The sequence below is a fragment of the Python bivittatus genome, unplaced genomic scaffold (genome assembly GCF_059951505.1).
Source record: "Python bivittatus isolate LINGU-HERP-01145 unplaced genomic scaffold, Pbiv_v1 ctg000020_np1212, whole genome shotgun sequence".
Classification (NCBI taxonomy): Eukaryota; Metazoa; Chordata; class Lepidosauria; order Squamata; family Pythonidae; genus Python; species Python bivittatus.
Window position 1 is genome coordinate 103,353,487 of NW_028277030.1, and position 108,031 is coordinate 103,461,517.

At 39.4% G+C, this 108,031-nt stretch overlaps 1 protein-coding gene across 5 annotated transcripts; it reads right to left on the reverse strand.

The window, feature by feature from the left end:
• Positions 1–37,269: 37,269 nt before the first annotated feature.
• LOC103053079 (uncharacterized) lies at positions 37,270–93,499 on the reverse strand. Of its 5 annotated transcripts, XM_088145583.1 has the most exons (6): positions 92,828–93,499; positions 92,296–92,512; positions 82,923–83,001; positions 80,820–81,310; positions 55,487–55,540; positions 37,270–39,864 (listed from the first exon to the last, which is right to left on the reverse strand). In XM_088145583.1, exons 2-6 carry the CDS (start codon positions 92,311–92,313, stop codon positions 39,736–39,738), a joined length of 771 nt encoding a protein of 256 aa, XP_088001709.1. In that variant the 5' UTR covers positions 92,314–92,512; positions 92,828–93,499; the 3' UTR covers positions 37,270–39,735. The 5 variants fall into 5 exon arrangements, with proteins under 5 accessions (XP_088001709.1, XP_088001717.1, XP_088001700.1 ...); XM_088145591.1 differs by lacking the exon at positions 92,296–92,512 and having other exon boundaries at positions 80,961–81,310; XM_088145574.1 differs by lacking the exon at positions 92,296–92,512.
• Positions 93,500–108,031: the final 14,532 nt, after the last annotated feature.

A 108,031-nucleotide genomic window follows, 5' to 3' on the forward strand; every position in this document is an offset into this window, starting at 1 on the left:
GGATGCTTTTGCACTTTCCCTCTGTGTAGAAATAGCTTGCATGTGTTTCCATTTTGTAGAAGGTAGTGCTTGGGTCCATGCCTATCTTTTTGTGGAATGCCAAGATACCACTTAGGACAACTTTAAAAAGTGTTTAATTAGTTTATATCACCATGCTTTTGGATAAGAAACTGCTTACCCATTAAAAAAAAAATCACAAAAGAACTTAACAAAAGGAAAACTATGATCAGATTATTGAAGTAACAATTTATAAATTCAACGGCAGGCTATGGAATTTGACCTCACTCCAAAGCAGCCATTGGTTTTGCTCTGTAAGCATTCCAGCCTATGCTTGGTTTTTTTCACAAGCAGAAATTTTATTCAATATTTTATTTCCCATGCAAAGTTGGTGGCATCTTGTTACTTGTCATCTTGTTGGGATGCCAGTGTGCAGCTTTTTCTCTGAGGTAGGGAGAGGAAGGCTATGGGGTTGAGCTTGAGATCTTGTCCTGCGTTCTCTAAACAGAATAGTTTACATCAATGGCAACAGTAGAGATTACATCATTTGTCCCTGCAACTGCTGGAGCCAGACTATTCTACCAGGGAGCCCAATTGTAGACTGAGCCATTAAGCAATGGGAGCTGTAGGGACAGCTAAGATATGGCAGAAGGTTTCTCATTTTCACTGCAATGCAAAGCACATAGCAGCTGTCATTTGCATGCTCAAAAAAAATCAAGCTCCTGCCACCTCCAGATCATTTGCTACATTTCTGAATGCTTCCACAATTTTTTTTTAAATGTGTCAACGTGGCATGGTGTGGCATCTTTCAAAGGTTCATACGCAGACAAGCATTTCTGAGGCAATGACTCACATAGCAGATGAATACGTCCATTTGGAACATGTTTACTGGGAATAGGATCCCTTGATTTCAACAGAATTTTCATCCAAACTCCTTCAACAGAGGCTTTCTGCATTCACTGGACTGCATAGGACAACTCCATCAGGCATGGAAAGTTCACTCTAAGCAGGAAAAGAAAAGGATTTGGAGGGGTTTCTTAAATGAGAGACCATCATTAAACACATATTCTAGGTGTGTTTGCACAGCATACTCATCCATGCTAACCTTTTCTTAATTAACCTATATGACGCAGTGAACTAGAAACTAACCACGTGTGATGTGTTTGCACAACTTGCTAGACTAAAATGTGATTGGGGTTTTTTTGTATTTGGTTTCATATGAATATAGCCGATAAGACATGGAAAACTAGCATTGCAGAAAAAGAGGAAAAATGCATGAGTTTAATAAATGTTTTTAATTAGAATTGGAACCATATAAATGAAAAATGGAAATGGCATGGTCAGTTGATAGAAAAGGCTGACAGAAAACTTTTTGTCTAGCTGTGGATAAAAATTTAATTACAGTTGATTTCCAAACATTCAAGACGTTTAACAGAACACTGAAGAAAAACTCAAATATAGAATGACAGCATACTTTGTTGCAAATATACAAGGTAGTAGTATGTATCGTTCAGCATCATTGTCTTCATCTTCATACTATACACCCAGATCTTGCCATTTTGTGCTTGTGCTCCCAAAGTTTAAGTTTAGGATAGCCATTTATTCTTGCCAGTAAGGAGGAAATCTAAATTCAGTAATTTAGTAAATTTAGTAAATCTAAATTCAGTAATTTAAAGAAGGAGGAGATAGTAAAAGTCAATGTGTCCTTTCTCTGCTGGTTTTATCTAAATTTCTTGCCAGAATTATACAGAGAGAGAGAGAATAAGACTTAAGAAACTTCTAACACATCCTTCAATACATAAATCAAAGATTGGACTGAGGTCAGGGGCTGTTTCAAGAATAGAAATAGCATCAAATCCCCCTCCCAGGAGCAAGTCTATAGTGATCAGTTAGCCACGTGAAGTGATCACTCCAAGAATTTTTTTTTTTCTTATGGATTGTTTTTGTGCTACAAGTACATACGGCAAACCTAAAGATGTACTGGAAAAAAGCAATTCAACAGTGATGGACAAAGGGAATCATTCAATCAAGGGACAAGCAGGGAAGAAAATGGTAGGAATCTGAGGGAGGATGAGAAGAGATAAAGGCAAAGCAGCTATACCGCATCCCCTTTCAGATGTGGGGGAGATGGGACCAGAGGATTTTGCTGGTGAAGAAACCATAACAGTGTGTAATGATCTCCAGCTGTTGAAATAAAAGGCCTATTCTGGGATACATTAATAGAAGGAAAGGCCTCCAGACCTTTCATGGGGAGCTCAGACAAATGTGGAGATCAGTTAAAAACTGGGGAGAGGACACAGCCAAAGAAGATTATTTGAACATCTGGCCTGTGTGAAACATAGTTTTTTGTAACAATAGGCTGGGCCGATCACAATACCACATGCTCACCCCAAAAGAAATCCTCCCTAAATATCATCCCACTAGTTGTGATAGAGGCTATTTACACTGAGTGGGTAAATTTAGGCTATACTAGAGGTGGGACCTGACATGATTCTATCCCACCATACAGAGCTAGCAGGCCAGGGAGAACATCCTTCTCAGATGTTCTCCAGATTGCAGAGAATGTTTGGTATGGGCAACAGTTCAGCCCACCAAGACCTTTGGCATTCTGAAATGGTATAGTCAGGATGAGCAGTTCTCAACTTTTCATGGCTTAAATCCTACCAACCTATCAAAGAATTCTACCATGGTAGAAACAAAAGCCCACTTTTTCTGCAAAAAGCAATTATGTGTACATATGTATTAAGTTTGTTATTATTATTATTGTTGGTCACTCAGTCAGACAGATGTTTAGACTGGATCTAGCATTTTTATCCACCTACTGAGTCCTTCCCAAGGACCTGGGATAGGCAAATGTTGTTGTTTGATGGTGTTAAAGGTTATTATAATAATAATATTATAAGAATAATCTGGCACATGAATTGATGTGATGGAATGTCATGTGCCAGATTATTCTCCAATCAATCTACTTTGCATGGAAGCCAAAGAAACTACCATTCCTCTGATCTCAGCTTGTGATTTACAGTGTGTTGAATGGTATGAATCAAGGTTTTAAGCCTGCTGATTCTGTAGGCCCGTGCTCATATGATTCAAGATCTCCCCCTGAAGTCAAAAGTAGTGGTAAGATAGCCCAATAAGAAAAGAAAGTTAAGGTGAGGATATCTCAAAGAAGCTGTATCAACAAGGAGCACCAGTATTTTGAAAAAGGCCACATAATACTATGAGAAAACACCCTAATTGTCCTATTTACATACAGATACTAAGCAGTTTTGCCTTGGTTCAAAACCTTTGCCTGCAGGAATGCCATGATGGACCTAAGAATGGAATGTTAATGCAAAGTTGTCTGAAATATTTCAGTGGGGAGTTGGCTAAAGAAACATGTCTTCACTAGGCTTCCTAGATTTATCACTTACATCCTTCATATCTTTGTCCAGATATGAGCTATTGCTTTCTTTACTTTTCATAAACACACAATGACACCCAGTCTTTAACCAGTTACCAAATTACACCTGCTGAAATCTAAGCTTTGTGAATAGGATTTGGGAACTCAATACATTCACAGAAGAAACTGAGATCCAAAAGAGATTCACATTTGAGAAAAAGGGAAGATGACTTTTGCCAGTTTTCCCTCTACCATTTCCCGTGCCACCTCATCCATTTTTCTAGAGGGTTCCTATAGCCTCCAGAATATTTGTTGCCCCCAATGGGAAGGATCAGTCAAAGTAATCTCCCCATCTCATTTATTCTGACAGTGTTCCAGAAGCAGAGTGTATTTGTTTAGTTATTCGTCAAATTTATATGGCTGCCCATGTCACAGACAAATGACTCTGATCAGGTTTGAGCTGACAAAGTAGGACACAGCATGCTGGCTGGGGAATTCTGTGAGTTGAAGTCCACCCATCTTAAAGTTTCTGGGGTTAAGAAACACTGGACTAGAGTTCCATTAGGAGTTACAACACCTAAACTCTGACATAAAATATCTGATTGTTATCAATACATTTAAAAGATACTATTTGTGTGATGGCTTCTGAAGACTGCTTCTGGCCATTTATAAAGTGGCCATTTTTTAAAAATCTGATCAGGTGTGCATTGACAAAGTGGGACACAGCACACTGGCTGGGGAATTTTGGGACTTGACGTCCAAGCATCTTAAAGTTGCTGAAGTTGAGAAACACTGGACTAGATCTTTGAAAAGTTGTGCTTTTAGGAACAGTTTCAGGTTTAGAACTTGCTTTCAAAGGTAGTCCTTTCCGTCAAGATGCTAGGCTTCATGGTATTCTGGGTGGGAACTCTGGGCCACTGGCAGATGATTACCAAAAGCAATAGCCTGAAAACACTGCTTTCCATGATCATTGATCCAGGGTGTTGCCAGACTAAGTTCCAACAAACTATGGAACTCAGACCCTGGGCTGGGTCTGTTCAGCTGCCAAGAAATAAACTGCATGGTGTCGGTTTTCCAAAAGTGACTGTAGTCATCTTCAGGCTTGGCTCCAGCTTTCAGTAGTTGTTACTCTCCAAGCTTTCAAGAAGACCAGGGCTTTATTAAAAGTGTATTTACAAAGGTTTTGCACCATCTCCCACTTGGTTGCTCATCCTTGAGGAATATGGTTTTAATAACTAACTGGTATTTTATTTGCAAGCCAAAACTATGTTGTTAAATCTGAAAGGAATAACAAAACAGCCACTTGTTGAAGGTCATTCTACGTAAAATGACTAACTTTGTGAGCGCTGGAATTGCAAGTAAAACCCCATTGATCCCTCCCTTTTTTCCATCCTAAACTTTTTTATGTCTGCTTGAGCGTCACATTTACCTATGCAAGAAGTGAACTAATCATCTGCAGAATCAGAAGGTTTCTAGAAGGTTTAGCAATGGTCTAAAACCTGAGAGTATTCATTTATTTAAAATTTTAAAATATTCATTTGTTTCATTTTTTGTTCATTTGTTTTAGTTATTTGACTCAGTATTTTAGGTTCCTGTTCTTTTTTTGCCCACTAAAAAGGTTTTGCCCATCAGTAAGTTTACTGCACCAATTGATTAAGTCTGCTTATTTCTACTGTCTCATGTTTTTTTTACTCTGCCAAATGGGTTAGGGTTATAGATTGGTGGTTACCAACTTATATGTCCATGCTCTAATCATAAGAAGGATATTGTGCCAATTGATTATGTCCACAGTGGGCAAAAACCTTTGGACATGAGATTATAATGCTAGAGGCAGGCAAAAATGGGACAAGAGCTGTATTTTACTTTAAATTTGTTTGCACTTGGTTTTAAAATAGAGTTTTCTGGCTTTGGGAATCTATCTTCTCATCTCATCTCATCTCATCTATCTATATCTATCTCTATCACCTCTATCATCTCTATCTCTATCTCTCTATCATCTATCTATCTGACAGAGCATTCAATTAAATAAGAGATCTCAGCTACACTGAAAAAAGATCCAGGCACTTTCTGCCTGAATCCTTTGATAGTATCTTCAAATGATTTGGGAGTGCTCTGTCTATATGACTATTTATTTCTTTGTTTATTATATTGATCTACGTACTGTAGCCACTCATCTTGCAATCATGACTCTGGGCAGCAAACACAGGATTAAAACTAATAGGATGAAAATTATAAATAATAACAATAAACAACAATAGCACAATAATAGCACAATGGTACCCATGGGCGATCAAACTCAAACCACATAACCACAGACATGTCAGAGAAAGCCACAGTGAGCTGTGTCTATCCTCCGCTGAGCCTTACTTTTTGTTTTACTTTACACTTTGTCTCAACCAGTGGCCCAGGAGGAGAGAGAGAGAGAGCAAGTTAGCACTTTGCTGTATTACTAGCATAGCAGTTCTTGTTTGTTTGTTTATTTGTTTGTTTGTGGCTCTGAGTCAGGGTTGACTCCTGGTGACTGTCTGGACTAGTCCCTTTTGGCAAGATTTCAGAAGTGGTTTGCCATTCTCTGCTTCCTAGGGCTGAGAGGGAGTGACTGGTCTAAGGTCACCCAGCTGGCTTTGTGCCTAAAACAGGATAGAACTCACAATCTCCCAGTTTCCAGCCTGATGCCTTACCCACTGCACCAAACTGGCTCTCCAATACTTGGGGGGGTAGAAATTAAATTGAGAGACTGATAAAGCTGTAAGACAAGCTGGAGGTGACAGAAAGCATGAACTCACTGGACCTTCCCAATAGAAGGATCATTCTCCAGGAACAGAGAAACATTCAGGACCAATAAAGGAATCTGCAGTGGATTGTTTCACTGGGAAAGCTGATTTCCTTTCTTTCAGTTACAAGAAAAAAACTTAGAATCACAGAGTATGAGGGGCTCCATTTGGCCCTTGACTCTAAGCCCCTGCTCGCCACAAGGATCCTACTTAAAACATCCCCAGCAGATGGGTGCACAGCCAGTGCTTGAAGACGTGTCATGAAGGAGAGCTTGTCTTCCTGGAGAACTGGTGCTATTATTGAATTGCTCTTACTCTTATGAAGGCAGAGAAGCTACACACATAGTTAAGCTAAGCATGAATTGAGTCATGGAGATGGTATGCAAACAAGCACTCCAGGGCCACTGTTACCCACTTCACTTGTGCAAAAACAGTTGGGGTGTGTGTGTGGGTCTCTTTGTTCAGAGCTTGTTCTGTTAATTCTTCAACATCTTGGTCCCTTTCTCATTCTTTGCTCCCACCTGTTGCAGTGTAGAAGGTTTCCTGGTCTAGAAGGCCAGCCAATCAGCCAACCATGTCTTGTTTCAGAAAATTCCATTCCATCCCTTCCCTCGGTGTTTTCTGTTCTTTGTTGGCTTACCAATGATTATTCTATGGTTATTAAGCATGAATTGTTTTCAATCCCCATCCATCCCCTTAGAAGTATTCTTCTAATGTTTGGTTGAGGGGGGATCTTGCATTGTTAGTTTTCTTTTCTGCTGGTCTATTGTGATTTTGGCAACACAAAGATTCATTTTTGGAAAAATTAATTTAAAAAACCCAATCTGTGGAATTCTGCATTTGTTAGTCAGATCAAATGTTCATGACTGTCCCCTGCAAAATCTAAAGGAATTTGGGAGGCTGTGCTTGAGAGTCATAAAATGTTATTGCCAGATTTGCCTTATCATGATCTGGAATGGGGTTGTTTATACATGGCAGGGATCCAAGTGCTGGCAAGCAAAGTGGCATAGCCAAGGTAATAGTAAGGTCACCAGTGGGAGAACTAGCTTTCCGTGGTTATTGGCAGAGTATAGGAGAGACTCAGGAGAAGGTTTATATTCTAAAGCATGTGCCTAGTTTAAAAAAAGAAATCAAAATACTTTTGCCAAGCATTAGGAGATATGTCAGTAAAGTGAGGGGAAGGGGCTATTTTAAAGGCACTGTTTATCTATCACATCTTTGGCCCTCTGCCAAAATTAGTTTGTTAGTTAGTTAGCCTTCCATGTGAAGCATCTGGATCTATTTGATCTCTTTAGTAAGTAAAGGCAGTGGAAGTCGATAATACTGGTTTTCAGACAGATCATGCACTCAGACTTCATTGGATAGGACTTTTATCTTAGGAACACAGCTATGCTGAATCAGTCCAGAACTGTTGGTACTAATTGACTGGTAACAACTTCCAGGGTTTTAGATTCTGTTTTTTCTCAAACTTTACTGGAGTTTCCAGGGTTCAAACTGGAGACTTTCTGAACCCCACACAGGTGTTCCACTACTGAGTTACAACCCTGGTTCACTGCTTCCCACTTACTCCTGCAGATGTTATTCTCTCAGATGTAGGAGAAGGTTAATGCTAGCTACATTTATTTGTTTGCCTCAGCAGAGGCATTTCACTCAAAACTGGGGTTTCTTATGTGCACCTCCTCTCTACGGATCACCTAAAGCAGTGTTTCTCAACTGATGGCTAGGAAATTCTGGGAATTGAAGTCCACACATCTTAAAGTTGCCAAGGATGAGAAACATTCACCTAAACGATATAACATTACCAGAGTCAGGTGGAATATAAATTTAATAAATTGTTATCATCATCATTTTCATCATCATCATCATCATCATCAAAATTACCTATTGACAGAGGATTTTATGGCAAGGTAGAAAGGGAATCCTGTGGAAGGATCAGCTGCTCCCTTTGAGGATATCTCTGATGATAAGGATTTGTTCATCAAGTGAAAAGACACCTGATGTGATCATTCAAAACTGAAGTGAGCCACATCTTGGGGGAGCAGGGTAAGGGAGAAAGGCTACCTCCCATGTGGTAGCATTGTTCTACTACTGCCTATGCCACAAATGCCATAAAGTCACCAGCGACAGAAATTTCACCCTTAAAACTTGTTAACACTCCCAGCAGGAACTGGTTCTACTCTCACCAGCCCTCAAGTTGCTGCACTTGGTATGATCCCGAAGCCAACAGAAGTTGTGTAACCTGCTTTGTACAGATGCTTTTGTGTACACACATTACACATTTTTCTTGCTGAGAGGATCATGGACGGTTGCCCTATAAATATATCCCACAACCCTCTGCTGTTTCCTAATCCCATTCCGAAAGAAACAGTCAACTTCCCAAGAGTAATGGTATCAGCAAATAGAAAAGTTATTTGAGAAGGGGGGGGTCCTCACGAACTAGTTCTTAAAAAGGTGATTACTACTGTTCTTGCATCAGTTGAATTTCTCTTTGCAAGAGGAATTGTAGATGTTAAAATTAGTTAGTAAAATGGAATCACTATGCATATAAACCTAAAGTTGAATCCAATTAAGTTCCAGTTCCATTTAAGAAACAAACCAGCTTTTGCTTTCTGCCGTGGGTTTTCTGAGTTCTTAATTATAATAACTGTAACCATATGTTTTGTAACAAGAACTGTTAGATCCATGTAAACATGTACAGATTGTGCTGGATTAACAATCCAGGTGTGAACAATTTTGGCTTCTCCAGTGAATACAATAGAGGCAGAGATCTATAACCAAGAGACGTTGCACGAAAAGTTACTGAATGCATCTTTACATATTTATTGCAGGGTTTTGCAATCCTGCCTTTCTTAATTTATCCATTGTTAATCTAGGACAAACAGCTCCAGATTTCTGCTGAGACAATTAAGACTGAGTCTCTTTGAAGCAACTGGGATATAATGCATCAAGCCATATATTTTCAAAAATAAACAGATCAAAGGTTTGTTCTTCCTTTGATATGTGACATAGATCTTCTTTTCTGGGATTTTTATCCCCCCTTTACCACCATGACACACTTTAATTAACACATTACAATCAGCCAGCTCATGAGGGAGTTAGCAAACAGAGCTCTGGTATGGGCCAGGTAAATATATAATTACAGACAAAATAGTCCTTCTTAGCAAGTCAGGCACTTGGGAACTGGGAAAATGCCCAGCTTTACACAACTTTAATCCTGCAGCATGCTGCCTCCTCCACCTCCCTGCTCATAAGCAAAGCAAAAGTACCTAATCACTAGAATGATGGAACAATTAAATTCCAGAGGGGTAGCTATGTGAAAGCTACTTTTCAGGAAACGTATCTGTGGAGGTGAGTAATATAGCTTTGTCCCTCTTTTGTATGCACATCCTGCTATGGGGAGGAAGAGGGGGAGGGGGAGGAGTAAATAATCCCCCTCCCCAAAGACAAAGAGCTTATTAAGGGTCATGATTAACAGTTCCAGATGTTTGAAGCAGGCAGGGCTGATGAAAGGACTGGCCAGGAGATCTGGAAAATGGCAAATTTTATTTTCCCAGGGAAATGCTTAGGAAACAGAGGCTGTAACATCTTAGAATGAATGCCCAAGTATTCCAGCTAGGGCTGGACAAATCCAAACACTGAAGATGGCTTTTGACAGCAAGATGGATCTATGTTCTGTCTAGATAGAAGGCAACTTCCTAAAGGCCTAAAGTAACCTTGGGAAGTCTTCAACTTGCAGTTCCAGTCCTTCTGCAGGGAAAAGGCTGGTTTAAATTACAATAGACCTGGTCTTTAAGATTGCATAACCACAGACAGTTAAAAATGAAAACATATCCAAATCAAAGTCAGCACTTGATGACTACGTGGAGACAACCAATGCAGCTTTCTTCACAACAAGACAGAAGTGGTTCTCCATGGACTTCTTCCAAGATGTTATTGACTTCCCAGTCTGGCCTGCAGCCCTAGTATTATCTGGTGTTCTCCCACCCAAGTATTAACCATGTATTAACTGGACAAGATCAGCTAGATGCTACCATCTGCTGAGACATAACCACAGGGAGCTTTGCTATGTGTGCAATGAGAGGGAGAAAGAAGAGGTAACAGGTGACTTTGGGACTCAACACCTTCTTATTTATGTTCTTGTGGCCTCTCTCTCCCATCCTAATAAATCCAAAATGCAAACACATTCGGCTGTTGAATACCTATTGTGGGACAGACTGACGTTTGGCAATTACTATTGTCTTCCATTATTTTACGTATTCTGTTCTTATTTACTACTCCTGCAATAGTTCAGTATTCAAATGTTGATGTTCTGGCAAATACACGATTGTGTGCCATCCTGATTGTAAGGTAGCTCCATAGTTGCATGCACACATATATCTTTTGGTGCTCACAATCTTCAATTATCTTCTTGTTAACTTATTTATAAATGATCCTGCCACAACAAACTAGTCTCTGTAGCACCAAAGCAGCATCTGTGTATATTTGTGTACAAAGCAGCTAATGAAAGCTAAAGAGCTTGTTCAGATTCTTGGAAGGTCAACTCTAAATATAGTCAAAATATGTCACATTAACTTCTATATTTTATATTAGCCTGCTTAGTTTAGTGAAGCAAAAAAGGATGGAGGGGAAGAGCAAGATGAACCTTATGTTTAATATATATGCTTTAATAAACATGAATTCAAAAATTCCCAGGATCACAGTCTGCATTACAGTATTGTTCATGATACTCAGAAATATAGTTTAAAATAATTTGGCTAGATTTATGCTATTTAGCAAAGGACAAAGAGAAAATAGTCAACTTTTCAAAATACATTAGTGAATATGATTAATCATTCATTATGTGAACAGTCATTGCAATATTTCTTACTCTTTGGTTTGCTATCTGTACCTCTAGGTGAGTTCTTGTGCACTACAGGCCAAGGACCCACACTTGGTATCCAACAAAGCTTTGAAATTAAATACTGAAGAAGTATAAAAGTATACTTAAAGTGAATCCATCAGACCCATATAAACATGAAATCAAGTCAATTCCCACTTTCTATCCAGCATTGAAATTTCCAGGTAAACAATAGTTGATATCACAATTCTAGACATGTCTACTTAGAAATAAATCTTATGGAGATCAATGGAAGTTATCTCAATAAGTTTTACAAGGTTGCTGGCTAAGTACTTTGTGTTTTTGATCACAAAATTAAATGTGAGAGAATCAATGACATTTAGTCAGTTGATTTGTCAGTACAGTGGGCCCATTTCTACTATAAACTTCTTTCAGGGTTAGGCTAATTCAACCATGCCTCCCAAAATTGCCCCAAAGGATTCTGATAGTAGTAATCTGATGAGAGTGAAAATGTATGCCCCTTTCACAGAATTGTGGCTTTGCTTCAGATTTTTGTGAGGAGAGAAAATGGCTTTTAAACCACTTTAAGTTTATTACAAAAGTTGCAATTCTGCCTGGCAGTAAAAACTATTAAACATAGATTAAAAGCTATTAAATTGGAGCTTACTTCTGGGCTAAAAGGCAGGGGATTATGCTATGTCTTTTCCTTCCCAATTTCCCCCTCTCTGGCTCCAAATCCCAATGAAAACTTTTAACACAAACTGAATTCATGTAAATATCCCTGAAGAAGTTTAAAAACAAACTATGAAATCTAACCCAGGCCAACTCCTGGTGAGACAGTTTGACAAGTAGGATCTAGAGTGTTCTATAGCCTTCTGTGAGAGCTGGAAAAGATCTTTGCTGACCAGTTGTTGATTCTTCTCAGGCAAGCAAAGGAAGGGGGTCCTTGTTTGGACAGATGTCGGCTGTATATCACAGGCAGAAGTCCTAAACAGTATGTCGAATCCTCAGCTGTTTATACTGGAATTTTTCTTTTTCTTTTTTTCCCCTTCCCAACATCAATTCTCCAAGCAACTTTTAACTACAGTATCGCAAAAGGTTGGTTTTTTTCCCCCTGACACTCAACTGAGAACTTTGATTCTAAAAGCTGCATCAGTCAGGATATGTGGAAATGTTTGTGCTAGTAGGCAAAACTGGTTGGTTGAAAAATATCTTTCTAAAAATGGCTTTTTATAGAGGCACAGTTTAGACCGCAATGCAATGGTCAGATCAGAGTGGACACCAGTAATCAGCACAGAAACTCATCAAGGTCCACATCCTGGGGGAAGGGCAGCCACCAAGAGCTAACCTGAGTCAACACTTTCTCCATTCAGCGTTAGTCTACCTGCTCTCCCAGCCTTTGGCTCAGAGAACGTAAATGATCAGCTGCCATTTAAGGAGCAGTCACTGTTTCAGCTTCCTTCCTTCCTAGAGCTCTCACACATGACAGGTATCTAGAATCTTCCATAAATGGAACCATCAGTTGCTTAAATTATGGGGTAAATATAGCAAGAGCTTACTGAAATTCAAAAAACACACAGCTTAATCTTATCTTCTAGACTGATAATCCCCATTGAGTCTAAAAACAAATATGTTAGAAGTTATCACAGAAGGTACTGAAGCCAGATTCTTCTGTTCTCTGTCCCTTAATCTAGATTTTCAACATTTAAATGTGAAGTAATTTTTCCAGGCTGTTCTACACTAGTTACACTGCATCTGGACTATTGCTTTAGAATGGTTCGACATTAGCCTGTTTTGGAATCTGATGGGGTCTCCTTCATTGAATCTCCTTAAGCAGAGGCAAGATGAGATGCTGCCATTGCAAAATTTCTCCACTGAGCAGAAGGCTGGACTCAAGGAATTCCAAAATTCCTCCCAGTTTTATCATTGTACAATTGTGTTTCTGTCAGTCAAAGCTGAAAATTGTATTACCCAGAACCAGGAGGGAGAAGCTGCCATGAAATTCTTGATTTCATAAGTATTAAAAAACACATTCTGGACTCAGTGGAATATTATCCTTAACTTCCAGATTTTACCACCTTAATACAACAGTGCAGATCTGATATCAGTTCTTCTTGCAAATCTTTGGTTGCAGATCTTTGGCAGTAGAAATTGTTCCCCGGAGCACATAGACAATGTTATATTAGACACAGAAGCCTAAGAAGAGTACTGAAATGAAAAAGAATGTGCAGAGGCCCACCAGCCACCTCCCAAGACCAGCTGTAAATATTTATCTGGCAGCTGCTGGTGAAAGACATGGACTGAAATCATGAAAATTTGAACATGGCTGCCCTCCAGGGCTCTGAATTTTCTCAGCTGATGGCATGGTAGCAGTTGGGCAGGCAAGTGAGTGCTTTGCCGAAGAACATATAACATCACACATAGGGAAAGCCAAAAGAGAAAATGTGGGAATGCCGTCTAATTCTAAGGTTGTGGTTTAATAAGTTGAAGAAATGCTGTTTTGAAGGGGAAGAAACTTCTCAAGACGGCATGCCTGAAAGTGAGGGGAAAGTTTTTGTGTTAATAGAACTTTAGAATTCTTTCCTTGAAACTGTAAATGATATTTAACTTGTGTCCTTTGTCTTCTGAAATGCTTAATACATAGGCCAGCTGTGTTGTCATTTCTGAACTACATGTCCCCTCAATTAAATGGTATGCTGTAAGTAAGAAATGTACACCTCCTATCAAAAATGATTGAAGAGTTGGGGATCCCTGTTTTTCCCCTCTTTTTTCCCCTCTTTTTCCCCTTTTAGATGTGGGGGTTTTGTGATATAGCCATGATCTTGCCTTTTGCCCTAAACTCCTGGGTAAGGTTTTAGAAAATCTACCATATTGGAAGGATCAGACACCTAGATTAGTGTCTGATTTGTATGGCTGAACATGTTCTGGGCCTCGTCATTCCAAATGCCCTGACACACAGTGCCCCAGCCAATCAGAAGGAGGTCCACTGAATACCCAGGATCCGGTGTCTTGCTTTGAGGAACAACTATCAAGCACAGAAAGAAGGAAAAGAAATATGGCAGCTAAATATCATGAAAAAAAAGGGGGGGGGGAATACAGTCATATTTGTATTTCCAGTGGAGCAATAAAATGCACCTATCCAAACTGAAGTGAAAACTAGAGAGATCAGTGGTCTGTCATGCTCTACCCTAGGCTAATGAATGAAGGATTGTTGGAGAACAATGCTGTTATATAGTCCCTGGAGGAGAGTATCATGCTGGAAAAAAATAAGGGGGAAAAGAACAATAATCAGGAAAATTTAATGGAACTCACACTGATAACCTTTTATCCCTATGGGCTTGATTCATAATTGAATCACACAATCTTTTCACTAAAATATTTATGTATTACTTTATACACGAACATGGGCAGCATTATCATAATATTGAGGCTCAAGGGTTGAGCAATGGGTATCTTTCCTGCAGCCCATAATCTGATTAATGACTGCTAAATTTTGTCATTGTTTTGTTTATTGTTTGTTTGCTTTTGCTGAGAAATACAGTTAATTTCTACATCTGTGTATTCACAATTGAGTTAATGGCCCAAAGTGACAAAAGAACCATATATTATAAATCTGGTGAATTGGTAGTGTTGAAGGTGTGAATCTCTTTCAGGAGGCCAAAAAACCGAGGTAACATTCAGAGAAGGGTTTCAATTGAGATGCTTACACATTCCATTCACCTTTCAGAATTTATTTGAAAAGAAACAAGACAATGTCAATTGGCAAAGTGATGGGATAGTTTAATGAATATGTAGCAATGTTCTCGATACAACAAGAGTGCAAGGAATAGATATTTAAAAGGAAAAGAACTTTTAAAAGAAATAGATATCAGATTGAGGTAGTATATAACTTACTTAGAAAATTTTACTTAGAAAAATATCCATGTGTCAGCCCTTCGAGATAAGCCAGGTCAGGAAACAGATTCCACAAATCTGTCTGGAACTACATTTTACTGACCTAGCCTATAGTAACAAAATCTTGAAAACCTGACTGAGTTCTCTCCTCCCTCCCTCTTATACTAGAGTGCATTAGGGAGGAGTCAGTCTGAGCTTCTTTCTCTTGCCCAGATTTAAAGTGTGCTTTTGCTTATGTAACCATTGCTGTCTCTGCCCAATTGCCCCAAGGTCATCTACAAAAGGCCATCCTGGCCATGGCTGCCATTTGCTCATTGAACAGCAGCTGAAGATCCAGGAGAACCCCCAAACTGTGTACAAGTTCTACATGTGGAAGTGAAACTCTGATGAGAATTAAAGATGGTAAATCCTTGTGACCAGAAGGTCCTTGAAACCAGAGCCATTTGGTCTTACTAAAGTTGAGCCTCTGCCTGTTCTTCTCCATCGGACATGTATAGCCTCCAGATACCATGATGGGACCTCCACAGCATTGCTTGTTGAAATATAGAACTGGGTATCAACTGCATATTAATGATATCTGACTCCATGTTGATGGATGATCTTGGTGAAGAAAAGTACAGAGATGACCTTGGAGAAGATATAAAGAGACTGTTAGCAAAACAAGAGCTCAGCCCAGGAAAACAATAGTTTATGAGAAATTTAAAACTGCCTCACCTTGACTGTCTTTGGTATAACAGGGAAAAAGGAAAATACTGTCAGGCTTTCAAGATTCTGTTATTATAGCTTATATCAATAAAGTAGAATTCTAGTATTTCTTGCAGTGTCTGTTGCCTGACCTGTCTTCAAAGGGCTGTAACCCTTCTCAGTCAGCAGCTTCGTGTCAATGTTGAGTAGGAATGGGGGTAGGAGTAGGAATGGGTCATGCTCTGTGAAATCCTGCATAGCAGAGACCCTGGGCTAGACCATCCCCATTTACTAGCACCAACTAGAACAGCCTTGGAATAATGAAAATTACTGCAATACAGTGCCCTCCACTGACAGCCTCTGAAGACTGTCCAGAAGGCTGTTATGATCAATGGTACTGAATGCTACTGAGAAATCAAGCAGGACCAGGAGGGTCATTCCACCCCAATCATGATCCTGCTAGAGATCATCCACTGGTGTGATAAATTAGGTCTCAGTGCTCTACCCAGACCTGAAGCCTGCCTGAAAAGGGTCCAGATAACCTGCTTCCTCCAGGTCCTCTGAAGTTCTCAACCATATCACCACCTTCTTCACCACCTTGATCTTTGCCACCCTTAAAGCCACTATAGATGCCTGAAATTGACTACTCTAAGTGTTCAATCAGACTCACTTTTCATTTTTGGAACATAGGTATCTTTTCTGATGCTTTGTTTCCTGGAGTTTCTCAGAAAAAAAGCCCACCAGGATTAGCATGTCAACAGGCTGCTCAGGTGTAATCCTATCCAAGGCTGACAACGCTCCCTCTTTCCAGAAGGCAATCAAGGTCTTGTACAACCTGCTCACTGAAGATTCTGGAAACTACCCAAATGCTTGCTGTTGAACAACATGAAACATAGTGCAAGTATTTTTTCCTGGAATGATAAAGGAATCTTCATCTGCAAAGATGAAGCTGTTATGGGTTCTATGAGAAGGAAATCAAATTCTTCCCCCCATGTCAGCAGGAAGTCAAAGCTTCCCATTTCTCTCATTCCTTATCTTAAACAGCAAAGCATATGACTAAATTATAGCAAGAATGGGCTCACCTAAAAAGATTAGGACATAACAGAAAGAATCAAGAGTCCTCCACTCTAGCCCACAGTTAAATAACTAAAGACCTGGCAGGAAGAGCCAACATTCCTTAAACCCAAAAAATTGAATCATAAACAGGTTTTTTCCTGAAGATATCTACATTCCAATTAGACAATACCAGATGAGGAAAACAAAGGAAACCCCAGCTCAAGTAGGGTGCCTGACCTTAGAACGCTCCCTAGTCAATGTCACCAGAGAGCCTGCTCTCTCTTGGAATCCCAGCTAATTACCTTTTCTAAGAAATCCTAGAGCAGGGTTCCTTGGCAACTTTAAGACGGGTGGTGTGATAGAATGGTTTGGTGAAGGCCGCGCTCAGGGAGATAAGCATTGCCTTAGCCCCCAGCAGGAGCGTGGGAAGGTTAAGAAGATGAGACTGGCACCACCCTAAGGAATTTGTATGGTTTTGCTTGCTGGCTTGAGAAGTTTAGATTCAGTCTGTCAGGATTCTGTCCTGTGGTTGGAAGCTAATAAAAGCTATCGAACTAGACCTGTACTGTCTCTTGGAGCTCTTTGGGCTGAACCTGACAGGTGGACTTTAATTCCCCTTGCTGGCTGGGGAATTCTGGAAGTTGAAGTCCACCCGTCTTAAAGTTGCCAAGGTTGAGGAACCCTGTCCTAGAGGGTGGGTATCCCTTGGCACCTTTTAAGGATCTTCCCTATAAAAGGAACTCCTGGGGAAACCCAAGTGGGGGCACCCCAACAGCTGATTGTTTTGAGTATCTGGCTCTTGGAAAATAAAGTCTTCTCTCTCTTTCAAGCAACTGCCTGCGTGTTTATTCCCGGCTTGGAGACAAACCTCATAAGCTTTCTTTCTAACAGTTCCAGTGCACTAGATTTGGTCAAGGGGATCACTCAGACACACATCTTGTCAGCCATTTGTACCTTAAAGGCGGAGACGACTTTCTGATGATCATGGCTGTGGATTTCCCAAAGAGACTCACCTCAAATCTCACTGATTCATGTGCTCTTTCCTGCAGACCTGATAAAAAACAAAAGCAAGCTGGCATTCTTCTCTGCTTGAACTTGTGTTCTTTTACATCAAATAAACATTTTAAACCTTCTTTACCACTGATGTTTTTAAGCAATCCGCAGACAACCTCCTCTTTTAAAACCCCACTAGAAGGCACTTTCTTGGACAATATCTTATAACAGTTGGCTGTTAGTTAAGTTAAAACAAGTCTGAGACATGTTTGGACAGGTTTCTTTTTTTTTTTTCCAGATTGCTCCGCAAATTAATAATTACTTTATAATTGCTTTCTTAGTCGTAAGAATACTGCTTAAATCTTGAATCTGCTGAAATGTTAGGCTTTTGCAATACTGATGCAGGAAAAAATAAATGGTGATACCCACAGGCTGTAAAAACAAGACCTTGTAACTGGGCTGAAAAATAGATTCGTTAACATTTTTTCTTAAACATTTCATGATGCTTTTGGGAAACAAGAGGTAGTCTGGAGAATGTCCATAGGAATAAAAGAATTGTCCACCCTTCTTTGAAGAACATGGTATGGAAAGGGGGTATAGGACCAGCAATCACACAGGTATTTATTTATTTCTTTTATTTATTAAATTTATATGCTGCCCATCTCCCCCAAAGGAGGAGGGCGGTATATAAAGGAGTCTTTCTTGGAAGCTTGGTATTCAGACAAGGCAGCAATTAACAGATACATAGAGATCAACAGCATCTATATACTATTCAAAAGAGACAAAAGACCAGAAGATCTCCTCACCAGCAATCATCACCCAGCTAAGCAAAGGTTACCACCAGGCACACAATCAAGCAGTCAACATATGTTAATCAAGGAACTACCAGAGGAGCAAAACAAAACCTCCACCAGCACTGGCAAGGCAGGCCACAGTATATAAATAGAGAGCAAACCCCAACCCATTTTAGCACTGAAGATGTTACCTAGCTGGGTAATGAAACGTTTGCAAGAAAAGAACCAACCTCAGAGAACCCCAAGGACTCCAAAGGAGTCTTTATAGTGCATGTCCTTCTGAAACCCTGTCAAGCGGAAAAGGTCATTTTGACTAAGGATTTGTAGCTAGCATATGTTGCGTATAGTCAAACAGAACATTTTCAATAGCATGATTTTAAAACAAAAAGGTTCACCTGAGGCAAAACTGAAGCTTCACAGTCACTGTCCCAGGAGCAAGAGACATGTTTTGGTTCTGATCTGATTTTATCTCAGCAGTGATAATGACAGTATGATTCTTATACACAGGTATGGAATGAGGCTGGTCATCATTAATATTAACACACTAGTTGCTTTGTCCATGTACTGGCAGACAGTGCAGCAAGGATACATAGATGTTCCATTATGCATTGCTCCACAATATCTGCAATAAGAACAGAGTGCGTTGAAGCCCCCTGTGATGTCAGTGGTGAAAAGTAGGTTTTTTCCCCCCCAATATATAGTCTAGCTCTGTATTAATTAGAAGTACTGTATGTGATCTTACAGTCCTAAGCCAAATCTTTTTAATAGCGTGGCCAGAGTGGCATGAAATGGGGCAAAGCTACTTTGTATAATGCTATTCAAGGTTTCCAACAGGTCATGAATACTGATGAAATAACCATGCCACCTAAACTAAGGCTATGTGTGTGTGTGTGTGTTTCCTTTTGCAATTTCAAAGTTTACATCAAAGGATACAGTGTTCGTAAATACAGTTGTTAAATACTGTATTCATTTCTTTATTGATTGATTGGATTGATTTGCATCCTGCCTTTTGAGCAGGAGCTCAGGGCAGCATACGTAATGCTCTTTCCTCTAATTTGTCATCACTAGATAGAGGGCCAACAGAGAGTGACTGGGCAGGAATTGTCCAGTGAGCCTCTGTGGCTGACGAAAGAGTAGAACCTGGGGCTCTTTGCTCTCTGCCCAACATCTAAAGTACTACACCACACTGGCTTTTCCTGTGATCCATATATATCCAGGTATTTCCTAAATTAACAGTAGAAAATAAATGGGTGTTTTGTGGAAAAATTCCAGTGGAGATATTGTTAGGCAGAGTTATATAAAATTTGCTACCTGGCCCCTCCCGCCATTCTTCTAAACAGATTCGCAAAGTTCAGAAGCCAACCCCAACTGTTAAATTTGTTTATCCAACTTAATTATTTCACTAAGTGAGATCTGCTTTTACCCTGTCATTCAGTGGCATGATTTATTTTCCAATCCTATACAGCATGACTTCCTGCACACTTTTTCCAGTTCTTCAGGATGAAAACTTTTGGCAACAGCTTCCTTCCAGGGAAATACAGGTCTTCCTCCCTCCAATAACTGGATTATGATAGGAACCTCTGGTTTACTTTTAATAAATGTTCCCTATACTATTTTCCAAAGTGCCAAAGAGTTGGACTGGCTGACATCCATAAACATGATTTTGACGATTTTATGAAAACCACAATTATAGTTTTTCTGGAATTGCAACAGTACCAATAGAAGAGAATATCTGTAGCTCAGGGTTGAACTGTGGAGTCTTTGGTGCTTTCTGAGCTTAGTTGTCTGCTTGCAGACGTTTCATTACCTGACTGGGTAACATCTTCAGTGCTGGTGAGTGTGGGGTTTTCTCCCTGTTTATATACAGTAGCTTGCCCCGTCAGTGTGGGTGAGGGTGTGGTTTTCTCCTTGGCAGTTCCTTGATTAGGGTACTGTTTTGTGCTTGATTGTTTGCCTGGTGTTAATCCTTGCTTATCTGGGTGTTGGCTGCTGAAGAGGATGTGTTCTGGTCCTTTTGTTTCCTTCTTAGCTTTTTTATTGTCTCTTTTGAATGGTGTGTAAATATGGTTTATCTCTATGTGTCTATTGCTTCCCGATTGGTCTGTATGTTTTGTTTTCTTCTGTCATTTAGTGATCCTCTTTCTGTCGTCATGCCTACCCTAGATATTTCCAGACCTTCTGGAACTTTGGTGGGGATTACTATCCTTCCTGCTTGAATATGTTCATAGGACATATTATTACAAACAGAATATTTAAAACATTTTTTTAAATAAGTGGAGCCTTGGTGACTTTGCCTGTGGCTTGGCAAAAGATGTATTACAATAACACAACACACTCATTTACCATTTCAGCAGTATTACAATAAACAGATGCCCTCTTTTTCATTTTTTCATAACTGTGAAGCAATCATTTACCAGAATCAAGGATCTTGAGAAAAGCAGTTTTACAAAGCTCTGCTTCTTTGCAATTTCCCTGTTCAGCTGTAAGAGCTGCACTCTCTTGGCTTCCTGGTCAGCCTCAATGTTCTCTGTCACAACTCTAATAAGCTAAAAAGCAAGAGAAAAGCTTGCTCTTGTTTATTTTGTTTATGATGTCCTTTTTCTAAACTCCAAAATAATGACATAGAAGATCATTTTTAAAAAATAATATAAGAAAATGCTTATAGATCATATATGCAATAATCGTAGTCACACCTCTTACAACACATTAAGAAGAATTTCACAATATTGTTTTGAGATCTTTCAGAGCAACTGGAGAACAGTTTATTTCAGAAATCAAGGTTAAAACATGAACCATGCATTTTTGTGTCAGATTAAGAGAATTTAAGCAGTCTCCTATTAAATTAACAAGATGCATTTTTCCACAGATTCTATCAATGATATTTCTGTTCAGAATAAGCAATCATATCATGATTGTCTAGGAGCTTTAATTCAACATCCAACATGTGTATCCTGTAGATACTGTCTTAAACTGTCTCAAAACTAGGGCACACACAATGGCCTACACAGCTTTCTGGGGCCTTCTTGGTGATATACCGTCTGCTTCAGCATCAACTTGTAACCCAAAATATTTTTAAGGGGGATGTTACTTGGCTGGTTATCGGTCAGCACAGCAGACTCCTAAAAATATTTAAAGAAATGCTTCAGGCATTGTTTTAGCCACATCTTTATGTTTTCTAGTGCTAGGATTTAAAAATAGATCCCAAACCTGCATTGCAATATTTCTTTTCAATCTCAGCCAACTTCTGCAAAGCTACAGGGCATGGTGGTGCCTGGTTTAATGCCAAGATCTGCTTCTTTGCCATCTTCTGCCTGGGCACCAGCGGTTGCGATGGTGCATGCATTTTGATAGGTTCCTAAACCTTTAAAAATATAAATGAAACGCTTCATTTTCAGGTTAGGTGATATCATCAGTACACAACAATATATAAAATAAAACCAACATCTAAAAGGAAAAAAGTTTAGACAGTAAGTGTACAGTTCTTACTTTGTTATATTAACTGATCAGGAGAAAAGCTCCTTTCATACAGCTTTCAAAGACGGCTGTTAATTAATTCTCTACCTTTGGGCCTTTACCCATCCTGATTGCTCATTGGAAGGACTGATAATGAAGCTCAAGCTCAGATACTTTGGTCACCTAATGCAAAGAGAGGAGTCTTTGGAAAAGACCCTGATGCTGGGAAAGATTGAAGGCAAAAGGAGAAGAGGACGGCAGAGGATGAGATGGTTAGATAGCATCACTGAAGCAATGAGCATGAAACTGAGCAAACTCAGGGAGGCAGTGAAGGACAGGAAGGCCTAGCGCAATATGGCTCATGGGGTCACGAAGAGTCAGACACGACTAAACGACTGAACAACAACAACAACAACAAAGTTGGTGCTACCATCATCCTTGAGTCAACAGGTATGAAATTTGTTGCCCCCATTGTTGATCCCTATCCTGCTTATATTGCCTCCATTACCAGTCACTGCAGTCCCCTGACTTCCCTCCAAAGTAACAAATTAAAATGGATTATGTAAAACTTCCAGACTGGCCTTGGATGATATTGGAATAAGAGGAAAAGCCCTACTTGAACATCTAGCTAAGGACAGGGTAAGCCTGTCTCACTCTTGGGTTGGCAATGAGATGAAGGCAAAGCCATGGAGCTACAGCAGAAAAAAAAAAGATCTCTGTGCTATGATTAGATGAAAGTCAGAGAGGCCTTCTGATTGCAAGTATCTGAGGTATGAAAGCCAGGAAATGGCCAAACCACATCTTCACTGCATTTATATGGTGCCTGTCTCCAAAGTGCTCTGTATAGAACCCTTAGAGGACCTGCCAATTAGGCTCTTGAGAAGAATGTTGCTCTCTCACTCCAACAAGAATTGAACACAAAACTTCTGGCTCTGCACTGATCAAACCAAGTCCAGTGCCATCTAGTGACAAAATTATCTAATGGAACTAGTCACAAATGTGAGAATGGCTTTGTCTTATCTTCATATCAGTCCTGTACTGTAAAGTAATTTATCCTAGAAAGATAGCAAGGAGTCAGTGAGCTTTATAGCTGAGTAAGATTTGAACCTCACACTCCTAAGTCCTACCATAATAGTCTTAACTAAAATACCACACAGGATCATCATTTCCAAATGATCAGAGCTCCCCATGCAATTTCCATATGAAAATCTCCATACTTGATAAATCACAGATTATGAAAATGTCTTCAGCTTTTTTCCTCAAATCAGCATAGCAGAAGTGAACATCCAAAACAGCTCTTCAGGCTTTAAAACTACTAAAATGTTCATCTTCTAAAACTCCTTGACAGTTTCCAGGATACTATATAAAAATAATTATAGCAGAGAGGCACTGCAGGATTAGAAAATCTGGAATTGTCCATTATTTCCTCACTTGTTAAGGAAGCAGAAGTCCTCTCTCAGTTAGAGTATGGCATTGCAATCTCTTTTAGCAGAGGTATATCACTTAGTTCAGACTGAGGGCTGACAGCTGTCTTCAACCTGGTGGTCTCTCAGAAATGCTGGACTACAGGTCCCAACACCTGTATCTGAAAACCTTCCTTTGGTCACAAAGAAATCTTGGGCAAATTGTGTGATTATTCAAGACTGATAGTTGTGAAGGTGCTGTGCACTTCATTGTCTGAAGCAAAAGGAGAAAAGGGGTGAAACAGAGGTGTCTGGGGGAGGACCAAAATCTGCAAAATGGAGGATGCAGGATCAGGATCAAGCTACACCCCAGATTCCCGAGTGAGGAAAGGGCGAATTAGATGTCTCCAAAAGAGTCGAGATGACAACGTGGCCAGGACTAACAGACTGGCAATGAGTTGGGTCTAAGGGAACATCTCTGGATAAAGGAGAGGATGAGAGATCTCCCATTTGTGCTTTGGAGACCACAGGACAGCAGTTTACTGTGGGTCTGAGTGCCAGGAGATGAGAGAAGCCATCAAGCTCTCAACTGTCTGTCTGATTTCAGTCTGTATTATCTTTTATTATTGTTAAAATCCTTAATAAAATATTTTTATTATTATTATTATTATTATTATATTATATTATATTATATATTATATTATAATATTATATATATTAATAATATTATATTATATTATATTATTTTATATTATATTATATTATATTATATAATTATAATTATATTTTTATATATTTTTATATATATATATATATATATATATAAATATATATATATTTATATAATTATATAATTATAATAATTATATTATATAAAAATATTATATATATTATATAATGTGGAATTATTATTATTCCACCTTCCTATGAAGCTTTCTTGCTGCAAATCATGCACATACATTTTTAATGGAATTCATAGCAAATACATTCATGAATTAATTCATCTTCAATGAATAAATTGGGAAAATGTGTGTTGTACTAGGCAAGTGAGGTAAATGTTTCAGTATCATTAAAATGCTAGAGCAGATTGGCCCCTAAAATTATTTATTTGTTTATTTATGTATCATATTTATATAGCCGCCCATCTCACACAAAGTGACTCTGGTATAGTCAAAGTGGTATAGAAATATAGAAATCTTTATTGTCATTGTACAACTTGTACAACGAAATTAATGCCACCCCAGTGCAGCTTTAAAAATATAAAAATCATAAAACACATAAAATACATAACACACATAAAACACATATAACACAACCTTCACATTCCATATTGCACAACCCCTGATGCTGCATTAATACTGCACTATACGATAGAATTCAGTATAGTTGCAGCTCTAAGATAGAAGCACAGTTTTGAAATGCAAAAAGACATTTCAAAGATCTCTCATTTAGATGTCAGGATAGCATTTTGTTTAGGTTATTGAAAAGTAGCCTTGGCTGCCCTTTAAGCTCTTCAAACAAGTATTTGTGGATACTGGTGAATTGCAGTCAGAAACATGAGATCCAAGGGTACTTCTCACAACTTAATTAGGGTTATCAGTCATGGGCTCCAGACTCCCAGATGATCCATGGATGGCAGCAATGAAGTGTGGTATCAGATGCCTATTTGATACCATCTTGTGGTTGTCTGTTTTTTTGCAGCTGAGATCTGATACTTAAATCATCAGATTTTATCCTGTTCAATCAGATTGTTCAATAAGGCACACCTGCTGAAAATCCTTCTTCTGCACAACCATTCTGCATAAAAAGTCCCTTCCTTCCATCCTTCCTTCCGTCCTTCCTTCGCATCCAACTGGCCAGCCTATTATTCCCTCATTGTACATTTGTGGGGATATGGCCATTGATTCCACTGAAATGGAATTAGCTGTAGGCCACGCACATCTTTTCTCCATGTCTCCAGTGTTCAACCACTTTATAAACTTCTTTTCTTCCTTTTTTAGTTATTCAGAGGCTGCACATTCCTTTCATTTGCAGCTTATACAGGAAAGCTTACTGAACTCTCTCTTGTTAAGTGATGAAGAGCCTCTGGAGTTCTTGAAAAAGAAAACTTAAACTTTTCATTCCCCCTGGTCCTCTGCTAGAGATTACACCCTGCCATAAAAGAGAGGCTGCTGGGCAGCTGGGCTTCAGGCACACCCTTTCGGTTACATGCGGATGGCATATGATTGCCACTGAGGGGAGGCAAGGGGACTAGTGTGAATATTTCACAAAGCCTCAATGTGCTCATGTTTTGATTGGTTGTGTGAAAAGACCTTTTGTCCTGGGCCAGAAGGGATGGTGAAGGGGCAAGATTTCCCCTCAGACAAGTGACTCTCCCACTTCCTAGACCTTTTTGTTATGTAAAGGAAAAGTACTTTCCCCACAGAGTGTTTTTTAAATAACATTGGAACAGAAATCCTTAAAAGACAATGCAGTTCCACCTCTCTCTATTCAGAATTAAGACTCCCCGTCTCTCTAATGAAACTAACTCCCACCCATATGAGCAAGTATTGGATTGTCATCACCTGAATCCATAGAGAAGTGAATGTCTCTGCATGAGTAATTTGGCCTTAGATAGGCATCCCATGTCTAGGCTGCAACAATCCAGACAACTGCTAACCACTAGCCAAGAAGACCCTAACCTCAAGTAGCAGTCATTCACATTTTTGCGCCCCCCTCCCTGATATGGTAGACTTAGTTTATGAGCTTTTCAGAGGATCATGGAATGTGTAGCCTAAAGGTGCAACAGAGAATACATTTGTTTGCTTGGTGCATGCTCAAGAGTAGCAAGGAATACTTGCAAACCACTCAAGTTTCAGAATTTCATATTATGGTTTTTTTAGTTTGAAAGATGTACATTGCATGAGAAGTTTGACCTTTCTTTCTATTACTATTTCACTTACGAAGTTAAAGCTTACTCAATGTAATTCATGTCGTCATCAGCCCCCATCTCCAGCAAGCAAGGATGTGGTGGCTGCTTCATGTATCATTCTAATGTCTTTCAGGGCAGATTGTTGCCACAGTGATCTTAAATGCAAGGCAGGATGCAGCTGGCTTTGCCATCACTATTTCACTGGTGTACTAGAATCAGCAACCACTTTGACAGCAGCCCATCAAAGTCTGAGGTTTTTTTTTTATTAATTGACCACCAGGAGGCACTGCATGACCAGTTTAAGTTCTTCTTGGGACTCTTCAGACAAGGTATTGCTATTTTATAGCAGTGTTTCTCAACCTTGGGAACTTTAAGACGTGTGGACTTCAATTCCCAGAATTCCCCAGCCAGCATGGCTGGCTGGGGAATTCTGGGAGTTGACGTCCACACGTCTTAAAGTTCCCAAGGTTGAGAAACACTGTTTTATAGGGTTCAAAACCTCTACCCAGAATTCTCTCTTCTCTGATAACTTAACGGAAGGTGGAGTGTAAATACCATTCCAAAAGTGAGTTTTCTCATATCCTTTCATTTCAGCCCAGAAGTGAAAATGCCAGCTTGGACCACTACCACTTGCTCAGTTCTGCTCCAGGCAAAGGTTGAAGGTTGACTCTTTTATTGCTTTTCTCAGCCAGGCCTGTTGTATGCTCCCTGCTCAATTATGAAATGTATCCATTAGCCTCCATTAGACTAAACTGCATATATAAACAGTGAAACTGCCTTTCTCTCCTCCAAAACATCAAACCAAGTGGGTCTGAAAGGGAAACAAGCTAGACACCATTATGGACTCCTTCCCCCAAAATGTAATTATATATCTGAGTGATAGCAAAACTTGAAAGTTTGCAGATGTCTTGCAACAGTTATTATTACCTTAGCTATCATGTATCCAGTTCAGGTTCTATCATTAAGCAAGGTGAAGATGCTGGACAACAGAATGACATCTTCCCTGATGTTCCTTCTCATGGGGGAGAGAGCTAAGATATCTTGCTGGTTATCAGGTGTATAAGGATGGCAGCAGGAGGACCTGTTGTGATGGAGGAACACATTCCATTCCAAGATTCAACTGCTGGTCAGCTGGCTTCTGTGTGTGGAGTGAACGTGGTGCCAAAATGTCTTGGAATAATCCTACATATACTTATCATAAAGGCTGTATGCTTATCTTCTGTGGTACTATGATACAACTTTTCCCTGGCTATCATAAAAAGGGGAATTTAAGTATGGCTAATCCTCATGACTCTAACAATAGATTTTAATTTGGTATGCTGGTGCTGATATTTTTATTAGCTGGAGAATGTCCTTCTTTTCAAAGTGTCAGAAGGTAGTTGTATTCAACCTTGGCAGATTTCAAAAAGTTAAGCAGGGCATCCTGAATGTATCTCAGTACACTATCTGTATCACCAAGGCAACAATATGTTGGCTTGGAAGGGAGTTTCTAGATTAGAGATTCTACTTTGCTTAGAATAGTATGAACATGCATGAGGTAGCACTGGGCTTTGGTTGCCTTTGCAACATACTAACAAAAATGTGCCCAGCCTAACCAGTATTGTCCTTACCATAAGCAGGGAAGGCTTCATGTGGCATGGGTATGACTAAGGCTAGTAATCTGGTCTATAGCTTCTCTATCTTACTAAAAAACCTTCTGTGAAAGCCTTGATTGACCAAACCCGTGTTGGGTCTATCAGGTGATGACCATGAAATATGGAAGATTTCATCTTGAACATGTTATCAAGCAGCAAGTTTGTGTTCACTTAAATAGGCATGTGACAATTAACAACATAGGTTTGCCACAAACAAATCAAACCAGATTACTTCTCTCTATCTCCTATATTTGATAACATTACTAGCTTAGTAGAGCAGGGGAATATTATAGATGTAATGAATCCAGACATTCACAAAGTTTTTAACACAGCATGTCATGACATTCTCCTTCATAACAATATGATAAAATATAGGGTAGATGATGCTATTGCTAGATGGACTCACAGTTGGCTGAATAACCACACTCAAAACTTGTTCATTAATGGCCCCCCACTTCATCTTGGAGGGAAATATGGAGAGCCTCTGCCCAGATTATACAAAGCTAGGAAGGAAGACTAGCTAGATTTGAAAGAGAGAAGATTAAAAAAGGATCTAGACAGGCTTGAGCAGTGAGCTGAAATGAATAGGGTGATATTTAACAGGGAAAAATATAAAGTTCTGCATCGGGGGTAGGAAAAAAATGAAAGGCAGAACTATAAGATGGGGAAGACCTGGCCTGGCAGTAGCAGATGTGAAAAAGTTCTGGATGTTCTTATCAGCTACAAAGTAAACATCATTCAACAATGTGCTGCAGCTCCTTAAAAGGTAAATGCTATTTTGGGGTGCACTAGCAGTTACACACAATCCATATCATGGGGCAGTAGTACCTTGCCCTGGTTAGGCCCAGTTTGGACTACTGGGTCCGGTTTCGGGCTCCACAATTCAAAACAGGTAATGACAAATTGAAGCAAGTGGTGAATTCTTCCTCACTCCAGGTCTTCCAACAGAGGCTGAGTGGTCATCTGTCAGAGATGTTCTAGTAGATCCTGCACTGAGCAGGAGGTTTGATTAGATGACTTCCAAAGTCCATTCCAACTCCATCATTCTGTGATGCTATGGATGTAAAAGGAGTAAAAGGTAAAGAGCATCACCCACTCCCCACTTGCCACCTCATGACCTCTCCTGCCCTTCCACCCCCAACAATGCCATAATCGCCTTGGTGGATCAGATAGGCCACTTGCAAGCTTGCACTCATATTGTGCTCTGGGCTTATAAACTTGGGAAAATGTCCCACAAGAACGGCAGGGATGCCAGTGCAGCTGAAACGTGCTCTTGCATCTGGAATGACAGAGAAATGTCACCATTCAGCTCCCTGGCTCCTGCCGTGGGTCCTCAAATATTCCTAGGAACAGCAGTGGGAAGAAGCAGGGCACCTGGCAGGGGTGGTCATTTGTCCATAAGATGAAAAGTAGCTCTTTCGCCTGGTTCCTGTCTTCTCCAGCCCACTTTGATAACTCCTGCTCTGGTCACCATCCTGGTGATGGGGCTGGTTGCCTGTGCATCCCTTCCCATAGAAGTCCCATTGCTTGCTCTGAGCATCAAATCCCAAAGGAATAAAGTGAATAGGCTTGAATTATGGAATGTTTTGCACATATATAGAACTGTGGCTGCTGATGGTCAGTTGTTGAATGGGATAAAAGCTGTGCATGATGAAAGTAAAGGCTTCAGGAGCGGAATGCTTATAGAATGTCTCAACACTCAGCGGGGAGTCAGATACCCATTTCCAGCAGAAAAGCCGCCATGCTTTGGCAGTGCGTTCAGAGAGGTTTCTCAGACAACCCGCCCCACCAAAAAATAAATAAAACCCTGAGCACTTTTTGGAGCCCTTTTTAACCTGCCACCTCTGCAGTAAAGAAGCAACTATCATAAGCAAGCTATTTTTTTGTAGCAGCTCCTGATGTTCTTCAGTTTTAATTCTTTCTGGACTTAGTTTAGCCTCAGAAAATAAAGCTTTGGCTTCATTTTGGGAATAACCTCACCCTTGTTTCCAGTCAATGCACACCATGCTAATGGAATATAGCCAAGCTCTTGGGCCAAGAGCCAGACATGCCTACCCCAGGAACGGGTGTTGGTTTCCCTGCTGGGGATCGGGCTTTGCTTTTCCCTCCCTGCCATCCTCAGCTGACCCATCAATCTGGCTTTGACTCCAGTGCGGATTTTTCCTCCCTTCCCACATGCTTTGGCTTTTTTGCCTTTTTTCAACCCTTTTAAAAGGCACCTGGCCCATTTACCCAGCAAGAGGTTTCTCTGGCATTTCAAAAACTCAGATACATTCCAATATTTGAAAGTTGAAGTTTTGCTCTAAAAAAGGTAGGTGTGACTTCCTTATACAGCCCACCAGTCAGGCAAGACACTACATTGGATTGCTGGTCTCCTCAACTCCATCTACATGGCATGGCCTGTGATGAAGAGGATGCCAGGTGGGGGAAGGATGCAAGAAAACTGCAGCCAGCTACATCTCCAGCAAACTTCATTACTAAGAAATAGCATTTTTATCTCAGCTCAGTTACTATGGCCACCTCCTCTTTCCCCTCCCAAAATCCAGGAGAAAGGAAAGTTTGTAGTATTGTAGCATTGGAAGACATCTTGGAGGTCTCCTAGTCCACCCCCTGCACAGTGCAGGAATCCAGACACCAATGTTAGACTGACTGGTTATTGCTTTCTAATCCTGCACAGCCACAGGTGAGTGTGTGGATTTTCTTTAAAGAAAGGAGATGACAAGGATTAGGCTTCCGGGACTCCATGCATGAGGTTCCCACTGTGGACTGCTTTGCCATACATCAGGATTAAAAAACAGCCATCAGGCAGGACACCATGCATTTTGTATATGATCAAGAATCAGAGATCTCTACCCCACCCTCCCCAGTAGTTAAAATTCCGTGGTGATGCCCTCACATGAAACTCAACTCCTGGTGACTGCATATGCCAACCAATATAGTATTCTTGACCACAATACATAAGTGTCTTCTACTTGGATGTTCCTTGATTTCCCAGCCTAGCTTACAGATCTAGGACTTCCTGATGGCCTCCCATCCAAGTACTATCCATGTTGCTCTAACACCACGGGCAGTGGCTGGTAGTTTCATAGAAGTCAGCCATGGGGTAGCGATGAACAGTGATATCTGTTTTCTATGTAGCCTGATCACTAGTCATATGCACTATGGTCTCTGAATATATTCAACTTGCCTGACTTCAATTCAGCATGTAGAAACCGCTTTGTCAGGATGATCATTATAGTGAAGATCTTAATTTACCATTTTATTAAAGACCAAAATACCTGGAACGTATGGTAACCTAGATTCTACCCCAACCTATGCCAGTGATCTACACTGACATACACATGAGAATCCAGACTTGGGAATCATAATCATAAGAAACCCTCTTTGGCCCATTCTTATGCCTACATAATCATCAGCAAGTCTTTTAAAGGAGATGCTGGCCTGAGGAGAGAAAGCTGAGATAAAGGCAAGTCAACAATCATGTTTTTCTGAAATTGTCAAAAGCTTCTATCAAATATCTGCAGAGAACTGGAAGAACATGAAGTGGTTCAGATTGAGGGACAGTGGCTGGAAGCAGCCCCTATATTAGAAGCCAATTGTTGCACTTGACGGGTTAGGGTTAATTAAGTTCGTGAACCGAGGTACCACTGTATATTTATCTATCTCCTTTGGTGACAAAATTATAATAATTCTCCCCCCCCCCCATTAAACTGAGAAAGGTTGGATGGAGGAAGGAAGGCTGAAGTATTTGATACCATACTCTATATTTCAATTTCCCAGTGGCTTTTTCTGCATGTCCATATTTACAGTGACTAAGTACAGGGTTCATCAAGAATTCTGGGACTTGTAGTCCAACTCAGATGGCAAGTCTAGGATTTGCAGGAACCCAGCCAATTGTGGTTTACTGCTTTGCTTTGTTTATTAACGAAGCATTGTTAACAAAGCATTGTTAAGCAAGATGCAGCTTAGTGTGAAGCTATTTAAAAAGAGGCTGCCAGGAACTTCAAGTGGCAGACCAACACCTTCAGTCATTAGAAGAGTAAATAAGGAAAACCTCAAACTAAAGGACAACTCCCCAAGTAACAGGAGCCAACTGGAGATTCTGAGGGAACATTTATGGCATCTCAGGGGGAGAGGAGCCATTGTGCCTGGGCAGTTGGTACAGTTGGGCAGTTCCTTTGCGCTGGGCAGTGCATTTGGGTTGGGCCTTATTGCTTGTCAAAGTACAAGGACATGATGGCTGGGACATGCTAATAACCCCAGGAAAAACAGCAGCTTTCTATTGTTCTTTGGTATAATTGCTAAAATGACTTGCTCTCAAGCCAGGAGCATAATTGGCTTGATTAGTAGTTCTAGATGCATGAAAAAACAGGGCCCCCACATGGCTTTTGAGTTACACAGTGAATGCAGGCAGGAATTCCATTAAGAGAGACCACAACAATAAGAGCAGGGGACAGAAATACGCTCTCAGCGTAGAAGTGCCGCAAATGAACTTTGAATCTAAGGATGTCTGTCCATTCAAGGCTCATTGGTTTATCACAGAGCTTGTTAAAATCTGAGTGCGACCACACCCTGGTGGATTTGGAGGCTCTACCCAGCAGGGTGAGCCTTCCCCACTGCCACGTAATCTTAGGAACTGACCAGTGTTGTGACTGCACAGAAGGGCTTTCAAATTAAAATGCCTTGGCAAGGCTGGATCTATCCCTTTTTGAGAAATGAAGCCATATAGCCCCATTTGCTGAGCAGGGTAAGGATGATATCAGTTCCCTATCCTGATTGCTCAGTCCTCTTCTCTTTGCCATCCCCTTGCAGATCACTTGCCTGTACAGACATTAGACCGTGCAGTATATACACTCACACCCTCCCTGTGCATGTAAATGGATGTAACTATGAAAGGATGTACCTTCATATTCAAGGAGTCCATGCATGGAAACAACTCAAGAAATATAGGACTGATTTTTATATGCATTTACTGTACCTGCATTTAGTTTTGCAAAATGTTGAACATGTGGTAACTTGGACACTGTTGTCTTCCAAGAAGCTCAAAATAGTTCAATTTGTCCACCCATCATATTTAGTTGATAATTTCCCATTCCTGTATGCCTATTTCCTACTTTGTTCCTGCTGTGATACTGTTTTCATAGCTATATCTATTGGGAATATTTCCTATATTATGTTTTTGCATAATGAGATGAATTAAAAATGTGAATGAGCATGCATATGATCAAGAAAGTAAAGTATGGATTGGATGGCATGTCTATTATGTGGATCCTTCACTGGCTTGAAAATTGTACCAAGAGGGCTCATCAATAGCATCTCATCAAACTGGAGAGAGGCATCAGGCTGAATGTCACAGGGCTTGTTCCTGCGCTCTGAACGAACATTTTCATTATGTTTCATTAATGAAGGGATGGAGCAAATGCCAATCTGGCCTTTTCCTCGGGTGTTATGATAGGAAGTCTGGCCACTGTGAAAACTTTATTAATGGGTTTGGTATGCCAGGTTGCCTTTTGTTTGTACTGGATTGGATTGTTTTTATTTTGTATAGTGCCCAGAGGCATTATGAGTTGAGCAGCCTATATACTTGATATATCTATGTATAAATAATGTGTTGTCTCTGTGGTTGGGTTAACTGTGAACCATTTTTCTTTTTCTCCTCTTATTCCTCCTCGGAAGCAAGTAAAACACCTTCCCAAATTTCCCCCTTCCCTCTTTTTTTTTAATATATAATTTTTATTAAGGATTTTGATGATAATAGTAAAATCTAATGCAAACTAAACTTAAAGAGAATAGAAAGAGTAAAAAGTGTAAGGAAAAAGGGGAAAAAAAGAAAAGTAAGAATAAAGAGAAAAACATATGTAAATAAGTTACTTCCAACCTTCATCACAAGTTTAAACACATTTAGCGACTCTTCACCCCCTCTAAGGTTACAAACAATGATCTCTTCATCCCATATTCCATCCTTATCTATAGGCAAAGCCATAAAACATCATCTTTTCAGTCCTGGTGTAAGCAGAAAGTCCATAAGGGGTAGCTAGAAGGAACAACATATCTTATTTTAACCTTGATCAAATACACCAACTTCATATTCCTTCCTTTTACTTCTAACAGTTTATTCAAATATTGTTGTAGGATCTGATTTCTCTTCATTTCTTCTTTACCTCATTGCGCAGAGTTCTTCAGGTCTTTAACAAGCCTCTTTCGTAAATACAATAAGAAAAAAATTATCCAGGTCACTTTGTTGGTTTATCATTTGTATTTCCCTTTTGATTTTTAATACATCAGCCAGTTTCTTTTGTATATCCAGTGAGACATCCTTTTTCAAGTTGTTCTTTTGGCCTGTCATTTGTAAATCCACTTTCGGTACCATCTCTATCTTCTCATATAAAATTTGTTTCACATCTGTCATTTCTTCAATAATATATTTTGGACATAGTGTGTGCCTAGAGGCAGACATCATGATAGACACTGTGTAAATATTGTGGCTACTAATTTCTGGCTCCATTCTTCAAAAGCCTCCTTTAATGTTTTCAGTGTTATAACATTTTGATCATTTTGTAGGTCCCAATTAATTAACACAAAAGGTATGCTTGTTTTTTTTTCCTCTGCCTAGAATCTTTAGTCCCCTCTAGTGTCGTTTTTAAAATCATAAAATTACTTATGTTTGCTATGTCTTGCAAAAACCAAAACAGATCTATTTCCCACGTGAAGCTGTTTGTTCTTTATAATTAATACCAAAATCTTATTGTAAAAGTTTCTGTATTCCAAATTTATCTGAACCCTTAGTCCATTTATAACTTTCTAAGATCAAAGTCTTATTTAGCTTTTTGCTGTTTATTTCAAATTCTTTAAATTCTTAATTATCTTAACATCCTTAAAAATCTTAAAATTTTCTTTCATGCAGGATTGAAGGCAAACTCATCTGGCATTTTCAAACTTGTCATTCAGAAGGTCTCTAATAGCTTAAAAGTAGTTAAGAAGCCATTTCTGAAAGTGATTAGAAAGTGAGGTTAGCAAACTTAAGTGCCCTTTAAAAGGCACCAACCGCAGCTCTAAGCAAGATGTCTATTCCCATAGTCTCTCTGTGCTCACCCCCACAGGAGACTGCTGTTCTGTGGCCTCCTCACAGGGAGCATCTGCCTGGAGCACACAATGGCAATCTCCCATCCTCTCCTTATCCTGAAAGGTTCCAACGAATTGGTCTACTCACTGGTTCCTAGATCTTTGCCGCATTCATCAGCTCTGCTTTCGAGGAGACATCTTCAGTCCACCATTCCTTTCCCAGACCCTCCCAAATTTCCCCTTCTCTTTCATTTTATTCTTCTTCCACAAACTACTAGCAATGTATTTAAATGGTGCTTATTTTCAAGTATATGTAAATCAATATGAAGAATGCTCAAGGGAAGATAGCGCATTTGAAACATTACAATTAGAAATGCAAAAGATACTGCATAATGTTAATTAGCATGTGACTGAACTGAAGCAGAGTAGAAAAAGTTTTCAATATGGTGATGCCCAGATACTTCTTCCTTGGGTATCTCTCTGTGTTTCAGAGTCTAAATAGTCTGCTTTCATCTTTGAGGGGAAACACCTGCATGATTCTAGTCAAGAAGCAACAGGATGAGGATCGCCAGTCAAACGTTATAAAAATTGCTCTTAGCTGTTCAACCACAAACTCAACTTCCAGCCAGCTGTGTCAAATTGGTATTACTAGGGCAATCTCTCAACAAAAATCTAAGACAACTGTTGTTCTTCAGCATGAATGGAACATGGAATGTCAAGCTGTAGCCTTGCTTGAAACTAAGCAAATTGGGATTTGGTCATTACTTGGAGATTTCCTGGGAATCTTATGCATACCATTTTGACTTCTGCTGGATGAAAGCAGAGCAAATAGTGGTAATGATGACCCAGAAACTGCAACTGAAACAGAATGCATGAGATTTAGCAATCTAGCACCAGTGTTCTGGTTGCTGCACTGGTTACCAATTAGTTGATAGGCTCAACTCAATGTGCTAGTTCCAACTATACAGCCCTATGTGACTCAGTCCCCATTACCTTACTTACAGAAGCATCTTTGCTGACTGGATTCAACCTAGTCTTGCATTCTGCCCAAGAAGCAATGCTAAGGGTCCCACTCTCTGAAAGAGGTGGGGGGTCTCTAACCTACTAGCTTTCTAGAAGGCAGTGAAGACATCCTATTCTAGTAGATATTGGGCCAATAGATGGATGTGCTGGGCTTTTTTTCCCAACTGGTTTTGATTTTATGGGATTTGAATTAGCTGGTCAATGGAGTTGTGACTGAATATGTGGGATTGTTTTGTACATCTATGTTTATATTCATTGTAAACTTCCTAGAATTTCCAAAGTGGGTGGTATATAAAAGAGTAAATAAAATAAATAAAAACTCCCTTGCTTTGAGATCTATTTCTGCTGCCTCCATGAATATGTCAATGTAGCTTTCTTAACAGAAATATTTAGTATTGCCCAACGTACTCTACAGCGCTGGGACTTTTTATGGTCTCCCTTCCATTCTAGGTTAGTATGTTAGTTATACCTTCTTACTTGCTAGAAGCTTGTAGAATATAAAGGCTCCAGTTCTAGTCTATTGTAGATAATCATTGAAATAAGACCTCTCATGGTTCAGAATACCACTACACTTAACTCTGTAACTGAGATCAGTGGTGTCCATAAGGAGTATGTGCCATGTCACAATTCAAGCTCCATCCCTTTTATAAGTGTGTCAATGTTACACAGACACACAAAAGTGGGCAGATATTCCTAATTAACTCTTAAGACTATAGAACATTAAGAACTATTTTTTTTGTTTGCTCTTTTTCTTTTAAAAATGATTTAAAAAGGCTATTTAAATCCAGATCAAAATTTCACATGATTTAGTATTTTTCCATAGCATTTTTTCTCTTTTTAGCAACATTAGCAAGCAATACTATCTTTAAATGATTGGCATGGGTTCCCCATAACATTCTTCACCACAAGGTAGCCTCCTTCAGGTCCCATAAATATCTTGCTTCATGGATACTGCAAGATTCATTCACTTACAATGATCTCATCATGATTCTGTGAAAAGACTACAAATGCAGCTATGTAAGACTGTAATACTCATTCATTTTTCAGCAGTGGTAGGGTAAAGACTATTGCTCATATAAGGTTGGCCAGCAAAAAATGTAACTAAACTGTGGGGGTGGCAGGCAAGAATCTGTTTTTCTATTTGAGCTAAGGTTGCAAAATCCATGCCTACATAATTTTTCTGAATTTGCACAAGAGATTCCAGTTAAGGAGCACTGGGTTTTCTTCTTGAGGGATTAAAATATTTTAATGATGAGCCCAAAGGTAGAGTCTGCTATAAAACAGTAATATTAAAAATGCTTTGCATTTCCTTAGGGCCTTAGAATTCAACTAGAGTAAAGAGAGAGCAAACAGAAGGGACAATAACAGCAGTTAAAATATAACTTTATTTTTCTCATTAAAAACCAAAGAGAGAGAAATGTTACAAAAAGTATTAAAGAAAAGCACTTCATCAGCGGTCATCTCCATTCCCAGACCTTCATCTGGCCTAACGTAGGACAATATATTCGAGATCGATCAGCAACAAACCCAAAACATTCTAAGGAGCAAAGTAATGGCAGCTTTATACACATGGAAACACATTCCAAATTATTCTGACCATGACAGGTGCTGACCGTTTGTAGGTCAAGTCTAATCTGCCAAAACAGCAAACTCACATTATGTTTGCCCTTGTCATTACTATAGGAAGGCCAAATCCTTTGGGATTACAGATCCCCAACATGTGCACTGACCTATAAAAACAATCATCTCTAGGATTAGAAGATAAAAAGCAACCTCCCCTCCTTCAACTGGAAGAAAAGGAGAGGACAATTGCTTTGAAAAAAAACTATCTTGTTGCATGTCAGTATTGACCTTGTTCTCAATAAACCAGTTAAGAACATCTTGCGTTTTATTTAATTAATGGAGGTTTAAGAAGGATTGTGCCCATTCCTGAATTCTTCTTATATAAAGTGGTATAGCAAAAAAAAGTAACTCATGTTATCCGTTATCCTAATGCTTTTGCTACCAGGTTTTATAGACCCAATATATTTACAGCTGGATTAAAAGCAGCTGAGTTAACTCATTCTGACTAGAAAGCTTCTGGCCTTAAGATTCCAATCATAAAAAGAACCACTGAGCTTGTTAGTTATTTTCCCCCCATAGGAGCCATCTTCTTCAACTCCTTTAAAATCTAAATTCTTAATTGTAGAAGACAGCAGAGGTTTTCAAAACAGTGGTCAAGTTATAGTTTCCAATATTCTTTAATTAAAAAGAAATAACACAGGAGTGCTTTCTAGATTGCTCATCATATGGTTAGTATACAAGTCAAGACTGAAATGTCTTTGACATATAGAGAGAGGACAATATAGCACATTATTAAAACTTAATTTCCTAAACCTCAGTATATACTATAGGTTTCATTGGATTAGCAGAAAAACCTGTAGAATTGGGGCCAACAGACGACATGAATAATTGGTCTCTCAGATGTCAATGCAAAACAGAACCTATTGCCAATGTGCAGAAAACAGATGAGCTTCAAAGATATGGCTGCTTCTGTAAAGCTGCTCTTATTAAAACATGTCTGGTTTTGTTTTGTTTTTTTGCTTTACACATTACTCCTATCAGCAAAAAACAAAACACACACCTGTGAAGTTCTTCCTCCCGCATGTCTATGTCTGACATAATATCCACCTAAACCAGTGGGTTATACATCAAAGGCAACCTATAGTCATATTCTTGCCTTCTGTGTTGCCATCTCATATGACTACAAGATGTTTAAAATGTGGGTGCTATGAAGCATGTTGCTGGGTCCCAATCACTGCAGTATTCATTCATACTTCATGAAGAGAGAACATCATCTGATGTTCCAATGGCTTTATAAAAGGATGCCCAGAGAAGTCAAAGGAAGAGGAAATTATACCTTCCCCTCTATTCTTCTACCTGAAAATATCTACCCAGTTACAGAATACCCTAAGGCTCTGTAGTGCTCTAATTCTATTTGTGCTGAACAAAACACATAGCTGTCTCTTCACCTTCGTATTCTACTAATTTCAAAGCAATTCAGAGGCTGCACAACTCAGTGAGCTTCTTGCTCTAGCCTTATGACTTGGTGGCACAAAGCAAAAGAGGTTTACCTACCCTGGGAGACGAAGAACATCTCTTTCTGGCTTTTCAGAATCACGCTGAAAGCAGAGATCCTTCCAATTCTTGAAGAAATCTCAGTCTACTGAACATTCCTATGTAGAAGGAATAATTCTACTAGATAAGGAACAAGAAAGTTGCTTCTTGCTGGCATTTCAGCACATGGGCAGTTGCTCACTTATAATATATTGTAAAGATGCTTTCAAGCTGAGATCAACTCCCAGGACGGCATCCATGCTGTTTTCTTGGCAATGTTATGATGGGATTGGTTTGCCTTGCCCTTCCTCCCCTATGGGTTGGGAATTTTTTCTTATTTACCAATCCAGCTAACAACCCTGGACTGCCCAGGTGGTCCCACACATTAACCAGGCCTGACCCTGCTTAGCTTCTGAAATCAGCCAAGCTTGGCTAAGTGCTACCACCCACTGAGGATCAGTTATAAGGGCAATGTGCTGACTCCATTTATAAGAAACCAGCCTTCTGTGAATCACATAGTGTCTTGATAGTTGCACTGCAACTTATGTGCCTAGCTTGCTTGATACACATACATTTCCTTTCTGACAATCTTCAGAAATTATAATGGCATGTAAAACAGACAAGAGATAAGACACCCATCTCCTGACACCAAGGATCCTGGAATCTATTGCAAATATATGCCCTCCAAGTCCCTGGGGCAGCTGGTTGCTATGATGATTCCTGAGAGTTTTGAGTATATCATTTAGTAGGCACATGATGGTTCTTCAACTGGAGCTATTGGGCTCAAAGGCTTCAAGGTGCTCAGGGATCGGAAGGCAAAAATCGATGGATCGTACACAAAGTGAGGTGGGGGCCGGTTGCCATTGATATGCTGCACAGAGAAGAAGAAGAAAGAGAGAGTTATCAGTGCCCATAAGGTGAATGAAGGACAGCTCATGGAGGGAGTGACCATGTATTTATCTATTTATTAAACTACAATCTAACAACTGAGGCAGCTAAAAGCTTAATACTGTAAATTAGTAATAAATCAAAATCTTAGAAAAGATTGAAGAAGTAAGAAAGCAGAAAGCATGCATTCACTACACTGTAATGTGAAGGAAGTCCTGCCAGTCGCAAAAATGACTGCAAGTTGAGCTTTTTTATTACGTGTGATTTTTTTGTTTAAAGGGAGAGTACAGTACTAGAAAATTCCCTTCAGAACATTTATGTTTTTGTACTTATTCCAGAAGAGAAGCCTAACTAAAGAATCAGGACTTGAAAATAATTAATGATCCATCCCCAACCTTCTATCCTACACTAGACCATCAAAATCTCATAAAATCTTTTCATCAGAAAACTTAATGAAAGGTATCTCACAACTTCACTAGGTAGCTTAGTGTCATTGCCTAAATGCTTTCATTGTTAGAAGGTCATGAAAATGAATTAAGAAACTATTAAAAAAAAATCTCAGTCATAATGACTTAGCAGTAACACCTTATAGTTATAAAATCCAATCAATTTACGTGGTCCTGACAGAATGATAGTGGGGTGTGTGAAGGGAATTGTAGTCTAACTTATCTGAAGGACACATAAAAGCCAGCCATCTGCTTGCTTTACTGTATATATTTTAAGGCAAGATAAAAAAAAAATCTAATAACAACAATTACTAGAACAAAGTTGTAAATCAGAAGAAAAAAAATAATCAAACCAAAACATCTAGTTCTTTCATTTTTGCTAGCAGCAATTTTATTCTACCAAAGCTGGATTGGCATCTAGCTGCATTCTTCAAAGAGAACTGAACTTTGGGTATAACCAGATTAGATTCTAAACACATTGCTGATTCTTTCCCTGTTTCTCCGCCTTATTACCAACTTATCACACAGCTTTCCAAGTGCCAGGATTTGCTTAACCATTTTGGATGGCTGATCCTTTTACAAAGATTTTGGATTTTTAACCAACAATTAGCAGCTCTTTTCTCTAGAAGTGACCCCTTACACTTCAGGGTCATGTTGTCATGAGGTGGTCACTGTATCCAGGGTTTCCCTCCTTGACCAATGCATATTTCCTAAGGGATTCGGACTTAAGAGGTCATGAACTGAAAGCTCTTCTATGTGGCTGACCCAACCAAAAGGGTCAAATCTTTTTGTCTGACGGAGAAAGGTCCATCAGATTATCTGTGCCATTCCTAGCCCTGGAAAGAGGGGAGGGATTTCATTTCAACGGAAGATACAACTCAGCAGTCCGGCAGCATGGCCAAATTACACTTCTAAATATTCTTTGATGACAATATAAAGGATATTTGCATGCATGCACTTGGGGGATTTTTACTCAGCTGTAGCTAAGAGGCTGGCTTCTGATGCAATACGAACATTACTTTTGAAGAAAAATGTGGTTTTATTGATTTTACTTGTTCAATAAACCAATAGCAAGAGACAGGCATAGGCTGAGCCCAAGTTTGAATAAAGTCATGCAAGAAGCAGAGTCCATATAGACAGCATGCAGAGACACAGTCATGTTAACCTGTTGCAGCAAAACGGAGTGTCTTGTAGCATTTTAAAATTGAACTGATTATAGCACAATCTTTCATGGACTAGAGCTCACTTCATTGGGTCTATAAAACACCTTTCTTGGGGGTATGCATATGCCTAACTGGTTATGGGATAAGTGGTTATATATACAAATATTTATAAATGCATTTCTTGATGGACCCTCCAAAATCTTAAAATTAATGGTTGTTCTATTACTGGAAAGGATTCCCTTAAAAAAAAAATACATAAAAGCATGCTAATGGGCACTATTGCCAGGAATGCCCGATTCTAATTTGCCCAAAATTGCTACAGCATTTCAGGTTATAATTCTTTATGGATGTTTGCACAATCAGTTGGTTTAGAGACCTAATGTCACATTTTTCTCCACCCCCATGTCATTTCCAAATCTGTATATTTTATATGCGTAAACATTTGCAGTTACATGTTATTTTGATTTAGTTTGACCAATTATACCCTACAATTCCTCCTATCTGTTAATCTACAAATCATCTATGTCCATAGATTAACACATTTTCAGAGAAAAATAAAATCTTAATAATGTGGATTTTTTTGTATATACATGTGCACCAGAAGGTGGCATTATTGAAGATAACTAAGTTATCCATTCTCTCTGTTGGGTTTTGAAATGAAAACATATGTTCCTGTTGTAGAAGTCACAGAAGTATTTAGTTGCATATTTTGAGGGTCAATATAAGACTACATTCTCTATCAAGTTGAATCTACTGGAAAGAGGGAGGAATTAATCAATCTGAAATTTAAATAGTTCAGATAGAATGGTTCAATATCATTTTATGACATTCTCTTATCCAGTTCTATATCATGTAGAAGTTCTGGCAGCACCAAAGGGTTAACTCTTGATTTGTTTATACCCCCTGTAACTATCTTAATACAGTTGCATGCAAAAATTTAGGTATCCCCAGTCAAATTACTGTATGTGTTTCAATCAATCTCAAGTAAATAGAAGTTGACATTTCTACCTGGTACAGAGTTAAACATATTTTTCACCAGTTTGAATGCATACTCCCTATTTATGTATGGTTGCTTACAGATTCAAAATAAGAAAACTGTGCAACCAAACAGTATTTTAAATTGAGAAGGACTCCTCCCTCTGCCCAAGCTCCTGGACAAATTATTTTTATTTTAGCCTTGCCAGTTGGCCCTTCAGAAAATAAGATGTTTCATGCCTTGTCACACATACCATTGCAGTTCTTCTATGCATGAGTATCTCCAATGGCAGCCATGACACTTTTTCAAATATGGAATGTTGGAGATTTCTTGCTATAAATGGTTTTCTACTCTTTGTGAGACAAGTAATATTACTTGGCCTGGTCATGTGCTGAGAGGGATTTCAGCACTATCAAACAGAACCTTTGTTATAAAGCAAAACCTTTATAGCATAAAAGAATTTTAATATGAAGCACATTTCTAGCAAAGATGCCTCATTCACATATCAAGTAGATAAGGGTGAATCTTGCATTTCAGTTGGGATCTTATGTCTCCATCCTTAGGTTTGCAACCTTTTTAGAAAAAACATACCTATTCTTTCAGCTACATTTTTCTAAAAATATGGACTTTTGTATGGAATGCTATTTAATATATGGATTTTTGCAAACCACTGTCCTTACTAGTATACATTTTTGAGTTCATAATGTTGTGTAGTGTTTTGTTGTTTAGTGAGATCATGATTTTCCATACCAGCTCCATTTTGTTCATACTTTGGCTCTGGAAGGACAAGTTAAGACAGAATGCAGATAAATGCAAATCAAACTAATTCTCCTCCCGCCCCCCATACCAAGGTGGCAGTTTATGGAAAGAGAACTAGTGTAGAGCCTAGGAATTAACCGACTATAGCTCTGCTTCATGAAATCATATCCAACACCCTCCTACACAGCCAGGAGGTTTGGCTAACAGCAAGAACACAGCAGGAGAGGCACATTTTAAAAAGTCTCCATTCACCAGCCGCCTGCTGTGGCATTATGGATGGTGTGTGCTCTGGCAGGCCTCAGAGTGGGAGAGTAACATAGCAACCTTTATTTGGAGTTAAAGGGGCAGAATTAATCAGGCAGATTTGTCCTTCCCCGTGCAAGGAAGCTGCTTGCCAGTACTGTACTGAAAGGGAGGCAAGGAAAGTGGACAAAGAGTTTGGCACTGCCCTTCAATGAGAAATGCCAACCAACAGGATCGATGAACAAACAGCAGCTGGAACTTTTGGCTGCAGGCAGGCGATGGAGCTAATCCATCAAGGAAAGGGAGAAGAGAACCTTAAACTCCTTAGTGTAGCATTGCAGAAGTAAAGCCAGGGCTGGAGTCCTTTATGGGGTCACATTAGTGAGAAACACAAGATTTCACAGTAACATAACTCACTGGACAAAATGCCAGTTATGATGAAAATACAGTAGTTGGGTAATGAAATGCCTGTAAACAAGCAAGTATAAGAAAATCATAAGATCTTGGATTGTCAGCTGGTCTGGAGGTACAGCATCTTATCAATGCTCTATAGTTTCAAAATCTCGACTTTCTTTGTTTTGCAGGTACCACACTGATCATTGCTTCATGAAGGTTGCATGAGAAATATATCAAGTATAATCTCTTCTTAGATGTGGCCATAGTAGATAGAACAGGCTTGCAGAGGGCAAATCACAAGAGGTTCCTCAAGAAGAAAATGGATAAAATAAGACACATGCTACCAACGAGGTTGCTCCTCTGCTTTGGAACTGTGTTTTTGCCCCTCTGTTGGTGTGTTAGCAGCACAAAGGCAAAGGAAAACCAGATTCTCAAATGAAGATGTGACTGGTCTGTCCTGGCAAGAAGGAACAATAGAAGAAAATATATGTAGCTCAGGGTTGAACTGTGGAGTCCTTGGTGCCTCCTGAGATTAGTTGTTTGCAGATGTACAGCAAACCCGACACTTACTCGTACTGATTATTTTACCTAGTTGGGTAATGAAATGCCTGTAAACAAGCAACCAAGCTAAGAGAGCACCAAGGACTCCACAAAAAACAAAGCAATAATTTTCTACTTCACATACACTTGTCATATGACTGTATACATGAGTTTATCTCTTTCTCTAAATATATTTCTTTTAAAGGATAAGGGGTGGAATCACAAAGAAAGAGAGAGGAGATAGGGAAAGGAACTTGAAAATGTCTGAGTTTGGAAAACATATCAGAAGCAAAGATTTCTACTACTATTAGAATGCATTATGAACCTATTTTGTTTTTCTCCTTTTAATGGATTTTATGCTTGACAATAATAAAGATTAAAAGAGTGGTGGAAAGCAGCAGAATATCTTAAATAGAAACAGCATCCAGGGCCCCTTTTAAATCTTCGTGAATGTCACAGGATGATTTTACTCTAAAAATCATGTTTAGAAGCACCTTTCTGCATCCAGTAGAACCTCTCTAAAGAAGGGGAACTACTACATGTCTATCAGGTTTTTGGTGGGAGGTAAGAGGCTATTTTAAAAACCATTGTTACCAATATTATATTATAATGCTATCATTGGAAACACTGTAAATGTGAGGTTCTGACTAATCTTTGGCTAACTTTCTACTCATTATGACACACTTGCCACTTTCCAGCCTAGTACAAAGCATCTATTCTGCTTTGTAGATTCATCTGGGAGACGTTTTACAGAAAACAATCCAGAAAGGCAAAAGAACTTACTACTTGGGAGATGGGAGGCATGTAAAGAATAACAACCCACTGGCAATATCACATAATGAAGGAAATCTTAAAAGCTGTAAGATTTTCATTGTATTTATTCATTATTAATATTTTGGAGCTTTCATTGACCAAAGAACTCTGTAGGCAGATTACATAAAACTAAGAAAAATAAAATGCAAAGCATTGATAGTCAGGTATGTAAGAAGCTTGGTGGTTTCTGCTACTGACCTTGGGCAGACAAACTTGTTTCAGCATGAAAGACACCACAAGAATGCAGCAATTTGCTTTTCTTTACATTTACAATGCCAACAGCCTGAATGAAGGCTTTTTGTGCAGTCGTCTTCAACCTGGTGCCTTCTAATTGATTGGGATTACAATTCCAATGACCCCAAACTACTGATAATGCTGACTGAGCCAACTGGAGCTGTATTCCAGGAAGCATGGAGGTAAAAAGTCTATACTTGGGCCTAAGGCACAAGAGACTGTATTCTTCTGATGAAGCCTTTGGGAACAGAACAATTCTACTTCCAACTCAGTGAAAGGCACTTTACTATCAGCCCCCACTAAGATTTTCAATTGTTTTAGAGCATATCCTCCTAACTCCCCAACATTCCCTGTAAAGTGTACACTGCAGATAAGCAGGAAACAATTACATTCAATCAGTAAGGATTTCCAAATCTCATAGACCATTCCCTACTACTTTTTGGCCCACCCACTGGCAAAAATAAGCTGACAGAATGCATCACCTGGTTTAAATCAGCTGTAGATCTGTAGCGGTAGATGAAAGTCAAATCTAGCATTCACGGCTGGGGATTAAGCCATTGGCCCTACTTCCTAAACCACTGCTTTGTTTCAAACAAGTCTCTCCCCCCCCCCCCCCATTTTATTCCTGGTTATGGTTGGTTGGCTTTAAGGCTTGAAGAGGACCATGAAGGTGTCAAATACTGCATCCTTCTTTTGTAGATAGATTTTTGGGGATACTTGTTACTGCCACTCTACTGAAGTATTTTAATGCTAGAAGCAATCTAAGTCATATTTGATGGCTAAGTACAGTTTTCATTTTCCCATGTGCATTTTGGAGCACCTTTTTAAGAGATTGTTTCTGTAATTTTTTCAATTGCCAAATTATTGTTTTAACTTCTACCATTAGCTTGAGGAAATGCAGGATATCAACAGTTTCATAATTAAGGAAGAATCTGCTAGCCTGGTTGGCACCAGCAATGTTCCACTGGCTTGTACTTTATTTCCCATCAAGAGAGTTTTTCCTTCCCTTTATTTGACCACTCTCTGCTTGTATTGACACATAATTTGCCATTATGTCCCTCACTAATTTGGGATAGTGTTCCAGGACGGCTCCTTCACCCAGACGCTTTCTAAGCATTCACTTCTGGCAACTGTTCAAGTCCATCACACTGTAGAATATCTGGCATCCCATCTTCTTTAAAATTGTTGAATTAAAGCTCCAACATGTTATATTAGAAAGGGATAAATACATGCTTAGCTCCCTCATAGGGCAGTAGGGCAGCTGCAATGTTGCTGGGGTGGTTCTATGTGAAAAGGTCAAATAAACATACCAATATCCTCATTAAGGGCAAAAAAACAGAGCTAATGTATTTACAAAGTTGTCAGGTGGCCACTGGCAACTGTACAAAGGGGTAATTAGACAATGCCCAATCTTCTTTGAAAAGCTCTTTACAAAGAAAGGCTTTATGCTCTGTTACACATAACCAGGCATATTAGGAAATTAGCTGGATCTTGGTTCTTACCCACACCAAGACAAGATAGTCATAGCTTCTATTTTTCCCCACTGTGTTTGTACTGAAAAATGATGTTGTTATGGTATGATACAAAGACCACATTTCAATCACAAGTAAAAAGATATTTTTAATGTGTTTGTATCAACAGAACAGACTGGGATATTTTAAAATGTGTTCTAGTCATGAATTGGCCTGGTAACAGATAAATATCTAATTGCCTTACATGGGAAAAACAGCAGAATTGTGACCAGTAGCTATCTGCTTTCCCTAATTTGGGAATGAGGACAATGGGTCATTTACTTTACTTATTTTCTCTGGATCTTGCAATCTTTGTGGGTCTCAAACAGGAGCTCATGTGCACTAATGGAATGTATCTTCTTCTCTTGCTTTCATGTCTATAGTTTCTATTCCAAAAACCTCTTGCTTGTATGATCCAGGCTGCAACATTGCTTTCCCTGCTTTTTGTAGCAAGTTTGTACAACATCACAAAAGAATCATGATCACTGGATGAAAACCCAAGGCTACCTGAACGAGTTTAAGCTCTTGGTAAGGAATGGAAACATTCGTACTTTTAAGCCAAAGGGCTAATTTAACAAATTGTTCAGATACTTCTGGAATGAAGTCAACATCAATTCAAAGACTTCATGAAGAAATTTATTTTACTGCAGAATGGAAGTACAAACAATGAACATGCCAAAGTAGCAGGAATTCGGTTCAGATGAAAGAGTATTCAGTACTCAACTTTTGAGATGATTCAGACTACAAAGTTACCACAGAGGAAGCAATACCACACAGGAAACAATACTGTGTATAAAGTCCCTAGCATAACAAAGAAAACTCATTTCCTTATTTGCATGGGATTATAGCCAACTTCCCCCAAGATGATCATTCCAGGTAAACTGAGACTACAACCTCCAAAATTCTCAGTCAACACAGCTGTTCTTAAAGCTGTAATTCCAACATATTAGAACCCTTCAGCTGGAGAAGGATGGTCCAAGAGATCCAGAGTTTCTTTAAGTTCCGAACATTTTCACAGCAAGCAAAAGTACATTTTCATTAGAGTTCAAGCTAGTTTTACAGAGGTGAATTTGGAATGTTCATAATATTCCCTCAAGACCATATTAAGAAAACAGCATCTATCTTATACTGAGTCAGACCTCTGTCCTATTTAAGTATTGTTCCACAGTAACTGGCAGCACAGAAGGGCTATAAGCCATCTGCATCAAAATAAATAAATAACCCCAAGTGCTGTCTTTGGCATCCCCAGCTAAAATAGGAAAGTTTCCTTCCTGAAAATCTCAAAAACTGCTGCCAGTCAGTACAGGATGACCAAAATTCTGATTCAATATAAGGCAAACTTCCAGCTCTCCAGAATTTCAGACAGAGATCTTTTCCAGTCCCCGCTGGAAATGCCACGAGATAAACGTGCATAATGCAACATCAAGTGTACTTTACCACTGAGCTATGGAAAAGTAGTGGCACCAGCATTCCACCAACACGAGCACATGTAGCTTTGAAAGGGTGCTGCTGGTACATGTGCTTGTAAGACTTTACAGCTTTTATGTGTAATGCAAATCAGATGCTAGCCTCAGGATCTACAGTGCATGGAATGAATGGCTTCCTTATGGCTAATGTGCAAGGAGTGAAGATGTTCATGCATAGAACACCCAGTAATTTGCATTGGCTCAAGACACTGCAATCCCATAAAGCTAAGTAATCCAAGGCAGACAATATTATCCATTCAGAAAGGCATTAGTGCTGCACATGCCAGCACAGTACACTTGCCTCTGGAAAAACTGCTCTACTAGCAGAGGCCAAGGATAAGAATCATGGCCGTATTATACAGCAAAAGGATTAATGAAAAGGGGAGTCAAATTCCCACAAGCATTACAAAGAAAAGAGAACACTGACAATTTACTACCTCTGGGGACGAAAGCTTCTCTCTCCCACATCTCTGGATGAAATCTCCATCAGTTTATTCCAAATATATTTGAAAAACAGTCATGCAATCTTCCCTCCTCCAACACCATAAAGGTATTCTTACACTCTGTTGCTGCATTTCATTTATTCTTAATATCTAACCTGTAAGAAATCTCTGTAGATCTCTGGGCATGCATAGATAATATTGAAAAACTGTATCTAATTTTTCCTATCTAGAGATAAATTTCAAAAATTTAACTGTTCTTTCAGTGCAGAAATAAACAATGAAAATCACTTATCTTATGCAGCAAAGCATCAAGGGATTCCAATTATCTGGATTTCTATAAAGCATATTTTGATATAGGTATGCTTACTGACAATTTAGCAAGAACATCCTAGCTATTAAATATGAGATTAATAGAATTTCTATCTGCTCCAACATAACCAGTTAATTTACTGTATTTAGGGAAAAAAACATTATTCATACAAATATATACAGTAAAACAAAAATTGTTTTCATTACTGCAATTCATGAAAAATTAACACATGGACAAAAATCTAAGAGAATGAAGAATTACATGCTTGTAAGGAGTTTCCATCACTGATTCCAACCCTGTTCAACTAAGATAATTTGCTGCTGGGGCATCTTTAATAAATGGCAGTTTATACTCTGCTTAAAAGAAAGTCTACTAGTTTCCAAGACAGCTTGTTCCATTGCTGAGCAGCTCTTACTGCCAGAAAGTTCCTCCTAAAGCTTAGCCTAAATTCCCTTCCTTGTAACTTGATTAGGCCATGCCCTTTATAGCGACAGAAAACTAAGTACTTCCATCAAAGTTATATATAGCAGCCTTCAAATATCTTTAGAAGGCTATCACTCCTCTGATCCTATGATACTCATTCTCACCCTTTCAGTACAGTATCTTTATTGTATAAAGCTACTCTCTCCCCAAATACTGTATGTCCAATTACTCATTATTACCACAAATAAAAAGGCGACAGTTAACTATTATTGCTGTTTTCTTCTTTCTCCTCTCTCCAGCTGCTTTGCCCTGGCACAGCATACGGATAAGAATTATTAGAAACAAATACTTAGGGGGGGGGAACCCTGTTTGTTTAAGAGGGACCACCCTCAAAATGAGGCCTAAACTGTCCCACTCTTAAGTACTTGACCCTTAAGATTCTGTTGCCTGATTTTTCAGTAAGCATTTAATCAAACAAATAAGCAGATTATTCAAGAACAAAAATGAGATTACTCATTAGGTTGCACTGTATCCAGTGGACCGTGTGTGTGTGTGTGTGTGTGTGTGTGTGTGTGTGTGTGAGGGAGGGAGGAAGGAAGGAAGGAAGGATCTTTGTCTAGTTTCCTAACTTGTATCCAAGTCTTCTGTTATAGAAGAGAGCCATAGCAGCTAAATTTTATTATGTTTTTACACTGCAAATATGAATTCCAGTAGCATGTCAAAAAAGTCAACATCCTTAAAAGGAAATAAACATAGTCAGTTAAAGCTAATGCTAAGCACAATGAAAACTATTTTGATTTTTAAAACGAAGGGGAAGAAAGAAGAACCATAATTACCCTAGTAGCTAAGATGGAAGCTCCAAAGTTTCAAAGAAATACCATTTAGTTCACTGTGATTTCAGATACATGTATCATACCCTTTTTTCCCCCATGCAGTGTCCCTATTTAGAATTGTTGATTCTAAGGAAATAGTCGCTTCTCCTTAAATAATGATGCTTCTCTATGGATGCTTTACAGAATTTGTTATTGGTGGGAATGTTTTTTACTGTTGTTTTGATAAACATTGCATAGCTTCTGCTTGTAATTCTCTTTTGTATATAGTTCATAAGTACTAGAATCCTTAAAGAAAAAAATATCTAACCAAATGTGTACTTCCAAGATACTGATATATAGCAATAGGACTTCACAATTCATATTACAAAACTCTCTCAACCAGAGAATTGTAAACAGATGAAGCCAAGTAAATGTAAACATAATTTGTGTGATTAATATTCAAAAAGATATTTCAAAATACATTAACAATCATTTATTTTATCTGTAATTTTCCATATTGTTAGGGCCGCTGAGGTTCTTCCATAGTGGCTTCTCCAAAGGTAGTAATCCCAGGGAAAAGATATGGAACATGCCTTTCCTTCATCACCCTGTATACCTCTTCAATGGCTGCATAGGCTTGCTCAAAGCTTTTGGGGTCATTAGTGCACTTATTTCGTATTTTCGTCCTTATAGACTGTTTTATTAAAAGGAAAAAAAAAAAAAAAGGGAGGGAGAGAAGGAAGGACAGTTCATGACAATGATGTATGAACCCTATAAAACTCAGTGAAATGGGTAAGAACAAAACATGATAAAAGCCTTCTCTGAAATGACTCTCCAGCTACTCTCCTGTGATCTGACATAGAATTTTGCTGTTTTACACTTAGAGAGTATTTAGAATAGGAATTTATAAATAAACCATCAGTTTCTTCAGTCTTAAGAGTCAAATTATATTAATGCATTTCCTCAGTATTATATTTTATACTACATGCACAACTAAGGAATTTTTTCTGTATCCAAGAAATATGAATATTTGCTGGCTATTGGTCAATGGAAATTCATACTGTATCTTTGCCAAGACACTCAGCGTAACAGTGTATTACTTGCAACTGGCAGCGGGGATTTTAAAATCAAGAGTTCTCATTGACTGAAGACTTAAAGAATTCTTACAAAAATCAAGGGAGGACTGCATCAGATAGTAAGAAGATTCAAAAGGCAGAAACCATAGGATACAGAAAATGATCAGTTGCCAAACCAATTCTTCCCATACATTTCAAAGATACATGTTTTTCTCTTAGAGAAATGTACTGGCCACTGTCTGGACGGGCAAGATATAAATTCTGTAAATAAATGCATAAATAATGTTCAAATCTTAACTTACTGTCCCCCAGAACACATCAAAACAGATTATTCTTTCTGACACATATCAGAACAACACAATTTGCTTCTAGTTCTACTGATTACGGAAATGTTATCTATTACAACCTATTATCAGAATGTTACCTACCTCAAACTATTATTACAGAAAAATACTACAAAAAGTACTCTTACCCCCTAAATTCATTTTACTACTCAAATCATTCATTCTCATCCTCAGGGCAGGGTTCAAATTGAAGATAACCATTTTTAGTAAGGAAAAAACTAAAGTAGATTTCAGATTTTATGATGTTACAATTTCTTACATTATGTCCATTAGTTGGCTTCTGGATTGAGTTTTATTGCCAGCCTATATGTGTAAATGCAACAAATAAATTGTATGAGTGACTGCTCCTCTCTCCTCAATTATATTGTCCCTGATTATATTGTTACACAGTATAATACATCTTGTTCGTTCTTGGCACAAGGAAAAACCTTTGCCAAAGAAGTGAAGTCTTGTATGCCTACTCAATTTCAAGTTGAAAAATAAGATAGTTGTTTTAAGAGTGCACAAAGTTTCACCTGTCTACAGTGACCTTTCAGTTTGCTGAAAGAAGAATTAAGGGAAACTGTTCCACGATTCTGGTTCAAATCCAAGGAACTAATAGCATCAAGATAAGAAATAATCTTTCCCTTTTCTGTTCCAGCTCCAGACCGTAACTTATGCTGCAAAGAGCACAAATGAAATGAAGAGTTGTATGGCACTTAAGTTACCAGGAAAAAAGAGATGGAAATAATAGAGTCTTCTCCTTATCTAGAAATTCTCCCCAGTCCCTGATACATGTAAAGTACTTGGCATCTACTCAAAGATACTTCCCTGATCAGTTCCTTTAGTAGGACTATAGCTAAAGTGGGGGCCCGTGTTTGAAATATTCATGTGTTTGATAGATCCCAAAGGTTTCTAGGAATATTTAAAAAAAAAAAAGCTCTTTAGAAAAACGTGTGGGAAAAAATGACTAAACAGACAGGGACAAGAAGTAGCAGTGATGAACTGAAGGACTGCTGTTGGATTCTGAACACAGCTTTCCTTTAACTGGGAAAAATACACCTCAACCATTTTGTTGCAAGTCTGACTTGTTCTTTTAACATGGAATTCAGGTGGCTGGTTGTATGTCAGCCTGACAGGTGCCAAAACAGGCAACATAGGCACATGTACAAAATGTTGTATGGAATAATTGAAAGGGATTGACTACCACTCACCCTGCAAAAAAAAAAGAGAGAGAGAGAGAGAGAGAGAGCTGAATATACTGAGCAGCTTGCAAGAGACTCAGAAAGTTTCAATTAAAAAGCAAAACAAAAAAACACAAAACCAGAGGTGGAAGGGAAGGACTGCCGGCATGTTGGGACCCCAATACTCAGCTGGGAGAACAGATGGCTGCCTGGCATTCTGAACAGGACCACACTGGAGTGGAACTGGGACAGAGACAGAAGAGTAGGACCTACAAAGGTTTTTATTTCATATATGCATATTTTCAATGTCAGGACTTAATTCCATGGCCTATAAATCGTTTTCCAGATGATTTCAGAAGCTTGGTACAAATTAAGCTCTGCAACAGTCATCTTAGAAATCATTTTTATGCCTGATGTACTCCCAGGCTACGTGGCATTTTTATTTATTTTTGCTTCCACATTTTTAAAATGGTTTTGTTGTGTGCCTTGATCTACTGGGTACTGCCTTTGCAGCTTTTAGAAGAAAAGCTAGATATAGAAATCATAATTAGAGCTAGGAAAAGAAACTTCTGTTTCAGCTTTAGGTTGCAATATATCTACTGGTGAAAGAATAACTCTACACAGAGGAGCAAACACACATACACAGAAGATATGGACCTCTCTTTCTCCAGACCTAAGGATGCTATGCAGAACTGTGGGTCACAGCAATTGATGCTAATCTGGGAATAAATCCTTTTCCTAGGTTGCATCTTGCCTTAATCCCTAGAAATGTGTTTCCTTTTTTTTTGGTTTTTTGTCTCAGGCATGGAAAGAAATCTTCCAAACTTTAAACTTTAAAACTTCAGGGAAGTAAGGTCTACAGAGCAAAATTAACACCAACAATAGCATAATTTAGGATCTACTTAACTGTATTTATCTCCTTGTCCTTTTGCAAACAAACAAACAAACAAACAAACAAAAAAAGATCAAGGCAGGGTGAGAGAATGCGGAATGGCTTTTGGAAGTAAGCAACTCATCTGAATGGGTTAATATGAAGGCCCAGCCTGTTCTTGAGCATTACTTCCATTCAAGAAACTAGAAGACGGAATAGCCACTACGTAGTGAGCAGGAATAACCAGATAGTCCAGTTTCAAAAACTGTGGGAAAAGTATCACACCACGGGAAAAACAGAAAGATGTTCTGCTTTTTGGCAGTAGTCAATCTGCCAATACTGATTCACTAGCATTTCCCCGGCTGTCCTACATAAAAAAAGGCTAGCAGAAAACCTTAACATTGGCTGAAACGCATGCTAGCAATGTCAAGAGTGCTCTGGCTGGAAACAAATTCCAGATAGATGAGAATTCTGCTTCCATCCTGGCCTGGCTTTTACCATATTAAGACAGCTGTCAATTTGCAGCTTTCATAAACAAAATGCCATTAACTTGGCCTCTGCACCAATCCATTCTCAAATTTTTGCCCTATGTTCATGAGAAGCGGAAACCACAGAATGAAAGGTAGGGAAATGGAGTTTCTTAAAGAATTGCTTCATTTGTGGGATTATAGATTGCACAGAAATAATCCCTGAAGTGCTTCCATTGCACACTTCTGCCCTATTCCTAAATGATGGATCAATTCATCTAGATTTTCTATTTGCCCTATTTTAGTTCAGAGCATTTAGAAACAAGAAAAAGAGAGAGAGAAGTGCAGGGTTCCAGCTTCAGGCAAAACAGAGCCCCTTTATTCCTGGATTAGCAAAGATATACAGTACCTTCTTTTACGGAAATAGCATTTCAACTGGAATTTATATCCCAGCCTATGGATATTGAACAGCTTAATACACGGTTACTAAAATGATAATACTGTGAGGAACTGTTCAGAAACTTAGTGAATTCAAATCATTACTTTACTGACTAATAAACTGAAAAGCAAGTATCCTCACCTGCAAGTTTCTGTTGTTTCCCGCATATAGTAACAAACACAGTTTCTCCTTCTTTAAAGATAAAACTACAGCAGACACTGACATAGTAGACATGTGTGTTTTTCTCTGCATGGTTACTCTCTGGTAATAAGTCCTTGAAGGATTCCTACAGATTAAGCTTTCTACCATCCAGGGGAACTATAATAGACAAAACACTCCGTTTGTGTGTGTGTGGGGGGGGGGGCGGGTGTACGGGTAGATTTTTCAGGGCAACTGAATGGCATGCTGAAAGTTGCTCCCCAGAACATGAGCAGGGCAAGGACAAAGAAGTGGGAGCCAAAACTTACATTTTAATTATATTTAAATATGAACTTAATTACATTTTCATTCAATTAATCAAGTTCAGTTAATATGATCATTCCCTCTACATTCAGTTCTTTGCACTTCCCAATCTGCCTTATTAAAAATCAAGAACTTTTAGAAGGGAACTGGAAGGCCACCAGCTGTGGACTTCTGCTCTACAGATTGCACATGTTTTTGACAAAAATGAAGGAAGGGAAAAGAAAAATGCTATCTATAGCTCAACTTACGCGGATTTTGATGATCCTTGTCTTTGTACCACAATTCTTCTTAAACAGCATCTTCTAAAAGAGAAGCAAAAACCTAAGGTGAAAGTCAGCTGTAGCTTGAAAGAGGAATATAACATCGCTACATAATGAACATCAGTGGAGTACTAGAAAGGAGCCTGAAGAGTACATTAAAAGATTAAAAAATCATCCAACACTTTGCACTTAATGGGTGTTGCTGTGTTGGAACCAGGGAGCAGTTCAGAATGACTGAGTCATCTCCAAATGAGATACAAGAAAAACAGAACCTGCTAAACTTCTCCTGCCTGTAAGTATTATCACAGATAGTTGGGATATAATAGGACTCCATTAGTATATAACTCACATTTCTTAATGTTATCCTGTTATATTTCACTCTATACAGAACTTGGTCAACTAAGATGGCCTTCCACATAGCTGTGTGCCTGATGTGATTATCAAGATGCAATTCATTCTAAAAGAATCATAAGCATTTTTCTACATGCAGCCATTGTTATTCCCTACCCACCCAAATTTGGGAATATTTGTTTGGCAATATTTCTATTCTTCCCTAAACAATTATTTCATAACGTTCACTGGAGAAAAAGATCATTTAAATTCATGGCACAGATGTAATTTGATTTAAGGACAAACCAACTGTTAAAACAATTAAATAAATTACACATAACTTTTGAAACTTTAAAAAATGCAAAGGACAATAGCTGAATTATGCTGCTGCAATGAAAGATATTAGATAATATAGTATGTGTACTCTGAATGTAGGCTCCACCCTTATATTTCTCATGTCATGGGAATGATATAACTGGAAAACTAACTACTATATAAAAGTTTACCTGCATTTCTCCAATTGCATCCTACTTACTTGCCTACAGACACTGCCACTCTTGAATGCACCAGCATAAAAACCTCATTAAAAAGCTGAATGAAAACATAGTTTAATGAAACATCATATCAAAATGGCACCATTATTCCAATAATATATCCCAGAATATTTCACCATGAAAGATAGATTAGTTATTATCATTTAGGCAAACTAAATTCATCAGACATGGCATACCCTTATTTTCCCATTTTAATTAGGTTCAAAATGAATTCAGAGGTTCACAAGAGAAACTCTACTGCTAGAAATTGTTAAGAGATACTTCTTCAAGCTATAACCAACTCAGTGTTCAGAAACTTATTTAATTACAAACCAGAGCAAGTGGGATTGCTCCAGCTAAAACAAAGCTGACAGAAAGAAACAAGAACCACCCAGGATTAATCCAAAATAGCACTGCAAAACTGATTCAGATTAACTAGCATTTGGAATATGGGCTGTCAATTTTTTATAACTATCTTGTCAGCTGTGAAATATAAAGCAGAGAGGACAACCAGTAAATTGTGGGCCAAGGGAGAGTTTTCAGGAGATTGTCTAATGGTGCTAGGATTATCTACAATAATGGCACTAGGACTCTTCCAAAGACTGTTGGTCTACAACAGGGTTATAACTCAGTGGTAGAGCATATGTTTCCTATGCTGAAGGTCAGAGAATTAATTTATGGCCAGCATCTACAGATACAAGTGGAAAAGACTTGGCTGCAACACTGGAATCAATCAGTCAAAATTAGCAGTACTGTACTGGGTGAGATGGATCAAGATTCAGACTCACTGAAGGACACTTATCTTCTTTACAAAAAGTGCAGAAACAAGATAATTTCGCCGGCTGAGGATGCTTTACGACTCAGTCCCCATAATAGGCATATCTTCCTTCTTATCCCACCTGACCTGTAACATATATTTTTTTCTTAAATAAACAACAATTGGCATTTTGTGAAGCAAAGCACTAGCCTCTAGCTTCACATAAGCCCCACACAGCCATTCCTAGAAAATAAAAATAATACATAGTTCACCTGCTCAGACAAAAAAACAACAGAAGTATTCTAGAGGGGGTAAGGTTCTGAGAAAGTTAGCAAGGACAGTGCACGGTAACCGTACCAATTTGTTTTTTAATAAACGATCATCTGGCGATTGGCAACATACACCATGATAGCCGTTTTGGAAACAGCCATACTCTCAAGGGAGCCATTTTGTAACAACACCCACAAGTTCCTGTCAAAATTAAAAAAAGACTGGAACCTTCTACCTTAAGAATCTCTGTATATTTGTCCTTGCTTACAGGTAGTCCTCACTTAACAACCACAATTGGGACCAGAATCTCAATCACTGACTGAAGCGGTCGTTAAGCAAGACACCCACATAACTGCTTTGCTCAACGACCACAATCCGGGCACTCCCAGTTGCGGTTGTTAAGCAATCTCCTGGCTCGTTAAGCAAACAGAGTGAAAGGGCTCCCTGCTGGATGGTTTCAGTCTGCATGGAGCTGAAATTCTCTTGGCAGGCAGCCCTTTTGCTCTCAAATATTTCCGCAGCCCACTAAAGGGTTTCCCCTCCTCTCCATGCATATTAAATGACCGGTCGTAAGTCGAGGACTACCTCTATTACATTTAAAATTTCTTTAATGGAACATGAGAATTTTTGTGTGTGGGGGGGGGAATCTAATTAGGACCACACAAAACGCAGCTAAAAAAACCCTGCTTTTTCTCTACTCCTGTGCCTTTGCTGGTTGCTGAACTGTGGTCACTTTCATGCAGGGCTAGATAAAGCATTGTATGAAAAAGTTAGTGCTATCTGCTGTTATTGAATGCTAGCAATTTAACATTACATTTCTTGCTATCTTTTTGTTGTATGCTCCTACAGAAGGCACTGTCCTGCTATGGCAATCTAAAAAGCCTTTAAAATAAGTTAATTTAGCAGCAGCTTAATGTGCAAAATTCTAGTAAGTAAAGCTCCCACCTCCCCATGCCAGAAAAAAGCAGTGCCAGTTATTTTTCTAGATCTCCTTCTATTAAATGCAGGAAAGCAAGATCTTACAACAGCCAATTCTAATTCTGCAATGTCATGTCATAAAAGTGTCTTTTCAGTTCATTAAGAGTTTGTTTAAAGTTAAACTATTGTATTAGTAATAGCTGTGGATGCCAACTATTTCCACTTGAAACTTTCTACATCTGCTCTGCCAGCATCTGCTCTTCCTTATTTAGCAACGTGAAAGAAATCTACCATAGATTTGTAATGAAATTGGTGTCAGAATGGACTGCACATTTGCATGAATAGTAAAAAAGTCTGATGATGTTTTCATTCTCATCAAAAATCAGCAAAAAAAAAATGTTTACTTGCAGAAAAGGAGTATATGTACATCAGAAAAATGTGTATTAGAATAATTTATGTATATTAGAGAAATTAGCATGTTGAAAGCTCCATTAGGGAAATTTGAGAATGACAAACACATATGAGGTCCATAGCTGACTTTTAACTGAAGAAAGATCAATACCATGAAAATATATAATAGTAACACGGACCAGATTTATAGAAAAATGTATATTTATTAGATTTATATCCTGTCTTTCATTCAGAAGCTTGAGGCAGAATATAGAACACTTAATGATCAGTGATGGCTGAAAGTAGACTTGAACCTGTGTTGAACCCCAGTGCCAGTTCAATACCTTATCTACTGCACCATCATCTTATGCTCACTAAATCAGCCATCTACCAGCTTTCTCCATCCCATCTCCTGCCTCTAAACAGCTCCTTGACATGCATAACAGCACACATTCATTTCTACTGTCATGCACTACTGTAGAGCCATGCAACAGCTTCTCCAATCAGTTTCTGAAAGTTAATTGTTGCAAAGGCCACAAAAATAGACCAGGTTGCCTTTTGGGCTGACCATCTGTTTGTTCCTCTAAGTCTGTGCCTGAGCCTAATTATTGCATGTGTGTGTGTGTGTGTATCTCTCTCTCTCTCTCTCTCTCTCTCTCTCTCCTGCCTTTCCTTTAGGAACTCAAGGCAGAGAATTTCCCCTCATTTTATACATGCACATAGCCTGCAGGTTAGGCTGAGCTGGGAGAAGTTGAATGGTTCAAAATCACCAGCTGGTTTCAAGTGGGATTTGAACCTTGATCTCCCTGGTCCCAATTCAGCACCTTAACTATTATACTACACGGGCTAATTGTGAGGTAGCAATACCTACCAGGAAGGGGGTAATATCGAATTACTTCTTTCTAGCCTTATTAATAGGGGGACATGGTGGCACAGCAGCTTAATAACACTGAAAGTTGCCGGCCAGAAATGGTCGACGCTTCAGCGGTTCGAGTCCAGCCTTCGCGTTAGCAGGGTGAGCTCCTGTTTCCTCCCCAGTTCCTGTCAACCCAACAGTTCGAAAACTCACGAGAGTAGATAAATGGGGACTCTCACTCCGGTGGGAGGAAAAATGCTGGCGGCGCCTTGCAAAAGGAGTCGGGAGCAGTTGCCGGTAAGCGCGAAACCGCGCTTGCCCGAAAAGGGCACGAAGCAACGGAAACCCTGCCTCCTGCGCTCGCCAGCTGGGCTCTGCTCTAGGAAGGAGGCTCTGGCAAACCACTTCCGAAACACCTTGCCTTGAAAACTGCAAAAAGACTCGTCCAAGCAGTCACTGCAGAGTCGGTAATGACTGAGCGCAGATAAAAAAAAAAAAAGCCTTATTATCTTCTCTTTTTTTTTCCTTTGTGCCTTGGACTTCCATTGGTTTTATTGGGATGGACCTGCTTTTTCCTCACCAAGTTGTTCACACCTTTCCAGCGATCTTTGGTAGCCAATTTTTGTCTCCTTTCTTACCTTCTTAGAAGCAATTTCCATCCCCATGCTTCTTCAGACCCTATCTTCTTCTCCCATGCGGAAGCTGCCCATACCTATTCAATTACTTGTTTGTCCTGCATACCAAATATACTACTACTTTGCCCCAATGGCACATTCAGTTTGAAAGCTTCAGAGGGCAGAGAGGGACCTTGTTGAATCTTGGGACATGGAAAATGCACAAAAGGCGCTGATAAGCTATAGCTCCTGAGTCAACAAATTTAACTGTCAAAGAACATATTAAATGTGCCTCTAAAATATGCAAGAGGCAAATATACTATTGCAAAGGCTGTGCAACATTATACGCAATGGCAACTGCAATTCACATTATTCTAGAGCAGGACACGTTAGTGCCTTCAACAAAATTATACAGAGTAGGTCGAGTAAAAACAAAATAGGCATCACACATATTTCTCAAAAGATATGGAACGGCACTGATAAGCAACATTTTTGAACCACAGCCACATTTGGAATATTGTGGGCATCATTTCAGAATATCTCTATGTCCAATTGCCACACCGCTGAAGAAATTTCCTTGCATATAGCTCTGTAATAAATAATAAACAGCACTGTATAAAATATATATAATCCACCACCACCACACTAATTTCATATATAATAACTCTTAGAATTTCATGATCACCTTGTTCCTAGATATTCAGAGAAAATCCCTTGTGCTTCAATGCTCTATGTTGATAACAAATTTTTAATGGAAAAGTGATGAGAGTCATAGTCTAACACATCTGGGAGGCACCACATTGGGGAAGAACTATAAATGACCAAACCCTTTTATCTTCAAAAACAATCAAAAAAGGGGAAAAGCCCCTTTCTTCTCAGGGTCTTGTCTTTTTAGTTTATAAGCCTGTGGGCAAGAATTCTCCCTCAGGTTTTACTGAATGCAAAACTGCTTCAGGAGACAATATTTGTACAAAAAACAGGATAGGTTTTATATCTAAGACTTAAGCCGATTGGCAATTATTTTGCTACTCCAATTTTCTCCAGCCAAATCCTATACACAACTATCCGGCAAGCTAGAGGTTGAAAAGCTAAACTTTTGACAATTCATCCCTGCTCTTGTCACACAGGGATCAGAGTAAAAAGTGAAACAGATGCACAAGTATAACATTTGCATCATTTGCTCATTAATAATATTCCTGCTGTGTTATTTTCACCTAGAGATCAGGACATATGCAAATTTCCAGGTGGGAGAAAGTCCACACTTTCTCAAGCCTGAGTTACAAAAAAACGGATACAAACCAACCAACCTCCTGAAAGATTATAAGAAAAAAATAATATGTTTCCCTTACCATATTTTCCACAAATATAAAATGTATTTCCCATTTGAAAGGTAAATTATTTGGGGAAACGATTAGTAATCCTTTCAGATAAAAATGAGAGGGGGTCATCAAACACAACAGCTTTTCAAGTACTACTACCAAGTTAAGTGTGACTGAACAGAATGATGTGAGTTGTAGTCTGACCCATCTGGAGGGCACCAAATTGGAGAAGGATGAGGTAGCGGCTTTTCTGAGGCCTGCTAGGCTGGATCATAAATCTCCGTTAGGGTTAAGCAGAGCAAGTCCTCCTTCTAAAATTGCATTAATTTCCTGTCTCTACTCAGACTGGAGATAACCAAAAGCAGCTGGTCTTGAGGCAATCTATTCTACTAGGAGGATCCAAGAAATCAGACTGGAGCACATTCTGGGGAGCAGGAGGGAAGAAAATGTAAAGGAACCAACAGATGTAGCTTTTTACTAACAAAATGCCCGGATCTATTGCCATGGTGTGCCTCCTCCCTTCCCAGGAACCCCAGTCTAGATATATTAGGATGGAAATTGATGAACTAAATTGAATTATTCTTCATATGAACTTGCATCCCTTCCCCTCAGAGTAGATTAAGCAACATAGCAAACACATTTTTGCAGATTAGCAAGGAAAAGCATAAAGCTGCATAGCATATGCTGAGGAGACATTCTGAGGCAGCCAATTCTCTCCTGCCTATCCAGAGCTCTATCTGTTTTCCTCATTTCATTCAGGAAAGTGGCACAGAATTAGTCCTACACTCACAAACAGCAGGGCTGAGGCAACATTAACTCTATGGCCTGCTAACAGAAAACATGGCATGTAAACCTGTGGGTGAAATAAGTTGTTTTGAGCTAGACCTAAATTCCACATATTTCATAGATACACAGCTACCAAGGCCAACTGTTTTCAAAATCAAGGTTTCCTATCTCTAACACAAACAAGGATTCAGAAAACAGATCTTTCACTAGCAGCGAGATGTCGTGATAGCAAAACACATATTTCTTCAGTTTCAGAATACAATACTGATGATTAAAAACCCTGTAGGGCTCCTAATTCTGGCTGGTAAACTCAGTATGTCCAGTCCAAAACCATCCTTTTCTGTTTCTTTAAAAAAAAAAATCATCTCCACTGAATGAGGACTTTATGATTGCAATTTCAATTGCTCCCACAGGCTTTTATGGCCACATGAGAGAATAGGTATTTGGTATTGCCACACCTGCTGCTATAGCAGCTGCATGTGACCTTAGAGATTAGATACCAAGCAGGAGTAATGTTGCCATGTGAGCCAAAATAGTATCAATCTAGTTGAACAGAGCTCCACATGTCTGGAACATCCCCGGGCACACCACCAGCTTTGTCCCAAAACCTTTAATCTCCAATATTAAACTAAGCCTAAAGCAATGTTGGTGGGTAATAAGAATAGGTTTTCAAGAACAGTGTTTGTTTGATCTTCCCATATGGTTTGCAAGGTTGCTCCTCTGAAAGCTAATTCAAATTTAACCCCACAAAGTCTGTGTTGGTAGGGCAAATCAAAGCTCCTTGAAAGATCTCAGTTACTTCCAACATAGCCAGCAAGATTCTTAACCAGGAATTTAAGGGCTAGGTCAGGATTTACAGAGGCTATAGACACAGTCTTAAAAGTGGGTCAAATAAAGCTTAATATTATGCCTGTTACTAGAAGCATTTAGGAATATCTGCACTAAATGGAAGTACTGATGGATTTTTATTTTTCTGGACTTTATTTTTTTCATCAGACAAGTAAGGAGCATAATAATGAGGGGTTAAAGCTTAAATCCATGGATGTTTATTTGGAAGCATCCCACTCTTTGATGAATTTATGTAAATGTATTTGATTTATTTGGTCACCTACTTGCCAAGCAACCCTGGCTGGCAAACACATTAAAAACATTAAGAAAAATACATCAACCATAAAAAGAACCACATATAAACGCATATAGCACTGGAATTGATAACTCCCATAATACATACTGCTAGAGACAGTTTGGTGTGGTGGTTAAGGCATCAGGCTAGAAACCAGGGGATCATGAATTCTAGTCCCACCAGCTGAGTGACCTTGGGCCAGTCACTTTCTCTCAGCCCTAGGGAGGAGGCACTTCTGAAAAACCTTGCCAAGAAAACTGCAGGGACATGTCCAGGCAGTCTCTAAGAATTGGACACTATTGAACAGATAAAATAATAACAACAGCAACAACAATACATATTAACATGTACTAACAGTTCACATAACATCCTGGCCCAGTACTCAGCCAGGTCTTCAGCACTTTATGAAAGGAAGGCAGGATTGGGATCATCTGAATCTTGGAGGTGATGGTAGGTGTGGCAACAGATAAGGCACACATTCTGGGTCCCTAAAGATGGCACCGTTTAATAGATGGGACCCAGAGCATGCAAACCCTGTCTAATCTTATTGAACATAGATGGTTCCTGAAATATCTTAGTCCTGTGCCATGAAGGGCTTTATAATTGACAACTAGCACCCTAAATGGCACCCAGAAGCCCACTGGTAAGCAATGCAGCAGTAGTGGTGGTATTACATAAGTGTACCAAGGTGCACCCATAACTACCCTCACTGTTGCATTTTGGACTTGCTGTAACTTCTGAATGGTCTAAGAGCAACTCCATGTAGCGCATGTTGCAGTAATCCAGACAAGAGATCACCAAGTCCTGTGTGACCATGAGCAGGGCCTCCCAATCCAGGAACATGTGAAAAAAAAAAAAAGATGGATTTATGCAAAGGCCCTCCTAGCCACAACTGTCAACTGCTCCCTCAAACTGTGTACCAGTTCTACCTGAGGCAGTGTGGCTCCATCCAGAACCAGAGATGGAAACTACTCGATCTTGCCAGGGTTGAACCTTAACTAGACTTCCACAACCTCCAGAGACAGTACTGAGACAGAACCTTGACAGCATTACTTGGATGACCAGGAGTTCAGCCTACTGTTGATACATGTTCATGGATGATCTCCTCCGGCACCTTCATGTAGATGATAAAAACCCTGTGGCATTTCATAAATTAAAGCCTAGGGCTACAACCTGTCCCCACCCCCAACACTGACTGGAACTGGCCCTGAGAAGAAGAATAATCACCGCAATCACCCTGCCTCCTACTCCCCACCCTTCAGGCAGTCCAGAAGGATGGAATAGTCAATGGGATGGTAAACTGCTAAGAGAGAAGACGACATAAGATGGACATACCACCCCCATCCCTATCTTGACATAGGTCACCAATAAGCACAATTAATGTCGTCTCAATATTTTACCCAGGCCTGAAATCTGATTGAAAGGGGTCCAGATAGCTGCACCTTCCTTAAACAAGAATTGAGATTAATCATATCATAACCAAACATAAAACCAAACTATCCGTGAGTATACCCTGATTTTTCTTAGCTGAAATTTAGTTTCAGCTTGCTGAAAACGCAGTTCTAGAAACTGTACCAGAAACAAATAATTTCTAATATACATTCTAATCATTCTTATTTGGAGCAGGGGATGTGTGTTGGGGAATGAGGCATTCTCATTATCTTTTCAGTGTATCACTCTTCCCCTTTCCTTCCAATGCACACTTGTAAAGAATGCAGATATAATCAAGCACATACTGAACTGTAAGTGTCAGCACAACTCATAAATGGACATGCTGAATGCTTAGGAGTGACTTTCAGATGTATTTAGAGAGCCACAGTTTTTTTTATCTTGTCAAACAGATATTTACCTCACCAATAACATGGAACACAAGGTGAAAGTGCCCAAAGAAAATGAAAAAGCCTAGAGACACATGGATACACACAATCCTACTGGATCATGGTATACAAAAAAAGAAAAAAGACATCCCAGTTGTAGAGATTCTGAACACACTGTGGCCAGTTTAGAAGACAGTTGCCTTTCACAATGAGAGCACCAGCCATACTCACTGAAATTGGCAGGGACTTGTTGACATATTCCAGTTCCACTGCTTCTCCCATTCAAAATATTTAATGGGAAACAAGAAATTAAGGGAAATTCCGAGCACACAGACCCTACATCTGTTATGCTAAGAACTCTTCGTCACATCTTCTTCTCATCAGCACTGAGATAATTCTCTCAGAAGGACGAGCATGGCAGCAGGAAGGAAAGACAAATCATGGAGAGAGATCATTTTTTCACACTGAAAAAATAAGCATCTCTGCATTGGGGGGGGGAGTGTAAAATCCTGACTGATATCCCCCACACCCACTTCTGCAAATGCTAGTCATTAGCACAGAGCACAAATCCAACCAGAACTCCCCTTACAAAGGACATCAGCAAGAAAAAAGCAGAATTGTTACTGCTTCACTGGCTCACTCTTCACTGTTGGGTCTGGCCCCAAGTGTGCTAAGGGTTAAAGCCCGCCTGGGCAGGGAAGGGGAACAGCTGCAGCCTGGCAGCTGAATGAGGTCAGGCCGAAGACACAGTGGCTATTGTGATGTGGCTGCAGCTTCTGCTGGAAGGGCTTCCACCTACAGCTGACCATGTGGCAAGCTAGAGTAGGACAGGGGAGGCATGTGCAGACAGGCTTGAAGAACTAACACACCCAGGGATTTCTCTCTCAAGAAGCAAAAGCCTTTTTACTCATTCTTGAACTGTTGGCTCAAAGAAGGAAATCATCTGGTATGAGATTTTCCAAGGCCAAACTGTAGCACATACCACAGCTGCCCACATACGCAACAGCTTTTGCTCCCAAATACTGAGGCCTTCTTTTGTGTGGATGTGATGTAATTTGTGCGAGCACATACCGGTTCTCCCTGTGAGCACATTTTATCAGCCTTTCCTGGCTTTGAGTCCTTCAGATACGTTGGACTACAATTCCCATCCTTACCACAGGCCACACTGGCTGGGATTGATGGGAGTTGCAGTCCCACACACATAGACAATCCCAAACTGGGGAACGCTTCATTTGCTAATGAAAAACACACAGAAAACAAATGCCCAGGTGTCTGGACATCCCACAGCCTCTTATTCTACAAGAATGTTCTTTAGCCTCACTTCATCTGTTACACAAATACGCAGCTTTTCTTCACAGCCAATACATTTGCTATTCACAGCTTGACTAAGTCCTAAAGCCAGTACTGGAGGGTGGTTGTTTTTTTTTAAAATGGTTGCCTTTATTGGCCTCTATCTTCCTCAAACATGCTAAAGATGCATGCACCAGAAGTAGCTTCTTCTATTGTAGCCCTCCTCCTCCCCAAAAATGTGAAGTGCAGCCCCAGCCACAACAAGTTATCATCCTTGATCACCTGCAATTCCCATCATCTTTCATTATTCAACACTAACATGACCCAAAAATCAGATACGCATTTCAGCAAATCTGAAGGACCATGGATTTTTCACCATCTTTAACTAAGGTTTTAATCTTCTATGCGTGCTCTCAAGATTCAGAGATCCAAGAGAAACAAAGGACCTATTTTGTCCATGTACATATGCATGTAAAATATATCTGCGTTCATATTTGTTACATACTCTCAAACATAGCCTGCCTGCCATTTGATATCCTACAGCTGGAAATACTATTTCAAACTATATTATAGAAAGACTAACACTTATTTATCAAACTTGTGCACCCCAGTTCTTTTGAATCAAGGCACACTGTGATTGTTTGAAATACAGAGATTATTCTGTACTTCTTTTCAACATTACATTCTCCGAGAACACATCAAAAAGTTTCAATAACATGCAAATTTCCAAAACACACATACACACGCTAAAAAGAATGGCAACAAAAAGAGCAAACCACGTGTCAGGGGAATGTAGTTCATAAATTGGGAGGCACCAAGGCAAGTCCTCTTCAGTCAATGGCAAGCTGATTTCTGGTTTCTGAAGCCAAGAGCATCTGGAAAAGTATCTGAAAGGTCTGGAAAGCTTTTTAAAATTACCCTAATCCAAACCTAATTCCTCCTCCTCTTCCTTCTGATTTTATCCTTCCTTTCTGTTTGGGAAGGGTAAAGAAAAGTAACTACTATAATTATTAACAATAAACTGATTGCTGATCACTTTTATTGATTACACCAAGAGATTGATAATGAAGTCCAGGTTGCTTGGAATCTCCAAATGTTTGCTTGGAATATGTTGGCTATTCATCAACATTTCACATTATGTTCCTTTGCCACAAACTTCCCTTTGTTTTGGCTCCTTGGTGCCTGTCAGGCCCTTGGCAGTTCCCTGAACTTAAAGTATTTTTCCTCAATCACAGAGTTGTCTTTAGCAAGATTAATTAAGATAAAAGAGTAGCAGTACAAGAATTCCACAAGTCAACAATTTTTCTATTTAGAGCCAATGTATCTACTTGTACAACTGCATGTTGTGTGCCATTTGTCCCTGTTCCTGAACTAGGAGGCTCTGATCACCATCACTCATGTCTTGGTCACTTCCCAAATTAACTACTGCAATGCACTTTACACAGGGCTGCCCTTGAAGAACATCTAGAACATTGGTTCTCAATGGGGGCGGTGGGAGGATGCTGAGGGGTGGTGAACTTGTTTTGGGCGGTAGGGGGGCGGTGGGCATGTTTTGGCATTCGAACTTAATTATAAAACTCCCAAAAAAATTTATTAAATCGATTATCCGGTTTACACCATTTGTACCAGCAATAAAACGAACTTACGCGACGGCTCCCCTCACGCACTTCTAAGAATGGTGAGACGAATTTGTATTCTAGGTAGGCTGACCTTGAAGAACTCGACACGATGATTCTTCTCCGATCCCAACCAGCACAGCGCATGCGTCAGCTGTTTTCCCACGCGATTAATCGCAGCGCGCGCATCAGCTGTCTTCCCACGCGATTAATCGCAATGCGTGCGTTGAGCGTCCTTTCAATATGAATGTTTGATTTGACCCATGTTTCTTGAGTTGCTTTTCGTTAGCTTCATTTCTGTTTTTTCCCCTGACATAATCAAGCATGTTTCATTGATATTACTCTTTTAGCGTATTTTTTTGCTGTTTTTTTAAATTATCTAATTAAGAATAAAGAATTTTTAAACATTAAAAAAGCATTTACAAAAAAATAAAATTAAATTAAAAATTTTAAAAATTTAAAAAACGAGCATCAAAAAAATAAATAAATGCATTTACAGCATTTTGAAATACACATATTTACATAAAACAGCATTTAAGCATTTTTTTTGCATTAGTCATTTTAATTTTAATAAAAGGAATGCAATTACCTTCCAGGGCAAAAGTATCGAGTTAAATCGAACAAATTTGGTGTGTAAGTCTACTGAAAAAAATTACTTAAAATTTTTGCCTTTTATAATTCAGTAACTCCCCCCCCCCCCATACCCTAAATTACAGGATTTTCACAAAGGGTGGGGTTGAAAAATTTTCCACTCCTTAGGGGGGCGGCAGCTTCAAAAAGGTTGAGAATCACTGATCTAGAAGCTGCAGCTAGTACAGAATGTAGCAGCATGGGCAATTTATGTGTACCCCATGATCAGTGCACATTACACCTCTGCTCAGTGAGCTGTACTGGTTGCTAGTATGCTTCTGAGTTCAATGCAAGGTGCTGATATTTACCTACAAAGTTCTTCGTAGTATGGGGCTGTGTTATTTGAGGGACTGCCTCCCCCCACCCCCAATTATGCTTACCTGTCCCTGCTGCTACACAATTTTGGGGAGATGGCAGGAAGCTTGAAAGGAGACAAAGAAGCTACAAAAGCTTTGGAGTCTTCTGCCCTTAAAACTTGTTCTCAGAGTTTTAAAGGCAGATTAAAGCAGGAAGAACAATTAGTATTGAACCTACTTAGTAAATACTAGTAGTTAATACTATTTACAACTTACACCAAAACAGAAAAAATGATGCATGTTATGCCTTCCTAGGGAAAAAAGTTTGTCCTGCAACACTGACCCCTGTGAAATGGGATCCTCAGGCTTACAAGGCGAGATACCTCAGAGAGAGGATGCTATGTTCTAGCAAATTCTAGCAAACTTTGAAAAATAATAAAAGAAAAATGTGGAAAAGAAAAAAAAGAATTCTGCTATCATGGTAGTGACTGAAAACAAGTTGAAGTGGTATAATGGGATCTGTGCCTAGTCATTTGGTGTTTGCTAGGCTTGGACTTGGCTGAAGATGCCCACAGAACATGGCGCAGCTAGATAAGAATTTCTATTGCAAACAAGAACTGAAACCACACTGAACAGTTGATTGCCTTTTGTCAGTACGAGAATGCAGTCCCTCTTATATACATAATCGCTTAAACATATTGCTCCTTCCTGTTTTCCCCACATTTCAATGGACTCTTTGCCTGAGATCCTGTTGAGATAACTGACATCTCTGACCAAGGAACAGCTGGCTCTTGGCCTATCTTTCACACTGCCTTATAAGGTTGCTGTAAGGATAAAATAGGAGAAAACTATGTATACTACCTTGAAGCAGCACACAGGCAGGAATGCTGTAGCACCACTTTAGGTTTAAACATTTGGATGTGTCAATGCAATACCGTCTCCATACTTACTGAGCCACCAATAATCAGCAATCAGAAATTATCTTGACTCTAGCATATGCAGTGAGCTGGACAAGTTTACAAATAAAACTAAGCTATTCAGGATGGTAAAAACCAAAACTGATTCTGAACAGCTCCAGAAAGAAATTTTGAAACTGGGTGAATGACCAATCAACTGAAAATGTAATTAAAGTGTAAAATTATGCACATAGGGGCAATCCTCTCCCCGAACTGCATATATACATGAATGGGGTCTGAAATATCTATAACTAACCAGGAATAAGATTCCAAAACCAGTGCATAGCTCAGCGAAGATGCCCACTCAGTGTGAGGCAGCTATGAAAAGGGGAGCTGATAGGGATCATTGGAAAAGAGATTAACAATAAAAATGATAATGTTATAAAAACCTTATACAAATATATGGTACATAGTTATCCGGAGTTCTGTATATTGCATTTGAAAAAAAATGCAACAGAATTGGAAAAGTTGCAGAAGAAGGCAACCAAAATGATCAGAGAACTTGAACATCTTCCCTATAATTGTTCATATACTTTAACTTATAGAGCAATATAAATGTATTAGAGAGTTACTAATCCACATTATCTGTTTATCATTGATTAGACTCATTTGTATATGCAAACAAGCCTGATTTTGCATCATTACACAGGCATATTTCCAACACTCAACAAAGCTAGCGTGTAGTTTGAAGTGTTTATTTAATATCACAGAAGCTTCCCAAAGAAAAGAACAGAATAATAATTAAGGGGAAATGTGAAATGTTTATAAATTAACCTCTGTTCATCTGAATATCTTCTTTTCATTGAGTATCACATATATATGAAATGACATAAGCTCATGTTGGAGTCACTGAAGGCCTAACAGGATAAAAGGATCTCCCTCCCCAGGGATTTAATCCATTGCTGCAACATATCATTAACTGTTGTGAGTGAGAGCTTTCTTCCAGTGTCCTCCCACTAATAGCTTACCTGCCTATATTATGCCCCAGGCTTAGTAGCAGGTCAACCTGATATTCATAGTATAGTTTGTCAGGCCTAGAATGGAGTAGAAACAGGTTCTACAGATCAGAATATAGAAGCAGAAAGCAGGAGCCAATCTCAGTTCTGTTATAAAATTTGCTGGCATTTCTCTACAGTTATGGGAGGAGGAAATTATGATCATATTAGATCAATCAGATAATTCTTTCAATAAGAGGCAACCAGAAAGTGCTTTTTTCCAGCCAACTCAGGATTAGCAAGGAGGGTGCCTCTAGGCTTCGTTCTCAAACAGGATCTCTTTGGAAAAAGAGCTGGAAAATAGTCCTTCATAGCCTTGGCAAAACACACTGTTTTGATTCTTGATTTTTAAGGCTTTAAGTCAAAAAGCCCAACTGAAACTATTTATGCCAGGGTTTGACGATCTGGGCTCCCTATTCCTTATTTGCACCCCCATAAACAATGGAATACTGAAAATTAAGTGACAAATAGCCAAATCATGGTGAAGCAATTTTTTGTTCTTTTGTTTGCAAAATGAAAAAGGCAGAATATACTTACATACTGTATTTTAGTAATAACAATGTCAAAAAGCAACCCCTCCCAGAAAAGGAGAAATAAATCTGAAAATTCCAGTTCTCCCGCCAGCAACATCCTAAGTATGTCTTTTGCAACTTTTGGAAGATAAAGTTTCAAAAGATGCCCCTGCCCTAAAAGATTAGTCAGCCCTAATCTATTGCCCTAAACTGTTTCATTCCATATGTCAGGCAAGATTACTCATATTTTAGATCTCAGATCTATCAGAGCACCTTTCATAATTCCCTGCCAGGTATCGCAAGAATAGGCAGTTTTATACTTGGATTTTTACAATAATCTCAACATTCAACCAAAGCCAGGAATAAAATTATGGCATTAGGGGAGAGCAAGGAACAGACGTAGAACTAAGTAAAAGGAGGCTTTCAATTGCATCTTTAGCTCAGGAAATAGTTTTGAGGATCAGAACTGAAGTCACAGTTCTTCAACATAAAAAATTACTCTTGGTTTCACTGCACTCCCTAGCCACGCTTTTCTCTGTCTCATCTAGTCTAATTTAGGAGCCACAAAAAAACCCAAAATCATTAATTTTAGACTGACTGATCTACTGGAAAGAACTCAAAGATCTGCTAGGAGATACTGATTTACCTATTTTGAGCTCTGATTAATTGCATGAACATAGAGATTAGGGAGAGATTTTTAGAAATTTTTCAACAATTCCTCCCTTTATGAAGCAACTGTTTAAAAGACAGAACTGGATAATATCTCTGTTATCCTAACAATGGGGATACTGCATTCTTGCCCCCATCCAATCATAAATTGTCAACTAGTTGGAACAGGATGGAAAGTCATCCCTCTGCATTGTGTTCAAGATGTACATTCCACCTTATACAGATCCACACCTCCGTTTCACTGTTGCAATCAACCACACCCTGGTTAATTGTGCATGACTAGAACTGGATCAGAGCAAACTTCCAAATGGCCAACTACAGCCCAGTTGTTGCAATGGAGATGCATTCAGCAGGGATCCAAGATATTTAATGTTCACCATAAGGGACATGAAAACAGAATCACCTCAGGCTGATCACAAGGCAATTAGTTAGGCCTAAACCTCTCAGAAAATAGAAATCTTTATTATTATACTATATCAGCCCAAATCAATCTGTTGCAGGATGAAGGCCTCTTCAGTGAAGATTATGGACTATAATCTACTATATACTGGTAGTTCAAATTAGTAGATAGAGGTTTTTTGACTTCACAGCCTAGGGCTGAGAAAATATGACCCACCCAAAGCCACACAGCTGGCTTTCATGCTTAAGGAAGGATAGAATCTAGGTCTCCCTGCTCCTACTTCAGAACCTTAACCACTACACCACGCTACCTCTCATTCATGTTCATACACACACATTCATATGCATACTCACATACAAACACATATACAGTATATGTGGCCGCAAAGAATTCTGAAAGCATCTAAAATGTTTTTTAAAACATTTAAAGAACTTTGATAATTTTAGTATAACATTTATTCGTAAAGGGATTAACTGCAAGAGCTCTTCCTATTATGTCCTCTAAATTAGGGATAAGTAACTTAGAGACTTCCAAATTTTTTGGGCTATCCTCCGAAATTCCTGACCACTGGTCATGATGGTTGGGATTCACAAAAGTCGTAATTTAAAAAAAAATCTAGAAGACACTAGATTGCCTAACACTCTCTTAGTCACAATTAAAGATAGAAGAACTCTATGGGCTCAGTCAATATCAGCCTAACAACTGCAAGCAAAAATACTGACAATACTTCCCCGTGTGTAGTAACTGCATAACCCAACACCATCCATGATGGAATTTTTTCCTTATTGTTGTGTGGGAGTGGGTGTTCATACGCTGCTCTCTTCTTTAAGTGGAAAGCAACATGGAAGAATAATTTCAATCCATTTCCCCACCAAGGCAGCACATGCAGAAGCCCAAGAAAAACTAATTTCCCCAGGGTTCTTTGAAAATGTCCTAGGAATACTCCAAATACAGTGGTACCTCGGGATACGAACTTAATCCGTTCCGTGACTCTGGTTGCAACTCGAGTTGGTCTCAAGTCGAGGTAAAGTTTCCCATAAGGTTCAATGTAAATCCGGTTAATCCGTTCCGCCCTCCGAATTTGGTCGCAACCCGAGGCAAATTTCCCCATAGGGTTCAATGTAAATCCGGTTAATCCGTTCCACCCTCCGCCCGAATTTGGTCGCAACCCGAGGCAATTTTCTCTTCAGAGCCTTACTCCTGCCAAGCCTGCTCTGCATTTTCTTTGGAGCCATGCTAACACGCACACCAAAAACCTTCGCAAAACACCACAAAACACACCACAAGCCTCACCGAACGTCTCCTTGCTACCGTGACCTCGCCCACAGGAAGCCGCGACCACGTGGCAGCAGGGAAAATGGCCGCGGATCCGGTTCGTAAGTCGAGGCGAGTTTGTAACCCGAGGTAAATTTTTCCTGCCGAAGCTGGTCGTAACCCGAAATGTTCGTTAGTAGAGGCGTTCATAACCCGAGGTACCACTGTATAAGAAAGAGAGTGTGTTGGATAAGGGCATAATTATCTTTTCCAGAAGAATTCTGGGCCACAGAGCATTGAAACTGGACATTATGTGCTACCAGAGCAATTATTCTGAGCCTGGACTTAAAAACTCTGCTTCCAATATTACTAATAAAGCCTGTGAAAGTTAACTATAAAGGAACACAGAAACAAAAGAAAGGGTGATATATAGTCAAGAAAACATAGTGAAAATTGTGGGTTCTGAATAGCTGCAGTTCCTCGAAGCGAATGGCAGTTTTGCCATGGACTGTACTAGGAGATAACACCCTGAATTTCTAGATAATATTGATTTTTCTTCATAAAATATGTTCAGTTTCCAAAGTATTACTAAAGACTACACACTTAGCAAAATGTAAATAAGAATCTTGCAGAGACTTCGGCATCAAGTTCAATCTTCTCTCAAAGAAGCCAATCAGTCAGTCAACAGTATGGCTGCTGCCAAATGCTTGAGGAAATCCCTCCCATCCTACACATAATGTCTGCCAAAACTTTTTGAAGATAATGAGTCCATTCATTAAATATGTGTACCCCCCCAAACCCCACACCTGAAGACTTCTAAAGAAATAATACATCCTTTACAATATTAAGTGAGAATCAGTTTTCCAGTATAAAATAGGCTAAACAAATGCCACAAAGAATGCTATGTTTCTGATATTTTTGTATTTTAAAAGATCAGATCAGCTGATCTTGTAGGCCTCTTTTGAAATAAGACCATTTTCACTAACAGTCAGTAGCCAAAAGAAATACTGCACTTACAGCCAGTTGGCAGCGCCCGAGTATATTTTTAACGACTCCCAATGTATAGTAGATGAACTGCTATATATGATGTCTGCATTTGCAACAAGCTGCAGTTCTATGTCAAACGTGAGCCTGTATTAAACCATGTTTAAAACATGAACATTTCAAAACCTCTCCAAATTAAAGAAATATGTTGTCTTCTTCTAGAAGTGCCCAAGGAATCAGAACCATACTTAGCTTTAGAGGTCAGTGCAGCACATTATGATACCACACACGTTATTACACCTTATGTTGTACTGGAGACCAATTAAAATATAATTCTTATGACAACCTTCCCCAATACAGATCTGTATGATATCATACAGATATGTTGGAATAATTACTGGCTGTGCCAGCTTGGACTCCTAGTAGGTGTAGTTCTAATGCAACTGAAAGACGCCAGCTTGGGAAAGGCTGGTTTAGGAAATATTTGGTTTGGGTATATCTTTGTCATCTATATTTCATTTTCAGAAGCAAAGAGCCAACCTTCTTCCAATCCTGGTGTCTCCTAGGTGCATTGAGAATACAGCTCCCCAAATTCCCAGTCACCATGGCCACTGCTATCACACAGCAACGAATGGAATGTATGTTCATGAATGGAAGATGAACATACATTCAAGACAAATCCTATGCACTGTGTACTATGCATTTATTATAAAAGTATTACACCCAGAAATTTCCCAGGAATGCTTATTTGGTGTTGCTTCCAGAGATGTGGATGCTTGCTTAAAAGGAAATATTAACTTGCAAATGGAGGAAGCATATTCACCAGTGCTGCCGGCCTAGATGGTTATGAAAATTGGGAGACAAAACAAGACCTCTTCTCAAGCATTCAATTACACGATAAAGCAACCTAGGGTCATTTCTGAAGCCATCAATATACCCAACCCTCTAGTTGTATGCCTTGTAGCTTTAAGAAGCAAATAGCATTCTGTCAGGCCCTTGAACACTTCACATCTATCCCAACCTTCTGCAGATACTGACATACTAGCAGCCAGAAGAATGGCTGTATTGTTTACATGACTTAATAAGAAACACAGTGTGCAGCAGCCTGACTGAATTACAGAGCAAGCAGTAGACTATTCACACCCCAGAAGCACTCAGGACACCACCTTGGCACCACATGGGTGCTGAAGCAAACACAACAAGGGCCACAGTGTGACCTTTTATTTTGGATATCAGCCACCGCAATGGCCCAACTGTAATAATTTCTTACCAGGCTACTGAGCACAGACTCAAAAAGATGGATGAAAATTCTGGGAAAGGTTCCATGAGCTGATTAATTCAGATTAAAACAAATCAAACAATCCTAGTGGGTTTGGCTCAAATTCATAACTACATATCCGTGCTATAACTTAAGGCAGGGGTTCTCAAACTGTGAATCAGCAACCATGGAGGTCACCAAACAAATTTAGGCGGGGGAAGCATGTTTTATAGGCTTACGTATGTAAAGCAGGATACTGCCGGTGCTCACTCACCTTCTACCTGAACAAGCACTTGTCTGGACAGAGCAGGAGTGTGGTCTGGCTATGTTTGATCTTCTTGCGCTATCCACCTTTAACCATTTGCGCCTGCCCACTTGCTTGCTCCAGCACTTTGTTCATAGCCTTTTCCTCCACCAACCATAGAAATAAAGCCAGATGTTGCTTTGACAGCTGAGAAGGTGGAGAATTTTGTTTTCTCTTGCCAGGAAGAACTCCTCTCTGTTCCTGGTTTGATTGGTTGGACATAATTTTGAGCCATGGAAGGATGAGGTGAAGTAGCAAGAAGGGAGAGAAAGCTATAGAGAATGAAAATTTATTCCTTCCTGCATGAAATAAGGCAATAATTCAGTAGCAACCAATTCAGCTTTTTGAACTAAAATACAAGAACTAGTTTAAATTAAATACTAGAACTTTCAGATAAGCAACAGGAAAAAGAAAATGGGAAACAGGGTATTCCTCCTTTTCTGACCTCCAAATAAAGAGTTTTTTAATCTCCTTCCCACCCCTACCACCTGGGACTAGACAGCCCTTTGATAACAAATTGACAGCACAGCCCCTCCCATATCATCTCAGCTAAAATCAAGCCTGGTTTATAAATGAAGAAGAATCAGATGGAAACTCAATCAGCTATATGACCTAACTGCAAGTGGGAATATTTTCTAATACTCCCTCTCATAAACACGTACAAGAGTAGCAGAGAATAGGCAGAGCAGACTACAGCCTCTTTCTACTCTCTCTGTGGCTGTGCATCATGGTCACATTCAGAAATTTATCATGTAAAGGACAACCAGTTTGTGTGTGAGAATAGTACATTACCCCAGCTTCTCCCCAAAATGCCATTAAGTGAAACTTCAACTTCCACAAAATCTGAGTCTGGACGTCTCCCTCAAATAACAGAAAAGTTGGTTGTTTGGGAAATCAGGCCAGACAATTTATGTAAATTTACATATTTCTGGTAAATTTTACATAAATTATATAATGCATAAATACATAAATCTGTATAACTTACATACATTTTACCACAGTTATGCAAATTTAGACTTAATGAACATTTGGATTTAACAGACACCCCTTTCCCCCGATAGTCCATTAAAATGCTGTCTATGTATACAACAACTAATGAGGGAGAAAGACTTGGATTGCAAGAAAAGGAACAAGTGAACCTTAACTTGTCTGAAATTATCCATCCATGTAGACCCAAGATTCTTCAGCCCCTTTTGAAAATGATGCAGATCCATCCTCTCACACAAGCTCCTGAATGAAACTGTTTCTTCACAATACCATCCCCTGTTCAAACCTTCTGCATCTTAGGAGGCAGAATCCAATACGGTAGCATTAACAAACAAGCCACGAGAACCAATATCTGCAGTCCACAAAAGGGACAGTCCACTGAATGATCTCATTGTACTTCATGGAACAGAGCCACAAATGAACTGGTGGCGAGAAGAGGAGAGAGGATACAGGATAAATTCAGATTTGACTGTACAACAGTATAAAAGTTGCAGTGGGAAGGGCTCTATACAACATAGGCACAGAAAATGTGCACTGCAGGCAAAAGCAACTAGGATCAATCCTGGGTATTCCCACTTAGTATCAGCTAACAGGCAATGAGTGAGACTCTTTCTTCACTGAGTTAGACAAGCAGATAAACTCAGGTAAGATAGCTTCTTATATTCTGAAGTCGTGTTTTTCAACCTCAGCAACCTGAAGATGTCTGGACTTCGATTCCTAGAATTCCCCAGCCAGCATGCGGGTTTCTCAGTCGAGGTTGAGAAACATCATTCTAAAGCAACAGCAGTGCTTCAATTCTCCATTCTGAAAGCTCAACATTTTAAGCCCCCTGTATTATATAAGCCACTTCAAGTTTTTATATAATTAGAACAGGGGACAATGAATTTAATAATAATAAAAAACAAAATACATCACAACCAGATATCCAGAGAGATAGTGATGCCTAATCATAAGGGCTTTAGGCAGACCTATTTAAAATATAGAAGTCAGCAACGCAGTGCCCACAACATCCCTACATGGTATCCACAGAACCTCAAAATTTAAAAACAAATACACTGAATTGGCTAAAATCTTACAAAATGACCAAATCTTACAAAATGACCAAATTTCACAAGATGTTTATGTTCAGGTTAGGTGAGATTTTAGCTCTCATATCCAGTATCTAAAGAGACAGACAACCCTTGATCTTTTAACAAGCTGAACCTCAACTAGGCAACCAATATTATCTCAGAAGCAACTTCTTTAAATTCCCCTCAAAACCGTGAATAACCTACCCATTTATTTATTTATTTAGATTATGTCCAATGGAGTTTTCTGAAGGGATTATGATTTCATGTTTATTTCTCATTGAAAATTTGAAGTAAGGGAAGCTGAGAGGTATAGTTGGGTCATGATCCTCTTCCCTTTGTTAAGCAAACTTCTAAGGAAAAAAGGGCAGATACTGCAAAGCCAGATCCTCAGGAAAACAAAATATATGATTCCTTTCCAACAAAGACATGTGATTAGGTCAAACTCACAGCCAGAAATACTCCTATCTCTGCTTTTCTCCAGAATATGCTGTTTTGCCTGCCATCACCCAAATTTCTCCTTATTCTCCAAACTAACACCAAGCATTCATAGCTAAAAAAAGGCTGGGGAAAGGGAAGAATTGCCACCTTAAGTGTTTCTACTACTACATTCTGTAAAGCATAAAACTCCCTAGACCGCACTGATCCTTCCTGTATTATTTCTCATAGTTTAGTTTCACTTCTGTCAATATGTGCTACCGAGTTCAGTTACAGGGACTTGTTCATCTAAAGGAACATACTGAGACTTCTGCAGGTCCTTCTGCTTTGGCACTCAATGCAACCATTTTGCTTATTGTGAACAGTTCAGCTTTTCAAGAGCAAACCTCCTGCTATGCTTATAAGAAGACCCAGCTGCGTTTTGTTTTATGTTTTTTTTTCTTTTGGAGTGGGGAGGACAATTTTGCAGCTACCCATTAAGGGTCATCAAGTATACTGTTTTTGGTTCCTCTTGATCTGTTTGCTCTACAGCTCAGCACCAACTACTATAAACTCTTAAGAGCTAGTTCAAGTGCTCAGTAGAACCTCTGATGAATTTCTGGAATTCGTTCCCTACTTCCTAGAAATCATACCAAGAAAATCCAGCATTCTAATGCCTTCATTTTTGACAGATGAAACTTTTCTAAATTGTGTGTGATGGGTCACAGTATCCACCTCCAATCTTCTACGTATCAATGAGAGGTGCAGCAGGTTTGCTCTGCATTCTTTTTGACTGCTGGCACCTTGAGCAACCAAAACACTTCGCCCACCACACACAGGCACCCCATCTGCCTTGTGCCTGACAATACTTCTGAATGGGTACCATGAAAAGAAGAGGCTGCACTCCTGCCAAAGGCCAGACATGACCCTGTTCTTTCTGGGACACAATCACAAAGCCCTCGTTAAAATGCATATGGCTGGCAGCAGGTCCAGGGTGTAATTAGGACATTGTCCAAGGACTATGGAAGGGGTGCAAGAGAGACTATACAATACACTGTAGATGTACTGGTGCCTTGAAACACAAGCCAAGCCATTTCAGCCCAATTATTAAAAAAAAGAAAAGAAGTGAAAAGAAGATGGGAAGGCAGCCAAATGCAAAGAAATGCACATATTGAAGTAAATACCCCTCCACAAAAGTACAAGCAGCCTAGCATGACAAGCAGAAGGGGCAGCTGCTTCTTCCAACTCATTACAGCAGGACAATGGACCACCAATGGCCTCAGTGGATGACCCTTAAGAGGTAGAGAATATGAAGTGTTCCATAAAAAAAGGACTGAAATAAAGAATAGAATCAGTGGCAGGAGAGCACAGGAATCTGCCTTATCCCAGATATAATCATGCTGAAGCTCTATTTGTTCAAACCATGATTTGCTGAACAACCCACAGTGGCTGGGTCCACATATCATTCTAAGCCAAAACCAAAAGTGAAACCCAGCCACTGACTCCATGAGACAGAGAGGTCATCCATGTCATTTGCTATACTATCCATTTAACTTGCAACGTCAGACTTTCTAGAAATAAAAGGACTGTCTAGAAATAAAGTCTTTACTCCATTGTTATGTTCTCATCTTTGAAGAGGAAATCACTGCTCTTGAACCATTATGATATGCAGTCAAGAGCAGTAAAGTTTTGTCCAAGTTGGAATGAAAATAGAGGCAGAATGGAATCAGCTCCAGGGTAGACCAGCAGATAATTCTGGGAACAGAAAGCAGGTACAAGAGGTGCAGAGATCAAACTGAATAAAAATATTTAAAACCCAGCAGCACAAAAAGCCAAATACTATTAGCCTACCCAGTGGATAAAAGACTCAAAAAAGTCTGAACGAGTTTGACAGTAATTCTCCACCACATCTTCCCAAGGTCTGCCATGAACCTGACCAAACATAAGTATCACGTGATGCAACACAGCCTTACTTGCTGCATTTTTTCCAGATCGAGACTGGGCCTCCCAACTTTGTCACCATAGCCCTGTCGGTGTCGTTTGCATGGCATCCCTTGCTCAAAGCTGCCTCCGACGCTCGTAAAAATTATAGGCCGGGATGTCGTGGTCCGTACCAAGGACTGCAGTCTCTTGGGAGGTGAGGCACTGAAGAGCACTGGGCTGGGACTGGCACGCAAACCCTCTACTGCTTCGACCACAGGTCGGAAGGACTTGCCACACAAGGTCTTCACTTCCTCATCACTGGAGGAGGTATTACAGCTGTCACTACAGCAGCCAAGCCTGCTGACCTGAGACCACTTCCGCTTCTCAGCAGCAAATTCACGGGTGATACATTCCAACTCCTCTTCAGAGCTATGGCGGTCCAGCCCAGGAGGAAAATGGGCCCGCACCTTGCAGCACTGATTTTCTTGATTTTGCAGCTGATTGGTCGCCAGGGGGGTCAAGTTGCAATTCCGTCTTCTCTCTGAGGAAATATATAAAACAGTGATAGGGAAGATCTTAATGTAGCCTACCACAGTGATGAGAAACTAGTAGCTCCATTCCCCATTCCTTCTATCAAATAAGTACTTCATCCTAGACACTGGAAGGAGTTAGATCTTCCCCTAAGACTGGCAGGCAGGCAGGAAAGTTTAGCACCCCTGGAATCATCAGGAAAGTGAATGCTCTTGTATTCAAGGAGGACTGGCACACTCACACAGAGATAGAAGGACATGCTATTTCCCAGGACCCGCCAAGACCCAGTCAGCTACAAATATCTGATGCCTCTTGGAAACAGAACTTTGCACAGAGGGGGAACCGATTAGTTTGTGAGGAGAGGATGGGGACAATACACACTGAGGATAAATGCAAAACAGCTGGGTGCGCAAAAAACCATCTTCACAGCATGAGTGAAATTTTATGAAATAAGGCTATACTTCTATATGATGGAAGAAAGTAAGAGTTGAAGCAAAAAGCCTACTTTTGAGTACTCAAGTAGTAGCTATGTATAATTCAGAACCCAAGCTCCACTTTTCCACCCAGATGTACACATTGACAAAATACTCCAGTGCTTGTTGACCAATCTATGTATTCATGGCAGACAAAACCTTATACTACTTTAGTATTTTACAAAAAGAAAAAAACTCATCTCCAATCCCTATTAATTTGGGTAACATGCAGTGCTAACACAAAATGTGATTAGTTTGGTTTGGGCTTAATGATTTAGGTGAAACCAATGAATATAACTTGTAACACGTAGTTGATGGATTAGTGTATTGTGTAAACCCAGCCAATTATAATTTATTCAATACACCACGTTCACAGAAACTATGACTTAGCATGATGTGCAAATTCTGTCAGTGGTTGTATCTCAGGTTACCACAAATAGAAGGACACTAAACTAACGGAGTTTTCTTTTGGTAGAATGAAAGAGAAGCAATTTTGGCTAATCTCTCCTACAGCTCCTAACACTACCTTCACATGAAGAAGCTCACCAGGCAGAAACACCTGAAAACAAGGCATATAACATATAAACATAAACATATAAATGTCCAAATCCTAGACAAAGATCGTAGGACCACAGCTAGTTTCTCAGATTTGGCACAAGATCCACAGCAGAATCCCCAACCATCCATAAAGCTTATTGGCTATTATTGCTCCCACCATCATCTATCATCCCACCTTAACTTCCTTGTTCCAAGGATAAAATCAAGCAACATGCCCATGTACATCACTCTACGAAGGAAGAATGGACAACCAATACAAATAAACTTTTTTAAGAGAAAGTTTTGCTTCTTCAGGTTTTGTAGCAGCACATAGAGTTGCTGTGCAACGGCTCCACAATTATCCCATTAATCTTGACCACTGGCCATGCTAGCTAGAGTTAATAGGAGTTCAGCAAGATCTGGAAGGCATCAAATTTGAGAAGACTGCTGGACAGGAAATTCTTAGTTTCAGGGAAGATGAAATTAGCCATACAGGATGGGATTACATAAATGATTATAATAAAAGTTGACAGAACATGCACTAGAAAGCAAACACCTGGAATTAACAGTGAAACATTCTCAGTAGGTTTCCTAAATACTGGGACACTTTACCTCTGTCAATTTGAGCAAGTTCCTGGTTCTCTCCCTCAGAATCATCACTATCTTCCTCATCACTTGGTGTGTAGGAAATCTAGGAGAAAATATATGTTTAAAAATCATTCAACATGAAAGGTGAATGGGCAAATTATACTAGTTGCCTGTTTCATTTTCATAATGTTCCTTTATGAGAGCATATTCCTTCTTATACCCAAATTAATCTCAATTTTTACATGAAAAAAACCTTAACAAAAATGTTGGTTTCAGCAACTTCTTTTCAACGTCTCCTTTTTGCACATGATGTATTTCGAAATTATTTGATACCCCAGAGGGAGAACCACATTGCCAATTTTGGAGATCCAACGGCTCCACGCATTCCAAATCACACATCAGTTTGAAAGGTCCAGAGCAGAACCATTCATAAGAGAATCTGCAAATAATGCATTCATTTGGCATCCTTAACATGAAAACCAACACACTTCCATCTCCTGCTATCTTCATGTAGCACAAACCTCAGTTCAACACAATTTGTACATAAACAACATAGTCCACATTAGGTAAAATTCTTTTACATGTTTCCTTGTCAGAGGTATGCTATTTAACAACAGAAGGACTCTCTTAGATGCAGTGCCGCACCTATGGACTAACCTCCCTGAAGCAGTTCGCCTGGCAACAAATCTGTTCATCACCAAGCACGAGTATTCTTATTCACTCAGGCATTCTAATTTACTATAATTTGTTTTTTTTATAATGATCTGATCTGACGTCTTTGGTGTTATATTGTTACACAGTTGGTTGAATACTACCTGGAATGTTAAACTTGTAAAGTATTTCTATATATGCTATAAGCACACATACAGATCCAGTCAAAAAAATCTGAAAGTTGGTTAACTGGTGCATCTCAATGCAACCTCCCCAACTTGGAGCTCCTCAATAGCCATGATGGCTGAAGATGAGCTGTGATCTAGCAGCTTGGGGAAAGCTGGTTGAAAGTATCTTTGCCATATTATATGCATATTTCTTCCTCAAGAACCTCCAAGAGAAATCTATAATCTTTGTAGTTGGCTTGCTCCACTGTTATATTGCTTCTGACAGCTACTTCTCAATTTTCATCTATCCCTTCTTTCCTTAGCTTCACTAGATACAACATATTTGGAAATATTCTTGATATCCTTGCAAGATCAGCTTTTGCTTTCTTAGTAACAGTGTGCCTTGTAGCTTTCCTATCATCTTCAAATCCAGTTTGGAATGTCAAAAACCCAATAACCCACTTCAAAATCTCATTAGTATTGAAAACCACCCTTCTGTTCTGTCATTTGAAATATCTTAGAAACTGTTCCATTTGTCCACGTTTGCTGCTGTCTGATTCTCTTACAATTTAGTGCTCTCTGCCCACCAGCCAAAAAAAAAAAAAAAAGGAGATTAATATATGATGGCTTGGTAATAATCTTAATTGCACAGGTTAGAATGTTCCTAACAACCCTCACATTTACTACCACTTCTCCATTTTGTGAAACTGATTATAGTACATGTGTTGGTACACTAGCTGATGGTTGGAGAACCATGAAGTTGTTGATTTGTGGTAACTGGTTTTATCTTGATTGCTACCATACATATTGATGTTTTATGTTGTTTGCATTTTGATTTTAAACGTTGTTAACTTCCCAAATAAATAAATAAATAAAATCTGGAAACATGCTAAGAGTTAATGATCAGGTGGTATTCAGGACCTCTTTACTTCCATCGTTACAATTATTGTCAACAGAAACACTGTGAAGTATATTAGTACCTATTTAATATTACCTTCATGTTCCAAAGAATAATTACTATTTCAAGGCCACACAGTTAATCTATGGCTCAAAAAAGCTGCAAATCTTATACAACGAATTAGCAGCTTTCGGAGCATGCAGCTATCCTAGAGGTTATAATACCAGAGATAGAGCGGGGGTTAACTCATTATGTAATAATCCTGATGGGAGATAGCTAAAAGAACATAAAAGCCACAGATGTGTAAAATACTTAATTGAAATTCACATATCATCAAGTATGGCCTTTATTCATGATGCACAGAAAATATTATTTTAACGAACTCTAATAGCAACAGAAGAGAATATCTGTAGCTCAGGGTTGAACTGTGGAGTCCTTGGTGCTCTCTGAGCTTGGCTGTTTGATTGCAAATGTTTTATTACCCAACTAGGCATCATCATGATTAACAGCTCAGAAATCAAAAGACAAAGATTTGTGCTTTTGAGTTCCATATTCTGTTTACATTGGAGTTTCTGGTTAGTTTAACAGCTGCTAAAAAGGTATAGTAACTGTACAAAACACCTGATATTGTATAAAATAATGTCAATGTTACAAAATACTATTGGACATGCAAATTTAATTGTAGAAAGCTAAAGAGCATGCTATTTTGGAGATCAGACAAGGACACTATTCTAGTTCGCCTTCCTTCTCACCACCAAAGAGATATGGGGCTCCCAGTTTCATCCAGATACAATGAGGAATAATGCCTATGTTTGTGGATGGCAATAAATGACACTATCCACACAGCTTTCTATTTTTGGTTTGGCTTAGTTCTGTTCAATTTCCACACTTTATGGATAATTCATGTATTTACTGCAACTCTGAAGTTAATTTTTTTCCCCAAAAACACCTGCTTATGCTGCCAAACCATACTTTCCATCTTTACCTTCTCCAAAAAGAGTTATACAGTACAGAATATAGCTCACTATTAAAGCTAGCCTGGATTTTCATACACGCAATTTTAAAATGTAATTAATTTACAACTGTACTGCTTTGTGTGTTGTTCTCAAATAGAGAGAGAGGGGTTTTCTTGACATCTCCGATAACATCCAAGGGTTAAGGGGCCATTATGTCCTCAATTCCACGTTGTTAAAGTCAAGTGATTTCCCATTGTCATACTCTTCTCATTGGCAGGGAAGATACAGCCTCACTCCCAACTCATTAAATGGTACAAGCAGAAAAGGAGCAAGTATTCCTTCTCCAAAGGTACAACTGGCACAACCAGAGGCTGGGATATTTCAATTCCTTGGAGAGACCTGAGACATTTCACAATCTTCACCAGATAATAGTTCCCCAAATCTTCCAAAAAGCCGTAACAGTTAACACAGGCATACCACAGAAAGGATTAGCAAGTACTGTATATCTCTCACACTCTGTGACTCAGTCAACCCATTTCATCAGAATTCTTTGTTATTCTCAGGAAACCACCTCCATGACATGTCTGTCCCTAAACTTTTTCAACTTTAGTTAACATAACTTTTAAAAACTGGTGCCTAAGTGCTTCCATTTTCCTTTTCCCTCCATATTTTTTTTTTCCTGTGACGTTGTGTTTTATGTAATAAATGTGAGGGCAGGGAATGTATAGTATTATTTAAGAACAGCCACTCTGGCAACCCCAATGAGCTAACACAAAGACATTTGGAAGCATGGTATCTTAAGAGACCAGAAATATTTTCAAGAACTTAAGAATCCCATACACAATAACTTAAAATTTTAAGTAAGAAGCATGCATATTTTTTAGAGCTGCCTCTTCAAACCCAACAATGCTCCAGCTATTCAGGGATAGAACTTCGCCTCTAGCCATCTCTCATATGCCTTCAAACATTTTTGCTCCCACTCAAGTCTAGAAAATGCTTACATTTCCCTGAATACGGTAGTAATTTTTGCCATACAACCGTAAGATAATGAAACCCAAAGAAGAGAACAAGTTAAAATGTTTAAGGCACTTTTACGATTGATTCCTCTCCCAAATTTGGGAGCAGAGGCTCAAGAATATATTAGTTAAGAACATAACCAGGTGCCTTCCACGTATGCAGAAAGCTCAAGAAGCATTACTCCAAGACCATTGGAAGCACACCACTCCTAGAACTCAACTGAAATTTCTTCTAAGCTGATTTGTCTGAGAATTTTCTGTCATCTATTTATGCTAGAAAAAGACCATTAAAAATGGCAACAAGTTCCAGACCTTTGCAGAGGACACAGAATGACAGATATACTGCCAGTACTGTTGCTACTGCTATAGTGAACAGCAGCAGCAACAGAAAAAGAAAGAGCATCCCGCTGCCCTTATTAACAGTGAGCCCCATGAAGAAGGAATTGGTTTCTTTTTGGTTTAACATGATGTGCGAACAACTTATCACATTACATTAATGTAGCCACTGTTAAGGATGTGAAAATGTATGAAGACCTGTGCCAGATCCGACCAGAATCTTATCTATTCCAGCATCCTGGTTCCACTATGGCTAACCAGATATATCTGGAAAGCCCATAAACAAGCTATCCAGACAACTGAACACTTTCACTCATATACCCCAAATGAAAGTTCCTTTTTGTTTTAACCACAATAAATAACCTGGGCTCAGCAGCAAACTTGGACATTGTACTGTTGACCCCTAACTATAAATAATTTGTGAACAGGTAAAAAAGAAAAAGAAAATCCTTGTAAAATCCCAGTGTGTCTCTCTCCCCTTGGGAGAACTTTTCATTTATGTTCATGTCTTTCTTTTTTTTTAATTACAAATTATATGCACCTCTTGATAGTTCACAGAAAATCTTGATGTGTGAACCTAAGTTTTCACATAATACTGTAGCCCATAATTAACTGAACAATGGTCTACGAAATCAATCCAAGAGCTTGGGTTTATACAGTGCTCTGATCACCAAATAGCCAATCACATTTAGCTTTCCACACTACTGACTATCTGTCAATCCAGATAGACAAAAATAATCTAGCATCCAGTCCATTCTTTCTATGCTGCAGCCTTGAGAAAGCTTCAAGCAGCTATCATTTGCATCCATAATACTGAAACTGCGATACTTATGCAATGAAGGTATTACTTATCAATACCTCTTTTTAAAATATTGTGATGATGAAGCAAAGGACTATAGAATATTTATATGGAACATAAACCTTGGAAGAAATCAGATTATTTATGTTGATAGGCTAAGGCCTTGAAAACCTGGTTTTGTTGTCAACCTTGGGGCCCTGGATGTGTAGCTTAGCCCATATCTTGGTTGTGTTAATTGCTGTTGTTGGTTGGTTTTTCTTGGATGCTATATATGTTATTTATAATTTTGTTATGTGGTTTTTATCTTGTTTTTAAATATTTTTAGCTGCCCAGAATCATACATTTGAGATGGGCAGCCATACAAATTGAAATACATTGAATTAAAGAAATAAATAAAAAAGGCTAATTTCAAAATGTATTTCCACGAAGTTCAAAAACTCAAGAATTAGCTCACGCACAGGTGTCTCTGGGGCAGGTGCCTGGGAGGCAAATACTAAAATATGTATGATAACTTCATCACACAAATGCTATGATTTATGCACTTGTATCAGATGTCAAGATGCAACTATAGTACATAATGGTGTTATTTGTGTAATGGTAACACTGCACTCATGTCATTTTGGTGTCACTGAGGTTTGCTGAGGATACCATTGATTGCCTTACAGATTTTCTGCATAAAAACCTATCATTTACAACAGCATGATAGGACCTGATTAAATAGCAAGGAAGCTAAGCTGCTAATTATAAATTAGAAACCATTAAAATAAAGTTCAGTAATATTAATAAGCTTGCAAAACTTATTTACCTCAGGATCAACATGAAGAATACTTATAACTGTCAAGAACAGAATTTATTTCTGAGTTTACAGGTCCTTATCTCTAGCTGCAAGCATCCACAACATCAATTCATCCTGCTCAATAAACATTTTGGCTAAGCAAGTTCCCTTACCAACAGGCCAGCTCTCTTAATGGTGTTCAGTACTTTTCAATATTCTGCAAGCCATGTAATTTATAACTTTCCTACTTTTATCATCCTCCATTGCCTACTACAGATAGAGCCTACAGATACCAACCTCAAGACAACCACTATGCGATAATGGGCTAGCCATTGCAAAAACCTTTGTAATGGAAGAATAAAACTCATAATTTTTTTTCTCACTCTCATAACAAGATAAAGCTGTGTATGTAGTAACTTAACACTTGAAGATCAACTCATACATGTTCTCATGCACAAATCGATTTCACTCTCTCATTCTCTTTAGAGAATCAATAATTGGTTCAACTACAGACTGAATGATGGTGGAGTGCTGCTTCACACAGTAGTAATCTCCATGGCAGTAATCTATTGGTTGGCTTTTGTTCATTCTATGGTGACATTATAGCATCATGGCATGAAAGTGCCACTCAAATAAAAAGTGGATATTTCATCCTCAAATAAAAAACAGATCCTTAGGCATTCAACACAGGGCAAAAGACTCACTCTTCCATTATTATGATCTTGTTAGGACATCAACACCATCAATTATCATGACTTCAATTAGTATCTAATGATGGCATGACTCCAATTATTACAGCTGAACTTCAAATATTATCTGGGGCAGCCTTTCCAATCTGATTATCTTCCAGATGTGTGGACTTCAACTCCCAGAATTCTCAGCAGTGTCCATACTGGTTGAAGAATACAGGAAGCTGAAGTCCAAATATCTGGAGAATACCATGTTGAGGAAGGCTAATCTTCAGGAAGGTAATCTAGTTAACATTATATTTCAGAGAAAGGAATTTTTAAGGTAATATGAAGTCATAATACCTATGAAAACTTTCTTCTTTTTAAAAAGAAGACAGTGACATATTTAGCATCTGAAATAGGCTGTGCCTGACAGATACAGTAATATTAAAGTCAACAATTTCTTCCAATAGAAGTCAAGAGTGAGGAAATATTTTCCTTACGGGAATTTCTTTCCTAAATAGGAAAAAAAAAAGCTAGCACATGAAGAGTGTTAGAAAAATAGAAAAAGATGTACCCTGTCTGAGAGATACAGGATGGAATCCAAGCGATCAAGACTTTCATCAGCTGAATGAGAAACCTATCAACAAAAAGACCAAGAACATCAGGCAAAACAAAAACCTAAATATTCCGCTCCTACAGTCAGTTCCAATCGTTCTGTTCAACTCAGCAAGTGAACCAAAACCAAGTCTGCAGAAGTAGTAAACTGCACAGGAAGGATTACTCAGCAGACTGGGAATTGGAGAGACGGGAAAACACTCTGCTATTAATAATGGGAAAGGTCACAGCTTATAGGAAAAGCATCCGAAGACATTTTGTTGGTTGAGCCAAAGCAAACAAAAGCAGAACCTCCCATCAATCTGCACAATACTGGATGTTAGGTAAGTTATTTTGGCCCCCTAAGGCTACTTACAAGTGCCTTCTCCCTTCACTAGGAGCCAACACGGAGCAATGATAAGTTAAATAACTAACAATCTGTCACCATTTTGACACCCAAAATCAAATGCATGAGACAGTTGTCTCATTCTGCTTAATCACAGAGTAAGTGGCAAAAGCCTCCAAAGTCAACTTGGAAGTATCTCCTTCCAGGCTTAAGTCACTTCCAGGCTCCTTAATAATTCTCCAGAAACAACATTTCCAAGGCAAGAAATAGCTGTTCAACTAGCAACAGATAATTATTCTGTTGGCACATGGCCAATACAGGATTGGTTTTAAATCCCTTCCTTGTTTGTTCGTTCTTACAATGGTTGATTGGTTGTTACTCGTTAAAGTCAACAATATAAAGAAATACTGTTCAATGCCCATCGGACTCAAGAACAACTGAAGAAGCAGGTTGGCCCTCTGCCTTCTTTGCCCTGCCAAGTCAGATGGGAGCTCATATATCCTGGCAAATGTCCACTACTATTCAGGATATGCTGCCTTGAGGAAATTATGGGAGTGATAGTTCCATTCTGGGGTCAAGCAGCTCTGTTTTATAACAAATATGTAATATTTATAGAGCAGTTTACAAAAGTTTCCTTCAAGTTGAGCTCCACTTCATGCATATGTCCATGTAGTTGTCTTGGCAATAGTACAGCAGTGGTTTGTCACTGCTTTCTTTTGGGATGTTCCTGGGTTCTCCCATTCAAATACTAACCAGGTCCAAACCGGCTTAGCTTTTCAAGACTTCAACTGCTGGCTTTTAGAAAATTAGTTATAGTACAACATGTTTCAGTGCCAGGGGGAAGGTGGGACATACATCCTGGAATGTAAAACCAAAACAGTGAGTCTTGCTGTGAATAGCCTCCTGCCCCAATAGTCCTTTGTCTCAGTGGAGGCAAGGAGAACAGTCATCGCTCCCCCATAATAGTCCTGACTCCCCTACTGGCTGACTCAAAGATATTGGGCTTATTTTAACATCTCATGTTTTGAAAGTTGGGAGTAAATAAAGACAGTCCTCTAGCCATTCTGTGCATCTATCTGAATTGCTGATAATGAAGCCTAGAAGCTAATGCCAGGGATTCCTATTTATGCATATGGAACCTTCTGAGATCACCATTAGCACTTCCATGGACTAGACTTTGACCCCATGCAAACAGAAGAAAGATTCTATGCAAAACTTTCACATTCTCAAGCTATTTACCAATGAATTCAAAATATGCTAGCCAGCCAAATTGGAAGCAAGAAAATATGTACAGTATACATGAATAAAATGGCAAGTATGAATGAGTGAAATTATTACACAGCTGGATATGCAAAAGCATTCAAAAGCAAGAAGCCATTTTGTTCATACAAATGCATGTTTCAGCATGTGTCTGTATCAAGTGGGCACCATCATTATTTCTGACTACTATTCTTTGTATTGTGAAATTTGACATACCTAATTTTCAGATGCTCCAAAACCCTAGTATTGTTAGCTGCAAAATAAAATCAGTGGCCAACTGACTCTATTTCTTTAACTGGAATCACTTGAAAGTGAAAAGAGGGTGGAGGGGAAAGATGCAAAACCCAAGGCTTTAAAATATTAGATTTCTTCCTCCTGCATGGGACTCTCCTCCCCTTCTCCAGTAGGTTTTTTTTTTTTTTAATTAAAAAGAATCAATGGCAGGTTTACAAAAATTTAGTTCTCTGAAGCACAACCCACTTTAAAACCAAATCTTGACATACTGCAGATATTTAATGCACTGCAAACCCATTCTAGATTTATGGGTTCAAAGAGGCATTCTCAGTAATAGGGTCTCAAATAGGAGAGCAACTGCTACTTTTTTTCCTCAGAGATATATATGGATAATAATCATGGTTCCAAGCTCTAATGATATCAGGAAGAGCTTTGCTAAGCACTTTGGATATGCATATGACCCTATTTAACATTTATATTTCATTACTGGGGTGGAGGAGGTAGAGAAGGGGGATTCAGACTGCAGAGCAGGAAAAAGTATACGGTCTTTGTTTTAAAGATTGTAAAGAAGAAGGTGCAAAAAGCTGGCTTCAGATCCAGTTCCATCATACATGCAAAAGCAAACATCCAGCAAGAATAGGTTCCATAGCCTGCAGTTAATCTACAGCGCTGATTTCATAAGTCCAGCTCTTACCAGGGACTTAAGAGCCATGCAGTTCAACCGTAGGTATATTTAGCCAGAAGCTAGTCTTAGCCCTCAGGATGATGCTTCTCAGCACTTGGAAAGGACTAGTTTGCAGAACACAACTCGATTTTCACAAGGAGCTTTCCCAACTTCTCCCAGATCGATGGGTTTCAAAAGCACCAATATAAATATATCCCTGGGAAAGCGGTCTCTCTACCTTAAATTCCTTAAAAAAAAAAAAAAAAAAGGTTTACAACCATGAGCGCTGATATAAGGCTTTGTATCCAGGCTGCCGAAGATAGTTAGGCCTTTATCATACCAGTATCTGTCGCCCGAGAACAACTTGATATTCAAAGGAACAGGCCTCAGTTCTTCGCCTGCAGACCTGCTCTCCCTCTTTTAAGTCTCCCAGCGAGCGGGGTGCCAGTGGAAATTGCACCCCGGTTGTAACTAATGCCTACTGGCTACTTAGCCACTGCTAAGTTCCACTAAGAGGTGTACTTCCTTGGGGATTTTTACATTCGTATTTTCTTCTTCTTACCTTCAACTGGAAGGGCTGAATCTCATTCAAACTTTGATTCCTGAGCTTCTTCGTAAGGATCTTGAGCATGGTACAAATCCAAAGAGCCAGGGAAGAGTTCAGCACGCACCCGCGTCCAGAGCTGCTGCTGCCGCTGCGGTCAGCTTAGAGAGGCCAGGCGCTGAACAGTCGCGCTGAGCGGCTGCAGGTACACCCAACTTGTAGCTCGAGTGGCATATGATCTACCGAGAAACGCGATCTTGCGCCTTTCTTCCTTTTGCACCCCTATAACATCCTGGCTCTGGTTGCTAGCGCACAACTTCCTCCCTCGTCTGCTCCGCTGAAACAACTAACTGGTTTTTCAAAGGGCGAATGTCTTGCTTTTCCCAGCTGCAGCAAAGGACGCCGAGGTAGAAGCCCCGACAGCAGCTGGCAGGGTTTCTATTGCAAGGGACAGGAGGGCATTGGACGCCGAAAGAGTTAAAGAAGAGATGAGAAAGCTTTCGAAACTGAGGCCCGGAGCTCTGCTCATGCTCACGGTCTAATATGCCCTCTCTCTCCTTTCCCTGCACATTGCCGGTCGCTCCCGCGCGCTCCTCTTTCCCCTCTCCTCTCCTTTCCCTTTCCTTTTTCCACGCTCTGCTCGCTCGCGCGCACGACCGCCTTTCTTTCTGTCTTCGGCGTCCTCGCTATCTGAAACTTGTAACAAACAGGACCCGAAGACCAGGCGCCGATTGGACAGCCAAGGCGGACTATGTCAATTTCAGGGGGCTGGGTTTCCATTTAAAGGGAAACCAAAAGAAGAGCTGAGCAGGTATCGCTGTTTCCTTTCCCCCGCGCAAGCAGGTTGCTGCCGATCCGGAGGGAAAGACGCAGGTTGCCCTGCCTCTCCTTCGCGTTGAAAGCATTTTTCCCCTTGGAAGGTAAGGCGCTGGCAGCGCCAGAAGCAGCCAGAGATGCAGAATTAAAACCTTACAGGGTTTCCTCCTCTCTCCTGTGTAATCTCGGGTTTCTTCCTTATAGCATCGCTCTGTACGGGCGTGGATGCATCTTTTAGCAGTTAAAAAAAAAAAATAGAGATTTTAATCATCCTCCTCTTTGCATTATGTCCTCCAGTTAGGGATTTCAAGTCCCTTATTTCTCATTACTCCATTCTATTAATTCATAATAATATGGGGTATTTAAAAGGGGAAGCTTATTATTATTATTATTAATAATAATAATATTACAGTATATCATAATTAGAAAGAGAATTTATAATAACTATACATGATAAAAGCATCATCATTTTGTTGGACTACAGTTCCCAGAAATCCCAGCTATTATTATTATATGTTAGCTAGGAATTCTGGGAGTTGCAGCTCAGTGATAATGGAATACCCCAGGTTGGAAAAGGTTGACTGATTTGTAGCTAGAGATCTAGGTAATGCACAGCAATGGAGGGGGTGTAGCTCAGAGAGAGAGAGGACCCTCAAACCTCAGTGAGAAAAGCCTGAACAAGCATGGGAATGACACATCTTGCTTACTTTCTAAAATGAGCTGTAAAGAAAAGGATCTTGAGGGTTCATACTAACTGATACTGTACTCAAAACAATAAAAGCAACAATTAAATTATGAAAGTTGCATATTAATAGCAGTGAGGACTGGAGCCCCAAACCTAAACAGAATAGAAGCCATTTTTGCAGTTCCAACCTGATGCACTCCATCCTTTTAAGCCACCATCTGAACAAACCAAATACTTAAAGGAATGTCTATTCAAAATTGTGAATTGCTGTTTTATTTGACAGTGTTTATAGACTGCCCCAGTCTATAATGCCCCATCACAGTAAATGAGTCCCCTCCCCAAAAGGAAGATCAGAGGAACAAAAAACCTGTTTGCCTACATTACCATATTCACAACAAATCTAGGACAGATTTTGCTTTTAAAAAGAAAATTAATACGGGGTAAAGGAGGGGACTATTCTTCCTTTCCTACATAAAATACCTTGATGGATTGATTATGTACCATCAAATTGGTATTGACTCCATATAGTGACCATATAGATTTCTCTCCCATGACAATCAGTCCCCAACCTGGTCGTTCCAATGCTGCATCCATTGCCACTGTGGCTCAGTCCATTCACCTTGCTGTTGGTTGTCCTCTTCTTCTCTTTCCGGCTACCTTTCCCAACATTAGAGTTTTCTCCAAAGAGCTAGGTCTTTCCATAATATGTCCAAAGTAGAATAATTTGAGCCTGGTCATTTGTGCCTTCAGTGAGAACTCTGGATTGGTTTATTCAGCTGTGCATTCCCCCCCCCCCCCTTTGGCTGCCATGGTATTCTAAGGAGTCTTCTCCAACACCAAAGTTCAAAAGCATCAATACTCTTTCTATCCTGATTCTTCAAAGTCCAACTTGCACTCTCATAGAGAGTCACAGGGAATGCCACAGATTGCACTATTCTGATTTTTGTAGGTATAGACACATCACAGTATCTGAATATCTTTTCCTAGTCTGCAACATATTTCTTGACTGCTGGTTCCTTTACTGTTGATGGTTGATCCTAAAAGGCACAAGCTATCCACCATTTCAGTATCTTCATTGTCAACTCTAAGGCTGGTGGTTGTACCTGTAGTCATTCATTTGACCTTTTTTACATTTAATTTAGCCCATTTTTTCACTGTGCCCTTTAACTTTTATTACTAGAGTTTGCAGATCCTTTGATATTCAGTTATCAGGGTAGTGTCATCAGCATAGCTCAGGCTATTGATATTTCTTCCTCCAATTTTAAAACCACACTCATCTTCTTCCAATCCAGCTTCCCTTAATATATGTTCAGCATATAGATTGAATAAATAAGGGAAGAGTATACAGCTTTGTCTCACTCTTACTGCCATAGTTTCTTCTACATTCCTACTCTACTCACAGTGAAGGGGGCTGGTGGAATGCTTCTCACGATAGTCTAGATGATGTATACATATCTTGCTGCAATTGCCAATGCCCAGCCTGAATAACTGAGTTATTCAGACACTCAACATTGCTCAGTCATTCAGTAATCACCATCATTAGATAGGCCTGTTATGATCCAGTAACAGCCGTGTAGCCATGGAAGAATACTGCACCCACCCATCCATTTACTCACCCTTCAGTCTCTCACTCTTGGCTATAGCTACTATGGAGCAATAAGGAAGAGTGTTCCTTCACTAAAGAGAGGCCCCACTCACACTTTTCACATTTGAATAAAGCCAAAGCAATGATATAGAGGATGTTTACCCAGAACATTAATCAGTACACAGCCTTGCTGACCATCCAGTTCATGAACCCTTGCAGAAGTTCCAAAGGAAATTTGCTGATCTTCAAGGGAATACACCCCAACCTTTTCTGGGCCGTTGAGCACATTTGACATTTTAACAGCATGTCATAGGTGCTTAAAGAAAATGGATGCCCTGGGAAGCTTTCCTGCTCAAAAAATGGCTGCTTTAGTGGTACAATCAGTCACAAAGCCGCAGTTGAGGGCTCCCAGACCTGGGCTGTTAAAATCCATTCGATAGCAGCAAGGAGTTAAAATATATCTTTGCTGCTATCTAGTAGTAGTCTGGATTTTTGCAGCCCAGGTCTGGGAGCCCTAAGTAATTTATCGGATATGCCACGGATGTAACAGCTTCAGGCACCTACAAAAATGCAATAAATATATGCATAGAAACAACACTGAAACTATAAGCAATATGAAACATACTTCAAAAGTAATATTTAAAGGACTGGGCAAATAAATACATTTTAAGCCATCTTCCAAAATGCAAGAAAAAGGAGGATTGATTCAATGCTTTACTTACTTCAAAATGTAGCAAATCTTTCCCACAGTGATTGGAAGCTCTTCAGGCTTGTCCTGACGTCACCACCGCTGTCCTCTTCACATCACACTGCTACTAACATTTTCAGAATGTTTATGAGACTAATTTTCCATTCCTTTCTGTCTGGAAATGGTTAACTATTTTATTTTATTTTATTTTATTTTATTTTTATTTATTTATTTATTTATTTATTTATTTATTTATTTATTTAATCAAATTTCTCCCCCCGCCCATCTCCCCCCAATGATATGGTTAGTTGGAAGGGACTTTTTTTCACACGTTGCCGTACAATTTTTGGGTATTAATATAAATACTTTTCAAAAGCTATTCATGTTACTATTGATATAAGCCATCATCTGAACTGAAATATACTTGAACATGATCATGTGAGGCAATTGCAGCCTAGGAAATATCTAAACCTTCACCTCAGGACATATTTCTAAACTTAAGGCTTTTTTTGTTGATGATGTTTTTGTATGTGATAAATTAAAAAGTCAGTATTAATTTTAAAATGTTTCTGTCCTCAGTCACCTTCTGTCACATGACATGCAAGTCACTAACTGTGGCATGTGGGTCACAAACTGTGGAAAAGAAAACAATAGTGTTTACTTTTTTGCAGTAAGATTGCCAGCTGATCAGGGAAAAAATGTGCCTTTTCCTATTGCTCTCCAGTTGCAGTGGTTCCCAGTTATAATCCCGTTACCCCATCCTACAAGACCATATTGGAGTTGCAGTCCAACACTCAGCTAATATCTAAATAAGAAATCCCTGTTAAAGACAAAAAGATAGGAAGCTGTGCATGACAAAGGAACTCTGGTTTGTACAAATGAAATAAGTAGATCCTTCTAAATAACTGAGTGGATTTTTTTGCCATCCAATTTTACTTTGCATCTAGCCAAAAAGACGTCTGGCTGGATTAAGTTTACTCCTAAGGAAATGCACAAAAGGCCTTTCTCCACTTATAATTACCAACACACAACCATGGCCTGGCACCATCATTTTTTCTATGCAGTATGTCCCCATGACATTGCCTTCATCTGGTCTCCTGCCCGTTTGTAAGAAGGCTTCAGTCCTCCTTAGATGAACTGCATAGGACTGACTTAGAGTTTTCCCCTTTATTCTGACACTGTCCAAGGGCAACCTCATGGGGTATAAATTCTGTTGGGCCTTCTTTCCCATTAGCCTGGGAGGAAGTCAGCTATTGGCAGTGACTAGAACAGAAGTAATAGAGACAGGATAGATCAGCAATGGGGACAGCAAATTTCATACTTACATAGCTTTCTGCTGACTGAGGGATGGGTGTCTATCACTTCAGCTCAGCAGTGAGGATGGCATATAGGATGGCACTTGAAAAGTGTTCCTGCATTCTTTGAATTTATGGTTCACAGAAAGTAGAATACCATTGCAACTTTCTCTGCTGTTTTCAAATGAACATTTCAGTTTCCCAGACAACACCACCTTTTATCTTCCTAAAGATCAAACCAAGTTCCTTTTCATATACAGAAGGAATAAAAGTATTGTATGTATGTATGTATGTATGTATTCTTTCCAAATAGAACTTTCCAAATTGAGAACAACAAGACTTGGAGCAAGGGACATCCATGGGAAGATAGGGGAGGGGGTCGAAAAAGGGAAGATGGTACTCACAATTGAAGCTCTGCCCAGTTTTAAGGTGACACATATAAAAAAGGGGGCCTTCAATCACATAGTTACAGCCACAATGTACTTTTTTTTAACCTCTCCCCCATGGACACCCTTCTTGCCTGGAATGTGCAAGGTGCTTGTGGTTAAGAGGCACTCTTGGTCTATAATTGATGCTGCACTTCAAAAAGTAGACAAGGCCAGATTTTTAAAAATCAGTTTAATTTAATTTGCATTTAAATTTAATGAAAATGAAATTAAGTTTACTAAATCCTGCTAATATTTCTTACCACGTAGTCAATCATTTATAATTTGGTGGCAGTGTTTAGGGAGGTTCTGTAAACAGGTAGATAACCTCAAGTTCCGAACCATGAGAAGAACTGTTATTTCTGAGAAGCAACTTCTCTATTACTACTTCTGTATCAGGTGCTAACCATGATGCAGTGTCAGTTATTGTTGGCTAGTAGCATAAGCCTAATAGGCTGGACAGGATTCTTCAGTTCTGAGCCAACCACTGTAGATGGCCATGGAAAACTGGATGGAGCAGGTTCAAAGGAGAGCTATCAGGATGACAAGATCCTTAGAAATTAAGCCCTAGGAGGAACATTTAAAGAAGCTGGGCATGGTTTGCCTGCACAAAAGAAAAGAAATGATAAAGGTGCCATGTGCAGGAATGAGCAGACCTGCGCTCTGATGCAACCAAGAGCAAGACAATTTTTAAAAAGCAGATTCAGGCTGAATATTAGGAGGAATTTCCTACAGGAATAGTTGTGTGAAAGAATGGTGGACTTTTGTTCCCTGGAGGTTTTCAAACAGGCTGAATAGCTACCGTTGGAAAGGGGTTTGTAGATTCCCAAACAAGCAGGTAATTGGATCAGATAATCTATAAGCTCCATCTCACGCATCAAGTTCTGATGATGTTTTTTAAAAAAATAAATTCAGATAAAAAAGCCTACTCATTTCATTTTCCTAATGTCTAAATATTCCTCCCTCTGCCCTGGGTCCCATCTTATTTGTTTGTTTGTTTATAGGCTGTCCATCTCATATACATAACCCTGAGTGGCTCACAATTACAACAGAATAAAAATAGTAAAGGACAACCAGAGTTAAAAACAATGAAAATAACATAAAAATAGCAGCTGAGAAGACTCACAACCCTTCAAACTAGCCATGACATGGGCTCCCTCATGCTATCAGAGCCCCAGGCTCCATGGCAAAGCCAGATTTTACTGCCTGCAGGGTTGAGGTCAGGGCAAGCCTAATTTGGGGGGGCATGATGTTCCAGAGCGTGGGTGCCATGGCAGAAAAGGCTCTCTTCCTGGGTCCCGACAGACTGTCTTGCAGACAGGACCCGAGGCGTGCCTCTCCTGCCAGATCTCACAGGACGGGTAGACACCACTGGGAAGAGACGGTCCCGTAAGTAATCTTGAATCAATCAGGGAATGATGAAGTTGCCTAGATCAAATTACAAGCAGAAGACAAGCTGTATTGCTTCTCAATAAATAAATAAATAAATAAATGCATTTATGAGTGGAGAAATGTAGATATGTGTATATGAATAAATAAATGAAATTCAGCTACCAAATATATGTGAATGTGAATGAAATCTAAGGATTTTGCTCTACTTCCTTTTTCCCTTTTTTAAAATTAATGGTAATTCCTTTATCTTTAAATTAGCCTGCATTGATTAAATCCTCAACTAAGTATCCTCCAGATGAGTTGGACTACAACTCCCATTAATTTCCCATGGACATCAAGTGATGGAGAAAACTTCAAGCACCATCTAATGGCAGTATTTGTCCATTGCAGAGTAAGACTTGAGTTGTACAGAATACTAAGCCATAGTGTAGTTGGGTTTTCAGCTGTGAACTCCTCTTTATGCAAACCTATCCAGAGATGGGTTTTCAGAAACATGGGGTTACTCCTAAAATGGCACTGCAAATTTGGGATGAGGAGACACAACTGAAATCTCAAAAGCTGATTTTAAGGATTAAGTAGAGTAGTAGACTTGGGCTTAGGTATACAGTAGTGGTGGCTGAAGGTATTGCTTTTCGCTCTCATAGAAGAAAGGCTGGGATTAGCAATATTGTTCATATCAGCTGAATTCCACTATGTAGCAAAAAAGCAAAAGATAGATAATGAAAAATACCTAATATTTTTCTATCATTACACTGAAACTAATAAAGAGTTTACGTTGCCGGATAAATTTGTAAGGTTATGCCAGTACATATAAAGAATTGGTACTGAAACCATCCAGGAAACAGTGCTAATTAACCTTTTAAAAAATTATCCCAGTGGCTGAATTCACATATATTATGCATAGTACAGAAGCTAGTAGAAAGTAGTAAGAAACATAGCAACCTGAGTCGCATATTCTAAGCAACAAACCATGATTTACAAACCACAATAGTTGCATTCACACATCACATTCAACCCAGACCACATTAAGAGTTACCATGATCTGTGAACCAAGCCAGTATCCCCAATCATTGCTATACAGTATTTGTTGAGCAAGAAGCTAATATTTCTCAAAATTGCAACTGGAGAGAGAAAAGGTTAAGCTCCCCCTCAGACTATCATCTTTATGACAACTGTTGTCTTCTCCATCTAATTGTCAGGGAGAGAGCGTCTTTATGAGGATGGAGACATGAAAAAGAGAGAGAATTGGGGTGGAGTAGGCAACCCATTTCACTTAGCTCTGCCAGCTGCTACTCTGAGGCCTGGCTTTCGGAAGACTAGCCATGAGGGAAAACAGTGGTTAGACTGAAAATGCCATTCCACCTGGCATACCTTTGAGTGCATACAGATGACAATTTGGGAAGGTTTTCTGTCTCTTCACTGCGTGACTATATACAGCTCCCTTGCCCTGGAAAAAGCTACATGCTTTGGTACTAGGATTTAATGCAGTCAACGGACAGACTGCTTTGGGAGATGGTTTAAACAGAGGCTGGGTAGCCATTAGTCAGGGATCATACAGTGGCTTGGAGGTTGGGTTCCTGCACTGGGCAGGAGTTTTGACTGGATTATATTTAATGATTCTACAGAACTCTTATGTTCTATGATTTTATGAACCTTAAATCCCAGCTGGTCCAACTGGGCTCTGCCATCATGAACCCGTTGAACTTCTTCCTCCTATTTGTGTACAGAGTAAAAATAAAACCAAGAGCAGTGGAGATGCTATGGCTGAAGATAACTCATTCTGCAGTCAATCCTGCCTTCTGTCATTATGGCCAGAGACCAGAAAGGGAAGTTCATAATAAATTAACTTGGAGTCTGGTTTTGAACAATTCATTAAACCATGATTTAGGCAAAATAACCTATCATAAATGATGGTTACAAGCTAGTACCATTTAATCCATTGACCAAGTTTGATCACATTATGTAAAACTACAAAATGACTTAGTGTGTCATGCAAACGAAGTCATTGTACTAAGACATAAGGCATGGTTTACAAATCATAATAGTTGGGTTCACCCAAGATACTAAACCAAAACCAAAACCAAACAAACCACATTGTGATTTAGTGCAATCATGTATGTGTAAAGGCAACATAAACTGGGAGGAAGGGGGGAATGGCTGACTTTTCACAAAGAGCTTAAGGCATGGCTGTTCTCCCAGGCCCCCAGAGTCTCTATGGAGTCAGGCAGCCTTGAAACTGAAATAATAAATACATAAAAATCTCAGTGTTACATCGGAAATGACTAATTTGTTTAAATGATCACCTTTGCAATAATATAATTAGGAGAAAGTAATCCTGTAAAGCCATGATTCTGACTTTGAAGGGCTATCAATACTCAGATTTCTCTTCAAAGACATCCTTTATGTAAAGAGCAGTAAGCTAAATAGTTTGACATGGTGACCACCATGTAGTTTTATTGCAACAATACAGGATTGCCTTGCCATTAACTTATTTGGGGATGCTTTTCAACCTCCCAATCTATCCTATGGCTTTAGCTTTCCTTGAGACCTCCCATCCAAGTACTAACTAGGTCTCTCCCTACTTAGCTTTTTTCAAGATCAGATTTAAATATAAAGAGCCATCATAAAAGAAGACAATGAGAACTCTGAAGTTGCTGTAGAGTCATTAGCTCCCAGACAGCAGATTGAGCAGGCTATGGTATGTGCTCCCTCTAGAGTAGTGCTCAGCCCCCACCCCACTCTGTTTTGAGAAAAAAAGTCAAGACCTTCATCTTTAGCCAAATGTTTTCAGTTAAATTAGTTAATGGTTGATCCTTACTGTTAGTTTATTTATTTTTTTTACTTTTTATTGTTAGTCACCTTAAGTGCCCTCGGTTGAGAATGTTTTCATTTGCTCCTCCTTTGCCTGAGCAACAATACAAAAGCTTCATGCTACTTATTGTAAGGGTTTATGGTTCTCTGAGTGTAACTTGTCAGTCAACTGTACCTCCAAGAAGGCTGTGCATTGAAAGTGGTCTTTGGAAGAAGCATAAGAAACAGCAGGAACTCAGAGTGAAAGGGTGCCCCGCTGCCACTGTCCCTTGGGCTGAAGGCTAATGTCTCTACCACCTTCCTTGCATTCTTAGTCCTCCTGCTTCTCTTTCTCCTTCTACATCCTGGCTGGTGATGATCAGAGCTGCAGACCAGCAGGGTTGGGGAGCACCAGACTGAAAAAGGGAAGATTAATGCATTGCTCAAGTGAGGAGCCTGGTGGATTCTGCTCATCTTAGCAACATCACTTGTCTTGGGACCTTAAGATCCCTGGAGTGCCATTTATGGATCTGAGTTGAATTCAGACTCCAGGTGCCCTGAAATTCAAAATTATGACATTGGCTTGAATTTAGAACATTGTTACTCTTACTGGCTTAGCAGAAAGTGTTTAACACCTCTTCATCGACTACAAAGCAAGACAAGTTTGACTGATCCTTTTGGTAAATCTTCTTGCACATGCTGATTAGCAATTGGTTGACCTGGCACAAGAAGAACTGAGACCAGTTTTCCGCAGCCCAATATCTTCCAAATTGATTGGATTGCAGCCCCCACTATCCTTACTTAGTTTGCCAAAGGTCATGACCAAAGCTCTGCCATCTGCCCAATTTGCTCCAAGGATGCTCATTGATCCTACAGGCTGCCTGCCCCCATCTGTGCCTTCTCCAGTCTCCTCCTGCTTTCCACCTACTCGAGCAAACAAACCAGCCTGCCAGGCAGCCAGCAGGCTGTTGGTTTCTACTTGCTACCATCTGCTTGTAAAGCCTATGTCACCACCTTTCCACCTCCTCCAGTCCCTGGCAGCGATTCAAGTGACATGTGGCAGCAGCATCTTATATTTTGCACATGGAAAAAGGGGGCTTCCCACAGGGGCCAAACCCAGCATGTAATGAAAAATATAAATTAAACTGGTGGGGAGATCATAAGAGCAAACCAGTTCTCATCTTTTCCATCTGGGGGCAGTTGCCAGGGGAGGGGTGTTGAAAAAGAAAATAGCTGGTTTGTTTTTCCTGACTAGTTCATATCATGTCATGCTGTTCTTTGTGGTAGCAATTGGCTTTAGCTATGATAAGATTCAGATTTTGAGAAGTCCCTAATTATAACATTCTTTCCTCAACCAACACATTCAGGAAGAGGCTGTAATATTACCCTTTGGCAAAAACACTTGAAGGCACCCTGAAGGCCCTACTCCCAGATTTGGTGGGGGCTGCATAAGGCCCTGAGGACCTTGGGTTGTGCATTTTGAAAGGGTTCAGCCCCATTTATTATCTGCTCAAGCTTTTCTGTTGCTGATTCTTCAGATCAACATGGAACCTCTCCTCTAAAAATAAAGCTTAGAGTTGGCCCAGTGGGAGGAAGAAGCCTCAGATTCCTTTTATGTTGGAACTCTCTCCTGCCAGGTAACCCTATGGATTAAGCACCCTGTATTTAAAATGTGTATAAAGATTATCTGAATATTAGGGCAGTAATGTTTCATTTTCGGCTTTTTATTATGAATAATGCTGAACAGCAGGAGGCAGCATGATACCTTGAAAGTCACCCCAACATTACAAAAGCCAAAGGAGTTGTCACCAGAGGGCAGCAAAGGTACATTAATGCTGCTAGTGGCTACATTAGCTATGGATGAAAATGAAAGATCCTACCTGGGACTCATGGAATTTATTTATGGTGGCACATGAGTCTTCACTATCACAGAGCTAGAAGCTACCCTAGACCATTTACTGAAGTGTCTCAATAGGGTCAAACCTCAATCAGTGTTAAATATTGCATAACAGCGCATGGCAGTTAGGTTCGTCGTAAACAAGGGATAGGGGGAATTGAGAAATACCCCAGAGCGCAGCTACCCATATCTTCTTCATGAAGCTTACAAAGGGGAGAAGAGCTGCCTTTGGTTGGTCCATATAAATCTACTTTAATATGACTATCTTTGAACAATGTACTTATCTGTTGTTAACTTAATCATAGCTGTGCAATGACTCTTGTTCTCTGGGTTTGCCCACATTAGGTATAACCAGGGTTGGTATGAGCCAATACATTGAGACTAAATCCCAGCAAGATGGAGACCTTGAGGGTGGGTGGGTGAGAGGCTCTTGGCTATGAGAATTGGGGAATCTATCCTGTCTGAATACAGTTGCATGCCCTCAGAAAGAACAGAGTTTGAAATAATCTTTGCTGTTTGAAGCCCAAATGACTTCTTTGGCTAGGAATGCCTGCTACCAGCTTTAGTTGAACTATCAACTACAGCTTTCCTGAACAGGGGCATCATAGCTATGATGGTTAAGGCATTGCTACTATAATGCCCTCCGTGTGGAGCTCCTCCTGTGTTTGGTGCAGACTGTAGCGTTGCTCACTGGTAGCCAGCACCGCTCTTTTAGCAACTGAGCCAGACTGAAGGCTTTGCTGGAGAAAGGTATTGCTTTAAGCAACTTGGGACCAGCATTAATCACAGCGCCAGTACAGCTTCTCCTGCCTACGCCAAGAGCCACAGAATATGGGCTTGTGATTATTTGCAGATGAACCTTCTCTCTTCACTTCATTCTGGAATGCTCTTCCTCTCTACTTCGTAAGGAGCCCTTCTTAGCACCTTTCAGGTACCTTTTGACATACTTCTTCACCGAGGCCTTGTCTGCGTGTGTGTGATATGATTTTTTTTTTTTTGGTATAGTGTTTTCTTTGTTTTCCTCACTTTTAAAACTGAAACCGTTTTACTCTTTCGTTTGCATTTGGCATTTTATTGTTGACTGTAAACTGTTTCAACATTCCTGACAGAGGGAAGGAATAGACAAATATAATAAATTAATATAAATAAGGAACCGCCTGGGTTGATTTGCACAACATAGTAAGTCTGATGCGATTGGCTGGTCTTTGGCTCAGCATCATGTGAAGAGAGCCACGGGCTTCTGCAGGGGGCAGATGACATCACACATGTCATAATGTCACATATGTCATAACATGATTGCCTAAATTGCATAATGTTTATGTGGAAGACGTGACACTGTGATGTCATTGTGCCTTTTCCAGACAAGAATAAACACAGCTCTGACTGGCAAAAGCTATCCGTGGTCTCAGTGAAAGGGTGGGTTGTAAGACATGTTTGCCAGGCCTTCTGTTCTCACAATCAGGGATCAATTCTTGCACCAAACACTTGTTCTACTATTAACTGATTTCACACATCTCATTAGGTAAATTAACCAGAATTGGCTGGGTTAATGCAACACATTAAGTTATAAACCAGGCTGATTGACTGGTTCTTTCTGAAATGATTTCTAGTTGTTTATGATATTTATACCTCTGATAGGATTTTACCAAAGGGAAAGATAAGCTGACAATTATTCACATGTTTAATTAAACCATAATGTGATTTGGTTGGGTCTGGCTCACCCTATTGCCTATAGCGATCCATTGTGGGTTGTAAGGCATGGTTTGTGACCAAGAATGATGTGCATATCCAGCCTATATTGGCTTATTCAATTAACCACAGTTAAACAAGCCATGGTTTGCTGTGAGCTGGTGAACTCAGCATTATATGCCTAAAGCCATACAATTAGTCCATAGCAGATCTGAGACTTAAATTCAGGACTCACAGATCTGAGCCTTCCATCATTGTTTCTCCTTTTCCTGTTAAGAAATGGAAACTGGACAAAGGGGAAATAATATTTAGAGCTGCAATCACAAGCAAGCTTTTTAGGGAGTCAGCAGTGCAACTAGATAATTTTAGACTCTGGGCTTAATGACTTGTTTCTCTCTCTCTTTCTCTCTCACACACACACATATGCACGTCTTCACTTTATGTGGTAATTTTATTTATTTTTTATTTTAATTATAATTTCTTTCACATACTTTTCAGTGTTAAAAAAAACAAAAATCCCAAAGTAGGGAAATACAAGCTGTTTCAAGGTTTTTGTGGGCTTTTGCCCAATAGAATGTTACTGGATTCTCTTTAATCACATCCCTTCGGCACTCCTTTCTTCTATTTTGTCCTTTAAGCCTTGTTTAGGAACCTCCTGCTTGTTCCCTCTGCTGAACAGTGCCCTGGAGTTTTGCCCACTCCTTCTTCCCAAACAGCACCACTTTCAGATTAGAGCAAGTCCCAGATTGTACGTCTGAGTCAGCCTGAATTGCTTTTTGTTTAAGAGAGCTCTGACCTCCAGTGCAGCAATCTTCGATAGCACTGATTTTGGAAAACTGATTGATTTTTAACATAATGAGAAATGCCCAGGTCAGTTCCTGTGGGCCAAAGGACAGACCAGCTTTCAGGTAACATGACTCACCTCTGATCTGAGAGAAAAGGAAAGATGCAACACTGACCTGCCTTTGCTAAAAGGATGTGAGGGGAGTGAGACTGGATGAGAAAACTTTGTTGGCAGGAGCATCATCTGACAGCGTTGATCTCCAAATCAACCAAGCTGAAGATGCCCTGCTATGCTCTCCTGCTTGTAACGGCTGCTAATATGGGAAACTGTCAATTCAATTTGCTGTCAAGTGTTACCTCATTTCAAGTGTGAGCCCTGGAAGCATGACAGAAACCTTTGAAGTACACAGAGATTGATTATGAGATAGAAATTGTAACAGGGCAGCTCCGGCCCTGTTGCCTATAGAAGAACTTCAAGCCTTGCTAGTCTAGAGAAGGGGATTATACTACATTCCCCCTCTCTGTAAAATCTGTCTGGGGGGCGCGGGTGGGGGAATGTGAATCTCCATTTGATCTCTCCTGTGAGTTGTATTGATTGCATTTGATCAAAGCAGGGAAAAGGATAGAAGAGGAGCTTCAAGGTAGGAACCACTGCTATGTTTGCCTCTTTGTGCTGGGTGGAATAAAATACACATTTTGTACGGGGGTGGAATAAAATACACGTTTGAATAAAATACCTCTTTGTACGGGGTGGAATAAAATACACATTGTAATCCTGCATGAAATCCTAGTTCAGAAGCATGCAGGACTTATGTACAGGGCAAAGGCTGTACTTGATTTTGGAGAGGGTGTCCATAGGGGGTTGTGACTACATGACTGAAGCCCCACCCATTTTATGTGCATCATATATGCAGCAACCAAAAAGAGACTACAATCATGTGGTCATGGCCACCATCTTGACTTTTTTGACCTGTCCCTCCTCTCCAGTGGACATCCCTGTGTGTTCCTACAAGAGACCAGAACAAAAAGATTCAAAAAAACCAAACATTTCTTTTCTTTCAACTTATTCAGAATGCAGAATATTAAATTCAAGGGATATGATTACTTACTTTCCACTGAAGCACCCAAAGTTGGCTGAGTAAGATGGGTGGCCATATACTGTATATTTGCTAAATAA

Excerpts from the sequence above, each read along its gene's own strand:
- LOC103053079 (XM_088145574.1), bottom strand. The coding sequence starts at position 92,896 with ATGCTCAAGATCCTTACGAAGAAGCTCAGGAATCAAAGTTTGAATGAG. Across the intron at positions 83,002-92,827 it reads TTCAGCCCTTCCAGTTGAAG|ATTTCCTACACACCAAGTGA; the intron begins GTAAGAAGAAGA and ends ATTTTCTCCTAG. Across the intron at positions 81,311-82,922 it reads ACTTGCTCAAATTGACAGAG|AGAGAAGACGGAATTGCAAC; the intron begins GTAAAGTGTCCC and ends ATATTTCCTCAG.